Source organism: Salvelinus namaycush, chromosome 37, assembly GCF_016432855.1.
Source record: "Salvelinus namaycush isolate Seneca chromosome 37, SaNama_1.0, whole genome shotgun sequence".
Classification (NCBI taxonomy): Eukaryota; Metazoa; Chordata; class Actinopteri; order Salmoniformes; family Salmonidae; genus Salvelinus; species Salvelinus namaycush.
Genome location: NC_052343.1, coordinates 23,302,277 through 23,446,455, shown reverse-complemented (window position 1 = coordinate 23,446,455; position 144,179 = coordinate 23,302,277). Strand labels below are relative to the sequence as shown.

The 144,179-nt window shown below is 44.7% G+C and overlaps 1 protein-coding gene and 1 pseudogene across 4 annotated transcripts; both read left to right on the top strand.

Moving 5' to 3' along the window:
- The first annotated feature begins 51,260 nt into the window (after positions 1–51,260).
- LOC120030910 lies at positions 51,261–97,532 on the top strand (annotated as a pseudogene).
- An 8,904-nt stretch (positions 97,533–106,436) lies between these two features.
- Positions 106,437–142,191, top strand: LOC120031438 (intercellular adhesion molecule 1-like). 4 transcript variants are annotated; one of them, XM_038977191.1, is made up of 13 exons: positions 106,437–106,580; positions 118,404–118,474; positions 120,288–120,333; positions 125,684–125,770; positions 134,683–134,955; positions 135,036–135,362; positions 136,068–136,142; positions 139,397–139,447; positions 139,956–140,012; positions 140,472–140,501; positions 140,650–140,724; positions 140,859–140,904; positions 141,575–142,191. In XM_038977191.1, exons 2-13 carry the CDS (start codon positions 118,463–118,465, stop codon positions 141,597–141,599), a joined length of 1,104 nt encoding a protein of 367 aa, XP_038833119.1. In that variant the 5' UTR covers positions 106,437–106,580; positions 118,404–118,462; the 3' UTR covers positions 141,600–142,191. The 4 variants fall into 4 exon arrangements, with proteins under 4 accessions (XP_038833119.1, XP_038833120.1, XP_038833121.1 ...); XM_038977192.1 differs by lacking the exon at positions 106,437–106,580 and having other exon boundaries at positions 118,122–118,474; positions 140,692–140,724; XM_038977190.1 differs by lacking the exon at positions 106,437–106,580 and having other exon boundaries at positions 118,126–118,474.
- Positions 142,192–144,179: the final 1,988 nt, after the last annotated feature.

The following is a 144,179-nucleotide window of genomic DNA, read 5'->3' as shown; positions in this document are numbered from 1 at the left end:
TATTGTTTGTCAGTTTCCATAAAACTATGCATTAAGAGTAATGCAACAGTTACTTATCATTTTTAGCAGTTATATCAATTGATAGTTAGATTATTGTAATGACATGAATAGACAGTCATCTCAGATGTAATGTGTGAATTGCATTTTGAAATGGTAATACTTTGATGTTAAGTTGTGTCATTTTGAACAGGTGATTTTAGTTCAATGAACAAATGATCTTAGCTTTATGTGTATTGTATCCAAGCAATTGGAAAAAGTGTTAGAGTTTTGAAAAATGTGCATTTTGATCATTGGTTGTGAGTTTTGTGTCTAGAGTTTTGAAAAATGACATCAAGGTTCCGAGTGCCAGAGTGATTGTAAAAAACTGCAAACATATCAAAATATATTTTCTATTTTAGATTCTTCAAAGTAGCCACCCTTTGCCTTGATGACAGCTTTGTACTCTTGGCATTCTCTCAACCAGATTCATGAGGAATGCTTTTCCAACAGTCTTGAAGGAATTCTCATATATGCTGAGCACTTGTTGGTTGCTTTTCCTTCACTCGGGCGGTCCAACTCATCCCAAACCATCTTTATTGGGTTGAGGTTGGGTGATTGTGGAGGCCAGGTCATCTGATGCAGCACTCCATCACTCTCCTTCTTGGTCAAATAGCCCTTACACAGCCTGGAGGTGTGTTGGGTCATTTTCCTGTTGAAAAACAAATGATAGTCTCACTAAGCGGAAACCAGATGGGATGGCGTATCGCTACGGTATCCATGCTGGTTAAGTGTGCCTTGAACTCTAAATAAGTCACAGACAGTGTCACCAGCAAAGCACCCCCACACCCTCACACCACCTCCTCCATGCTTCACAGTGGGAACCACATATGTGGAGATCATCCTTTCACCTTCTCTGCGTCTCACAAAGACATGGCAGTTGGAACCAAAAATCTCAAATTTGAATTCATCAGACCAAAGAACAGATTTCCACAGGTCTAATGTCCATTAATCGTGTTTCTTAACCCAAGCAAGTCTCTTCTTCTTATTGGTGTCCTTTAGTAGTGGTTTATTTGCAGCAATTCGACCATGAAGGCCTGATTCACATAGTCTCCTCTGAACAGTTGATGTTGACATGTGTCTGTTACTTGAACTCTGTGAAGCATTTATTTGGGCTGCAATCTGAGGTGTAGTTAACTATTATGAACTTATAATTTGCATCAGTGGTAACTCTCGGTCTTCCTTTTCTGTGGTGTTCCTCATGAGAGCAAGTTTCATCATAGCGCTTGATGGTTTTTGCGACTGCACATATTTTCCAGATTGATTGACCTTCTTATCTTAAAGTAATGATGGACTGTCATTTCTCTTTGCTTATTTGAGCTGTTCCTGACATAATATGGACTAGGGCTATCTCCTGTATACCACCCCTACCTAGTCACAACACAACTGATTGGCCCAAACGCATTAAGAAGGAAAGAAATTCCACAAATGAACTTTTAACAAGGCACACATGTTAATTGAAATGCATTCCAGGTGACTACCTAATGAAGCTTGTTGAGAGAATGCCAAGAGTGTGCAAAGCTGTCATCAAGGCAAAGGGTGGCTACTTTGAAGAATCTCAAATAAAAAATACATGTAACAATTTTTTGGTTGCTACATGATTCCACATGGGTTATTTCATAGTTTTGATGTCTTCACTATTATTCTACAATGTAGAAAATAGTCAAAATAAAGAAAAACCCTTGAATGAGTAGGTGTGTCCAAACTTTTGACTGGTACTGTATGTCTAGGCGTGTGGGTGTGTGAGTGTGTGAGTATGCATCCTCCAGCACTACTGGTCACAGCTGCCTCAACACACACACACAGACACCTCTCCCTCGCAACCCACTTGTACCAACCCCCCCACCTCTGTCGGATCAGGAATGCACAGGCACGTTCTGCCCTTAATGTTTTGCCCCGTTTGCACTGTTTATGCAGCCCACGCACTCATTTAAATAAACTTGATTGCTTTATTTCTACGTGTGTGTGTGTATTTCTCTGCTGAAGATGTGTGTACGTGTGTGGATTCGTGTGCCGCCCTAGCTGTCTGTTTATTATTATATCATAAAGTCTGCGCTTATTCTAATAAGGCCTGTAATGAATTGCACCATTAGACCGCTGGGTTCAGGAATGCTCACCGCCGGAACCACAGTGATTGCCCATTCAGGTTGTTCACCCTGTTTCTTAAAAGAGCCTGATTCTCATTATAATTTTTTTCAGTAACTTCCCATTTAATTAAAAAATGGCGATCATCCATACTCAGTTTGTTTCTCTATATGTTTTGCTTCAGGAGTGAACCTTTCCAGCCCAGTGCCCGTTATCCTCTTTGGTGTAAAGACATTGCTCTCTTCTTGCTGTTGGAACTGCACTTCAGGAAGGCAAATAGAGAAAGCCGCCTGGCTGGCTGAGTGTGGTGCTCCAGTTTTACAGATTAACCTCCTACATACTGGTCACTTTTCCATCAAAGCTGCATTTTAGAACTGTGTAAAATGCAGATGATTAGGAAGAATGGTTAAGATGTCAGGATATGTTTTAGGATGTCCACTCTGTCTCCAAATCAAACACAGTTGTTCACTTCTTCAAATGTATTAGCGACTGGTATAAGTTACAACAGGACAACATTAATTGGTACAGTTGTACTTAAAATGAACCTTGAATGAAGAAGTACCATGCAAACAATCAAATGAATACCAACACAGTCAAATAATGATGGAAGAACGAGAGGTAAAATGAGTAGGTAGAATGTTCAGAATGTCAGGTCAGTGAAATGCCACAGCATCACCGGCATCTGTTCAGTGTAAAATATGTCCGTTACCACCGCAAGGATCAAAGCAACTGCATCATTCTATAGACTGTCTGTACTCGATGATGCAACTTTAATCCTTGTTTTTTTTCTCTCTTCCGAGGGAGTTTGTTTTCTCATAGTTTTGCAATTAAGCAAGAATCTCTTTTGAAGTGAATGGCCCCCCTCTCTCTTCCTGGCTTTGTTTCTTCTTATTTAAATGAGAGCATAGCGACCTGGCATACCACACCATATTGAGCCCACTGAGTTTATACCACTGCTGTAGAACGTAAACAAAGGATGCTTCATTAGTAGCCTGGCACTTTATTAATCCTTAACTCACACAATCACACACAAACACACACCCATACACACGCACGCACACCCATACACACACACACACACACACACACACACACACACACACACACACACACACACACACACACACACACACACACACACACACACACACACACACACACACACACACACACTCCTGTCTCTGTCTGGTTAAGGCTTAAGTTAACAAATAATGAGGTCCTCGGTTGTTCAAAGGACACTTAAACCGTAATAAGGACCAACTAAGGAGGGTCTCTGTGTGTGTGTCCTGGAAGGGCGAGTAATTGGTTAAAAAGGATGAAGAACACCAGCTTTTGCCAACCGCCCCTTTCTGTCAGGGACCACAAAGAAACAAAGAAATATGCAAAACAAAACAAAAGTCGAAAAAGAAAGGCAGACAGAAGCCGACCCAGTCTTGAAAACATATGCAGGCACATGCTCCGGCATTCTATTGTCTTAACTGCTGGCCCTCTCTCTATAACTAACTCTGTCCCTCTGACAACTTTCTCAGCGGGGACTTGGAGACGCCCCCACCAGAGGCGTGGGAGGGGCGGGGGGTTAGGGGGGTCAGGTTGAGGGATGTGTTTTGGCAAAAGGAGCACGCTTCATTAGGCCTTTTGCCTCAGGGTTCATTAAAACTCCAGGAGAGGAACATTCCAGGATACTATTAACCAAGCACTCCTCCTGAAATGCTGTCAGGACCAACAGATTTGAACCATCATGTGTTAACCCCCCTACACCCCCCCCACCCCACCCTCTCCTCCTCTACTCCAGCCAGACCCTCTATTATATACGCCACCATGACACTGCACCCTGTCTTACTCTCCTCCCCAGACAATAGGCTCCATCTGTTAGGCAGCTCAACTTTCCCTGGCAGGACTCTGGGGGGCCGTGAGGCTGAGAGCTGAGCCCAATACGGCAGGTGGAGGGGTGACAGTCACCTCTCAGACACCTCCGCTGATGACGGAGAGAAAGAGGGAAGAAGGGAAGGAGTATGTTCTAACGGTTCAGTGAGGCCATGGGGGAAAGAGATAATTGTATTTTTGACGGGGTGGGGGTGATGGAGTTGGAGAGGGAATGAGGGAGACAGGGAAGGAGATAATGTGTTTCAAGGGTGGTGAAGTTCTAGAGTTAGAAAGGGAGAGAGGAAATGAGGGAGTGTGCTTTAGGGTTGGAGTGAATTGATGCAGGGAGAGAGGAATAAAAGGAGCGAGGGAAAGAGGGAGTAGGTCTCAGGGTTCGGGGTGAGGTGAACCACGAGGGTCCCATCATAGATCCAATAGCCGACAGCTGCTGCTGAGGAGAATATAAGTCATGCAGCTGTAACTGGGACCAGCACTGGCTTTTGGCACTATAATCACCAAGAAAGGAGGTTTACTAGTCTATACGTTCAGCTATACTCAAAACATATTGGACAGATTATAAAAAAATACACCACAGCACTGTTCTCAATACCAGTGTCAAGGGACTTGATATTCACTTGACATGGCTTGTTTTTACATTAGGATATATTCGCAATATATGCACTGATATACCAGCTATAGTAGAGATGTAAGGCAATGTAAAGTCCAGGGTATAAAGTTGGTAGTGTGCAGTAGGACAGGTATAGATGCATGAGTCCCTGTGGTGCCATCGGCCGGGCTGATTATGTGGGCTCCATGCCTGGTCAGTTTTAACTGGAGGAGATTAGAGAGAGCAGGAGAGGGGTTTAACCTCGTTTGGATCTCTGATATGTTAATTAAAATGGATTTGTGAAAAGGGGATGGAGGGACGGGGAGGATGGCAAGCTCCACCTCAGCCGACCCAAAACCCATCTGTTGGCTGAGGTAGGTGTGGGTGCAATCGCGCGTGTGTGCACGCGTGTGGCCAGCGGAACAGAGATAATAGGCCATACAGCTTATGTTATTAAAGCGCCATTTTACCTCTTAATCGCTTTTGTGAAAGGTTTCTTTTTTGGATCCATTCGACAGCGTTTCTGCCCCTGCTTTGTTATTCTCCGCATTTTTAGCTTTTCTAGATTTAACTCAGTTGCATCCATCCGTTTCCTAATCCCTGCGTTTTATCAGTGACACTCTGAGAGCAACCCAGATTGTGTGGCCATGTCAAGTTCCATGCCTGTCAGACCCTGGATCGTGTCTGTCATTGTCTATCTGGGTGGGTTATTGCCTGGCATGTCAGATTCTGGATCGAGTCTGTCGCTGTCTATCTGGGTGGCTTATTGCCTGGCCTGTCAGATCCTGGATCGAATCTGTCTCTCTCTATCTGGGTGGGTTATTGCCTGGCCTGTCAGATCCTGGATCGTGTTTGTCTCTCTCTATCTGGGTGGGTTATTGCCTGGCATGTCAGATCCTGGATCGAGTCTGTCGTTGTCTATCTGGGTGTGTTATTGCCTGGCCTGTCAGATCCTGGATCGAGTCTGTCTCTCTCTATCTGGGTGGGTTATTGCCTGGCATGTCAGATCCTGGATCGAGTCTGTCGTTGTCTATCTGGGTGTGTTATTGCCTGGCCTGTCAGATCCTGGATCGAGTCTGTCTCTCTCTATCTGGGTGGGTTATTGCCTGGCATGTCAGATCCTGGATCGAGTCTGTCGTTGTCTATCTGGGTGTGTTATTGCCTGGCCTGTCAGATCCTGGATCGAGTCTGTCTCTCTCTATCTGGGTGGGTTATTGCCTGGCCTGTCAGACCCTGGATCGTGTCTGTCTCTCTCTATCTGGGTGGGTTATTGCCTGGCCTGTCAGACCCTGGATTGTGTCTGTCTCTCTCTATCTGGGTGGGTTATTGCCTGGCCTGTCAGACCCTGGATTGTGTCTGTCTCTCTCTATCTGGGTGGGTTATTGCCTGGCCTGTCAGACCCTGGATTGTGTTTGTCTCTCTCTATCTGGGTGGGTTATTGCCTGGCCTGTCAAACCCTGGATTCTGTCTGTCTCTCTCTATCTGGGTGGGTTATTGCCTGGCCTGTGAAAATGTAGATATTCATGTGTCTGAGACGGGCCGCAGCTGACGGGCCGCTAAATAAAAGAATGGGATACACAAGGCTGGGCAAAACACATCGTCTTCTCTGACCTCAAATTTCAATATGATCCCCCTTCCCTACCTCCATCCCCCCTCCCTCCCTCCCTCCATCCCCCCTCCCTCCCTCCCTCCCTTCCCTACCTCCCTCCCTCCCTCCCTACCTCCCCCCTCCCTCCCTCCAATCTTCCTTCCATCACACCCCTGCGCGGTGATAGATGGAGCAGCAGAGACAGCGAGCGTTAAAGTTTGTGGGCCGTGGACCGACGGCGCCGCATGAAAATCACTGGTGTAGAGTAAGCACTCGGAATTGGATGAGAAAGACAGGGAGAGAGGGAGGTGTCAGCACTTTTGTTTCCATACATTTCACTCAGCTGAAGAGAGTCTTATTATCTTACCCGGCTCCCGTTCCCTGAGTGACCTAATAATATTGTGGTGGTGATCCCCAGCCAGCCTCTAACATCGTCACATCACAAAGGAATCTATTACCATACTTCCTCTAAGAAGCACTGCAGCGTAGCTTAGCTAGCTTGTTCTGAGACTCTGGCCTGATCATATGCACCACTAGTATCCATATCACTTGAATTGAATTAGCGTTATACTTGTAATGTTCTTTGTTTATTTATAAGATAAGACATACTGTGTTGTCCCCAAAGGGATATTTGTCATATGTCAAGTCATATGTCAGTCACTGCACCTGTACATAGCCCATCTGTAATATAGCCCATCCAACTACCTCACCCCCATTCTGTATTTATTTATTTATCTTGCTCCTTTGCACCCCAGTATCTCTACTTGCTCATGGCCTATTTATTGCCTTACCTTCCTTATCTTACCTTATTTGCACACACTGTATATATATATTTTTTCTACTGTATTATTTGACTGTATGTTTGTTTGTTCCATGTGTAATTATGTGTTGTTGTAATTGCAAGAGGTAAAATATATAGTGAAAACAATAGTGGTCCTAAAACGGAACCTTGAGGAACACCGAAATGTACAGTTGATTTGTCAGAGGACAAACCATTCAAAGAGACAAACTGATATCTTTCCGACAGATAAGATCTAACCCAGGCCAGAACTTGTCCGTGTAGACCAATTTGGGTTTCCAATCTCTCCAAAAGAATGTGGTGATCGATGGTATCAAAGTCAGCACTAAGGTCTAGTAGCATGAGGACAGATGCAGAGCCTCGGTCTGACGCCATTAAAATGTAATTTACCACCTTCACAAGTGCAGTCTCAGTGCAATGATGGGGTCTAAAACCAGACTGAAGCATTTCGTATACATTGTTTGTCTTCGGGAAGGCAGTGAGTTGCTACGCAACAGCTTTTTTTTTTTGTTGTTGAGAGGAATGGAAGATTCGTTATAGGCCGATAGTTTTTTATATTTTCTGGGTCAAGGTTTGGCTTTTTCAAGAGAGGCTTTATTACTGCCACTTTTAGTGAGTTTGGTACACATCCGGTGGATAGAGAGCCGTTTATTATGTTCAACATAGGAGGGCCAAGCACATGAAGCAGCTCTTTCAGTAGTTTAGTTGGAATAGGATCCAGTATGCAGCTTGAAGGTTTAGAGGCCATGATTATTTTCATCATTGTGTCAAGAGACATAGTACTAAAACACTTAAGTGTCTCTCCCGATCCTAGGTCCTGGCAGAGTTGTGCAGACTCAGGACAGCTGAGCCCTGGAGGAATACGCAGATTTAAAGAGGAGTCCGTAATTTGCTTTCTAATGATCATGATCTTTTCCTCAAAGAAGTTCATGAATTTATTACTGCTGAAGTGAAAGCCATCCTCTCTTGGGGAATGCTGCTTTTTAGCTAGCTTTACGACAGTATCAAAAATACATTTTGGATTGTTCTTATTTTCCTCAATTAAGTTGGAAAAATAGGATGATCGTGCAGCAGTGAGGGCTCTTCGATACTGCACGGTACTGTCTTTCCAAGCTAGTCGGAAGACTTCCAGTTTGGTGTGGCGCCATTTCCGTTCCAATTTTCTGGAAGCTTGCTTCAGAGCTTGGGTATTTTCTGTATACCAGGGAGCTAGTTTCTTATGACAAATGTTTTTCGTTTTTAGGGGTGCGACTGCATCTAGGGTATTGCGCAAGGTTAAATTGAGTTCCTCAGTTAGGTGGTTAACTGATTTTTGTCCTCTGAGGCAGAAGGAGTCTGGAAGGGCATCAAGGAATCTTTGTGTTGTCTGAGAATTTATAGCACGACTTTTGATGCTCCTTGGTTGGTGTCTGAGCAGATTATTTGTTTGCGATTGCAAACGTAATAAAATGGTGGTCCGATAGTCCAGGATTATGAGGAAAAACATTAAGATCTACAACATTTAATCCATGGGACAAAACTAGGTACAGAGTATGACTGTGGCAGTGAGTAGGTCCAGAGACATGTTGGACAAACCGACTGAGTCGATGATGGCTACGAAAGCCTTTTGGAGTGGGTCTGTGGACTTTTCCATGTGAATATTAAAATCACCAAAAATTTGAATATTATCTGCTATGACTACAAGGTCCGATAGGAATTCAGGGAACTCAGTGAGGAACGCTGTATATGGCCCAGAAGGCCTGTAAACAGTAGCTATAAAAAGGGATTGAGTAGGCTGCATAGATTTCATGACTAGAAGCTCAAAAGACGAAAACATTTTTTTTTTTGTAAATTGAAATTTGCTATCATAAATGTTAGCAAGGCCTCATTTAACACAGTAAATTCATCAGGCTTAAGCCATGTTTCAGTCAGGCCAATCACATCAAGATTGTGACCAGTGATTAGTTAATTGACTATAACTGCCTTTGAAGTGAGGGATCTAACATTAAGTAGCCCTATTTTGAGATGTGAGGTATCACGATCTCTTTCAATAATGGCAGGAATGGAGGAGGTCTTTATCCTAGTGGCAGACTCCACTAAGCTGGCAGGCTGGCTGGCTAACAGCCTGCTGCCTGGCCTGCACCCTATTTCATTGTGGAGCTAGAGGAGTTAGAGCCCTGTCTATGTTGGTAGATAAGATGAGAGCACCCCTCCAGCTAGGATGGAGTCCGTCACTCCTCAGCAGGCCAGGCTTGGTCCTGTTTGTGGGTGAGTCCCAGAAAGAGGGCCAATTATCTACAAATTCTATCTTTTGGGAGGGGCAGAAAACAGTTTTCAACCAGCGATTGAGTTGTGAGACTCTGCTGTAGAGCTCGTCACTCCCCCTAACTGGGAGGGGGCCAGAGACAATTACTCGATGCCGACACATCTTTCTAGCTGATTTACACGCTGAAGCTATGTTGCGCTTTGTGACCTCTGACTGTTTCATCCTAACATCGTTGGTGCCGATGTGGATAACAATATCTCTATACTCTCTACACTCGCCAGTTTTAGCTTTAGCCAGCACCATCTTCATATTAGCCTTAACGTTGGTAGCCCTGCCCCCTGGTAAACAGGGGGCAGTTGAGAACTTGTTCTCAACTAGGCTACCTGGTTAAATAAAGGTGAAAAATATATATATATTTTTTTAAATATGTCACAAGCACAGTCATGCACTCCGCAGCCCAGACACAGAGCTAGCACATTATAGAAGTCTTTAACGTTTAGTCCTGCATCTTGGCCTTGCCTCCTACATAACATCTCAGAAGAGGGCCAATAGCCAGATCTTTCAAAATCAAAGTAAAGTCAAATATCAAAGTATTAATATCTGTATCATGTTGGTTGAATTATCATTATCCTATTCTACTCATTTTAAAGTTATTCTGTTTGTTTAGTATGTTGGTGGTTTTATTTATTTGATACTTGAGTTTTATAAAAATAACTCCAGTCAAGTTATTTGATGAAGTCTCACTCACTTCTCCACACACCTTTGCATCGTGCTCCCTTCATCAATGTTGCCATTGTAATGTTCTGTGGTGTGTTCATTCAGACGTGTGCAGCCTTGCTTCATACACAGGGTGTCATAACAGGGTCAAAGTGCAAACAAACACTTGACCTTCCTTTTGATTGGTCCACCCAACGGAAGGCGGTGTGTTATTTAAAGTGCTGATGTCGAGCATCTGACTCACAATATCAATGTATTTAATAGCTGTTATGCACAAGCTTGTTAGGGGGCTTGTGATAAATGGAACAGATTTGGGGAATAATCCTTCCCCAATCTGGCCACCACAGCTGGATTTCTCAACCTCCCCCGTCGCCCCCCTCGACCCAGCCAACACCGCCACCCACCCACCCAGCCACCACCGCCACCCACGCATGCACACGTGTGCGCACACACACATCCTCCTCTTCAACCCCCTGACTCTGACCAACACAGGACAGGAACAGAAAGAGAGATAGAGAGACAGAGATAGAGGGTAAGGGAGAGGAAGAGGGGGCAGGGAGAGATATAGGGATAGAGAGACAGAGATAGGAAGAGGGGTCAGGGAGAGATATAGGGTTAGAGAGACAGAGATAGAGGGGAAGAGAGAGGAAGAGAGATATAGGGATAGAGAGGCAGAGGTAGGAAGAGGGGTCAGGGAGAGATATAGGGTTAGAGAGACAGAGATAGAGGGGAAGGGAGAGGAAGAGGGGTCAGGGAGAGATATAGGGATAGAGAGGCAGAGGTAGGAAGAGGGGTCAAGGAGAGATATAGGGATAGAGAAACAGAGATAGGAAGAGGGGCCAGGAAGAGATATAGGGATTGAGGCAGTGGATGTCTGATTGGGTTCTCCCTCTTCCAAATCCCTCTTAACCCAGATACCCATGGCCCCTCCACTTACTCAAACATGGCTGGGTCACAAAAGGGAATTAGGATGGAAACCCTAGACACACACACACACACACACACACACACACACACACACACACACACACACACACACACACACACACACACACACACACACACACACACACACACACACACACACACACACACACACACACACACACGTGTGGTAGAGGAGAGTGGGGTAAGTTAGGCCAAAGGGGTAAATTGAGCCACCCTTGTTTCTGGAAAGCCATACACAAAATTGGAGTCTGTGAAGGAAGAATTCACATTGAAAAGGTTGTAAGCAAGTTAGGTCACCAAGTCAAATTAATTTGACTTTTCACCAAGTCAAATGAATTTATTGTGTTAGAGGTTTCAGGATGCTTGTATCTAAACCAAAGAAGATACTTTTAAGATTGTTCTATACATCAGCTGGGGTCTCTATCAGATTCAGTATAAGGCCATAAACCTACGTAGCATGAAAGTGCATCCTTTTAGCTGTGTGGGCTAATATAGTCAAAATGTTTGCCTTGGGTAAGTTGAGCCAATGGCCATGGGGTAAGTTCAGTCAATGGTTGAGCCAATGGAAAGTTGATCAAATTGAAGTGTTTTTTTCCCCAGGCGTAATGCAAGGCATTTTCGCTGGCTCAACTTACCCCATATGTTGTGCCAAGAGTACATGTTTTTTTGGACAAGCTATGTTTTCCAAACTGTAATGTTTCCATGAATTCTGATCATTTCCAGGGATACACAACATCCTGAAATATATTTAAATATCTTTGTTAGAAAGAATACTATATTTCCCTTGAGGAAGTGATGCTGAATGTAAAACATGTCTCCACTCTCCCCTACTATGGCGTAGTGACATCTGGCATGTAATCATACTGCCTTCCTCTTTCCTCTCTGGGATATTTAGGCTGTCTCAAGACCTTTAGCTCCATCTCCTGTGGCTGCTTGGGAGCCAGATTAACAAGAGAAAAGCATTGTGACCTTGCCGTCTGACACGGAGCATAGCGCCGCACAGATACACCAGCTACAGCAGCTTTAGCAGGGCAACAACAGCACAACAACACATAGTAGAAGCAGGTTAGCCTGTTGTAATTAGTGGTAGGCCAAAAGGGTTGGGATGTAATTCTTTAGCTCAGGGTATGGAGAGACCCAGCAGCCCCTGTGGTGGGCCCTAGGAGACCCTGTAGGCTCACGCGGGGTCGTTTTTCATTAAACAGGCTGTCCTAAGACCTAGAGGGCTGAAAGCGTTAAACCCTGCTATTGGTGGAGAACACATATTGGATGTTGAACATACTGTATCTGTCTGTCTCTGCCTCGGTCTGTCTTTCTGCTCTAAGCCGTGTGCCGTCTGCTCTAAACCCAAGCTGCCGCCGTGTGCATTTCATAATTACACTTTATTTTTGGTGGTGACAAGTGGCACGCTCTGATCTGTTACGTTACAGTTACTGATCCAACTGTTACCATAACAACCCTGTCACACACACATCACACACAGGCAAACACACACACATGCGTGCACACACACACATACAACTTTCTCTTTATCTCTTATTGCCCTCCTTTTTCATTGCAGTGCTTATTGCTTTACCCCATCTCTGCTTCTGACCTCAGGGCCGGCCATACATTTCTGGAGGCCCTAAGCAAGATTTGGTTTGAGGGCACCCAACTTCGCAGGTATACTATTTTAGTGGTGTCCTTCTTGATGGCAGAGATACGAAATCTTTTCAAGTTTTCAAGTTAATTTCCTGCAATTCTACACATTTTGCCATGGGTTGGAGAGAAAATGTTGCATTTTTAAAACTCATTTCATGGAATTCTACACATTTTGCCATGGAGCGGCCAGAAAATGTTGTACTGTTAAAGCTAGTTTCATGGAATTCTACACATTTTGTCATGGAGCGGACAGAAAATGTTGTACTTTTAAAGCTAGTTTCATGGAATTCTACACATTTTGCCATGGAGCGGACAGAAAATGTTGCAATTTTAAGGTCCACTGGGCACATGCCCTGCGTGCCTGGTCAGTCATTTGGTCATGATTACTACAAGGTGTAGATAGCTGGCTAGATTAACTTACCAATTAAAATATGTTTTGCTGACATGGGCAAATTGAGCGAATGTCAGTGACTGACATTACAACAGAAAAACTGCTGATGCATAACCACATTTCGAAATTGCACCTTGTGTATTCTATTATTCTAACTCTCAACAGTAAGTTGAGACCCCGACTGAGATCCCATATATATTTTTGGGTTGGGGTCCCCCTAGCGGCCGGGGGTCCTAAGCAAATGCCTGCCCTGCTTTGCATCTGAAGACTTCCTGTACCCTTCTTTTTTTGAAACAACTTGTTCATGTCAATCATCTCTCCTATAGAAACCCCTTTCAGTTTCTCTCTCATTCCTTTCATTCCTTCTACACCTCTCTCTTCTATCTCATTTTCCTCCTTATTTCTCTTTCTCTTTCCATCCATCCCTCGTTTCCCTCTTTCCATTACCTCTTTCCATCGTTCTTGTCTGCCTTCCTCTCACTATTTTCCCTCTACCCCTCCCTTCTGTATCACTCTTTTCTCTCTCCATCTCTCTGTCTGGCCCAGTCTCTCTCTCCTCTCCTTCTGTATAGCTGCAGAGGCTCCTGCGTTAGCCGTGTTGCTGACAGTGCTGTTTGTGTGAGCAGTGAGCTCCTCCATGGCCTCCCTCGCCTCGCCTCCCTGCCTCCTCCCCTATCTACCCCCTCCATGCAGGGGAATTAACCTTTCAGCCCTGGGCTTCTGTATTTAATGACTATCTAAGGGGCCACCTCCAACTACATGGCCCAGCTGTTGGCATCTGTCCCCACAGCATACCCCCCCCCCCCCCCCCCCCCCACGAACACACACGCTCACACACACAAAGCACACTAGAGGGGCTCCGTGCTGCTGCCCTCTCTTTATTACCTCTAGAAGCTGTGAAAAGCTTATTAACACCACAGACAATGCCTGCTGCAGAGGGTATATACCTAATGCATGGCTGATTACATAATGAGTGTACTGTACAATGGCCATAGGTGAGAATCAAATCAAATCAAATCAAGTTTATTTTATATAGCCCTTCGTACATCAGCTAATATCTCGAAGTGCTGTACAGAAACCCAGCCTAAAACCCCAAACAGCAAGCAATGCAGGTGTAGAAGCACGGTGGCTAGGAAAAACTCCCTAGAAAGGCCAAAACCTAGGAAGAAACCTAGAGAGGAACCAGGCTATGAGGGGTGGCCAGTCCTCTTCTGGCTGTGCCGGGTGGAGATTATAACAGAACATGGCCAAGATGTTCAAAATGTTCATAAGTGACAAGCATGGTCAAATAATAATCAGGAATAAATGTCAGTTGGCTTTTCATAGCCGATCATTAAGAGTTGAAAGCAGCAGGTCTGGGACAGGTAGGGGTTCCATAACCGCAGGCAGAACAGTTTAAACTGGAACAGCAGCAAGGCCAGGTGGACTGGGGACAGCAAGGAGTCATCATGCCCGGTAGTCCTGATGTATGGTCCTAGGGCTCAGGTTCTCCGAGAGAGAGAAAGAAAGAGAGAAGGAGAGAATTAGAGAGAGCATACTTAAATTCACACAGGACACTGGATAAGACAGGAGAAGTACTCCAGATATAACCAACTGACCCTAGCCCCCCGACACATAAACTACTGCAGCATAAATACTGGAGGCTGAGACAGGAGGGGTCAGGAGATACTGTGGCCCCATCCGATGATACCCCCGGACAGGGCCAAACAGGAAGGATATAACCCCACCCACTTTGCCAAAGCACAGCCCCCGCACCACTAGAGGGATATCTTCAACCACCAACTTACAATCCTGAGACAAGGCCGAGTATAGCCCACAAAGATCTCCACCACAGCACAAACCAAGGGGGGGGGGCGCCAACCCAGACAGGAAGATCACGTTAGTAACTCAACCCACTCAAGTGACGCACCCCTCCTAGGGACGGCATGAAAGAGCACCAGTAAGCCAGTGACTCAGCCCCTGTAATAGGGTTAGAGGCAGAGAATCCCAGTGGAGAGAGGGGAACCGGCCAGGCAGAGACAGCAAGGGCGGTTCGTTGCTCCAGAGCCTTTCCGTTCACCTTCACACTCCTGGGCCAGACTACACTCAATCATATGACCTACTGAAGAGATAAGTCTTCAGTAAAGACTTAAAGGTTGAGACCGAGTCTGCGTCTCTCACATGGGTAGGCAGACCGTTCCATAAAAATGGAGATCTATAGGAGAAAGCCCTGCCTCCAGCTGTTTGCTAAGAAATTCTAGGGACAATTAGGAGGCCTGCGTCTTGTGACCGTAGCGTACGTGTAGGTATGTACGGCAGGACCAACTCGGAAAGATAGGTAGGAGCAAGCCCATGTAACGCTTTATAGGTTAACAGTAAAACCTTGAAATCAGCCCTTGCCTTAACAGGAAGCCAGTGTAGGGAAGCTAGCACTGGAGTAATATGATCAAATATCTTGGTTCTAGTCAGGATTTTAGCAGCCGTATTTAGCACTAACTGAAGTTTAGTTAGTGCTTTATCTGGGTAGCCGGAAAGTAGAGCATTGCAGTAGTCTAACCTAGAAGTAACAAATGCATGGATTAATTTTTCTGCATCATTTTTGGACAGAAAATTTCTGATTTTTGCAATGTTACGTAGATGGAAAAAAGCTGTCCTTGAAACAGTCTTGATATGTTCGTCAAAAGAGAGATCAGGGTCAAGAGTAACGCCGAGGTCCTTCACAGTTTTATTTGAGACGACTTTACAACCATCAAGATTAATTGTCAGATTTAACAGAAGATCTCTTTGTTTCTTGGGACCTAGAACAAGCATCTCTGTTTTGTCCGAGTTTAAAAGTAGAAAGTTTTCAGCCATCCACTTCCTTATGTCTGAAACACAGGCTTCTAGCGAGGGCAATTTTGGGGCTTCACCATGTTTCATTGAAATGTACAGCTGTGTGTCATCCGCATAGCAGTGAAAGTTAACATTATGTTTTCGAATAACATCCCCAAGAGGTAAAATTTATAGTGAAAACAATAGTGGTCCTAAAACGGAACCTTGAGGAACACCGAAATGTACAGTTGATTTGTCAGAGGACAAACCATTCACAGAGACAAACTGATATTTTTCCGACAGATAAGATCTAAACCAGGCCAGAACTTGTCCGTGTAGGCGAATTTGGGTTTCCAGTCTCTCCAAAAGAATGTGGTGATCGATGGTGTCAAAGGCAGCACTAAGGTCTAGTAGCACGAGGACAGATGCAGAGCCTCGGTCTGACGCCATTAAAAGGTCATTTACCACCTTCACAAGTGCAGTCTCAGTGCTATGATGGGGTCTAAAACCAGACTGAAGCATTTCGTATACATTGTTTGTCTTCAGGAAGGCAGTGAGTTGCTGCGCAACAGCTTTTTCTAAAATTTTTGAGAGGAATGGAAGATTCGATATAGGCCGATAGTTTTTTATATTTTCCGGGTCAAGGTTTGGCTTTTTCAAGAGAGGCTTTATTACTGCCACTTTTAGTGAGTTTGGTACACATCCGGTGGATAGAGAGCCGTTTATTATGTTCAACATAGGAGGGCCAAGCACATGAAGCAGCTCTTTCAGTAGTTTAGTTGGAATAGGATCCAGTATGCAGCTTGAAGGTTTAGAGGCCATGATTATTTTCATCATTGTGTCAAGAGATATAGTACTAAAACACTTAAGTGTCTCTCCCGATCCCAGGCCCTGGCAGAGCTGTGCAGATCCAGGACAGCTAAGCCCTGGAGGAATACGCAGATTTAAAGAGGAGTCCGTAATTTGCTTTCTAATGATCATGATCTTTTCCTCAAAGAAGTTCATGAATTTATTACTGCTGAAGTGAAAGCCATCCTCTCTTGGGGAATGCTGCTTTTTAGTTAGCTTTGCAACAGTATCAAAAATAAATTTTGGATTGTTCTTATTTTCCTCAATTAAGTTGGAAAAGTAGGATGATCGAGCAGCAGTGAGGGCTCGATACTGCACGGTACTGTCTTTCCAAGCTAGTCGGAAGACTTCCAGTTTGGTGTGGCGCCATTTCCGTTCCAATTTTCTGGAAGCTTGCTTCAGAGCTCGGGTATTTTCTGTATACCAGGGAGCTAGTTTCTTATGACAAATGTTTTTAGTTTTTAGGGGTGCAACTGCATCTAGGGTATTGCGCAAGGTTAAATTGAGTTCCTCAGTTAGGTGGTTAACTGATTTTTGTCCTCTGACGTCCTTGGGTAGGCAGAAGGAGTCTGGAAGGGCATCAAGGAATTTTTGTGTTGTCTGAGAATTTATAGCACGACTTTTGATGCTCCTTGGTTGGGGTCTGAGCAGATTATTTGTTGCGATTGCAAACGTAATAAAATGGTGGTCCGATAGTCCAGGATTATGAGGAAAAACATTAAGATATGCAACATTTATTCCATGGGACAAAACTAGGTTCAACTGTGGCAGTGAGTAGGTCCAGAGACATGTTGGACAAAACCCACTGAGTCGATGATGGCTCCGAAAGCCTTTTGGAGTGGGTCTGTGGACTTCTCCATATGAATATTAAAATCACCAAAAATTAGAATATGATCTGCTATGACTACAAGGTCCGATAGGAATTCAGGGAACTCAGAGAGGAACGCTGTATATGGCCCAGGAGGCCTGTAAACAGTAGCTATAAAAAGTGATTGATTAGGCTGCATAGATTTCATGACTAGAAGCTCAAAAGACAAAAACCGTCATTTTTTTGTTTGTAAATTGAAATTTGCTATCGTAAATGTTAGCAACACCTCCGCCTTTGCGGGATGCACGGGGGATATGGTCACTAGTGTAACCAGGAGGAGAGGCATCATTTAACACAGTAAATTCATCAGGCTTAAGCCATGTTTCAGTCAGGCCAATCACATCAAGATTATGATCAGTGATTAGTTCATTGACTATAACTGCCTTTGAAGTGAGGGATCTAACATTAAGTAACCCTATTTTGAGATGTGAGGTATCACGATCTCTTTCAATAATGGCAGGAATGGAGGAGGTCTTTATCCTAATGAGATTGCTAAGGCGAACACCGCCATGTTTAGTTTTGCCCAACCTAGGTCGAGGCACAGACACAGTCTCAATGGGGATGGCTGAGCTGACTACACTGACTATGCTAGTGGCAGACTCCACTAAGCTGGCAGGTTGGCTAACAGCCTGCTGCCTGGCCTGCACCCTATTTCATTGTGGAGCTAGAGGAGTTAGAGCCCTGTCTATGTTGGTAGATAAGATGAGAGCACCCCTCCAGCTAGGATGGAGTCCGTCACTCCTCAGCAGGTCAGGCTTGGTCCTGTTTGTGGGTGAGTCCCAGAAAGAGGGCCAATTATCTACAAATTCTATCTTTTGGGAGGGGCAGAAAACAGTTTTCAACCAGCGATTGAGTTGTGAGACTCTGCTGTAGAGCTCGTCACTCCCCCTAACTGGGAAGGGGCCAGAGACAATTACTCGATGCCGACACATCTTTCTAGCTGATTTACACGCTGAAGCTATGTTGCGCTTGGTGACCTCTGACTGTTTCATCCTAACATCGTTGGTGCCGACGTGGATAACAATATCTCTATACTCTCTACACTCGCCAGTTTTAGCTTTAGCCAGCACCATCTTCAGATTAGCCTTAACGTCGGTAGCCCTGCCCCCTGGTAAACAGTGTATGATCGCTGGGTGATTCGTTTTAAGTCTAATACTGCGGGTAATGGAGTCGCCAATGACTAGGGTTTTCAATTTGTCAGAGCTAATGGTGGGAGCCTTCGGCGTCTCAGACCCCGTAACGGGAGGAGTAGAGACAAGAGAAAACTCGGCCTCAGACTCCGACTCGCTACTTAATGGGGAAAACCGGTTGAAAGTTTCTGTCGGCTGAATGAGCGACACCAGTTGAGCATTCCTACAGCATTTCCCTCCAGAAGCCATGAGAAAGTTGTCCGGCTGCGGGGACTGTGCGGGGGGATTTATACTAACGTTAGTATCTGTACTTACTGGTGGCACAGACGCTGTTTCTTCCTTTCCTACACTGAAATTACCCTTGCCTAACGATTGCGTCTGAAGCTGGGCTTGCAGCACAGCTATCCTCGCCGTAAGGCGATCGTTCTCCTGTATATTATGAGTACAGCGACTGCAATTAAAAGACATCATGTTAATGTTACTACTTAGCTTCGGCTGTTGAAAGTACTGACGAACCATGTCCAGATAAAGCGTCCGGAGTGTAAAAGTTGAATGAGGGAAAAAAGTAGTGATGGAAAAACTAAAAATATAAACGGTAATTAAAAAGTAAAAAGAAAAAAACGTAAAGTTGTCAGCTAGCAAAGTAAGGTTGGCAACAAAACGCACAGCAACAAAACGCACAGCAACACGTCTGCAAATTCAAGAGGAAGTGACGACACCACTACCACTACCACTACCACAGTATTATGTGATAGGAGCCTGAGAACTATATAACGTATGCTGTGTTTACTGTATATGGTTGAATATGGACTGAATACTGCAGATTGTACATGAAACGCACTAAGTAGGGTCTATCCTAAGGTCAAATAAAAAATACATACTGGTAGAAAAGAAATGTGACCTTTGAGTTAGTCACTGTAGAAAGGTTCCAATAAGCCTCCCAGTCTCCAGTCACCATTCACTTTCAGGTGTGTATGTTGATATGAAAATGATTTTATACATAATAAAGTATACATCTGAAATGGAATGGTGACTGGACACTGGGAGGCATATTGGAACCTTTCAGCACGAAATCAAATATTCAGAAGTGGAAAATTAATTCAGTGTAAAGTCTCCAACTCTACAGCAGCGCAGCTGAATCCCCTCAGGAGTATTCAGTATATAAAATAAAGTGGATACTCGCTGTCCTATGCATTATGTATGAGCATAAATGTTACAAAACGGGCGGCAGTGGAGACATCCATGTTGCCTTTGTATCTTTGAAGGTTCCCTTGCTCCCTCAAACCCCAGACACTGAGTTCTGTAGTCTCCCTCGGAAAGGATGAGCAGGGGAATCACTCTCTCCTACACTGTACAGGCATATTGAAGATTTTCATCAGAAATGTAGAATATTCTAGTAGACTTGAAATGATATTGCTTCCCTGCTCCCTATCCCTAGCCTATGTACCCACCGTCCCTAGCCTATATACTCCCTTTCCCTGGCCTATATACTCCCTATCCCCTAGCATATATACTCCCTTTCCCTAGCCTATATACTCCCTATCCCCTAGCATATATACTCCCTTTCCCTAGCCTATATACTCCCTATCCCCTAGCATATATACTCCCTTTCCCTAGCCTATATACTCCCTATCCCCTAGCATATATACCCCCGATCCCCTAGCATATATACTCCCTTTCCCTGGCCTATATACTCCCTATCCCCTAGCATATATACTCCCTTTCCCTGGCCTATATACTCCCTATCCCCTAGCATATATACTCCCTTTCCCTGGCCTATATACTCCCTATCCCCTAGCATATATACTCCCTTTCCCTAGCCTATATACTCCCTATCCCCTAGCATATATACTCCCTTTCCCTGGCCTATATACTCCCTATCCCCTAGCATATATACTCCCTTTCCCTGGCCTTTATACTCCCTATCCCCTAGCATATATACTCCCTTTCCCTGGCCTATATACTCCCTATCCCCTAGCATATATACTCCCTTTCCCTAGCCTATATACTCCCTATCCCCTAGCATATATACTCCCTTTCCCTGGCCTATATACTCCCTATCCCCTAGCATATATACTCCCTTTCCCTGGCCTATATACTCCCTATCCCCTAGCATATATACTCCCTATCCCCTAGCATATATACCCCCGATCCCTAGCTAATGTAAAAAAAAGTGTGGCATCACTTTTTTGTTTTCAGCTGGTTTCTTGTGATCTATTTTTCCTTAAGATTACCCCCTAACCCTCCACATACACACTCCTCTCTCTCTTCCTCCTGTGTCTTTCCCTGTCTATGAAGAGGAGGATACAGTACATGTGGAGTCAGAGAGTGGGAGAGTCCTATTGTCATTCTTTCTCATCCATGCTGCACACTTTTGTTCCAAGCGGCATCGTGAGATCAGGCGAGACATAGAGAGTGGCTCCGGGGCCTCGACATTGCTCAACAGGTAAGCACACCTCTTCTCTCTCTCTCATGCAAATCCCTACGCATATTCAAAGACCAGTGGCTTCTTTATGAGAGATGCACTGTCTCTCTCTCTCTCTCTCTCTCTCTCTCTCTCTCTCTCTCTCTCTCTCTCTCTCTCTCTCTCTCTCTCTCTCTCACTATCGCTCTCTTTTTCTCTCTCTACCTCGGCCTCTCTGTGAGCTCTCAGGAGACAGATAAGGATGAGTCAGTGGAGGTTTGAAAGGAGGTCTTCTCTCCTTCTGTCTCTCTATTTTCTCTCTTCCCATCACTTTGAGAGGTTTAACTTTCTCTCGAGGCAAGTGACATGTGAGGGAGTCAGAGGGAGAGACACATTGAGTGGAAGTTGACGACTGCAGAGCAGAAACAGAAACCGAGCCAAGCAGACAAACACTCTGCTCAGGTTGGTGAGAAGAGCTTCTCGGAGACATGCTGTCCAGCTGCCACTGTAAATTGCTGGACAAGGCTGATGCAATCTGGCTCGTCCACCTGCCCGTCCTTGACTTGGCTTGAAGTTTGCTCTGTCTATTTGCATCTGAACAAGCAGGCAAGCTCACCCAGGCAACTCTAATCAGACTGTCAGAGGACCATCATGTTTTCATGCACAATTAATGATTTGGATTAGATTAAGCCATGTGGATAACCTAATCTGCATCTTTGGCCTATAACTGATTCTGCTGGTGAGTGTCGGTGGGGTAATGGGTTCACAACAGACCTCCCCTATGAGGCCCTGTAATTGGGCCCACAGGTTAATGGTGAGATTGGCGGTGTGTGGGCGAGCCTGATATTAAGATGTAGGACCATATCTGAATTGCATGGTTGCATGAGGTTGAGGCTTCATTTTCTGCACATTGAGTGATTTCATGGGGTTTCGCATCAAATTGGTCCAGGATTGAGTGTATTGAGTCGTTTGATGGTGTTATGAAAGAAGCCATTAAAAATCTACCTGTCTGGGTCACGCTCGATGCCTCTGCTCTCTCCAATACCCTGGAGGGGAGAAAGCCTGACTTGTCTCCGAGAGCGAATCAAATTTCAAATCAAACTTTTTCATTTGCATTTGTGGAAAGCTAGTGAGGGACAAGGTCAGAAACTGTAGTAGCAGTGAAGGTAGAATATCTACTGACTTATACAGGCAAGTTACAACAATGCTTATCCTGGGTGGTGAGCTTCAGTTTTCAATCTCATCCTGACTCATACAACTCTATTGTTGTCAGTGAAACACAGATTATATTATACAGTACAAGGTTTTCCTAGACAAATACATTATTTAGCTTGATAGCACTTGAGTAAATGTGGAAAAATTCAAGGAGTGTGAGTTCTTTCTGAAGGCACTGTAGATACTGAATGAATGTAATTGTTCATGTATTCCATTATACTGTGTGCATGTGTGCATATTATGAAGCTTGTTGAGCTAGTTCTGGATAATGACAGAGATCTGTGCAAGGACAAGAACTCGATTAGCTGCCGGGGCCGAAGGCCTGCTTTTTAGCGGTTTGTGTCTCATATTGTGAATTTTGAATATGTGTTTGTGTGTGTGCTTGCGTGCATGTGTTCATGTGTGCATACTCGTGTGTATGGTTTTCTCAGGTAGCCTAGTGATTAGAGTGGTTGGCCAGTAACCAATAAGTCGCTGGTTCGAATACCTGAGCCGACAAGGTCAAATATCTCCCGATGTGCCCTTGAGCAAAGCACTTAACATACCATAGCTGACCCTGGAAGTCAACACATTTCACTGCACCTATCTGGTGTTTGTGACAATAAAACAATTATTTATCTTTTGTATGATTGTTTTCTGCATTCATTTTCATTCTAACATGAGATTATCAGAGCCCATCCAACAGACACAGCCCAGACCCAACCCCAAAATAAACATTGTCAAGGACAACGAAACTAAACAAAAACACACACTAGAGAATGAACCAAACCTCCATTTTGTGCACGGACCTATTTTACCAGTAATTAAGCCCTGTGTTTGGGTTAGCAGTGGTGGCGGTAGTGCGGGGAGGGGACGGGAGGTCAGAGTTAGTAGGCTGCGGCTCTTTTCATTAATATGTCCGGTAGAAACGTGTTGAGTCATGTTGCCTTCCTCTCTAGACCAGACCTCTCTGCCTCTCTGCCAGACCTCTCCAGACCTCTCTGCCTCTCAGCCAGAACTCTCCAGACCTCTCTGCCTCTCTGCCTCTCAGCCAGACCTCTCCAGACCTCTCTGCCTCTCAGCCAGACCTCTCCAGACCTCTCTGCCTCTCAGCCAAACCTCTCCAGACCTCTCTACCTCTCAGCCAGACCTCTCCAGACCTCTCTGCCTCTCAGCCAAGTTGGGCCCCTGCAGTTCTGTAGTTCTGCCGTCACAGCACCCGCTCCCACAATGGAGGAGGGAAGGCATGGGGAGCTTTCATTACACATATAGAAACCAACCAACCAGCACTTTACTCTCTCTGGTATTTAGATCTCGAATGCAAGGCAAAGGGCAGACTGGGATGGAAAATAATGTATGAGGGAAATCAATTCTTGAACATCGGTCGGGGTTGAAATGCGTATGGTGTTTTAAAGGGGAAATCAGCAGGTGAAATTAAAACAAAGCAGTTTACATTTATGTTGTTTACAAACATTGGAGTAAAACAAGCTTCTATTTTGGTTTCTGAGCAGATACAACAGTTGAACCAAGCTCATGAGGTGAAGTTATATTGAAAAATATATTCTTCAAGAGTCACTGGGTACATATCAGTAAGCCCAAAAATGTATATACATATAGCAACTGCAGATTGCCCCTTTAACTTCTTATGGTTTCAAGGGGCAGTATTGAGTAGCCAGTTAAATCGTGCCCATTTCAAACGGCCTCGTACTCAATTCTTGCTCGTACAATATGCATATTATTACTACTATTGGATAGAAAACACTCTCTAGTTTCTAAAACCATTTGAATTATTTCTCTGAGTGAAACAGAACTCATTCTGCAGCACATTTCCTGACCAGGAAGTGGAATGTCAGAAATCGATGCTCTGTTCAACTTCCTGCCTATACATGGGCATGACACGTAAGAGTCTACGTGCACTTCATACGCCTTCCCCTGGTTGTCAAGAGGCGGTGAGAGAAGAAATTCCGTGTTTATCTTGGTCTGAGGTGGAATTAAAGCTCTTTGTATGACGTGACCGTCCATTTCCTGTTTCTGGAGCGCGCGAAAGGGGACATGGATTTGCCTTCTGTTTAGCTGTCGTTATGGATGACTAACATCTCCGGTTTAGATTTTATTTGATACATGTGACCATATCATCGTAAAGTATGTTTTTTCAATATAGTTTAATCAGATTATTGAAATTTTTTCGGGAGTTTTGCCGTGTTCCGTTCTCTGACTTTGTTGACGTTGGAGAGATCCGTGCCACTTGGCAAGTGCCCATGCTAAATCAAGAGGGAAATTGGCCGTTCCAGATCCAAACAACGACTGTTCTGGACAAAGGACACCTTGTCCAACATTCTGACGGAAGATCACCAAAAGTAAGAAACATTTTATGATGCTATTTCTAATATCTGTCGTGCATGTGAACTGGTCGTGGGCGCCCAAGTGTTTCTGGCTATTGTGGCTACGCTAATATAACGCTATATTGTGTTTTCGCTGTAAAACACTTGATAAATCGGAAATATTGTCTGGAATCACAAGATGCCTGTCTTTCAATTGCTGTACACTATGTATTTTTCAGAAATGTTTTATGATGAGTAATTAGGTATTTGACGTTGGTGTCTGTAAATATTATGGCTGCTTTCGGTGCAATTTCTGAATGTAGCTGAAATGTAAACTATGATTTATACCTGAAATATGCAAATTTTTCAAACAAAACATATGCTATACAATAAATATGTTATCAGACTGTCATCTGATGAAGTTGTTTCTTGGTTAGTGGCTATTTATATCTTTATTTGGTCGAATTTGTGATAGCTACTGATGGAGTAAAAAACTGATGGAGTAAGAAAAGTGGTGTCTTTTGCGAACGTGGTTAGCTAATAGATTTACATATTGTGTCTTCCCTGTAAAACATTTTAAAAATCGAACATGTTGGCTGGATTCACAAGATGTGTACCTTTCATATGCTGTATTGGACTTGTTAATGTGTGAAAGTTAAATATTTAAAAAAAATATCTTTTGAATTTCGCGCCCTGCACTTGAGCTGGATGTTGTCATAAGTGTACCGGTGTCGGGCTGCACCCCAAACAGGTTAATGGGTCTATTAGAAAGGAGGAAAGGGAGGCAGAGAGAGAGAGTGAGAGAAACAAAAAGGGAGAGAGAGAGAGAAACAAAGAAAGTGAAAGTGCAAGAGCGAAAGAGAGAGAGAGAGAGAGAGGCGGGGGGGGGGGGGGGGCAGATGAGTTTTTGAGAGCTCAGAACAGACATCTAATATGGTGAAGGGGGAGCAAATTGCCCTTGTGTGTTCAAAGTGTATGTTGGGGGCTCTGAAATGCACTGATGTTTCTGAGAGCCAGGAATAATTGAGTGTGAGCTAATTCTTATCAAAGCCTGTTGGAGTGCAACTAATCGACTGAGGGGAGATGCCTCAAAGAACCATTGCTTTAAATTCAATTTGTTTATTCAGATGAGAAAATGTTTAGTTTTCAATCAAGTAAATCACTATTATTTGTTCCATCCACGACAGATAAATTGATTGATTGCAAACTAACTAAAAATGCACATCGGGTCCCTTTCCAAAAGAAGCAGACAGAGGGGGAGTGTTAGATTAGAACAGAATGTAATGGACGTAGACATAGTGTTACTCATGGATTTAACTCAAAACTGTTGATGGGTTAATTTACTAGTGCATGCAAGAGTCATCCAATGATCAGTAACCAGGTTAGTCTGTCTTCACCAACATAGCTAGCTACAGTAGCTAGCACAATATGGCTATGGCTTTGAGAATACTTTGTATGTGCTCGGTAACTCAAAACTTGACATTGAGTCAACTAAGCCTTGACTAACTCAACTTTCACCAACATTCACTGTCTGTCTGCTCTGTGATTTGTCGTTTCAGGATTCCGCAGGGCCTGGATTAAATGATTGGAGCCTGAGGTTTGAGATGGGTTTGTCATCAACAACGTGCTCTAGTCCACTTCTTCTTCTCCTCACTCTGCAATGGGGTAAGAAAAACAGCCACAATGGACCTATTGTCACCTTTTGAACTCAGCAAGGTCTTCTGTTAAGTTACACACCATTATACTACTCTATAGCACTGTGCTCTCATTGACTTTATGAGAGGCATAACCTAGAGTTCTGTTCAACTCAATGGATGAGTTTGCATCAAGGTTTCTGTGGACTGTTGTAGTGTTGTTGATAATTGTATGTAGCACATCAGGAATTATTCCTCGCTAATACCCCTTGCTTTTCACTTACCTTGCATTGCACACTTCTGGCAATGGATTGTTATTTATCGACAATCACATTGATACAATTAGACATTGTGCTAAGGCCTCACCATTACCATTCTAGCCCATTACGCTGCCTTGCCAATGGATCAGCTGGTTCTCAGAAGAGCAAAACCAACTGAATGGGAGCAGAAACAGGACAGCTTAACGACAAAACATTGTCAGAAGAGAAGGATCCTGTGACGAGTGGCTAATCGTTTTCTCAAAATACGCTGTCGAATCACTAGGCTGTCAAGGTTGTTGTTTTTCCAATCTGTGACCGTCTGTTTACTGCTGCTGGAACTCCTCAGACAATGACAATCTGTGACCGTCTGTTTACTGCTGCTGGAACTCCTCAGACAATGACAATCTGTGACCGTCTGTTTACTGCTGCTGGAACTCCTCAGACAATGACAATCTGTGACTGTCTGTTTACTGCTGCTGGAACTCCTCAGACAATGACAATCTGTGACTGTCTGTTTACTGCTGCTGGAACTCCTCAGACAATGACAATCTGTGACTGTCTGTTTACTGCTGCTGGAACTCCTCAGACAATGACAATCTGTGACTGTCTGTTTACTGCTGCTGGAACTCCTCAGACAATGACAATCTGTTCGGATTATTTTGTAAATCATATTAAAAAATGGTGGCCGTCAATCAACATGAAATCCCACAGTACTTGTAAGCCTTTGCTCTGTGAAACAAATCTAGTTCCAGTGTTCATAGCATCATTATGCAGTTACAGTACATTTACTGACACATACAGTAAATCACCTCCAAAATAAATCTAACAATCACAACCAATATTTATCATCCACACTAATCTGTTAATGGAACAGATCCCACTGTACTGCTGGCATAATTATTTAAAGTTAATGAGGTCTGATAGCATGGATTTACATTTACATTCTCTCTCTCCTGCCTTTGAAAACATCACAGAGAGAAACAGAGAGACAGTGTACAGTAAGTTAACAGGTGACAGGTATCATCTTCGCATGACCTCTACTTGCTTTCTTTTGACCCTGTCCAATGTTTTGATACTAATAACTTCAACTGCAATTATTACAGATGCCTTTTACAGCTGTTGAGCTTCTACTCCAGAGTATGGCTAGCCTCTGCTTCCATCTTGTTGTGACAGCAAAGGCCATAGAGTTTTGTGGGCAGCATCAGCTCCATAGCATAATCCCAAGCCATTATCTCGTTCAAATAGACACCAAACCCTTGGATGGGGAAAGGAAATCAATGGCCTACGGGGTTTGCCTGTCTTACCACTTCCATCCCCCATGCACCTCTCTAGGTAGTGGCAGTAGAAGAAGAGAAGAATCCATTTTGTTCCTGTTTGTCTTTCAACTTCCTTTTACTGCTCGTTGGTACACAAAATTGTTGTGTATTCATTTATGTAAACTGATATGCAAATGTGATTTTGTGGCTGGTTGTTTGTATGCGACGTCTATAATGGCCAATCTTGCCCTTCACGTTTGACGTGAGGTGACTGATGTCCCCTTGATCTGAGAGTTTTTCCTCTCACTCACGTTGCCGAGGCGCAGCCGAGCATGCAGTTCGCAAACAACTTTGTGATTGGCTCAAAGAGGGTCAAGATTCAAACAACCTTCCAGAATTAGGCGGTGTAAATAGCTGCTCTCCTCTCCACTGCATAGTTTAAAAATAAGATGCATGCTTATATATTAGGGCCCCTAATTAGCATAGGACTTTGCATGCAGAGCTACAATCGCATTACCTTGTGATCCTGGTCTCATTGTTCTAGCCTCCACTTCACTCACTCACTACCAGGCTGGCTGAGTGGCAGTAAGGTTACCTTCCAGCCACCAGTGCAGTGTACCAGAGCGTTTCACTTTATACAGGGAGTGAGGGATTGCCCACCGCTACCCCCTGACACCCCCACACCACATACAATATGACAAACGAGGGCATTAAACCAAATATCATTACTCTCATCTGTAGGAATTAGCCGAAGGGACATCGACAGTGAAGAAAAAGCAATGGGTGAACGAGGGCTCGGTCCCTCCCACCCCCCTCGCCCTCTCTTCCTTTCCATTCCTTATCTCCTGGACCGAGGAGGGGTTTAATTCGTAGTAATTACATTATTGACTCATTTGTAGGGCCGAACTGCTCCAATTTCCCGTCAATAAAACATATGATGTGATGAATAAGGTGGCCCGACTACCATGTTTATTTGAGCCCTCATCCCCTGCCTTCCTAACTTTCCCTTCTTCCTCTCCATCTTTTAAGCCTCCTGCTCTCCCTCCATCCATTTTACAATCCCCCTAACCCATCCCTCCCTCCTTTCCCTCTTTCCTCTCCATCCTCTCACCATCTTCCCTCCTTTCCCTCCCTCTCTTCTTCAGGTGTGGTGGAGGTGGGGGCCCAGCAGGCATTCAGGACCCAGCCCAAGAACATGACGGTGCGTGCGGGGACTACACTGAGGCTGAGGTGTGAGGTGCTGAGGCCCTCAGGGGTTGTCCAGTGGGTGAAGGATGGCCTGCTTCTGGGTTCACAACAGAGCCTGCCGGGGTTCCCTCACTACAGCCTGTTGGGGGACCCTAAGAGAGGTGAGAGCCCAGGGAGGGTTGGGGTTAGAGTTAGAGTTAGGGTTGTGGTTGATGGTTAGAGCTGAACCAGGCTGTGGACATGAAGCTAGGGTTAGGGTTGGCGTTTGCGTTAGAGTTGAATACAAAGTAGGGAAATATTAATAGTAGGGGGAAACGGGTGGGAAAAAGCAATATATCAAAATTGGGTAAGAAATAATGACAGGGAAACAGAAAATGATAACACACATGGGTAGTAGCCCAAGACAAAATGTGCTTTTACAGCTTGAGCAGACGCAGTATACAAGCTACAAAATTAAACCATAACCATTGAGTGGTAGACAACCCATAGGACAAGATGAACATGAGGAATATGTCTGCATTATGAGCACCGAGATGCAGTCGCAGAATGAAGGTGTCAGGTTTTGGCCAAGACTGTTCGGGTTTTGGTCACTAGATGTCCCCATTGCACCTTTTTTGTACCTTTTGTTTTTCTTGCTCTATTATTGTTTGCACCTGTAGGTCATTCCCTTGTTAGTATTTAAACCCTGTGTGTTCCTCAGTTCCTTGCTCAGTGTTTGTAAGTTAGCACCCAGCCCCAGCCCAAGCCTTGTTTTATACAGATATTTCTCTTGTTGGATTTTCCAGAGGTTCTCTGGTTTAGTTCTTGTGTATTATTTGAGTAGTCTTTTGAGGTTTGTTTTTCCCTGCTGTTTTTTACCACTTTGTGGAGTTTCTTTTGTATTTTGGAGGATTTCCATTTTGTGCCTCTTGGCTTTATTTTTGGACATTGTGGATTTAGTTTCTTTGCCTGAAGATTTTGTTCTTTAATTAAACCACCATCTCTAGTACTGCTGTGTCTGCCTCATCTTCTGGGTTCTGACGATTATTAGTGACTGTTTCTCGCACCGGGTCCTGACAGAAACACTGAGCCTTTATAATGAACCCAGAGGCAGCCAGTACCCAGGATTTTTTTTTCATGCTGTCCCACCACGAGGGGACTGTCCAACGCCACGAAGCTGCTCTGGTTCAGCAAGAGGCCTTAACCTCTTATGGCTCAAAAATCAGCAGTAAGTATCAGCAGTGGAAAGAGGTGGCCATTTCAAACGGCCTCGTACTCAATTCTTGCTCGTTCAATATGCATATTATTATTACCTTTGGATATAAAACACCTTCTAGTTTCTAAAACAGGTTTAATTATTTCTCTAAGTGAAACATAACTCTTTTTACAGCCCATTTTCTGTAAAAAGTGACATTTCCAAGAAGCTATGTCTCTCTTCAAGATACTCTCTATAAAAGGCCTTGGCACTTAGGACTGTACAAACACGTCACACATCTTCCCCTGGTTGTCATGCGGAAGTGAGAGAAAAAATGACTTTATCTCTGTCAGGGACTGAAAAGAACCTCTTTGAGTGATAAGTGCGCACTTTATTTTTTTTTCTGGGCGCGAAGTAGGAACTGGACTACGCTCCTGGAAAACACTCGTTATAGGTGAATATGACCTCCAGCTTCGATTTTCTTTGATACATGTCACAATCTCATCCTAAAGTATGTTTTTTGAATATACTTTAATTATATTATTGAAATTTATTCTGGACTTTAGACGTGATGCGACGCAAGAATTTTGTCAAGACGGAGAGGTTAGCACGGCATGGCCAGTGTGCCATGCTAATTCAACAGGGACATCGTTCGTTCTAGGTCCAAATGAACACGGTTCTGAACAAAGGACCCTTTGGAGAACATTCTGATGGAAAATCAACAAAGATAAGGACCCAATTTGGGATGCTTTTTCATATATCTGTCGAACTGTGCTATCGCTAGCGTTTGACTAGAATCAATGCTGCTGTGTGTTAGCTATTGTAGTAAGCTAATATAACGATATATTGTGTTTTCGCTGTAAAACACTTCAGAAATCGGAAATATTGTCTGTATTCACAAGATCTTTCTCTTTCATTAGCTATCCACCATATATTTTTCTGAAATCTTTTCTGATGTGAAATTAGTAGTTGACGTTGGTGTCTGTTTTCTCTGGCTACTGCCGTGCGATTTCTGACTGTAGCTATGATGGTGGCTAAGATGGTAGCAGTAATGTAAAACTGATTTATAGCTAAAATATTCAACTTTTTCGAACAAAACATAGATTTATTGTGTAACATGTTATAGGACTGTCATCTGAGGGAGTTTTTTCTAGGTTATTTAGGTTAGTTCTAGGTTAGTTAGGTTGGCTTTGCATGCTAGCTGCATGCTAGCTGCATGCTACCGGTGCTGTGAAAAATATCTGTCTCTCTTTTTGTATTTGGTGGTGAGCTAACATGAATATATGTGGTGTTTTCGCTGTAAAACATTTAAAGAATCTGAAATATTGTCTGTATTCACAAGATCTTTCTCTTTCATTAGCTATCCACCATATATTTCTCTGAAATGTTTTCTGATGTGTAATAAGGTAGTTGACGTTGGTGTCTGTATTTTCTCTGGCTACTCCCGTGCGATTTCTTACTGTAGCTATGATGGTAGCAGTAATGTAAAACTGATTTATAGCTAAAATATGCATTTTTTTTGAACAAAACATAGATTTATTGTGTAACATGTTATAGGACTGTCATCTGAGGTAGTTTTTTCTAGGTTATTTAGGTTGGTTTTAGGTTAGTTAGGTTGGCTTGTGCATGCTACTTCATCCTACTTGTGCTGTGAAAAATGTCTGTCCTCTTTTTTATTTGGTGGTGAGCTAACATAAATATATGTGGTGTTTTCTCTGTAAAACATTTAAAAAATCGGACATGTTGGCTGGATTGACAAGATGTTTATCTTTCAAATGCTGTATTGGACTTGTTAATGTGTGAAAGTTAAATATTTTACAAAAATAGATTTTGAATTTCGCGCCCTGCACTTGCAGTGGCTGTTGTCATATTAAGCCCGGTGTCGGGCTTGCAGCCTGAAGAAGTTAATGGCTAGACATTCTCAACTTCTGTCAGAGATGCTGACTTCCATAAAGCAGATTTCGGATCAACTTTCCCCGGCAACCGCTTCTGCTCCAGTTCATCCGATTCAAGTGCCCCTGGCAGTTAACCCCCTGGCTGAACCTCGTCCGCCGCCTCCCCAACGGTTCTCAGGGGATCCGAGTGTTTGTAAGGGGTTTTTCACCCAATGTTCTCTCTCCTTTGAGCTGCAACCATCGTCGTTTCCCACCGACCGGTCCAAGATAGCATATATCATCACCCTGCTGTCGGAAAAAGCCCTAGCCTGGGCTACTGCTGTGTGGGATGCCCAAAGTCCCTGCTGTGCCAGCTACTCTACCTTTGCTGAAGAATTCAAGCGAGTGTTTCAAGGTCCTACCAACGGCCCTGACTCAGCCAAACAGCTCCTGACTCTCCGCCAAGGTCGGCGCAGCGTGACGGACTATGCCATCCAGTTCCGCACTGTGGCAGCAGCAAGTGGCTGGAACGACGAGGCGCTCACAGTGTGTTTTTTGAAGGGTCTTTCTGACACCATCCAAGATGAACTGGCCACTCGGGAACCACCGGACAACCTCGAGTCCCTGATCAAGTTGGCTTCACGCATAGACCAGCGTCTGAGAGAGAGAGAACTCAACCGTAGACCGCTCACCCTAGCTCCTATCGGTTCCAGCTCCGAGTCTCCACCTTTATCCTCGCTGGCTCCACCAGAACCCATGCAGGTTGGACGCATCTCCCAGGCTGAGAGAGACCGCCGGATGAGGGAGCGATGCTGTCTATATTGCGGCAAACCGGGCCATTTCCGCTCCACGTGTCCCGGGCTCCAGGGAAACGCACTCTCCCGTGCAGGCCTGGGAGGACTGTAACGGGAAACATAACCTCCTCCCATCCATCCAACTCCCGCCTGCTCATTCCAGTTACCCTTTCCTGGGACGACCACGAGTTTTCTCTTCAAGCCTTGGTAGACTCTGGAGCCGCAGGTAACTTCATGGATGGGGTCTGGGCGAAAGAGAATGGCGTTCCTTCTGAACCTCTGAGTGACCCCATAAGGGTTACTACGTTGGATAGAAGCCCTTTGGGATCTAGACTTGTTACTCGTGCCACTACCCCCTTGCGACTTTCAGTTTCCCAACACCAGGAAGTGATGAACTTTCATCTGATCTCCTGTTCCGAGTTCCCTCTCGTCCTTGGTTATCCCTGGCTTCACAGCCATAACCCTCACATCGACTGGTCTGTGGGCACTATCAAGCAGTGGGGTCCTACGTGCCAAGCCACTTGTATCTTCCCGAGTTCCCCGAGTTCCCCTTCCGAGTCTCTAGAATCCATCGACCTGTCCCGAGTTCCCGAGTGTTACCATGACCTCAAACTGGTATTTAGCAAACAGAGGGCCACCAAACTACCACCCCATAGACCTTACGATTGCACCATCGACCTGTTTCCGGGGACCTGCCCTCCCAGGGGTCGGATCTTTTCCCTTTCTCCTCCCGAACGAGCTGCTATGGATACCTACATCAAGGACGCTCTGGCAGCAGGCCTCATGCGTCCATCTACCTCGCCGGCGGGAGCAGGGTTTTTCTTTGTGGCCAAGAAAGACGGTGGATTACGACCTTGCATCGACTACCGGGGACTCAATGCCATAACCGTCCGTAACTGCTACCCGCTACCCCTTATGGCCACAGCCTTTGAGCTGCTCCAGGAAGCAGTTGTCTTCACTAAGCTTGACCTGCGGAACGCATACCATCTCGTGCGGATCAAACCCGGGGACGAGTGGAAGACCGCTTTCAACACGCCTACTGGTCACTACGAATACTCGGTGATGCCCTTCGGCCTGACCAACGCTCCGGCTGTGTTCCAAGCGCTCATAAACGATGTGCTTAGGGATATGCTTAACATCTTTGTGTTTGTTTACTTGGATGACATCCTCATCTTTTCGAGCTCCCTTCAAGAACACACTAAGCATGTCAGACAAGTGCTCAAACGCCTCCTAGACAGCCATTTGTACGTTAAGCCGGAAAAGTGTGAATTCCATTCCTCTCGAGTACAATTCCTGGGATTTATAGTGGAACCCGGTCGAGTCCAGATGGACCCCAAGAAGGTAGGGGCGGTAGCGGATTGGCCCACCCCCAAGTCCGTTAAGGAAGTTCAGCGTTTCCTGGGCTTCACCAACTTTTACCGCAAGTTCATCAAGAACTTCAGCTGGGTGGCAGCCCCTCTCTCAGCTGTAACCAAGGGTGGCAACACAAGGTTTCTGTGGGGAAGAGAAGCTGAGACGGCCTTCCAAGGACTCAAGCAGCGCATCCTCTCTGCTCCCATCCTGACACTACCAACGGCGGATGAACCTTTTGTGGTGGAGGTAGACGCATCAGAGGTTGGGGTTGGAGCTGTCCTGTCTCAGAGGGGTGAAGACAAGAAGCTTCATCCTTGCGCCTTCTTCTCTCACCGGCTTACCCCGGCCGAGAGGAATTACGATGTGGGGGATCGTGAACTCCTAGCGGTTAAGATGGCATTGAAGGAATGGAGACACTGGCTCGAGGGGGCTTCTCAACCGTTTCAAGTGCTTACGGACCACAAAAATCTGGAGTATATCCAGCAGGCGAAGCGGTTGAACTCCAGACAAGCTCGATGGTCTCTTTTCTTCAGCCGATTTCAGTTTATCCTCACCTATAGACCCGGGTCGAAGAATCTCAAACCGGACGCCTTGTCACGAATCTACTCTCCTGCCATTCGAGAAGATACTGACATGACTGTCCTTCCGGCCGCTAAGATCGTGGCTCCGATCTCGTGGCAAGTGGAGGATACCGTGAAACAAGCTCAAGCCATCGAACCGGGCCCTGGAGGAGGTCCTGCTAATCGGTTGTTTGTTCCCAAGGCAGCAAGGTCCCAAGTCCTTCTGTGGGGGCACTCCTCTCGCCTCACCTGTCACCCGGGCGTAGGTCGCACCTTGGAGTTCATCCAGCGTAAGTTCTGGTGGCCCACCATAAAAGAAGACGTTGCCACTTTCGTCAAGGCCTGTTCCGTGTGCTGCCAGGGCAAATCTTCTCACCTCCGCCCTCAAGGACTCCTTCACCCTCTATCTATTCCCCACCGACCCTGGTCCCATATCTCGTTGGACTTTATTACTGGCCTTCCTCCGTCCCATGGTAATACTACGATCCTAGTCATCATCGACAGGTTTTCTAAGGCGGCCAGGTTTGTTCCCTTGACCAAATTACCTTCTGCCAAGGAAACAGCTGAGTTGGTGATTAACCATGTGTTCCGAGTCTTTGGGATTCCGCAAGATATGGTTTCCGACAGAGGTCCCCAGTTCGCCTCAAGGTTTTGGAAGGCCTTCTGCCAACTCATAGGGGCCACGGCCAGTTTATCTTCAGGGTACCATCCGGAGTCCAATGGCCAAACTGAGAGGATGAATCAGGAGCTGGAAACCACCCTCAGATGCATGGTTTCCAACAACCCGTCCACATGGTCATCCTTCATTGTTTGGGCCGAGTACGCGCACAACACCTTGTGCTCCTCCTCCACTGGTATATCCCCGCATGAGTGTCAGTTTGGCTATGCGCCTCTATTGTTCCCGGACCAGGAGGCAGAAGTCAGAGTGCCTTCAGCCTCGAGGTTCATCAGACGCTGTCGGCTTACGTGGAAGAAGGCACGTCTTAATCTTCTGCGTTCCTCTCAGCAGTACCAACGACAAGCCAACAGACGTCGCCGTCCCGGTCCTACCCTGTACCCCGGCCAGAGAGTATGGCTCTCAACTAAGAACTTACCACTACGGGTGGAGTCTCGCAAGCTGTCCCAGAGGTTCATCGGTCCCTTTAAGATTGCCAGGAGAGTCAATCCCGTTACTTTTCGCCTGCACTTACCCAGATCCCTTAAGATCAATCCAACATTTCACATTTCTTTATTAAAACCTGTTGTTTTTTCTCCCCTTATCCCGGCAGGCAGACCTCCCCCTCCGCCCCGTGTCATCGGTGGCCAGTCGGCTTATACCGTCCACCGGATACTGGATTCCCGCCGGGTGCAGCGGTCCTGGCAGTATCTGGTGGACTGGGAAGGCTACGGTCCCGAGGAGCGCTCCTGGGTTCCTGCCAAGGACATACTGGACCCTGACCTCATTCGTCAGTTCAGGACCCTCCACCCTGAGAAGGCTGGTAGGAACGTCAGGAGCCGTTCCTAGGAGGGGGATTCTGTCAGGTTTTGGCCAAGACTGTTCGTGTTTTGGTCACTAGATGTCCCCATTGCACCTTTTTTGTACCTTTTTGTTTTTCTTGCTCTATTATTGTTTGCACCTGTAGGTCATTCCCTTGTTAGTATTTAAACCCTGTGTGTTCCTCAGTTCCTTGCTCAGTGTTTGTAAGTTAGCACCCAGCCCCAGCCCAAGCCTTGTTTTATACAGATATTTCTCTTGTTGGATTTTCCAGAGGTTCTCTGGTTTAGTTCTTGTGTATTATTTGAGTAGTCTTTTGAGGTTTGTTTTTCCCTGCTGTTTTTTACCACTTTGTGGAGTTTCTTTTGTATTTTGGAGGATTTCCATTTTGTGCCTCTTGGCTTTATTTTTGGACATTGTGGATTTAGTTTCTTTGCCTGAAGATTTTGTTCTTTAATTAAACCACCATCTCTAGTACTGCTGTGTCTGCCTCATCTTCTGGGTTCTGACGATTATTAGTGACTGTTTCTCGCACCGGGTCCTGACAGAAGGCCTACAAAAGCCACACAAACAGGTCAAAGGGGCCAAGAGTTCAAGAATTGTGTTGTTGCTCTAAGAAGTGTGTGAATTTGATGGTTTTCTTTACTGTGACATATTTCAAATGACAGGTTGTTCGCTGTGAGGGTGAACGGTGCATCTGTCAGCTTTAATTGCATTGGCTGTAAGACAGACATAGTAGCAGTAAGTCTACACTGTATAGCCTTGATATGCATAGAGGACACAGTGATAGGCCTAAATGAAGTTACCACGGGGACCTGATGGTAGTGGCTTAACAGAGGACGTCTAAACAAAGGCCATCTGTGACTACAGACTATGTGAATGTGAAATAGCCTCGCGTGTACCACCATTGTCCCCCTCAGAAGTGAATAAAGGGAAAATGAAAGCGGCAAGAGAGAGTGAGAGTGATGGAGATGGAGAGAGATGTCAGCAACTCATTTAGACCAACCAAATCAAGAAAAAACTAAAAGAGAATTACTTGACTTTTTTTTTTAACAAGCAAACTAGAATGCTATTTGGCCCGAAACTGAGATTACACAGTGGTAGAATACCTGACCACTGTGACTGACCCAAAATTAAGGAAATCTTTAACTATGTACAGACTCAGTGAGTATAGCTTTGCTATTGAGAAAGGCCCCCAAAGGCACACCTGGCTCTCAAGAGAAGACAGGCTATCTGCACACTGCCCACAAAATGAGGAGGAAACTGAGCTGCACTTCCTAACCTCCTGCCAAATGTATGACCATATTGGAGACATATATTTCCCTCAGATTACACAGATCCACAAAGAATTCGAAAACAAATCCAATTTTGATAAACTCCCAAATCGATTGGGTGAAATACCACAGTGTGCAATCAAAGCAGCAAGTTTTGTGACCTGTTGCCACAAGAAAAGCGCAACCAGTGAAGAACAAACACCACTGCAAATACAACCTATATTTGTTTATTTATTTTCTCTTTTGTGCTTTAAATATTTGCACATCATTACAACACTGTCTATAGACATAATATGACATTTGAAATATCTTGATTCTTTTGGAACTTTTGGAAGGAGTGTAATGTTTACTGTTCATTTTTATTGTCTATTTTACTGTTTATTATTATTTCCCTCGCTTTGGCAATGTAAACATACAGTACCACTTTATTTGTATTATTTTCTACATTGTAGAATAATAGTGAAGACATAAAAAATATGACATTAACACATATGGAATCATGAAGTAACCAAAAAAGTGTTAAACAAATCAACATTTACTTTGTATTTGGAATTCTTCAAAGTAGGCACCCTCTGCCTTGATGACAGCTTCACACAATCTTGGCATTCTCTCGACCAGTTTCAACTGGAATGCTTTTCCAACAGTTTTGAACGAGTTCCCACATATGCTCAGCAATTGTAGGCTGCTTTTCCTTTACTCTATGGTCCAACTCATCCCAAACCATCTTTATTGGGTTGAGGTCGGGTGATTGTGGAGGCCAGGTCATCTGATGCAGCACTCCATCACTCTTCTTCTTTGTAAAATAGCCCTTACACAGCCTGGAGGTGTGTTGGGTCATTGTCCTGTTGAAAAACAAATTATTGTCCCACTAAGCCCAAACCAGATGGGATGGTGTATCGTTCCAGCCATGCTGCTTAAGTGTGCCTTGTATTCTAAATAAATTAGTAACAGTGTCACCAGCAAAGCATCCCCACACCATCACACCTCCTCTTCCATGCTTCATGGTGGGAACTACACATGCGGAGATCATCTGTTCACCTTCTCTGCGTCTCACAAAGACACGGCGGTTGGAACCAAAAATCTCAAATTTGGACTCATCAGACCAAACAACATATTTCCACCGGTCTATTGTCCATTGCTCTTGTTTCTTGGCCCAAGCAAGTCTCTTCTTCTTATTGGTTAGTGGTTAGTGGTTTCTTTGCAGCAATTTGATCTTGAAGGCCTGATTCACCCAGTCTCCTCTGAACAGTTGATGTTGAAATGTGTCTGTTACTTGATCTCTGTGAATCATTTATTTGGGCTGCAATTTTTGAGGCTTCTAATGAACTTATTGTCTGCAGCAGAGGTAACTCTGGGTCTTCCTTTCCTGTGGTGGTTTTCATGAGAGCCAGTTTCATCATAGCGCTTGATAGTTTTTGCGATTGCACTTGAAGAAACTTTCAAAGTTCTTGACATTTTCCGAATTGACTGACCTTCATGTATTCAAGTAATGATGGACTGTTGTTTCTCTTTGCTTATTTGAGCTGTTCTTGCAATAATATGGACTTGGTCTTTTACCAAATAGGGCTATCTTCTGTATACCACCCCTACTTAGTCACAACACAACCGATTGGCTCAAACGTATTAAGAAGGAAAGAAATTCCACAAATTAACAAGTCACACCTGTTAATTGAAATGCATTCCAGGTGACTACCTCATGAAGCTGGTTCAGAGAATGCCAAGAGTTTGCAAAGCTGTCATCAAGGCAAAGGGTGGCTACTTTGAAGAATCTCAAATATAAAATATATTTTGATTTGTTTAACACTTTTTTGGTTACTACATGATTCCACGTGTGTTATTTCATAGTTTTGATGTCTTCACTATCATTCTACAATGTAGAAATTATTCTACAAAATAAAAAATAAAGATAAACCCTTGAATGAGTAGGTGTGTCCAAACTGTATGTTTCCCATGCCAATAAAGCCCCTTAAATTGAAATAGAGAGAGAGAGAGAGAGAGAGAGAGATAAAATAATGTAGCAGGATCCGCACATGGCGTGTATAAAAAGTAATCGCCAATTAGGAGGCAATCCTAAATAAGAGCATAGCATCTGCTCATGATCAACCAGCACCGAGCTGCATGGTGCTATTCCACGGTGCCATGGCTGTCGTGAGACACACAACACTAGCAGACTGGCACACGTGAGCTGACAGACATTCAGATGCACACATATTCACGGACACTGATAGGCAGACTGGCACACACACACACACACACACACACACACACACACACACACACACACACACACACACACACATGCTCTGCTCTGCTCTCCACTGAAACTGGGTCAAAGGATAAAAGAACAACAACCACACACACAGACTGATGAACACACAGACACCTACATTTGCACTCACACACTTATGCATACACACACACATATTCACACAAACAAAGAGACAGATATATATGCTAGTACTTAAATACTATAGAAATAAAAACACAAGCGTGAACACTTGACACCACTCGATGATACGTGTCTCTGATTGTCACCATCAGTGATGTCTGTTGGCGCTGAAAGAGCTCTCACACACACATACACACACACACACTTGGCAAGTTGATTGCGGCATTTGTGGTGAGTAATTTCAGGAAAGAGGAAAATGAAGTCTTCCCTCTCCGCTGTATGATAGCATAGATGTGAAAATTGCTGCTGGTTGGTATGAATTATCTTGCCAACTTTGTTGATGAGTCCTTTTTTAGGACTGGGAGGTTGTCACACCAAGATACTATTTTTCATACATGTTAGTACGCTGTGAGTCAGAGAGCGACACAGAGCAGGAAAAAGCCTCCCAGACCCCTAACATCCTATAATACACACGTTTTATGACATCAGTCAACATATTTACCCCGTGGATGGTGAAACACTATCAACACTATCAACACTTTGTCTGTCCTCCTCAATCGATACATACCATATTCCAACCAATATAAAACAACATGACAGATCTGGAGTCAGACTTCATACACCACACAGCTATCCCTCTTCGTTGGTTAGTGTGTGTCTGCTATTTTCCAACCCTACGTAGCCTAATGGCAAATCAACAGGGCTTGAGATCAAGTTGCAAGCAAAATGTTCGGGTACACGATGCTAAAGAAAATATTTAATGAATTGGACTAAAGTCTCTTGTGTTATAAACAGATGGAATTCCAGTGTGTATCTGGTGATAAGATCCTCCTCAGTACTGTATGTGTGGAAACCAAGCTCTCTCACAGCGGTCAGTAGTCAATACCACTCTCTCTCTTCTTTTCAAAGGGCTTCAACTTGGTGCAGGGGGGTTGGTCATATTATTCAAGACAAAGCATGACAATAATGTATGTATGAAAATCTTCAGGAGCTCAGCCACACGCTGGAACTTTTGGTCCTTGTCCATGATACAATGTGTTATGTGTTGCTATGCAACTTGAGTCTGTTGTTTAGGCTTATTTTGGGCTCAAAATTATTGAGCCCAAAACTACTTTTATTCGTACATAAACAGAGTACAATAACATAGTGGTCATTTTTGTTACTTCTTGGATATTTAAGCAATAAGGCCTGAAGTGGTGTGTTACTCTATATGGCCAATATACCACTGATAAGGGCTGTTCTTAGGCACTACGAAAGCGGAGTGGATACACCCCTTAGCTGTGGTATATTTGCCATATACCACAAACCCCAGAAGGTTCCTTATTGCTTTAATAAACTACTTTATTGACATAGTCAATTCGTACTATTTCATCCTTCCACCAAAGGAAATATTTTCCCATCACTGCTATGCAGTCAAATAATGTTTTCTATTCAGGCTGGCTAATGTTCTTGTTTTTTGTTAGCTCGCCATCGACAGAAAACAAAATCACGTCAATCTCTGCAGTTGAAATGACAGCAAACTAGCTGTATTTTCTTTAGTTTGACTTTTTTTTATTGAAAATTCTTTGGATATATCCATAATAATGATGCTGATGCACGATTTCGCCTGGCTCAGTCAGAAAAGTTGCTGTATCATCAGGACACCGCTGATTCTCTATGACAGCGGACGGTCTCATTTGTAAAATGCAAAATATTTTCAGAGTTCAGAGAGGCAGACAGCAAGGTGAATACAGTAACCCCAACCCAACAGGTGCACAGTCCATCCACTCCTCCTATGATCATGAACTACAGGACATATCTAAGACTATGACCTTATGGCACACAATAGAGAAATATGACAATTGAGATATGTTCTAGATTCTATGGACCACACACACACACACAAACACACACACGCAAGCAGACACACAAACACACACACTACAAGCAGTGTGTGAGCCTCCGTCCGTAACAGCCACTCATGGTGCTCCGTGTCAGTAGCTCCTGGAGAAGTAAATCATAATAGAATGGGAGTGAATGAAAAGTTTCCACACAGACGTGGGAAGGAATGGATGTAATTGTGTGAGTACACCAGGCCGCCTGTTGTCACTTTATGATGAACAGCATACTCTCTCATTCGCTTTCTCCTCTCTCCTCTCTTTCGCCTCTTTCTCTCTCCTCTCTCCTATCCCTGTCGTTCTCTCTCTCCTCTCTCCTCTCTCCTCCCTTCTCTCTCCTCTCTTTCCTCTCTCCTCTCTCCTCTCTTCTCTCTCCTCTCTCCTCTCTCCTCTCTTCTCTCTTCTCTCTCCTGTCTCCTCTCCTCTCTCCTCTCTCCTCTCTCCTCTCTTCTGTCTTCTGTCTTGGCGCTGGCTTTCTCTGTCTCCTTGTTTTTGGGAGCTATGCCATATGTGGAGAGCACGGCGACTCTGAAAGAGCTTTTCTTCTCCTGCTACGGTGTATTCATTTCCCCCTTCTCCATTCATCTCTCGCTCTTTTGCTCTTTCTTTTTGGGGGCCATGGAGTGTGTATACTGGGGTGCTGGGGGTGGGGGGCGTTGCCTTGGTGACTCTCGCTGCCTCTCTCGCTCTCCTGGGAAGGGAGCATATTTTTCTGACATCAATAGGAGAAACTGAGAGAGAAAGGAAGGAAGGGGGAGTGAACCCCAGCTCTCTCTACACTCCCTCCTGTTCCAGCCAGCTCCGTCTTTATACACCTGCAGCTACAGCAGGACTCAGTCCCACATTTATCACTGCTGTGACGTGAAGTTTGTTTGTTTGTTTGTTTGTGTGTGAGAGAGAGAGAGAGAGAGAGAGAGAGAGAGAGAGAGAGAGAGAGAGAGAGAGAGAGAGAGAGAGAGAGAGAGAGAGAGAGAGAGAGAGAGAGAGAGAGAGAGAGAGAGAGAGAGAGAGAGAGAGAGAGAGAGAGAGTGTGTGTGTGTGTGTGTGCACACAGATGCCTATGAGGCATCAGGCCCAGATCAGAGAGCTCAGGGTGTCAGGAGACTGTAGTGTAGTAGTTTGTCTGTAGGAGGCCTTCAACTCTCCTGTCAGTCCAACATGCGTAGATCCTAATGCTCCCACACTTCCCAGCTGCTATCCCTACATATTTTCCCTGAATGTTTTCCACCTGATTCCATGACAGATGGATGTATTGATAAAATCAGACAGACAGATAGACCAGCCTGAGGCCACAGACTAATCTAAATCCTGTAACAGCAGTGGTCATCAGTCCTGGTCCTGGGGACCCAGAGGTGTGCAGATGTTTATTCCAGCACAACACTAAAAAACTTGCTTCAACTAATCACAAGCTTTAATATTAGTTGATGAGTTGAATCAGATGTGTTATTATTGTAATACTGGGTTAGAACCAAAGCCAGTACTGTACAACCTATGAGTGAAATGAGTAACACAGCTTGACAGCCTTCCAGAGTTCCTCCAGACTACCACAGCTCCCATGATAACACAGACAGCCTTCACCAGTCAGCCAACCAAAACACTATCACACTTTAAGAAGAGAGAGACAGAGGTAGAGATGCAGAGAGAGAGAAAGCGAATGAAAGATCATGTAAAACCAGAAGAAAAGCTAGCCTTGCTCTCTAGTCGGAGTGGTGGGTTGTGGGTATCATCATCAGCTAATTCAAGACGGATCACCACAGGCAGCGAACAGCCGAGAGGGAGGCACACAAACGTCAATAAGTCCTCTCAGCGGGCCAACAAAAAGACATTTTCGAGACATTTCTATCAGGGGCGACGTAATTCATGTGTTTTTCCCTTCCTGCCGAGTTCAGATAGGGGATTACGTCAATAGGCAGATCAAGTGGGAGCAAGTAATCCATGACAATAACAACCTCTCCACCACCCCCGCGCCCTCCCGCCGAAACTTATACCCCCGGCCCCCGCCCGTCAGAATACCAGAACACCTGACACATCCACTGTCTTTAGTTTGAAACCCTTAGCGTTACTATATAATCCTATTAATTAACAAGTCCCTCTTTCCATTTTCTCCCCTCTCTCTCTCCCTCTTTCCATTTTCTCCCTCTCTCTCTCCCTCTTTCCATTCTCTCTCTCTCTCTCTCTCTCTCTCTCTCTCTCTCTCTCTCTCTCTCTCTCTCTCTCTCTCTCTCTCTCTCTCTCTCTCTCTCTCTCTCTCTCTCTCTCTCTCTCTCTCTCTCTCTCTCTCTCTCTCTCTCTCAGTTAAGCTGCAGTTAGGTATTTCTGTGGGAGTAGACCAGGATTGGGGGAAAGGGGGGTGTTTGAGCTTGTTATCAGTGTTGGTTGGGAGTTAGAGACAACAGTTAGAGGTACGACGGTACGACAGTACGGTGGTGAGGTTTTGCAGTTGGCTAACGAGTTTAGCGCACAAAGAGTGTACTGTACAATGAGCCTTCATGTTATGGCACTACTTTATGAATAATGTAGCAACTCATAAACGGGGGCATTTACACACGCAGAATGGAAGGCAGAGTGACTTTGTTCAATGGGTATATCTTTGTTCTATTTGCCTGTGAAATAGGACCTATTTTTCAGCACAGTGAGCAAACAGGTATTAGCTGCCCAAGGCTGTGGATCAAAAAATGAGCCTCAGCTAGGTATGTGGTGTGCTGCGGATATGAGAAGGATTTTTTAGTTATTACTCAAAAATGTCAAATATGTGGCATTCAAGGCCAGGTCAAAAAGCTAGTGTGTGTTCTGTTGTTTAGTCTATCTCTAGTATCCAGTTCTCACTCACAGGGAAGATGCTGTGTCTTTGTGACAGGGGATGGGTTGTTGAGTAAGATGTTGTTTCTTATGTAATGTGGCTGAGAGATGAGGGGGAGAAGGACTGACTGAGGCCTATTTCTGTCCTGGACACCTGCTTAGCTTCCTGTTCAGCACTGGGGAGAACGGAGGAGAGGAGGAGAGGGATGAGGAACAAGGGAGGATGAAGGGGGGGACCACTTCAATGGCTTTCAACCTCAGAGTCCTTAGTGTGTGTGCATGTCTGGTTTGATCATTCCCGAAATGCTATATATCCATTTTCAAAAATGTTGCTAATTGAGCTTTAATTGTTTAAAGAAATTAGGAAATAGATTGGTGTGTTTATCTAATCGTGGCATGGGGTTGTTCAATGACAGACATGTATTTGTTTCAAATATAATTTGATGTTTTCATTTCAGAGAGACAAATAATCATCTTTTTGGGGGGCAAAATGCTATATATATCCGCCTCACTCTCAAATCAAATCAAATCAAATCAAATTTTATTTGTCACATACACATGGTTAGCAGATGTTAATGCGAGTGTAGCGAAATGCTTGTGCTTCTAGTTCCGACAATGCAGTAATAACCAACAAGTAATCTAACCTAACAATTCCACAACTACTACCTTATACACACAAGTGTAAAGGGATAAAGAATATGTACATAAAGATATATGAATGAGTGATGGTACAGAACGGCATAGGCAAGATGCAGTAGATGGTATAGAGTACAGTATATACATATGAGATGAGTAATGTAGGGTATGTAAACATAAAGTGGCATAGTTTAAAGTGGCTAGTGATACATGTATTACATAAAGATGGCAAGATGCAGTAGATGATATAGAGTACAGTATATACATATACATATGAGATGAGTAATGTAGGGTATGTAAACATTATATTAAGTGGCATTGTTTAAAGTGGCTAGTGGTACATTTTTACATAATTTCCATCAATTCCCATTATTAAAGTGGCTGGAGTTGAGTCAGTATGTTGGCAGCGGCCACTAAATGTTAGTGGTGGCTGTTTAACAGTCTGATGGCCTTGAGATAGAAGCTGTTTTTCAGTCTCTCGGTCCCTGCTTTGATGCACCTGTACTGACCTCGCCTTCTGGATGATAGCGGGGTGAACAGGCAGTGGCTTGGGTGGTTGTTGTCCTTGATGATCTTTATGGCCTTCCTGTGACATCGGGTGGTGTAGGTGTCCTGGAGGGCAGGTAGTTTGCCCCCGGTGATGCGTTGTGCAGACCTCACTACCCTCTGGAGAGCCTTACGGTTGTGGGCGGAGCAGTTGCCGTACCAGGCGGTGATACAGCCCGACAGGATGCTCTCGATTGTGCATCTGTAGAAGTTTGTGAGTGCTTTTGGTGACAAGCCGAATTTCTCCAGCCTCCTGAGGTTGAAGAGGCGCTGCTGCGCCTTCTTCACAACGCTGTCTGTGTGGGTGGACCAATTCAGTTTGTCCGTGATGTGTACACCGAGGAACTTCAAACTTTCCACCTTCTCCACTACTGTCCCGTCGATGTGGATAGGGGGGTGCTCCCTCTGCTGTTTCCTGAAGTCCACAATCATCTCCTTTGTTTTGTTGACGTTGAGTGTGAGGTTATTTTCCTGACACCACACTCCGAGGGCCCTCACCTCCTCCCTGTAGGCCGTCTCGTCGTTGTTGGTAATCAAGCCTACCACTGTAGTGTCGTCCGCAAACTTGATGATTGAGTTGGAGGCGTGCATGGCCACGCAGTCGTGGGTGAACAGGGAGTACAGGAGAGGGCTCAGAACGCACCCTTGTGGGGCCCCAGTGTTGAGGATCAGCGGGGTGGAGATGTTGTTACCTACCCTCACCACCTGAGGGCGGCCCGTCAGGAAGTCCAGGACCCAGTTGCACAGGGCGGGGTCGAGACCCAGGGTCTCGAGCTTGATGACGAGTTTGGAGGGTACTATGGTGTTAAATGCTGAGCTGTAGTCGATGAACAGCATTCTCACATAGGTATTCCTCTTGTCCAGATGGGTTAGGGCAGTGTGCAGTGTGCAGTGTGCAGTGTGGTTGCGATTGCGTCGTCTGTGGACCTATTGGGTCGGTAAGCAAATTGGAGTGGGTCTAGGGTGTCAGGTAGGGTGGAGGTGATATGGTCCTTGAGTAGTCTCTCAAAGCACTTCATGATGACGGAAGTGAGTGCTACGGGGCGGTAGTCATTTAGCTCAGTTACCTTAGCTTTCTTGGGAACAGGAACAATGGTGGCCCTCTTGAAGCATGTGGGAACAGCAGACTGGGATAAGGATTGATTGAATATGTTCTTAAACACACCAGCCAGCTGGTCTGCGCATGCTCTGAGGACGCGGCTGGGAATGCCGTCTGGGCCTGCAGCCTTGCGAGGGTTAACACGTTTAAATGTTTTACTCACCTCGGCTGCAGTGAAGGAGATCCCGCAGGTTTTGGTAGCGGGCCGTGTCAGTGGCACTGTATTGTCCTCAAAGCGAGCAAAACATTTATTTAGCCTGTCTGGGAGCAAGACATCCTGGTCCGCGACGGGGCTGGTTTTCTTTTTGTAATCCGTGATTGACTGTAGACCCTGCCACATACCTCTTGTGTCTGAGCTGTTGAATTGCGACTCTACTTTGTCTCTATACTGGGACTTAGCTTGTTTGATTGCCTTGCGGAGAGAATAGCTACACTGTTTGTATTCGGTCTTGTTTCCGGTCACCTTGCCCTGGTTAAAAGCAGTGGTTCGCGCTTTCAGTTTCACGCGAATGCCGCCATCAATCCACGGTTTCTGGTTTGGGAATGTTTTAATCGTTGCTGTGGGTACGACATCGTCAATGCACTTTCTAATGAACTCGCTCACCGAATCAGCGTATTCGTCAATATTGTTGTTGGACGCAATGCGGAACATATCCCAATCCACGTGATCGAAGCAGTCTTGAAGCGTGGAATCAGATTGGTCGGACCAGCGTTGAACAGACCTGAGCGAGGGAGCTTGTTGTTTTAGTTTCTGTTTGTAGGCTGGAAGCAACAAAATGGAGTCGTGGTCAGCTTTTCCGAAAGGAGGGCGGGGGAGGGCCTTATATGCGTCGCGGAAGTTAGTATAACAATGATCCAAGGTTTTACCAGCCCTGGTAGCACAGTCGATATGCTGATAGAATTTAGGGAGTTTTGTTTTCAGATTAGCCTTGTTAAAATCCCTAGCTTTTGATGAATGCAGCCTCAGGGTGTGTGGTTTCCAGTTTACAAAGAGTCAGATAAAGTTTGTTCAGGGCCATCGATGTGTCTGCTTGGGGGGGAATATATACGGCTGTGATTATAATCGAAGAGAATTCCCTTGGTAGATAATGCGGTCGACATTTGATTGTGAGGAATTCTAGATCAGGTGAACAGAATGACTTGAGTTCCTGTATGTTGTTATGATCACACCACATCTCGTTAATCATAAGGCATACACCCCCGCCCCTCTTCTTACCAGAAAGATGTTTGTTTCTGTCGGCGCGATGCGTGAAGAAACCAGCTGGCTGCACCGACTCCGTTAGCGTCTCTCGAGTGAGCCATGTTTCCGTGAAGCAAAGAACGTTACAATCTCTGATGTCTCTCTGGAATGTTACCCTTGCTCGGATTTCATCAACCTTATTGTCAAGAGACTGGACATTGGCGAGTAGTATGCTAGGGAGTGGAGCGCGATGTGCCCGTCTCCGAAGCCTGACCAGGAGACCGCTTCGTTTGCCCCTTTTACGACGTCGCTTAGGGTCGCCGGCTGGGATCAGATCCATTGTATTGGGTGGAAGGCAAAACACTGGATCCGCTTCGGGAAAGTCATATTCCTGGTTGTAACGATGGTGAGTTGACGTTGTTCTTATATTCAGTAGTTCCTCCCGACTGTATGTAATGAAACCTAAGATTACCTGGGGTACCAATGTAAGAAATAACACATAAAAAAACAAAATACTGCATATTTTCCTAGGAACGCGAAGCGAGGCGGCCATCTCAGTCGGCGCCGGAAGTTGATCTCATAGAAATAAGTAGTACTGCTTGGTTGTACACAGTCAAATGTAACAAATGAGTACATTTAAATGTACTGTATGTAAAACAATAACATTTGCCTTTTTACTCATTTAGCAGATTCTCTTATCCAGAGCAACTTACAGTGAGTGCATCTAGCTTAAAGATAGCTAGGTGAGACTACCACATATCAGAGTCAAATATACAGGTTATGAACATTCCATTCCAGCTAAACAATGGTTATATAGAGTTTTCCAAAAAACACAATTATAATTCACAAATGTCAATCATTTATGATGAAAAAACACAAATATGAAAAATCTGTTGATAATATAGCATTTTGGAAATAAACTCTTCACATGCGTGTGTTCACACAGGAGTCCATCTGTGTGTGTGTGTGTGTGTGTGTGTGTGTGTGTGTGTGTGTGTCTGTGTGTGTGTGTGTGTGTGTGTGTGTGTGTGTGTGTGTGTGTGTGTGTGTGTGTGTGTGTGTGTGTGTGTGTGTGTGTGTGGCCGTCAACAATGACACTGACATAAACGTAGGCTCTCTAAACTCTCTTCTTGTTTATCTGTTTCCCGTTGATCAGATGTTTTATTCAAACAGATCAGAGGAGCTTTGTGTTCTCTATGAAATTACTGTATGGTGATCACCTGCTGTGTTAGAGACACACAGCTACCTGAATCAAGATAGATCAGGGCGATTCAGTCAGGGTCTGTGTGTGCAAATGTGTTTTCAGACTTGTTGATCTGTCTGTCTGTCTGTCTGTCTGTCTGTCTGTCTGTCTGTCTGTCTGTCTGTCTGCCTGCCTGCCTGCCTGCCTGCCTGCCTGCCTGTCTGTCTGTCTGTCTGTCTGTCTGTCTGTCTGTCTGTCTGTCTGTCTGTCTGTCTGTCTGTCTGTCTGTCTGTCTGTCTGTCTGTCTGTCTGTCTGTCTGTCTGTCTGTCTGTCTGTCTGTCTGTCTCTGTGTGTGTGTGTGTGTGTGTGTGTGTGTGTGTGTGTGTGTGTGTGTGTGTGTGTGTGTGTGTGTGCTTATCGATGTGTGTCTGCGCTAATCTGCTTCTTATCTGCCTTATCCATCCATCCGTCTGTATTTGTCTAATGAATCGAATTTTGCGGCTCGTTGTCTCTCGCCTTCATGGCAGCAGCATGTCTGCATGTTTGTCTGTGTTGAGAGTGGATGGGTGTGTGTGTGTGTGTGTGTGTGTGTGTGTGTGTGTGTGTGTGTGTGTGTGTGTGTGTGTGTGTGTGTGTGTGTGTGTGTGTGTGTGTGTGTGTGTGCACATTGGTGTGTGTGTGTGTTTATGCATGACTGTGCCTGTTTGTGCACATGTGAAAATGCATTTGTGTATGTGTGTGTGTGTGGGGGGATATGTGTGTCTGTGTGTTTTGGGAGGTAGTAGGGGGGAACTCAGGTGGGGCTCATTGGGGTCACATGGTCCACCTGAGTGGCTGTGGTGGATATGGGCGCTCTCATTCTCAACACAAGCTACAGTACAGCACACCCTCCACCATACTGCACCTCACTCTGCAGATTTAACTGCAGTGATAGAGAAAGAGAGAGGGAGGGAGGGAGGGAGGGAGGGAGGGAGGGAGGGAGGGAGGAAGGGGGTTGGCTAGGGCTGGGGGAAGAGGGGGATAGGGGATGATGGAGTGAGTGAGAGATAGGAAGAGGAGGTGAGCATGAGAGTGAGAGAGAGAGGGAGCGAGAGAGAATAAATGACATACCTGCCCAGCTCGTTTGCGAACATCATTATTCTTATTTTAGGAGATTTGTTAGGTGGCGAGGCTCTCCTGGAGCACAACAAGTGATGCAGCCGTGTGAATCATGTGGGCTTAAATAGATTGAGCGTGCAGGGGCCTGTCAATAGACACATGGCCCAGTCATCGGCCCAGCATCCCGGGGAGTGGAGACTATTGAGGGAGGGGGAAAAAACACACAAACAAATGAATCTCATTATTTCAGTGCTCGCCTCTGCAGTGCTCCGGGTAACCCATCACAGTCCACACAGATCCAATTGCTTCCTTTAAATCAGTTTGAAGCTGCAGCCAGATCTCATCTGTCTCAATAGCAGGGCTGGAGCCAATGGGACTACTCAACTGCACACAGCAACAGCTCCTCCCAGTGGCGCTAGTTGAATTACCCTGAGTTGGAGGAGAGCAGAGAAACTATCTGGCTGGCTGACTGACTCACTGGCTGACTAGCTCGTGTTCTGTTTATCCAGCCATAACCATTGGATTTATGTCAGCATTCAGCAGCGGATGACGGAATTACCCCTTGATGAAACATATAGCTCTTCCCCTGGATGACTCGCATGATAAACAAACGATAGCTGCTTGTTTGTCTCTCTTTCTTTTTCTTTCTCTTTCTTTCTTTTTTTCTCTTTCTTTCTTTCTTTCTTTCTTTCTTTCTTTCTTTCTTTCTTTCATTCTTTCTTTGTCTTCTCTCTCTCTCACTCTCTCTTCTCTCTCTCTCTCTCTCTCTCTCTCTCTCTCTCTCTCTCTCTCCTCTATATTCCTCTCACTAAACCATGCTGTCAGTTGATATATGTTGAAAAGTAGCAATGACCTTTGTTTCTTGTGTGCTATGCTGGCTCTCACCCACTCACAGAAAGATCTCTTTCCTCTCCTCTTTCCATTTCCCTCTTTCTTTCTACTCCTTTACCCTATTCTGTGACAGTTTGTTGTGGAGTAGATGATCATGTATCCAGAGTAAATGACAGTTGTGCTGAAGCCTGTTTGTTGATTAGCAAATCTGGTGACAGTTTCCCTCTGAATTCCCATCCAAATAACTTCCACTCTCTTCAACAAAAATGTTCTTTCTCTGAATTCCCTGCATGGTCCGAAAGAAATGAAAGAGAGGGGGAAGAGAAAAGGAGTGGGTAGTGCTTTGATCTGCTGTGTAAGCACGTATTCAGCTGGGGGGTGATCTGAGAGAAGAACTGTTTGGCGCTAACACAGATTATCATCTGTCTCGTTTCATCACCAACCCATCTCTGTATGCACATCACAGTCTTATCTACTGTACACCACACTAATGATATGGACCCACTGATTCTCTTCAAGAATATAACAGAACCTGCCTTATTAGCTTGGTACAACTGTCTTTCTTCAATATCTAAGGGTCTCAGATGTTTTTAATGCATTAATTACCAAAAGCTTATTTTTCTGTGATCTGTAAACAGAATCAACAATTCTGGTCAAAGTCTAGTCTGTACTGTATATGTCTTAAGGTGACCCAGAACCACTTTGATAGACACCAGTCCTCTGTTCTTCCCTCAGTTCCTCCCTCTAAACCTTACTTTGAGCTGGAGACCACAGACCCATGGGTAGCAGGGAAAAGCTACACTGTCACATGCATCGCTCCAGACGCCAAACCAGAGGCAGTGATCACTCTGTTTAAAGGTAGGTCACCAAGTACGGTATCAACTCACTGCACACAAACTTAATAATGCTAGTACATACAGGTTTTTCCATTAGGAATAGCAGAGACGTTAAATGTGAATCAGTACTGAGTTGAGGGGAAAACAGGTTTGCAATGACATGTTTCAACCTACACTATAATTGTAGTACACTATAACTCAATGCCCTGTTTTTACAATGACATGTTTCAACCTACACTATAATTGTAGTACACTATAACTCAATGCCCTGTTTTTACAATGACATGTTTCAACCTACACTATAATTGTAGTACACTATAACTCAATGCCCTGTTTTTACAATGACATGTTTCAACCTACACTATAATTGTAGTACACTATAACTCAATGCCCTGTTTTTACAACTATGGTTGTGTCTGAAATCTGTCTTGCCTACTACTTACTAAAACTACATACGGTGTACTAATAGTACTACACTAGTTAGAATTGACTTGTTAGTAAAACATATGCAGTAAGCAACAAATATCATAACATTTCTCATCCATACTGAGAAGGCGTCATCTTTTTTAAATAAATGTTGTACCTTTATTTAACTAGGCAATCTAATGCACAGTCCTGCTTGTTCCCTGCCATTCGTTCATTTTTGTAGAGCACGTCCCCTATTCTGATTATCAGCTGTCGTCAAACGCACGTGAGTGGGGAGCTGCCCCTCCCTACCTTCAAAAAGAACACCCTTGCCTTGTTTGTACTAACACTCACACTCTCTTTCCTCCTCCTCCTCTCTTTCTCTCTCAGATGGAGTTGAGCTGACAGGTGTAGAGTCTTTCCCTATGCCTGGCTCTGAGGACAAGCTCCAGAACACACACGCTACAAAAGAGTATGTGTTCCTGTTCTCTGTCTCCTGTGTGTGTGTGTGTGTGTGTGTGTGTGTGTGTGTGTGTGTGTGTGTGTGTGTGTGTGTGTGTGTGTGTGTGTGTGTGTGTGTGTGTGTGTGTGTGTGTGTGTGTGTGTGTGTGCGTGCGTGCGTGCGTGCGTGTGTGCGTGCATGCGTGCGTACGTGTGTGTGTGTGCGTGTGAGTGTTATCCCTAATTTAAGAACTTCTGTATTCCCACAGATACACAGTACAGTGTAATGAATTGGTGCCGACTGTGAACTGTCACTCTGTGCCTTGTGTCAAATCAAATTAGCTTTTGTCATAAACACAGAATTATATTTCAGTTGCTAGACAGATCCAATCCTATCTGATTCACTTGGTGGTGCATACGTACCTAATCCAGCTCCAAAGATAATAACCCCTTGACATCTGCAAAGATAACACGCTGTAGAGAGTATTAAGGACATAGTTCAGCTCTAACGCAGAATAGCCTGGTCTCAAACTAAATCCTCTATGTGTAGATAGTGGTTATAAATAGCAACAATATTTTGTATCGGAGCTTTTAAATCTGGAGATGAATCTAGATAACATGGTGGACTTTGGGTCATTGTTATGATGTTCAGGGGGGTTATGATGCTCTTGATATCCAGACCCCACAGATTGTATAAATCTGTCTGTTCTTATGGAGGTCTCAAGGGCTCAATTAGAGTGTTAAGTGGTGATGTGTCCTATGCTAAGCCATGATCTTTAATGTTATCCATCATCTATTCTTCTCTTCCATCCAATCCTTCCTTCCCCATGACCCCCTTTCCCCCACGCCCCTCACACACCCCTCCATCGCACGCACGCACGCACGCACGCACGCACGCACGCACGCACGCACGCACGCACACACACACACACACACACACACACACACACACACACACACACACACACACACACACACACACACACACACACACACACACTCCCCACCTCCTGCAGGTTCATGTTCTTAAGCAGTTCAGACAACGGGAGGGAGCTGGTGTGTCGTCCGAAGAACCCGGCTCTTCCTCGGGCCCTGGAGACCAGCCTGGTGATGAATGTATACTGTGAGTGTGTATTGTTCCTTACCTCATGGACTCACAGACACTTTTACCTTTCCTTATTCCCTTCTCCAGCCACGTGTGGACCCTGACCTCGGGCTAGCATTGGGGCAAACATCACACTGAGCAACACTCCGAGGGGAGACTTTCAACCTCGGGCGAACTCACACCTACTGGGGACTCAATCCCAACGCTCAGCCTAGAATGTTAGAGGTCGACATGAAAGCATCAACGTCTCTACTGCTGTCACATTCAACCCACTCAACTCTGTCAATTCCTCTGGCATCAGTGCAATCCAAACTCCAACTCAAGCCTGCTACACTCTGATAATACTGATCAGAGGAGCCTGGGAATGAAAGTCAAGCCCAAATTCTAAACTCTACTGATGCTAAATATAATTGTCAGGACTGTGAGACCATAACATCTCCGACGGTGTAGGAACTACAGTACACAACATAATAGGGGTGGGTGATTGTACATCTCAAAGGACCGTTTCCTTGTTTACCCTTTGTCTTGTTTGGGTAAACAGTATATCTTTGAAACAATATGGCAACCCAGCGTATTGTTTGCTAGTTTTAGTTGTTCCTCAACATTTTGTAGATCAATTTCAGTAAATGATTGTTCTGGAGTCCACCCACCTGGTTCTGTCCCAGGTCTAAATCAGCTTCTGATTAAGTGCTACTGTTACTGAAGACACTCAATGGTGAACATTCCCATTCTACTCCTTGTTTTCGTTTCACCCACGCCATATTATCCACAGCCGTCCATATGAAATACTGTCTCTATCTATTTCCCTCTGAATTAGACACTGTCCGATTCTATCTCCTACACTAACCACCGTCCAGAACTGGAAATGATTCTACACCCCTCCCTCCCTCCCTCCCTCCCTCCCTCCCTCCCTCCCTCCCTCCCTCCCTCCCTCCCTCCCTCCCTCCCTCCCTCCCTCCCTCCCTCCCTCCCTCCCTCCCTCTTTCTTTCTTTCTTTGTCTGTCTCTCTCTCCATCTCTCTCTCTGTCTGTCTCTCTCTCTGTCTCTCTCTCTCTCTCTCTCCACTCTGTATGAAACAACATCTTTTCCACAGTAAGTGCTAATGTAGTCCTTACTCAGCAAGCCAGCCCATCAAAGCCTGGAGCACCGTGTCCATTTTCAGCCAGCCAGATTGTTAGTGAGGTAGCAATTTGTCACGCCGGCCCAGGGTCCACATACAGCCGCCTGCACTGCCTGAGTACCCAAACTCATTGCAGCAATAACAAAGGCTGGCCCTCCCCTAATTTATTTTACGCTGTATATTTTATTCAGGGAGGCTGTAATATATTCATATTTCCAAACGTTGCTTTATTACTGTTTAAACATCTGTTATTTTGCTTTATGGAGTCGATCCAGCCGGCTGCTCCCTTAATACTTCATGCTTTCATCAGAGCTAGAGCCCTTACTCTGCAGTCAGGGTAAATGTTACCCATTTATTGGCCCTGTCTCAACAAATAGAGATGATGCTCCCTTGCTCATAAAGCCAAGTGTCCGCTCATCCCAGTGCATATTTCTCACCCTCTCTATCCTCTCTTTCTGTCATCTTCTCTGTTTCTGGTGCTTAATCTCCCCCTCTCTCTTTCTATTGCTCCCTCTCTTCCTCTCTCCTCACTTTCTGCCGTTCTTTCCCAAGATGTTGCTTCATCTCTCTCTTTCCCTCTCAACATCAGTCCCACCCCAGCATCCAGTAATCCAGGGCCTGGACAGAGAAGGCCTGGTGAAGAGGGGGACCATGTTGAAGCTGGTTTGTGTGTCCCAGGGAGGGAATCCACTGGCCACCCTACACTGGACCAAGGTACATAGACTACACTCGGCTAAAGCTTAGAATCAGTAGTTTTTGGTGTATTCTCCATCTTCTACTTCTGAACTCTCTCTTTCAGAACTCACTCCCTTCCTACTGCAGCCAGTCAGTCACCCATTATGTTAGTGAATAACCTCTAGTCTGTCCTGTCCTCTGCTTATTACTAACTTATAGTTCTGTCCTGTGGATCAGAATGGGGAGGTAATTTCCACCAGCTGGGAGGTGGACACAGAGTCACGACGGGCCATTAGCTACCTGACCCTGCAGGTTAAACCACAGGACAACCAGGCCGAGCTGCGCTGTGAAAGCGTCAACCAGGTGACCCCTGTCCCTCTGTCCGACAGCCTCAAGATCACTGTCCTCTGTGAATCCCCGACTGCTAAGAGATACATGCACTTGAATGCTAGAACACACACACAGACACACAAAAGCTATGGAATGTTTGTGTTTATTCAAATGTTTGCTAACCCAATCATTAAAGTTATTTTCAATAACATTCATCCCAATGACATTAACATTAGTCCTAGCTCCAATACTGAAACAAATTCTGCATTAACACAAACTCTAATATCAATATCATTAGTGAAACTAATGGCAATTATGACCCGGGCCCATATTTCACACAGAAACTCATTTGAATCCCAGCTTGGTCTTTTGCAGTGAGCTAATTTAACTGAATCGCTTCAATGCACAATCCAAAGGCAATAAAGCCGGCACTTTCTGTGGTGATAGTAATGCCAGGTAATAAATGATACATTTTCACTTCACTGCATAGGAGATTTCTCTACTACCATGACTGGAAAACAAAAAGAGAATGAAACTTCCTTCGCATCACACCAACTCTTCCTTCACGCCAACACTTGCAGTCTTTCTGCGTCAGTCAACGGTCTAAACCGCTCTCTTCTTCCTCTCCTATCCCACACAAAAGCCATGTTACCTCCTAGCTATTCCTATTCACGCCTCACACACATCGAAAATGAGTTGCAGACCCTTCAATGTATCTCTCTTTCTATCACTCTCTCTCTCCTCTTAGTTTTGTGTTATGGATATGCCTGCGTCGCCCTAAGGCATGTGTGTAACCTAACACACTGTCTAAGAGTTTAGCCCTCATGTCTGCCTGTGTCCCGTGTGTAACATACAATCATACATGATATGATGCATCCATGTCTGCCTGCTCAGTCTGTCTTACTGCATTACTGCAGCCCCTCAGGGCTTACTGCTCAGCTGCACTTCTTCTGTTCCAGTTAAGATCCCTCCTGGTATAGCTGAATATAGACAGGTTTTGGTAACTAGTATGGGTTTGAAATGGATGGAAAACCTCAGGAGAGGACAAGACTTCATAAAGTGATGTTGATGGATTAGAAATGGTTTCTTTACTTCTTCCTTTACCTTCAAATCCAGTCTTTCCATCCTTGCTATAAAATATTGATCCTGACACAGAGCACTTTATTGACTGAATTTACTGTGTATGTGTATGTGTGAGTGTGTGTGTGTGTGTGCGCGTGCGTGCTTGGTTGCGCGCGTGAGTGCGTGTGTGTGTGTTTCAGTTGAGCCAAAGAAGGTGATGGTGCAGGGGTCGTTCGAGGCGAGAGAGGGGGAGTAGGTGACCCTGTGCTGTTAAACCTACACACATCCGCTGGTGGCTGGGCTTCAGGGAACTCAACACCACCGTGGTCAATGTGGAAGAGGTAGGGGCCCCCATTTACCTCGACACACACTTTTTACCCCCCCCCCCCCCCCCCCACACACACACACACACAAAAAAGCACCATTCTGCACTAACTGTCATTTTTATTCAGACATTTGGAACAAAACAAATAAATAAGCACAACATTCAAAACTATATAAATATAAAAATATATACAAAAATAAGACTCGTCAATATCAAAAAAAGGTAACAAAGACAAATAGAAACAAATGGTAGTATATAAATACAAATAGAAAGATAATCCAATTATTACACTGTTACCCTATTGTTAACAAAAAACACAAATAAAACTAAATTGCACAAATCCTATATCAAACAAATACACAAACAGAATAACACACTTATAAAGAGAACCTTATTATTACACTATTGAACTTCAAACAAGAAACACACAAACTAAATTGCACAACTGTCATCTAAACCCTTTCTTGCCTTCCTTGATGCAAAGTCATCAATTACATCAATTACATCAATTACAGAAGCTAGCCAGAAGCTAGCCAGAAGCTAGCCAGTTCACTGGCTAACGTTAGTATTCAGCTAACCACGGTTGGCGGTCATCAGCTATCCTTTAGCTCGAAAAGCTATCGGCAGTTTTGTACAACGCAACTCAGACCAGAGCATACCGGACCTATTTTCTCTCCATATCCCTGGATTTCTACCGCAAGCTCTGGACATTTACACCTGGATCTTGCAGCTAGCTAGCTGCTATCCGAGTGACTATTGGCTTACGTCGGTCCCGGAGCAAACATCAATTATTCCGGAGCTAGCCAGCTGAGAGTTCCATCAGCCACTCCTGGGGCTTCACGACTAGACTACCGACGTTATCTACACAAGGGAGTCCAACTGGCCCCTCCGTCGCGACGTAACCTGAACGCCCATCTGCGGCCCGCTAATCGTTAGCTGTCTTATCGGCTGCTATCTGAATAGGTATATCGGACAATTTTCTTGGGTCACTATAACTATATCTATTTTGCCAATTGGATTGATCCCCTCTACCACACGGAACCCCACTAATCTACCGACGGAAACGCACGAGGTGGCTAAAAACAGACCTCCATCCTCTGCCAGCTTGCTACCCATGGCCTGGCTAGCTGTCTGAATGGCCGTGACCCCAATCAACCTCACTACTCACTGGACCCTTATGATCACTCGGCTAAGCATGCCTCTCCTTAATGTCAATATGCTTTGTCCATTGCTGTTCTGGTTGGTGTTTATTGTCTTATTTCACTGTAGAGCCTCTAGCCCTGCTCATTATACCTTATCCAACCTTTCAGTTCCACCACCCACACATGCGATGACATCACCTGGTTTCAATGATGTTTCTAGAGACAATATCTCTCTCTCATCATCACTCAATGCCTAGGTTTACCTCCACTGTATTCACATCCTACCATACCTTTGTCTGTACATTATACCTTGAAGCTATTTTATCTCCCCCAGAAACCTGCTCCTTTTACTCTCTGTTCCAGACGTCCTAGACGACCAATTCTCATAGCTTTTAGCCGTACCCTTATCCTACTCCTCCTCTGTTCCTCTGGTGATGTAGAGGTGAATCCAGGCCCTGCAGTGCCAAGCTCCACTCCTATTCCCCAGGCGCTCTCTTTTGATGACTTCTGTAACCGTAATAGCCTTGGTTTCATGCATGTTAACATTAGAAGCCTCCTCCCTAAGTTTGTTTTATTCACTGCTTTAGCAGACTCTGCCAACCCGGATGTCCTAGCCGTGTCTGAATCCTGGCTTAGGAAGACCACCAAAAACTCTGAAATCTCCATCCCTAACTACAACATTTTCAGAAAAGATAGAACGACCAAAGGGGGCGGTGTTGCAATCTACTGCAGAGATAGCCTGCAAAGGTTTGTCCTACTATCCAGGTCTGTACCCAAACAATTTGAACTTCTACTTTTAAAAATCCACCTCTCTAAAAACAAGTTTCTCACCGTGGCCGCCTGCTATAGACCACCCTCTGGCCCCAGCTGTGCTCTGGACACCATATGTGAACTGATTGCCCCCCCATCTATCTTCAGAGCTCGTGCTGCTAAGTGACCTAACCTGGGACATGCTTAACACCCCAGCCATCCTACAATCTAAGCTTGATGCCCTCAATCTCACACAAATGATCAATGAACCTACCAGGTACCACCCCAAAGCCGTCAACACGGGCACCCTCATAGATATCATCCTAACCAACTTGCCCTCTAAATACACCTCTGCTGTTTTCAACCAAGATCTCAGCGATCACTGCCTCATTGCCTGCATCCGTAATGGGTCAGCGGTCAAACGTCCTCCACTCATCACTGTCAAACGCTCCCTGAAACACTTCAGCGATCAGGCCTTTCTAATCGACCTGGCCCGGGTATCCTGGAAGGATATTGACCTGATCCCGTCAGTAGAGGATGCCTGGTTATTTTTTTTAAATGCCTTCCTCACCATCTTAAATAAGCATGCCCCATTCAAGAAATGTAGAACCGGGAACAGATATAGCCCTTGGTTCTCTCCAGACCTGACTGCCCTTAAACAACACAAAAACATCCTATGGCGTTCTGCATTAGCATCGAACAGCCCCCGTGATATGCAACTTTTCAGGGAAGTTAGAAACCAATACACAGGCAGTTAGAAAAGCCAAGGCTAGCTTTTTCAAGCAGAAATTTGCTTCCTGCAACACAAACTCAAAAAAGTTCTGGGACACTGTAAAGTCCATGGAGAATAAGAACACCTCCTCCCAGCTGCCCACTGCCCTGAGGATAGGAAACTCTGTCACCACAGATAAATCCACTATAATTGAGAATTTCAATAAGCATTTTTCTACGGCTGGCCATGCTTTCCACCTGGCTACCCCTACCCCGGTCAACAGCACTGCACCCCTCACAGCAACTCGCCCAAGCCTTCCCCATTTCTCCTTCTCCCAAATCCAGTCAGCCGATGTTCTGAAAGAGCTGCAAAATCTGGACCACTACAAATCAGCCGGGCTAGACAATCTGGACCCTTTCTTTCTAAAACTATCTGACAAAATTGTTGCAACCCCTATTACTAGCCTGTTCAACTTCTCTTTCGTGTCGTCTGAGATTCCCAAAGATTGGAAAGCAGCTGCGGTCATCCCCCTCTTCAAAGGGGGGGGGGGGGGGGCACTCTTGATCCAAACTGCTACAGACCTATATCTATCCTACCCTGCCTTTCTAAGGTCTTCGAAAGCCAAGTCAACAAACAGATTACCGACCATTTCGAATCCCACCGCACCTTCTCGCTATGCAATCTGGTTTCAGAGCTGGTCATGGGTGCACCTCAGCCACGCTCAAGGTCCTAAACGATATCTTAACCGCCATCGATAAGAAACAATACTGTGCAGCCGTATTCATTGACCTGGCCAAGGCTTTCAACTCTGTCAATCACCACATCCTCATCGGCAGACTCGATAGCCTTGGTTTCTCAAATGATTGCCTCGCCTGGTTCACCAACTATTTCTCTGATAGAGTTCAGTGTGTCAAATCGGAGGGCCTGTTGTCCGGGCCTCTGGCAGTCTCTATGGGGGTGCCACAGGGTTCAATTATTGGGCCGACTCTCTTCTCTGTATACATCAATGATGTCGCTCTTGCTGCTGGTGAGTCTCTGATCCACCTCTACGCAGACGACACCATTCTGTATGCTTATGGCCCTTCTTTGGACACTGTGTTAACAACCCCCCAGACAAGCTTCAATGCCATACAACTCTCCTTCCGTGGCCTCCAACTGCTCTTAAATACAAGTAAAACTAAATGCATGCTATTCAACCGATCGCTTCCTGCACCTGCCCGCTCGTCCAGCATCACTACTCTGGACGGTTCTGACTTAGAATATGTGGACAACTACAAATACCTGGGTGTGACTGTAAACTCTCCTTCCAGACTCACATCAAACATCTCCAATCCAAAGTTAAATCTAGAATTGTCTTCCTATTTCGCAACAAAGCATCCTTCACTCATGCTGCCAAACATACCCTCGTAAAACTGACCATCCTACCGATCCTCGACTTCGGCGATGTAATTTACAAAATAGCTTCCAATACCCCACTCAATATATTGGATGTAGTCTATCACAGTGCCATCCGGTTTGTCACCAAAGCCCCATATACTACCCACCACTGCGACCTGTACGCTCTCGTTGGCTGGCCCTCGCTTCATATTCGTCGCCAAACCCACTGGCTCCAGGTCATCTACAAGACCCTGCTAGGTAAAGTCCCCCCTTATCTCAGCTCGTTGGTCACCACAGCAGCACCCACCTGTAGCACGAGCTCCAGCAGGTATATCTCTCTGGTCACCCCGAAAACCAATTCCTCCTTTGGCCGCCTCTCCTTCCAGTTCTCTGCTGCCAATGACTGGAACGAACTACAAAAATCTCTGAAACTGGAAACACTTATCTCCCTCACTAGCTTTAAGCACCAGCTGTCAGTGCATCTCACAGATTACTGCACCTGTACATAGCCCATCTATAATTTAGCCCAAACAACTACCTCTTCCCCTACTGTATTTTTTTATTTTGCTCCTTTGCACCCCATTATTTCTATTTCTACTTTGCACATTCTTCCACTGCAAATCTACCATTCCAGTGTTTTACTTGCTATATTGCATTTACTTCGCCACCATGGCCTTTTTTTGCCTTTACCTCCCTTATCTCACCTCATTTGCTCACATTGTATATAGACATATTTTTCTACTGTATTATTGACTGTATGTTTGTTTTACTCCATGTGTAACTCTGTGTTGTTGTATGGGTCGAACTGCTTTGCTTTATCTTAGCCAGGTCGCAATTGTAAATGAGAACTTGTTCTCAACTTGCCTACCTGGTTAAATAAAGGTGAAAAAATAAATAAAATAAACATCATCATAAGAAATCTGCCCAGCAATTGTATGGTTAATACTGATGAGAGCAAGGCCACTATGGCGTTCCTGTGACATGGTGGACCTCAGGCAGGATTTGATGAGCTTCAGCTTTGAACAGCTCCTCTCTGCTTCAGCTACGGTCACTGGAAGAGTAAGACAGATTCTGAGAGCAGTCCACAAATTTGGATGCATTTCTGATAGCTCCCTTTCATGTATGAATATCATCAGCTCAAGCAGGGTCATGGTCTTCGATGGCAGGTCAGGCAAGTTCTTCCGTTCCTGTGCAAGCTCTATGCCATCCAAGTCTGAGTCGTGAAGAGGGCACGACAAAGCCTATTCCCCCTCAGGAAACTAAAAAGTTTTGGCATGTGTCTTCAGATCCTCAAAAGGTTCTACAGCTGCAACATCGAGAGCATCCTGACTGGTTGCATCACTGCCTGGTATGGCAATTGCTCGGCCTCTGACCGCAAAGCACTACAGAGGGTAGTGCGCTACAGAGGGTAGGGGCTAAGCTGCCTGCCATCCAGGACCTCTACACCAGGCGGTGTCAGAGGAAGGCCCTAAAAATTGTCAAAGACGCCAGCCACCCCAGTCATAGACTGTTCTCTCTACTACTGCATGGAAAGCGGTACCGGAGTGCCAAGTCTAGGACAAAAAGGCTTCTCAACAGTTTTTACCCCCAAGTCATAAGACTCCTGAACAGGTGAACAAATGGCTACCCGGACTATTTGCATTGTGTGGCCCCCTCCAACCCCTCCCCAACCCCTATTTTTACGCTGCTGCTACTCTCTGTTTATCATATATGCATAGTCACTTTAACTATACGGTACATTCATGTACATACTACCTCAATTTGGCCGACCAACCAGTGCTCCCGCACATTGGCTAACCGGGCTATCTGCATTGTGTCTACACCTGTTGTATTCGGCGCAAACGACAAATAAACTTTGATTTGATTTATTTCTATCAGAATACACCAACCAACTTCTAGGGATTTTTTCACAGCTCACCAAGGTCTTCCAGAAATACTGGTGGTGGCAACTTCTTCAATGGCTTTCATTCCTTGGGGAAACAAAGTTAGGTGGTAGCTCACCTGGTCCTCTGCAAACTAGTTGTGTCCGAATTCTGTCAGTCAGAACTGAAGGCCAGTCAGCAGGGTCTGTAGACAGTGGTTCATCCTCAGCAGCAGGATTTGGTGGGGATGCTGCCACAGGCATTTCTAATGGAGAGCACATGGGCATTAGTTTACACACGCTATTCACAGCATTTGTAGTGGTGGAGCATCCCACATACATAACCAGTAATAATAAAATCTTAAAAACTTAAAACTTTGCATGAAGTCAGGCGCAGGAGAGCAAAATGAGTGAGCAACGTACTTTACTCAAAAAATAAAGGCACAAGGTAAACAAATACACTTGACCAATAACCAACGGTAAATATTACGCACGGGTGCAGCACCCGTCGAAAAACCAGCCATCATGAACCAAACTGAACATAGAAATAATCCCTCACAACAAACATGAGGGAAACAGAGGGTTAAATACATGAACATGTAATAGGATAATGAAAAGCAGGTGTGGAGAAAATAAAGACAAAACCAATGGAAAATGAAAGATGGATCAGCGATGGCTAGAAGACCGGTGACGTCGACCGCCGAACTCCGCCCGAACAAGGTGAGGGACCGACCTCGGCGGAAGTCGTGACAGTACCCCCCCTTGACACGCGGCTCCAGCAGCTCACCGACACCGGCCTCGGGGACGACCCGGAGGGCGAAGCGCAGGGCGATCCGGATGGAGACGGTGGAACTTCCTCAGAATCAATGGGTCTAACACGTCTTCCACCGGCACCCAGCATCTCTCCTCCGGACCGTACCCCTCCCACTCCACGAGGTACTGAAGGCCCCTCGCCCGACGCCTCGAATCCAGTATGGATCGAACTGCATATGCCAGGGCTCCCTCGATGTCCAGAGGGGGGCGGAGGAACCTCCCGCACCTCAGACTCCTGGAGTGGACCAGCCACCACCGGCCTGAGGAGAGACACATGGAATGAGGGGTTAATTCGATAATCGGGGGGAAGCTGTAACCTGTAACATACCTCGTTCAGTCTCCTCAGGACTTTGAATGGCCCCACAAACCGCGGGCCCAGCTTCCGGGCAGGGCCGGTGGAGGGGCAGGTTTCAGGTCGAGAGCCAGACCTGGTCCCTCACTGCGGTGGCGATCTGCGCAGGCTTTCTGGCGCCTCACGGCCCGCTGAAGGTGCACATGAGCGGCGTCCCATGTCTCCTCAGCGCACCTAAACCAGTCATCCACCGCAGGAGCCTCGATCTGGCTCTGATGCCAAGGCGCCAGAACCGGCTGGTACCCCAGTACGCACTGGAAGGGGGAGAGGTTAGTGGAGCGTGGTTCTGGGCCATCTCTGAGTGGCGGAGCGAGTTCTGGGCCATCTCTGCCCAGGGCACGAACGCCGCCCACTCCCCCGGCCGGTCCTGGCAATAGGACAGCAGAAACCTACCCACATCCTGGTTCACTCTTTCCACCTGCCCGTTACTCGCGGGGTGAAAACCCGAGGTAAGGCTGACCGAGACCCCAGACATTCCATGAACGCCCCCCAGACCCTTGACGTGAACTGGGGACCTCGATCAGATACTATGTCCTCAGGCACCCCGTAGTGCCGGAAGACGTGTGTAAACAGGGCCTCCGCAGTCTGTAGGACCGTAGGGAGACCGGGCAAAGGGAGGAGACGACAGGACTTAGAAAACCGATCCACAACGACCAAGATCGTGGTGTTACTCTGTGATGGAGGAAGATCTGTCAGGAAATCTACCGACAGGTGCAACCACGGTCGTTGTGGAACGGGTAAGGGTTGTAACTTCCCTCTGGGCAAGTGCCTAGGGGTCTTGCACTGGGCGCACACCGAGCAGGAGGAGACACAAACCCTCACGTCCTTAGTTAAAGTGGACCACCAGTACTTCCCACTAAGACAGAGCACTGTCTGACCGATGCCCATATGACCAGAGGAGGGTGAAGTATGGGCCCAATAGATCAAACGGTCGTGGACAGCAGATGGAACATACAGACGCCCAGCTGGACATTGGAGGGGAGAGGGCTCTGTACGTAACGCCCGCTCGATGTCGGCATCCAGCTCCCACACTACCGGTGCCACCAGGCAAGAGGCCAGGAGTATGGGATTGGGATCCATGGGCTTCTCCTCTGTGTCATACATCCGGGACAGTGCGTCTGCCTTCGCATTCTGGGAACCTGGTCTGTAGGATAGGGTGAAAACAAAACGGGTAAAAAACATGGCCCACCTTGCCTGGCGAGGATTCAGTCTCCTCGCCACCCGGATGTACTCCAGATTGCGGTGGTCAGTCCAGATGAGAAAAGGGTGTTTAGCCCCCTCAAGCCAATGTCTCCATGCCTTCACAGCCAACAACTCCCGGTCCCCCACGTCATAGTTTCGCTCCGCCGGGCTGAGCTTCTTCGAAAAGAAGGCACATGGGCGGAGCTTTGGTGGCGTACCCGAGCGCTGAGAGAGCACTGCTTCTATCCCAGCCTCGGACGCGTCCACCTCCACTATGAACGCCAAAAAGGGATCCGGATTAGCCAGCATGGGAGCCGAGGTAAACAGAGCCCTCAGCTGACCAAAAGCCCTATCCGCCTCAGCTGACCACTGCAAACGCACCGGTCCCCTCTTCAGCAGTGAGGTAATGGGAGCCGCTAACTGACCAAAGCCCAGGATAAACCTCCGGTAGTAGTTGGCAAACTCTAGAAACCGCTGCACTTCCTTTACCGTGGTGGGAGTCGGCCAATTACGCACGGCTGTAATGTGGTCACTCTCCATCTCCACCCCTGAAGTGGATATACGGTGCCCGAGGAAGGAGATGGACTGTTGGAAAAACAGGCATTTCTCAGCCTTGACGTACAGGTCATGCTCCAACAGTCGACCAAGCACCCTGTGCACCAGGGACACATGCTCGGCGCGTGTAGCAGAGTATATCAGAATGTCGTCGATATACACCACTACACCCTGCCCGTGCAAGTCCCGGAAAATCTCGTCTACAAAGGCCTGTAAGACTGATGGAGCATTCATCAACCGGTACGGCATGACGAGGTACTCATAGTGCCCTGAGGTGGTACTAAATGCCGTCTTCCACTCGTCCTCCTCCCGGATATGCACCAGGTTGTGAGCGCTCCTGAGATCCAATTTTGTGAAGAAGCGCGCCCCGTGCATTGACTCAATCGCACTGGCTATGAGAGGTAGGGGGTAACTGTACCTCACCGTGATCTGGTTGATGCCTCGATAGTCAATACACGGGCGCAGACCTCCATTCTTCTTCTTCACAAAAAAGAATCTCGAGGAGACAGGTGAAGTGGAGGGCCGAATGTACCCCTGCTCCAGGGATTCGGAGACATATGTTTCCATAGCCGCCGTCTCCTCTTGTGACAGGGGATACACGTGACTCCTGGGATGTGCTGCGTCTACCAGGAGATTTATCGCACAATCCCCCCGTTGATGGGGTGGTAATTGAGTCGTATTTTTCTTACAGAAGGCGAGAGCCAAATCGGCATATTCAGAGGGGATGCGCACGGTGGAGACCTGGTCTGGACTTTCCACCGTAGTCGCACCGATGGAAACCCCTAAACACCTCCCCGAGCACTCTCGTGACCACCCCGTGAGAGCCCTCCGTTGCCACGAAATAGTGGGGTCATGACAGGCCAACCAGGGTATACCCAGCACCACGTGAAACGCAGGAGAAAGACCCCAAAGGTCGACTATCTAGGGCGTGAACTGGGAAGGGCATATCCACTGGAACAATAGGGATCCCTAAACTATGGGCAAATGATCTGTCAATAAAGTTCCCAGCTGCGCCTGAATCTACGAGCGCCTTATGCTAGGAATGCAGGGAAAACTCAGGAAAATTAATATACACAAACATGTGTGCAACAGAGGGCTCTGGGTGAGCCTGGATGGTAAGTTGGTGGTTGAAGATATCCCTCTAGTGGTGTGGGAGCTGTGCTTTGGCAAAGTGGGTGGGGTTATATCCTTCCTGTTTGGCCCTGTCCGGGGGTATCATCGGATGGGGCCACAGTGTCTCCTGACCCCTCCTGTCTCAGCCTCCAGTATTTATGCTGCAGTAGTTTATGTGTCGGGGGGCTAGGGTCAGTTGGTTATATCTGGAGTACTTCTCCTGTCTTATCCGGTGTCCTGTGTGAATTTAAGTATGCTCTCTCTAATTCTCTCCTTCTCTCTTTCTTTCTCTCTCTCGGAGGACCTGAGCCCTAGGACCATGCGTCAGGACTACCGGGCATGATGACTCCTTGCTGTCCCCAGTCCACCTGGCCTTGCTGCTGTTCCAGTTTCAACTGTTCTGCCTGCGGCTATGGAACCCTGACCTGTCCACCGGACGTGCTACCTGTCCCAGACCTGCTGTTTTCAACTCTCTAGAGACCGCAGGAGCGGTAGAGATACTCTTAATGATCGGCTATGAAAAGCCAATTGACATTTATTCCTGATTATTATTTGACCATGCTGGTCATTTATGAACATTTGAACAACTTGGCCATGTTCTGTTATAATCTCCACCCGGCACAGCCAGAAGAGGACTGGCCACCCCTCATAGCCTGGTTCCTCTCTAGGTTTCTTCCTAGGTTTTGGCCTTTCTAGGGAGTTTTTCCTAGCCGCCATGCTTCTACACCTGCATTGCTGGCTGTTTGGGGTTTTAGGCTGGGTTTCTGTACAGCACTTCGAGATATTAGCTGATGTACGAAGGGCTATATAAAATAAACTTGATTTGATTTGGTGCTGACTCACTTGGGGTGACACAAGAGTGCCCTGCCTGCTGCCTCGACTCCCAGAAGAACCTCTCCAGCACCGACCGGCAATGTGCCCTCTGCGGCCACAGATGGTGCATGGACCGGCCCCTCCTCCGGTCGCCCTACGTGCAGCACCTCCCAGCTCCATGGGCGTTGGATCTGTGGTGCTGGGGGATGGAATCGACAGACCCCGATCTGGACGTCCGCGGGTAGCCAGCAGGTTATCCAACCGGATGGACAGGTCCACCAGCTGGTCAAATGTGAGAGTGATTCGCAAATTGAACAAAAATCTTGAAGAGAAAATTGCAAAAGTTGGCGAAGATGTGGCTGAAAAAAAACATACAGTGGGTGCACTCAGATGTGATTATGCTCCAAGAACCACCTACTGGAAACGGATACTCCTAGGGTGGGAGACAGATGGGTGGGTAGTGCTTACCATAATACATTCAACCCCCAAAAATAGGTGTTTCTATTCTATTCTATTTTCCAAAGGTATACATGTTCAAGTGGAAAAAGAGTTTAAGGACAAAGAGGGACGAAACTTGATTTTACTTGTAAAGATTTCAGGACAAAATGTAATATTGGGAAATATTTATGCCCCAAATTGTAATGAACACAAGGGGAGACAGAGAGCTGGTTTCAAGCACAGGGTGCAGCAGGTGTTTATTGTAAAGGACCACAGGAGGAGGCAGGTAGCTGGGTCCAGGGGCAGGCAGAAGGTCATACACAGGGGTCCAAAAGGACAACAGTACAGGCAGAGAAAAGGCTAGTAATGTAGTCCGGGAGATCAGGCAATAGGTAGAAAACAGGAAATCCGATAGGCTAAAGTACAGGTAGGGTATAGGCAAAAGGTGTCGTTATTGAGGCAGGCAAAAACCTCGCCGCACTGGCCTGGCTACGGGGAGCATTGAACCAGGTAAGGTTGGGCAGGCTCGGTGCTTAAGAGCTCCTGTACGCCTTCACGGTCCGGTATATCATGCGCCACCTCCTCGCCCCAGCCCAGTAACACCAGTGCCTACACCACGCACCAGGCTTCCTGTGCGTCTCCAGAACTCTGTTCCTCCTCCACGCACTCTCCCTGTGGTGCGTGTCTCCAGCCCGGTACCACCAGTTCCGGCACCACGCACCAAGCTTACTGTGCGTATCCAGAGCCCTGTACGCACTTTTCCTTCTCCCCGCACTCGCCCTGAGGTGCGTGCCCTCAGCCCGGTACCACCAGTGCCGGTACCACGCACCAGGTGTATAGTGCGCCTCGAGAGTCCCGTGTGCCCTGTTCCTGCTCCCCGCACTAGCCTTGAGGTGGGTGTGTCTACAAACTGGTACCACCAGTTCCGGCAACACGCACCAGGCCTACTGTGCGCCTCAGCAGGTCTGAGCTGCCTGCCTGCCCAGCGCCGTCTGAGCTGCCTGCCTGCCCAGCGCCATCTGAGCCATCCGTCTGCCCAGCGCCATCTGAGCCGCCCGTCTGTCCCGAGCCATTAGAGCCGTCCGTCAGTCAGGAGCCGCCAGAGCCGCCAGCCAGTCAGGAGCCGCCAGAGTCGCCAGCCAGTCAGGAGCCGCCAGAGCCGCCAGCCAGTCAGGAGCCGCCAGAGCCGCCAGCCAGTCAGGAGCCGCCAGAGCCGCCAGCCAGTCAGGAGCCGCCAGAGCCGCCAGCCAGTCAGGAGCCGCCAGAGCCGCCAGCCAGTCAGGAGCCGCCAGAGCCGCCAGCCAGTCAGGAGCCGCCAGAGCTGCCAGCCAGTCAGGAGCTGCCAGAGCTGCCCTCCAGTCATGAGCTGCCTTCCAGTCAGGAGCTGCCTTCCAGTCATGAGCTGCCTTCCAGTCATGAGCTACCCTCCAGTCATGAGCTGCCTTCCAGTCATGAGCTGCCCTCCAGTCATGAGCTGCCACTCAGTCCGGAGCTGCCACTCAGTCCGGAGCTGCCACTCAGCCTGGAGTTGCCACTCAGTCCGGAGCTGCCTCTCTGTCCTGAGCTACCTCTCTGTCCTAAGCTACCTCTCGGTTCGGAGCTGTCTCCTCAGTCTGATGGGGCCCTTTGTGAGGGTTCCTAGGCCAAGGTCGGCGGCGAGGGTCGCCACTCAAAGGACGCTAAGGAGGGGGACAAAGACAATGGTGGAGTGGTGTCCTTGTCCAGCGCCGGAGCCGCCACCGCGGACAGATGCCCACCCAGACCCTCCCCTAGAGTTTTAGGGGGTGCGTTCGGAGTCCGCACCTCAGGAGGGGGGTACTGTCACGTTCTGACCATAGTTCTTGTGTGTTTTGCTTGTTTTAGTGTTGGTCAGGACGTGAGCTGGGTGGGCATTCTATGTTGTGTGTCTAGTTTGTCTGTTTCTATGTTTGGCCTAATATGGTTCTCAATCAGAGGCAGGTGTTTTGTGTTGTCTCTGATTGGAATCATATATAGGTGGCTTGTTTTGTGTTGGGGTTTGTGGGTGGTTGTTTCCTGTCTCTGTGTTTTCTCTGCACCAGCTAGGACTGTATCGGTTTGCCACATTTTGTTATTTTTGTATTGTTGTAGTGTTCACAGTTCGTATTATTAAATATGTTGAGCACCAACTACGCTGCGTCTTGGTCCGATCCCTGCTACACCTCCTCTTCAGACGAAGAGGAGGAAGGCTGCCGTTACAGGCACGATGGCTATAACAGATCATGCAACCATTGATCTGACTGTTGGAATAGGAGAAGAAAGAGAAAATTGTAAATATTAGCGAATGAACACCAGCCTCTTACAGGACAAGGTGTTTTGTGAATTCCTTAAAACACACATTACGATAGTATTTGAAACAAACAACAATAGTGCGAAACAGGTACATGTCTTGGAAGCTTTTAAAGCGTACATACGCGGAGTAATGATACAACAATCCGCTACTATTATTAACAAACTAGATAAACAGAAAATGTATAAACTTGAAACAGAGCTTAAAATGCTGGAGAGGGAATATTGGTCAAATCCTATCAACATTTATCTGGTAAATCTGACGAAAACCAAATACGAGCTGAATATTTTATTCAGTAAAAAAGCGGAATATTCCCTGTACAGGCTGAAGCAGAGATGGTACGAATCTGGTGAAAAGGCAGGAAAATTGTTGGCCAGTCAATTGAAAGCTAGAGAAACAGATTGGCAAATAGGTGGAATCAGAAATAAGACAGGCAAGCTAATTACCAATCATAAAGAAATAAACAATGTATTTGGAGACTTCTATCAGGAACTTTATACTTCAGACGGTCCTTAAAAAGCAGAGGTATTCTTTCAGAATCTAAACCTTCCTAAATTAACAGAGGAAGACAAGATCTGGCTCGAGCACCCTATTACTTTGGCGGAATTGATCGAAACTACAAGACAAGCACCCAGTGGTAAAACTTCAGGGTTGGATGGGATACCCAGTGATTTCTATAAAAGGTTTGCAGAGCAGCTTAGCCCAGAAATATTGAAAACATTTAACACATCGATTGACACAGGTGAGATCCCACCTTCTATGAGTGATGCAGTAATCACCCTATTCCTCAAAAAGGGAAAGGATCCCCATGGGTGTGGGAGCTATCATCCAATTTCTTTGATATATTGTGATAGAAAATTGTTTACAAAAATTCTGGCTATGAAGGTGAATCATATCATTAAGAAAATCATAAATCCAGATCAGGGGGGATTTGTGAAAGGCAGAACTTCATCTGATAATCTTAGACGCCTATTGCATGTCATCTGGTAGGCAAAATATTTGGATACTTCAGTGGCAGCCTTATCCCTAGATGCAGAGAAAGCCTTTGATATGGAGGGCTATCTGCATTATACTATAAATACATTTGGATTTGGACAGGGCTTTCAAAATAGTATTAAACTTCTGTACAATGACCCCAAATCCACAGTAGTCACTAACGGACTACGATCATCTCCATTTTCTGTAGGACGAGGCACGAAACAAGGTGACTGTCTCTCGCCCCTCCTATTTATTATAGCATTAGAACCATTAGCCAAAGCCATTAGGCTGCGTCAGTCAATCAAAGGGATTAATATGGGAGGTAGGGAGAATAAACTACTGCTTTATGCAGACGACATATTACTAATAATATCAGACCTCCAACTCTCCATACTGCCTTTAATGGACCTTGTAAATGCATTCTCAGAGATATCGGGCTATAAAGTAAACTGGACCAAATCTGAAGCAATATCTCTATCAAAACGTTGTCTGAGAAATTACCTCCTCAGCTGGAGGTTTCAATGGGTCCCTAAAAACTTGAGGTACCTGGGATGGTGTTAAATCCTGGTCTGGAGAACATGATTTATGAAAATCTTGACCCACTATTGAACAAAATTCAACTCCAGTTTAAGAGCTGGGATACACTGCAAATCTCATTATGGGGTAGGATACAGGTTATAAAGATGGTCATAGCTCCTGAACTGAATTACGTCATCAGCATGTTACCACTATTCATACCTGTCTATACTTTTAAATCCCATAGACAAAATTATTACTGAGTTTGTTTGGGCCGGTAAAAAGGCCAGGATGAAACTAGTTATATTACAGGCAAAGACTGAGAAGGGAGGAATAAAGCTCCCTAACATGCAATTGTGTCAAGTATCCTTTGTAGCTTCCCAAATAGTCTCTCTCTTTATTGAGAACTCGACTAGGCCAATCTGGGTGGACATGGAAGAGGAACTTAACGCCCCATTCGGAGCATCACATTATTTGAGTCAACAAAAGGTGGGACCCCAGAATCCAATAATGTCTCATACTAAAAATATATGGAGCCAGATTCATAAGAGAGAGAGAGAGAGATCTTCACTTTTCTTGATAAGCTATGCTTCGTTATTTAACAACCCTAAATTGAAAAAAGATGGACACATGGTTTTCTGGAAAGATTGGTATAGAAAGGGGATAAAGAATATTGGTTGTCTGTATCAAGAAAACACTTTTACCTCTTTTGAAGAGCTAAGGTCCAAGAATAATTTACAGAAACAAGACTTTTGGAGGTATCTCCAGCTTAGAGATTGTTTGCTTAAGGTAGAACAAAACAACAACAAATTCCCAGAAGGATCCTCCCTCTTATAAGGAATGGTATGTGGCCTTGGCAGAAACAGCTTCATATGAAAGATTGATTTATAAAATGAATGGTAAACTCGAGATAGAAAGTGAAAACAATATGTAATGGCCTGATAGACTACAGACATACATAGATGACTGGTTGGGGTAGGGATTTATTTTATTATAATTATAATTATTATTTAAATGTTCCTTTTGTTGTAATAGTTGTTATGGGGGGGGGGGGGGTTTGGGTGAAAAATGAAAAGTTTGTTTTCTTTTCTATTTTGTGTGTGCGGTGCGTTTGGGGGGTGTTCACGCCCCCTGAGTTTTCCGCATTTAGTTACGTTGCAACATTGTTTTTTATTTGGTCCATCTTGGAGTGGGGCTGTGGCATGGCGGGGTGAGGGCGGGGAGTCTGGGTGCATTGTTGTTATATCGTAAAAGGAAACAATAAAAACGACAATACAAATTATTTTAAAAGGCATTTAGCTCGTCTGGTAGGCTCGCGTTCCTCGGCGACTCGTGTCCCTGGGCAGTTCGCGGCTAGGTTTCCCTTTATAGTGCCTTTGCCTACCAATAGAGGACCACAACGGAAACAACTCTTAGATTTTTTGTGTATAACCATCTGTAATTTCGGTACATGTATTGGTTGCCTGCTGTGGCTTCTTTATGTATCTTAAATTGTATTGAAAATTACCTTTGAAACTACACCTCAGAGGTCAATACACACTCAGACAGTCTGATTTGTACATCTCGAGTGCCCAATGACAAGCATCTGTGAGAGAAGCCTTAGATTCTGAAAGAACACATATTATTCTTCCCCGTGTAGTTTCCACCTTGACCACGTTGTATCTGTTCTTCATTCTCTCTCCGCTCTGAACAAAGACCCACTACTCAGTCTATATTAGGATATGGTTAAGATATGCACCCCGGCATCCTACAATCTAAGCTAGATGCCCTCAATCTCACAGAAATGATCATGGAGCATACCAGGTACAACCCTAAATCCGTAAACACGGGCACCCTCATAGATAACATCCTGACATCTAAATACACCTCTGCTGTCTTCAACCAGGATCTCAGCGATCACTACCTCATTGCCCGCATCCGTAATGGGTCCTCAGTCAAACGACCACCCCTCATCACTGTCAAACGCTCCCTAAAACACTTCAGCGTGCAGGCCTTTCCAATCGACCTGGCCCGGGTATCCTGGAAGGAAATTGACCTCATTCCGTCAGTAGAGGATGCCTTGTTATTCTTAAAAAGTGCTTTCCTCACCATCTTAAATGAGCATGCCCCATTTAAAAAATGTAGAACTAAGAACAGATATAGCCCTTGCTTCAGTCAGGTTTGGATGTAGTGTATCACAGTGCCATCCGTTTTGTCACCAAAGCCCTATGTACTACCCGCTACTGCGACCTGTATGCTCTCGTTGGCTGGCCCTCGCTTCATATTCGTCACCAAACCCACTGGCTCCAGGTCATCTATAAGTCTTTGCTAGGTAAAGCCCCGCCTTATCTCAGCTCACTGGTCACCATAGCAGCACCCACCTGTAGCACGCGCTCCAGCAGGTATATTTCACTGGTCAACCCCAAAGCCAACTCCTCATTTGGCTGCCTTTCCATACAGTTCTCTGCTGCCAGTGACTGGAACGAATTGCAAAAATCACTGAAGCTGGAGTCTTATATCTCCCTCACTAACTTTAAGCACCAGCTGTCAGAGCAGCTTACCGATCATTGTACCTGTACATTTCCCATCTGTAAATAGCCCACCCAACTACCTCATCCCCATATTGTTATTTAATTTTGCTCCTTTGCACTCCAGTATCTCTACTTGCACATTCATCTTCTGTACATCTATCACTCCAGTGTTTATTTGCTAAATTGTCATTATTTCGCCACTATGGCCTATTTATTGCCTTACCTCCCTAATCTTACTACATTTGCACACACTGTATATAGACTTTTCTATTGTGTTATTGACTGTACGTTTGTTTACCCCATGTGTAACTCTGTGTTGTTTTTGTCACACTGCTTTGCTTTATCTTGGCCAGGTCGCAGTTGTAAATGAGAACTTGTTCTCAACTGACATAAAAAAAAATATTTAAAAAAAATGCTACAAAAGGCTTTGCCAATGAGTGAAGCCTCAAAAAGTGTCCCTGTATTCTTCTCTCTCGGCTTTTGAGTATGTTAATGAGATAAAAGTGAATAAAAGCTGACATGGGAGTTGAGAGAACCATTATCCCGGCTCTTTGTTCATTTGGAGAAATACTTTTAATTTGATCTAGCATTTACAGCTGCATTCTATCCAGCTTTAATGTGCCTGAATATGTCTGAGGGTTAATAAAGACTGACACCTCAGTGGTGGTTCTTTGTGAACGCGTTCCTTCTTGTGTCTGTTTCTCTCTGGAAAAGGCTTTTGCACTAATCATCTCAATAAAAGCCTAAAACCCGGGGTGCAAAACAGACATGACTAGCATCATACAGGAGCAAATGGGTGTTTGATTCAATGTATTATGGGTTTTGCCAGCAGGAAGAAGCATATGAATGTGATTTATTTGTTTGTTTATTATCAGGGACCAGGCACAATGTAAGTAGAGCACAAGAGTTAGAGAGCCACAAAGCTAATTTCCATCATCAAAACAGTATTATTATTGTATTTCCTGTGAGCAGCTTACTGTGTATTTATCTCCAAGGAAAATGTTCAGGGACACTAGAACTTCCTGTCTCTTCCTGACGTTGTCACGTGTCCTTTCCTGTCGCCAGGGAGACCACGGGGGGAAGAGAACCAGGTCTAACCTGACCCATGTTGTCTCTCGGGAGGAGAACGGGCTGCCCCTCACCTGTGAGACCTTCAACAAGGGCACATGCTTCTCCAAGAGCCAGTCCACCAACCTCATTGTTTTCTGTGGGTCTCTGGATAGAACTATGACAACAACAACCCTATAACCCTAATGGTTGTTGTGAATCTCTATTGAATGACAATGACAAGTACAACCTTGAACAAACTTTTCCCAACCAGAACATAACTATGCATTGTACAGTAACAATCCCAATCCCAAACAATAGCAATGTGTGCTTTCTATAACTATAACAATAACCTCCTCACTCTTTCCCGCCCTCTCCCTCCTCTCTCTCTCTCTTTCTCTCCCTCCCCAGTCTCTCTCTCCCTTACACACTCCCCTCTCTCTCTCTCCCCCTTCTTCTCTGTAACTCCCTCCCCTTCACCCATATATATATCTCTCCTCCTCCCCCCTCCCCTCTCAGACCCTCCTCAGAAGGTGTGGATAGAAGCCCCTCCCCTAGAGATTCCTCTGAGCTCAGGGACCATCATACCTTCATCTGTTTCTCTAGTGGGTGAAGCCCCAAAGGAACCCTCAACTGGTACAGAGTGTGTACATGTGTGTATTGTATGACAGCATACATTTTGATTGTTTAAGTTGTAACAGGTTGTAGCATTTAGCCTATCTAGGACACGTGTTCCGCTAGCGGAACCCCCCCCCCCCCACATTCCGCTGAAAAAGCAGCGCGCAAAATTCAAAAATATTTTTTTTAAATATTTAACTTTCACACATTAACAAGTCCAATGCAGCAAATGAAAGATAAACATATTGTTAATCTACCCATCGTGTCCGATTTTTTAAATGTTTTACAGCGAAAACACAACATACACTGCTCAAAAAAATAAAGGGAACACTTAAACAACACAATGTAACTCCAAGTCAATCACACTTCTGTGAAATCAAACTGTCCACTTAGGAAGCAACACTGATTGACAATACATTTCACATGCTGTTGTGCAAATGGAATAGACAACAGGTGGAAATTATAGGCAATTAGCAAAACACCCCCAATAAAGGAGTGGTTCTGCAGGTGGTGACCACAGACCACTTCTCAGTTCCTATGCTTCCTGGCTGATGTTTTGGTCACTTTTGAATGCTGGCGGTGCTTTCACTCTAGTGGTAGCATGAGACGGAGTCTACAACCCACACAAGTGGCTCAGGTAGTGCAGCTCATCCAGGATGGCACATCAATGCGAGCTGTGGCAAGAAGGTTTGCTGTGTCTGTCAGCGTAGTGTCCAGAGCATGGAGGCGCTACCAGGAGACAGGCCAGTACATCAGGAGATGTGGAGGAGGCCGTAGGAGGGCAACAACCCAGCAGCAGGACCGCTACCTCCGCCTTTGTGCAAGGAGGAGCAGGAGGAGCACTGCCAGAGCCCTGCAAAATGACCTCCAGCAGGCCACAAATGTGCATGTGTCTGCTCAAACGGTCAGAAACAGACTCCATGAGGGTGGTATGAGGGCCCGACGTCCACAGGTGGGGGTTGTGCTTACAGCCCAACACCGTGCAGGATGTTTGGCATTTGCCAGAGAACACCAAGATTGGCAAATTCGCCACTGGCGCCCTGTGCTCTTCACAGATGAAAGCAGGTTCACACTGAGCACATGTGACAGACGTGGCAGAGTCTGGAGACGCCGTGGAGAACGTTCTGCTGCCTGCAACATCCTCCAGCATGACCGGTTTGGCGGTGGGTCAGTCATGGTGTGGGGTGGCATTTCTTTGTGCTCGCCAGAGGTAGCCTGACTTCCATTAGGTACCGAGATGAGATCCTCAGACCCCTTGTGAGACCATATGCTGGTGCGGTTGGCCCTGGGTTCCTCCTAATGCAAGACAATGCTAGACCGCATGTGGCTGGAGTGTGTCAGCAGTTCCTGCAAGAGGAAGGCATTGATGCTATGGACTGGCCCGCCCGTTCCCCAGACCTGAATCCAATTGAGCACATTTGGGACATCATGTCTTGCTCCATCCACCAACGCCACGTTGCACCACAGACTGTCCAGGAGTTGGCGGATGCTTTAGTCCAGGTCTGGGAGGAGATCCCTCAGGAGACCATCCGCCACCTCATCAGGAGCATGCCCAGGCATTGTAGGGAGGTCATACAGGCACGTGGAGGCCACACACACTACTGAGCCTCATTTTGACTTGTTTTAAGGACATTATATCAAAGTTGGATCAGCCTGTAGTGTGGTTTTCCACTTTAATTTTGAGTGTGACTCCAAATCCAGACCTCCATGGGTTGATAAATTTGATTTCCATTGATCATTTTTGTGTGATTTTGTTGTCAGCACATTCAACTATGTAAAGAAAAAAGTATTTAATAAGAATATTTCATTCATTCAGATCTAGGATGTGTTATTTTAATGTTCCCTTTATTTTTTTGAGCAGTGTATATTTATGTTAGATCACCACCAAATCCAAAAAACACACAGCCATTTTTCCCAGCCAAAGATAGCTTTCACAAAAAACAGAAATAGAGATAAAATGAATCACTAACCTTTGAGCATCTTCATCAGATGACACTCATATGACATCATGTTACACAATACATTTATGTTTTGTTCGATAATGTGCATATTTATATCCACAAATCTCGGTTTACATTAGCGCCATGTTCAGAAATGCCTCCAAAATATCCGGAGTAATTACAGAGAGCCACGTCAAATAACAGAAATACTCATCATAAACTTTGATGAAGATACATGTTTTACATATAATTAAAGATACACTGGTTCTTAATGCAACCGCTGTGTCAGATTTTTTTTAAACTTTAGGAAAAAGCATACCATGCAATAATCTGAGACGACGCTCAGATAGAAACAACATTTCTCCGCCATGTTGGAGTCAACAGAAATACGAAATTACATCATAAATATTCCCTTACCTTTGATGATCTTTTGCACCCCTTCTGAATAAACCTACACTCGATCCCTCCGATGTCAACAACTACAGACCAGTATCCCTTCTTTCTTTTCTCTCCAAAACTCTTGAACGTGCCGTCCTTGGCCAGCTCTCCTGCTATCTCTCTCAGAATGACCTTCTTGATCCTAATCAGTCAGGTTTCAAGACTAGTCATTCAACTGAGACTGCTCTTCTCTGTGTCACGGAGGCGCTCCGCACTGCTAAAGCTAACTCTCTCTCCTCTGCTCTCATCCTTCTAGACCTATCGGCTGCCTTTGATACTATGAACCATCAGATCCTCCTCTCCACCCTCTCCGAGTTGGGCATCTCCGGCGCGGCCCACGCTTGGATTGCGTCCTACCTGACAGGTCGCTCCTACCAGGTGGCGTGGCGAGAATCTGTCTCCGCACCACGTGCTCTCACCACTGGTGTCCCCCAGGGCTCTGTTCTAGGCCCTCTCCTATTCTCGCTATACACCAAGTCACTTGGCTCTGTCATATCCTCACATGGTCTCTCCTATCATTGCTATGCAGACGACACACAATTAATCTTCTCCTTTCCCCCTTCTGATAACCAGGTGGCGAATCACATCTCTGCATGTCTGGCAGACATATCAGTGTGGATGACGGATTACCACCTCAAGCTGAACCTCGGCAAGACGGAGCTGCTCTTCCTCCCGGGGAAGGACTGCCCGTTCCATGATCTCGCCATCACGGTTGACAACTCCATTGTGTCCTCCTCCCAGAGTGCTAAGAACCTTGGCGTGATCCTGGACAACACCCTGTCGTTCTCAACTAACATCAAGGCGGTGACCCGTTCCTGTAGGTTCATGCTCTACAACATTCGCAGAGTATGACCCTGCCTCACACAGGAAGCGGCGCAGGTCCTAATCCAGGCACTTGTCATCTCCCGTCTGGATTACTGCAACTCGCTGTTGGCTGGGCTCCCTGCCTGTGCCATTAAACCCCTACAACTCATCCAGAACGCCGCAGCCCGTCTGGTGTTCAACCTTCCCAAGTTCTCTCACGTCACCCCGCTCCTCTGCTCTCTCCACTGGCTTCCAGTTGAAGCTCGCATCCGCTACAAGACCATGGTGCTTGCCTACGGAGCTGTGAGGGGAACGGCACCTCCGTACCTTCAGGCTCTGATCAGGCCCTACACCCAAACAAGGGCACTGCGTTCATCCACCTCTGGCCTGCTCGCCTCCCTACCTCTGAGGAAGTACAGTTCCCGCTCAGCCCAGTCAAAACTGTTCGCTGCTCTGGCACCCCAATGGTGGAACAAACTCCCTCACGACGCCAGGTCAGCGGAGTCAATCACCACCTTCCGGAGACACCTGAAACCCCACCTCTTTAAGGAATACCTAGGATAGGATAAAGTAATCCTTCTAACCCCCCCCCCCCCCCTTAAAAGATTTAGATGCACTATTGTAAAGTGGTTGTTCCACTGGATATCATAAGGTGAATGCACCAATTTGTAAGTCGCTCTGGATAAGAGCGTCTGCTAAATGACTGAAATGTAAATGTAAAGATGATAGGTGGATTCAAGATGATAGGTGGATTCAAGATGATAGGTGGATTCAAGGTGATAGGTACATTCAAGATGATAGGTATATTCAAGATGACAGGTGGATTCAAGATGATAGGTACATTCAAGATGATAGGTATATTCAAGATGACAGGTGGATTCAAGATGATAGGTACATTCAAGATGATAGGTATATTCAAGATGACAGGTGGATTCAAGATGATAGGTACATTCAAGATGATAGGTATATTCAAGATGACAGGTAGATTCAAGATGATAGGTACATTCAAGATGATAGGTATATTCAAGATGATAGGTGGATTCAAGATGATAGGTAGATTCAAGATGACAGGTGGATTCAAGATGATAGGTACATTCAAGATGATAGGTACATTCAAGATATAGCCTAAAGTTATGCTACAAAGACACGTAATCAGCAGCCTCAGCATGTTGATAGTGGTGTCTTGTCCCCTCTCCTCTACCCCTCCACCCCTCCCCAGTCCCTGCAGTGAGTGTGACAATCATAGCCAAGCAGAAAGAGCTGCAACGGGACCAAAACCTCAGTCTGGACTGCCTGTCTGGGAGCAGCAACCCCCAGGCCAACATCTCCTGGAGCCTGCGCCCAACCAGGTGAGGGGAGGGCAGGTTAAAGGGGAGCCAGTCTGTGGGCCATGGAGGAGTCAATGGAGACCCTAGACTACATTCTTGTGCAGGTAAATTTTTTGCAAACCGCACCCGGTCTGCACCTGCCACAATACCGCGTCTGCACCGTAACCCGCCAATCAGGACAGAGAGCTGCCGCAACCCGGTCCGTAATTTGTACCAAAACCCACCCGCAAATTGCCAGATCATATCAATTGATTTCATTGTTATTACTAGTAGTAGGCGTAGGGCATATAGGCCTATAGACAGTAGTAGCCTATCCCATTGCCATAGCCTATTCAAAGAATTACGTGATTGCATGCAGCCATTTGAAAAGACCAAAGCAAGTTGTAGCCTACTCTGGCAAGCAATAGGCCTAACTGAGTTTTGAAAAGCCTTGTTCTACCTGCTCGACGAGAGGCCTGTTTTGGTCTTCCCTCATCAACACAGACTTGCATGCTAAGTCAAAATCCATCCATAGGCTAACGTCAACAATATCCTGTTAACATAATTGTAACTTCACTTGTGAACTGTTTTCCATGAGTTGGCTTTACACTTACATTAATTGTGTTATCAAATGCTGCCATTACGTGTATAAGTTAGTTAGCTAGCTAGCTCAGGTAAGAACGGTGAGTAGTGAGTGAAAGTCACATGAGGGGAAGAGCAAGGAGTGGGAAAGCAGGAGAGGATAATGCGTTTTAATAGGTTTAATCTTTATATCTGTGCCATTCTAGGATCTGTGACAGCGTGGGCACCGCCACTGAGGCTACAACCCATAGGAATCCCCACCCAGTTGACTACTTTGACTACTTTAAAATGGCGGAAGCATGGTGGAAGCCCTCATTGATGCTGCCCATGATAAAATGGCCATTTGGCCACTAGAGGCCTCTATCATTCTCTGACGTTTTCCTCAGCACCACTGTGAGCGGTCTGTGCAAGCAGCCTGTCTCAGTGCCGCTCTGATGGCACACACACACCACAGAATAAATTAATCAACTGTCAAAGAACAGAAAAAAATGTGAATTTTTTATTTAATTAATTAAAACTGCAACCTGGCCACGGATTTATCGAATGTTCAAAATAGACCCACCAAATGTTTTCCTCTCATCTCTCCCTCTCCCAGACTGAAAGGGGTGGATCAGGCTCCTAGGAACACAACGTTTGGCGATGTGCCAGTAAGCAGTACTCTGTCCCTCCCCCTGTTATCCCAGCACCATGGACAGAGGATCACCTGTCAGGCCTACAGCTCTCTGCTGTCTGAGGGAGTCAACACCTTTTACAAGCTCAACGTCCTCTGTGAGTGGTGGGTTGTATACATGTCTATTTCTCTCTGTTTGTTATACACAGCTTTTGAATACTTTATTTGTTTCACTGTGAATGCTTAATTTGTTTCACTGGGATCCAAATAAAGTATTGAAAATGTGTGTGCACAGTTATGAGTAGGAGAGAAAGAAAGTGTGTGCTGGTGTGTGTGAGGCTTGAAGCATGATGGTAATGTGACACGATAGTGTGCATGGCAGGCAGTTTTGTTTGTGTATGTTTGTGCTGTTCTCTGTGTTTGCGTGTGTTTGCGTGTGTGTGTGTGTGTGTGTGTGTGTGTGTGTGTGTGTGTGTATGAGTGTGTGTTACTGTATTCCTTTGTTGTGACTGTGGGTTAGACAGGCTCTGCGGCAGTGTGTTCTAATTGTGTGTGTGTGCTTTGCAGCACAGCCATGTTATTCTTTGATGCTGTTTTGCAGGCTGTAGCCAGCCAGCTCTTCAAAGCCTGCTGCTCCGTGCGAGCATGAAGGAATGTCACTGTGTGTTTGTGTGCAGCTGCTGTTGGACAACACTACTGTCACTCGCTGTTTTAATGCCTGTCCCTCCACCTGTCTCCCTCCCTCCCACCCTCGTTCCCTACCTACCTCTCTCTCTGCCTAACCTCTCACCCTGGCCTCCTGTGTGAATTCAGTCTTTTTGTGATATTGGTGGACGCCGCTTCTCTACAGGTTTTTCTTTCATTTGCACTGCTGTCGCTTTTCATGGCTGACATGGTTTCTTTGTGTCTGGGTTTGTATGTTTTTCTCCCTTTGTGTGTGTGTGTGTGTGTCAGATCCCCCAGAGTTCAGCCCTGAACATCCCCAGAAGATACAGGTAGTGGAAGATGAGACAGCCATCCTTCCCTTGCTGGTCTCGGCCAATCCAGATGACGTCTCCTGCAGTTGGCTTTACCGCAAGGAGGAGCTGCACAAAGGTGATCCACCCTGCTCTCTTCCTCTCTCGCTGTGGTATCTCTTTATAGCCAGCCAACTAACTCTCTACAGCTGAGCCAGCAACTGTGCTCGTATCAGCCGCCATTCAGGCTCTAAATAGGACATGGCAGGTCGGGCAGCAATGTGAACCTGCCTGATGTGATTCTCGTTCAAATCAAATCAAATTGTATTTTATTAGTCACATGCTTTGTAAACCACAGTGAAATGCTTACTTCCTCACGGCCCTTCTCAACAATGCAGAGAGAAATAAGATCGAGAAATAATAGAAAGTAAAACACAATAATAAAAGTAATAATAAATACACAATGAGTAACGATAACTTGTCTATACACTGTACACATGTTACCAATACCGAGTTAATGTGCAGGGATACGAGGTAGTTAAGTACATATAACTAGGAATAAAGTGACAGATAATAAACAGTAGCAGTAGCGTGTTTAAAGTTAGTGCCAAAAGGGTCAATGCAGATAGTCAGGGTAGCTATTTGGTAAACTATTTAACTAACTATTTAGCAGTCTTATGACTTGTTTAGGGTCCTGTAGGTTCCGAACTTGGTGCATTGGTACCGCTTGCTGTGCGGTAGCAGAACAGTTTATGACTTGGTGGAAGTCTTTGACAATTTTTAGGGCCTTCCTCTGACACCGCCTCGTATAGAGGTCCTGGATGGCAGGGAGTTCGGCCCCAGTGATGTAGGCCGTACGCATTATCCGCTATATTGCCTTGCGGTCAGATGCCAAGCAGTTGCCATATCAAGCGGTGATGCAGCCAGGGCCCATGCCAAATCTTTTCAGCCTCCTGAGGGGGAAGAGACGTTGTCATGCCCTCTTCACGACTGTGTTGGTGTTTGTGGACCATAATAGATCCTTAGGGATGTGTACACCAAGGAACTTGAAGCTCTCGACCCGCTACAACCCCACTACAGCCCCGTCAATGTGAATGGGGGCGTGCTTGGCCTCAGTTTTTTGTAGTCCACGATCAGCTCCTTTGTCTTGCTGACATTAAGGGAGAGGTTGTTGTCCTTGCACCAAACTCCCAGGTCTCTGACTTCCTCCCCTATAAGCTGTCGTCGTCAGTCGTCAGCAAACATAATTATGGTGTTGGAGTCATGCCTGGTCACGCAGTCGGGGGTAAACAGGGAGTACAGGAAGGGACTAAGCATGCACCCCTGAGGGGCCCCGTGTTGAGGGTCAGCGTGGCGGATCTGTTACTGACCCGGGGGTGGCCTGTCAAGAAGTCCAGGATCCAGTTACAGAGGGAGATGTTCAGTCCGAGGGTCTTAGGTTATTGATGAGCTTGGAGAGCCCTATGGTTTTGAACGCTGAGCTTTAATCAATGAACAGCATTCTCACATAGGTGTTCCTCTTGTCCAGGTGGGAAAGTGCAGTGTGGAGTGCAATAGAGATTGCTTCATCTGTTGATCTGTTGGGGTGGTACGCAAATTGAAGTGGGTTCAGGATGTCTGGGATGATGGCGTTGATGTGAACCATGACCAGTCTTTCAAAGCATTTCATGGCTACAAATGTGAGTGCTACGGAGTGATAGTCATTTAGACAAGTTACTTTAGCGTTCTTGGACACAAGGACTATGGTAGTCTGCTAGTCTGGGTCAGGGAGAGGTTGAAAATGCTCTGAGTACGCATCCTGGTAATCCTTCTGGCCGTGCGGCCTTGTGAATGTTAACCTGTTTAAATTTCTTACTCACATCGGTTATGGAGAGAGTGAACACACAGCCGTCTGGAATAGCTGGTGCTCTAATGCATGGTTCAGTGTTGCTTGCCTCAAAGTGAGCATGGAAGGAATTTAGCTTTTCTAGTAGGCTCGCGTAACTGGGCAGCTTGCAGCTGAGTTTCCCTTTGTAATCCGTGATAGTTTGCGAACCCTGCCATATCTGACGAAAGTCAGAGCCAGTGTAGTAGGATTCGATCTAAGTCCCATATTGAGGCTTTGACTGTTTGATTGTTCGCTGGAGGGTGTAGCGGGATTTCTTATAAACATACGGATTAGCGTCCCTGATTAGTGTCAGCTCCCAGCTCTGTGCTAGCAAAACAGTCCTGTTGCTTAGCATCCGCTTCATCGGACCACTTAATTATTGAGCACGTCACTTGTACTTCCTGTTTGAGTTTTTGCTGGTAAGCAGGAATCAGGATGATAGAGTTATGGTCAGATTTGCCTAATGGAGGGCGAGGGAGAGCTTTGAATGTGCTTCTGTGTGTGGAGTAAAGGTAATCTAGCGTCGCCTCTGGATGAGCATTTTCTTGTTTGCTTATACAGCTGGTTGAGTGTGGTCATAGTGCGAGCATCAGTTTATGGTGTTAAATAGACAGCTACAAAAAATATAGATGAAAAATAGTATGGTCTATATCTTATCATGAGGTATTCTAACTCAGGTGAGCAGAACCTCAAGACTTCTTTAATATTAAAGATTGCGCACCAGCAATTATTAACAAAGAGACACACTCCTCCCCACTTGAGCTTACCCAACGCTGCCGTTCTGTGCTGCCGATGCATAGAAAAAACAGCTAGACGTACACTGCGTGTACACAACATTATGAACACCTGCTCTTTCCATGACATAGATGGACCAGGTGAATCCAGGTGAAATCTATGATCCTTATTGATGTCAGTTGTTAAATCCACTTCAATCAGTGTAGATGAAGGGGAGGAGACGGGTTGAAGAAGGATTTTGAAGCCTGAAACAACTAAGACATGGATTGTGCATGTGTGCCATTCAGAGGTGCCAGGCGCACCAGTTTGTGTCAAGAATTTCCATGCTGCTGGGTTTTTCATGCTTAACAGTTTTCCGTGTGTATCAAGAATGGTCCACCTCCCAAAGGACATCTAGCCAACTTGACACAACTGTGGGAAGCATTGGAATCAACATAGGCCAGCATCCCTGTGGAACGCTTTCGACACCTTGTAGAGTCCATTTCCTGGCGAATTGAGGCTGTTCTGAGAGCAAAAGGAGGCGGAGGGGTGCAACTCAACATTAGGAAGTGTTCTTAAAACCTCTCTGAGATAGGGGGTACTATTTTCACGTCCGGATGAAAAGCGTGCCCAAAGTAAACTGCCTGCTACTCAGGCCCAGAAGCTAGGATATGCATATAATGAATTAGTAGATTTGGATAGAAAACACTCTGAAGTTTCTAAAACTGTTAGAATAATGTCTGTGAGTATAACAGAACTGATTTGGCACAATCCATCCAGGGAAATTCTTTTTTGAGGTCATTGTGTTTTCCAATGGTTTTCTATGGGAGACCTGATTTATTAGGGCCCAGATTGCATTTCCTCTGGCTTCCACTAGATGTCAACAATCTTTAGAAATTGTTCGATGTTTTTCTTTTGAGAAATTAAGAAGTAGGGCTGTTCTTTGTAGGTGTCACTCTCAAGGGCTTTAGGCTTTTGTTGTGCGTGAACTGAAGCGCGCTTCACGTTGTTTCTATCCGGTATTAGAAACAGTTTATTCCGTCTTAAATTTGATCATTTATTTACATTTTAGGATACCCGAGGTTGGATTAGGAACGTTGTTTGAAATGTTTGGATCAAGTTTACAGGTCATTTATTAGATACTTTGTAGTCATGTTGGAACCGGTGTATTTCTGATTCAAACGCGCCAAATAAATGGACATTTTGGGGATATAAAGAAGGAATTTATCGAACAAAACGACCATTCATTGTATCACTGAGACATTTGAGATTGCAAAAAGAAGAAGATCTTCAAAGGTAAGGCATTTATTATATGGCTATTTCGGACTTTTGTGTCGCACCTGCCTGGTTGAAAAATGATTTTCATGTGTTTGTATGCGGGGCGCTGTCCTCAGATTATCGCATGGTGTGCTTTCGCCGTAAAGCCTTTTTGAAATCTGACACAGCGGCTGGATTAACAAGAAGGTAAGCTTTATTTTGATGTATTACACTTTTATTTTCGTGAATGTTGAATACTGATGTTTCTGTAGTTTGAATTTGGCGCGCTGCAATTTCACTGGATGTTGTCAAATCAATCCCGCTAACGGGATTCGAGCGGGATTCGCGCTTAACTTCTTATGGCTGCAGCCCGGCGTCGGTACACTTATGACAACAGCCAGCTCAAGTGCAGGGCGCGAAATTCAAAATATATTTTTTTTAAATATTTAACTTTCACACATTAACAAGTCCAATACAGCATATGAAAGGTACACATCTTGTGAATCCAGCCAACATGTCCGATTTTTAAAATGTTTTACAGGGAAGACACAATATGTAAATCTATTAGCTAACCACGTTAGCAAAAGACACCACTTTTTTTACTCCACCAGTTTTTTACTCCATCAGTAGCTATCACAAATTCGACCAAATAAAGATATAAATAGCCACTAACCAAGAAACAACTTCATCAGATGACAGTCTGATAACATATTTATTGTATAGCATATGTTTTGTTAGAAAAATGTGCATATTTCAGGTATAAATCATAGTTTACATTGCAGCTACAATCAGAAATTGCACCGAAAGCAGCCATAATAATTACAGACACCAACGTCAAATACCTAATTACTCATCATAAAACATTTCTGAAAAATACATAGTGTGCAGCAAATGAAAGACAGGCATCTTGTGATTCCTGCCAATATTTCCGATTTATTAAGTGTTTTACAGCGAAAACAAAATGTAGCGTTATATTAGCTTACCACAATAGCCAGAAATACTTGGGCGCCGACGACTAGTTCACATCTACGACAGATATATGAAATAGCATCATAAAATGTTTCTTACTTTTGCTGATCTTCCATCAGAATGTTGGACAAGGTGTCCTTTGTCCAGAACAATCGTTGTTTGGATTTAGAACGGCAACTTTCCCTCTTCATTTAGCAAGCACACTAGCCAAGTGGCACGACGCTCTCCATGTCAACAAACGGAAGAGAACGGAACACGGCAAAACTCCCGAAAAATGTTCAATAATCTGATGAAACTATATTGAAAAAACATACTTTACGATGATATGGTGACATGTCTCAAATAAAATCAAAGCCGGAGATATTAGTCGCCTATAACGGCACGTAAACAGAAGGCAATCCCACTGTCCACCTCGCGCTCTTCAGAGTACCGAAAATGGGGGACACGTCATTCCAAGATGATGTGTTCCATCTCAGACCAAGATAATCACCTCATTTCTTCTCTCACAGCCTCTTGACATCCAGGGGAAGGTGTATGATGTGCATGTATACTAATAGGTCTCATGCCCATTTATAGGCAGGAAGAAGAACAGAGCCTCGATTTCAGACTTTCCACTTCCTGGTCAGGAAGTGTGCTGCAGAATGAGTTCTGTTTCACTCAGAGAAATAATTCAAACGGTTTTAGAAACTAGAGAGTGTTTTCTATCCAATAGTAATAATAATATGCCTATTGTACGAGCAAGAATTGAGTACGAGGCCGTTTGAAATGGGCACCTTTTATCTGGCTACTCAATACTGCCCCTTGCAGCCCAAACAGGTTAAGGGATCCCAAAGAGGTTATCTACACTCAGTGTATATTATCCATGTCCTTGTTCAGCCACAACTCCGAGAAACATAGGATATTACAGTTCTTCAGGTCCCATTGATAGGACAGTTTCAAACGGAGCTTGTCCAGTTTGTTCTCCAGTAATTGTATGTTCGCCAATAGAACGGAGGATAGAGGTGTTTTATGTACTCGCTGACGTAGTTTCTTCAGGGTGCCCGCACATCAGCCTCTCTTCTTTTCCGAGTCTCGTGGATCAGGGCCCGGTCCAGGGTGAGCACTATGTACTGCGCCTATGACTCGTTGAAGTAGAAATTTTCATCCAAATTGAGGTTAGTGATCGCTGGTCTGATGGAAACATTACGTACAAATTACGTAAATGTGGATCGCTATTTTTCTGAATACGTCACAGCCGTTCCTCTCCTGGCCTACCCTCTATTCCCTGTCATCGGGCCACAGCCACCACACTCCTGTCCCTAACCTCCCACCTCAACCTCCACCACCGCACCCACCTCCCAGAGGGGTTACCCAGCCATTAAAGGAGGGATGTTGCGGTACAGTGGTGGTCTGACACATGGGCTATTGTTTCTGTGGGAATATTGCCAGGCCAATCAATAATATAGCATTGGATGTCACGTATAAGCCATGAGTGGCTTAGGGACGTGTGTGTGTGTGTGTGTGTGTGTGTGTGTGTGTGTGTGTGTGTGTGCGTGCGTGCGTGCGTGCGTGCGTGCGTGCGCGTGTGTGTGCTTGTGTGTGTGTGTTTATGAACAGAAATGGATCCTCGGTACCACTTTATTGAGAGCACAGAGTTTGAGATCTGGAATGTGACAAGGAGAGACACCGGGGTCTACACTGTACCAACTAGGTGGGGTCTGACAATACCACCATCACTCTGGACGTACAGTGTAAGTCTGACCCACTGGCATTGAATCTGGTCTGTCTACTCACCTCAACACTGTGTTAGCCCACTGAGCTCAAGTCTAGGCATTAGCTCAGGGACTGAACACAAGTCTTCAGGACTCAGGCAAGGTTTCTCAGTTCTCACGCGAGTGTGGTTCATCAAGCCACTTACATTACATGCCAGTGTTGTACACCCAATACAACCCCAATCCTGTCACAACCTTGAACCAACTGACCGATTCTCCATCTCCATCCCACTGCCTCCACTCTTAATGATGTAATAATAGCAGGTCTGAATGTTCCAGTAAAACCTACAGTGCAGAACAAGCCTAATGGACAGACAGCACAGCGCTGTCCTGATTCGATGGAACCTGACAGTTGAAGGTATCCATAATGTATAGAGGATTGTAATAGCTTTTATGGGTGGCGCTGTAGCCCACTTAACAATGTTGTTCCTGGTTAAAATGAATGTGGTGTGTGAGAAGGCCGTAAGTGTCTCTGGTGATTCCATCAGTGTGCTGTGTGTATGAACACAGACAGGGGCGTTGGGGCACTAATGCTACTACTGTTATAAGTAGATGGTACCCACAGGAAGAGAAGAGCACACAGCCAGGTGGAAAGGGATTACACTGCAGTATGTTGGTGGAGTCATAGTGCTGCCGTATCCAGGACATAGTGACTGACTGAAGGAGGAATGGAAGGAGGGAAAGTGGGCCATGATGACTGCACGCTCCCTGCCTCTGTCTCGCTCAAAGATAAGGTATAGGACAGGCAGCATGCAACGGAGAACCTCCAGCGTGACGTGGCCCAATTTAGGGACACTGAATTGGGCAGTGGTGTCTGACAGTAGGGGGTTGGGACAGATCCAAAATATACTGGGGTTAAATTGATTGGCAAATATTTAATGTAAAGTGGTCAGAAAGGTCATTAGTTATAGTATGTATAGGGTGTCTGTAGGATCAGTGATGCATAGAATAGAATAGACTAGAATAGAATGGAATATAATACAATAGAATGGAATAGATTAGAATGGAATAAAATACAATATAATTAAAATATTTGCAGAGAGAGTTGGGAGTTGGTGGGTGGTGAGTGACTGATTGTTCCCTAAGTTCCAAAGTAGAATTTTACTTTCATATTGTTTCTCTCGTCCTACTTTCTTATTGTCTACTCTCCAGATGTCCCTAGTGTGAAGATGGAGGAGGGCCCAGTGTATGTGCACATTGGGGAGACAGCAGACCTGTTTTGTGTAGCAGATGCTAACCCCATCATCAACACTGACATGTTCTCCTGGAAATGGCTGGTGAGAACCCCCATATACCCATCTCATCTCACCTCTCCTTTCTTCTCATTTGATTTCCCTTTATCTGGCCTCCTTTCTTTTCTTTTACCATTTCTTACCGTTTATCACTCCCCCTCTTAAATGCAGAGACGTGCCATATTTCACCGGCTCTAACTATCCTTCCGCCCCACCTCTCCCGGCTCCCGGCTCCACACTCGGCCCAAATCCAGAAAAATAGCTTTCATTACGGAACGTCGACTACAGGGCACATTCATCAACGTACGCTCTCTATCCTGTATCTACTGCTCTCTTTTTCTCTCTCTTTTACTCTTTTACTTTCTCTTTCTCCGCTCCCCCTGGAGTACCTGTACTGATCTTGCACAGGAGGGGGTGGGGGTGTACGAAGATGTGCATGCTGTCCTCCTGTCTTCCTCTCTCTGTCTTCCTCAGGGCGAGGGGGAGATGGAGGAGATGGGGGAGCAGAGCCAGGATGAGGCCACTGGGCAGCTGACCATCCAAGGGGCGACTCGGGCCAACGCCGGTCACTACCTGTGCACTGCCAACAACACCATAGTGCCCCCTGCCAGCGTGGCAGTCCAGCTGGTGGTGCGCTGTGGGTCTAACGAGCTCTACCAAGATCTATCAATCATGTCGTGTGAATACATCATGGGTGCAACGGAGTGGAAAAGTGTTGTGGGTGTCTTTGTTTGTGTGGCACCGTTAACTATTTCTATGCACATCTGTATGCATTTGCATGTATTTTATGTTTCTGTCTATCCATTTCTGTTTGTACATGTACAATATGAACATCTCTGGCTGTGTGTTTGTCCTTTCCTGTGTAGTTAAGCCAGAGCTCCAGAAGGGGGGAGCACCAGAACAGTTGAGGTGGTGTGCCAGGGAGAGGGCATCCCGCAGCTCCACTTATCCTGGGCTTCTCCTGCCTGCCCTATAGCCATATTTTGTGTGTGTGTGTGTGTGTGTGTGTGTGTGTGTGTGTGTGTGTGTGTGTGTGTGTGTGTGTGTGTGTGTGTGTGTGTGTGTGTGTGTGTGTGTGTGTGTGTGCGTGCGTGCGTGCGTGCGTGCGTGCGTGCGTGCGTGCGTGCGTGCGTGCGTGCGTGCGTGCGTGCGTGCGTGCGTGCGTGCGTGCGTGCGTGCGTGCGTGCGTGCGTGCGTGCGTGCGTGCGTGCGTGCGTGCGTGCGTTGCGTGCGTGTGTGTGTGTGTGTGTACTGCAGGTATCAGGAGAAGACAGTTAGGGAGGGCTCATTACACACCAGCACGGTAACCGTGGTGAACGTGAGTTCAGTGCTGGACTACGCAGTATTCACTTGCACTGCTCGCAACACTCTGGGAGAAGACACTTAACATCCAACTGCTCAGCACCAGTATGTGTGTGTATGTGTGAATGGGTAAAAGGTCAGAGGTTTGGTCAGACATCAGGGCCCAGGGATGTTGTTATGATGTAAAACACGTACTTTACAGCCAACTGCTAGAGTCCCATTGGTCCTAATTTAGCTACGTCCTCTCATATAATACTGTTGGACGTTTGTGTATGTGCTGCCTTGTCCACGATTTTATTAGTGTGGGAGGACCCTCCAGCTTATAGAGAAAATCTTCAGTCTCTCTCGACAGTAGGAAGAGCAAGTCCTCAGTGTCAGACACCCTTTAGCTATGTCATTTCTATTGATATATCTCTCCTTTATCCCCTGCCTATAGCTCTAATTCCCCTCTCTGTCAGATAATGCTGCAATGCTGCGCTTTCCTTTCTCCGCGCGCACAGGCTGAGTCGCCCTCTAGCTCACTAGCAAGCGTATTCCTACTCCGGCGATGTCAACACGGCCCCTGCTCCCAGCGAGCCCCCCGGCCTCCATTGGACACATTTAATGTTTACCATAAAAAGTGTGAAATACAATCCAATATCCACTGCTGTTTTTTTCTCTCCCTCCGTTTTTTTTACTGCCTTGAATATTCATAATTAATCTGACGCAGCGATAATAAATGTTATATGCTTCCTTATCATCAGAAGGCCGGGAAAGGAAAGAAGGCTGTATTCTCTCTATCCCTGCCCGCCTCGCTGCCGCGGTTTGGATTAAAAAAAGACAGATCCAAATAAGACTGACCCCTCTAACCTCGTATCTTATGAGCGGAACTGATAATGGAAATGATTTACTCTGCAAACAGAGCTGCCTGCATGCCTGCAAGCACAGCTTCTCTCTCTCATTCTAGTGCTGAACTCTCTCCTCTTCTTTCTCTCTTCCTCTGTCGTTCTCTCTTGTTTATCCTTTCTATCCTCCTATTTCAACTACCCTTCTTTCTACCCCCCCCCTCTCTTTATCTCACCTTCCATCTCTCTCTCTAACACACAGATCAACCACATCCTCCCTCAGAGTTCCGCCTGGTCAGCTTCACCCATGCTTCTGCAACTCTAGAATGGATCCCAGGCTTCGAAGGGGTCTTGGAGCAGAGATTCCATGTCAGGTGATAGAGCATTGACTACAGTTTGACCGAACATGATGTGTCAAATATTGTGATCTCTTCTTTTCATTCATAAGCAACCAGCACATCCTTGATAGGCATATTAGGAACAGGTCTGGATCAAGGGTCAATTCCATTTCACTCCTTTCAGGTTAGAGTCCATCCATGTACTGACTAAGATGCTATTGATTGACAGCTACCGTTGGGCTGACTCTGAGTTTCCTCTACGTGGATGTGTTCCCTCCGAGAGCAAACATCTTCATTGTGACAGGCCTGTCCCCCGCCACTACATACAACTTTTCTGTCAACGCACTCAACTCCATGGGAGAGAGCGGCTACGCAGACAACAACTCAGTACTCACCATCACCACCGAGGGTCAGTCTAGAGCAAGTTCACAACATGACTTCTGGGTCCTAGCTAGGAGAGGGACAATGGTCGGACATTTGATGGTTTGGACTCCTGCCCAGCTGGTATTGAGATCAGGTTTTATCTCTAATGACACCCTATGCCCCATTTTGTAGAACAGAAAGAATCTTGGCACTATATGGGGAATAGGATGTCATTTGACATTTGACCCAGGTTTATTTTGCAGTGTTAGAACAGCATTGATGTTTTCCCCTGTCTTCCATGGTTCTTCTAACCAGAGTAGGAAGGAACACTCCAGGAAGAGGATCCCTTAGGGGAGGGTAAGTTAATTTTATTTTTGTTTGGACTGTGGAAAATGGCTATTTGCAAAGCAGCTAGCTTCATTTGGCTAAATCATGTTTGCTCTTTGAATAATGGTACTGTAGTTATGGCAGCCGTGGTCATAAATGCTACCTTCTTTCCTTGTGTTAGTCTTCTATCAATGAAGGAAGTGAGAGACCGGCTTTCATACTGATTATTATTATCCCTTAATACGTTTGACTCAATATGCAATAAATGTATTTACCACAAAAGAGTCAAAACTCAGACTGAAGTTCAATTGTTTAATACCAAAGACGCAAAAGCTGTAATAGGCGCCTGTCAAACGGTGCAGCTGTATACGTGTCTTTCGAGTGGCGCAGCACTCTCTTATATCCAAGCAAAGCTCCCCACCCATACAATGATATATCAGTAGTTTTACACTCACATCACACAGCACTTTCCACTGAGCCTTTCACCCTGATTAGGTCTTCTGCTAACCATGACCAAGGAGTTTCAATCATCTCAACCACTGCTGGCACAACTTCCTCTTATCTTGTTGCTGTTTAGGCCATTGAGAATATCTGTGGTTTCCAGTGACCGGAGCCCTAACAGACAGTTACCTAAAACTACACACTCCCTAATATCAACTAATCCTTTTTCTCTACTTTTACTATCACCTTACAATATAAAAACATCCCCAGAGACTTAAGGCCTCGTTCTACTTCCCCTTAATCACACAAAAGCTATTAATCACACAAACCGCAATTATTTACAATCAAACAACCTGGTTCTTGCTTCCTATGATGTCATCATGGTGGATCAACTCATTCCTGTTCTTGTTTCTCTTGTAAACCAGAGACGACAGGGTTGTCGCTGTATCAGACTGTGTTCATGGCGGTTTTTGGTGTGGCTCCGCTGCTGGCTCTCAACTGGCTGGGCTGCTTTCTGTGTCTGAGGTGGAAGAAGAGGCGGGGCTAGACAGGTAACTGTGGCAATACCATGGTCAAGGTTGTGTGACTGTTTTCTTTTGCATCTCAGTCTCAGAAACCTCTGCCCAAGTCACCAAAGAGTTGAGCCTGAATCTTAATGCAACTCTCATGTACTGTATTTCTTTCTTTCTCTCTCCCGCAATTTCTCTCTCTGTGTCCTCTTATCTCTTCTCTTCCTCCTTTCCCTCCAAACACACCCATCTGCCCCTCCCTCCGCAACCATCCTCCAAGGCTGTCTCTTTTTCCGTCTATCTTTCCCTTTATCTCATTTATTTAATTTCTAGTCTCTCTCCCCTCCCTCTCTCTCTATCTCTTGCTCTCTCTCTCCCTCCATCCCTCCCTCACTTCCTTTATCGCTCTATCTGTCTCCCTCAGTTTCTGTTCCCTGCAACTGTCAGGTCGCCTATCTCATATACCTCTCATCTCACTCTCTCCTCTCCACCCTTCGTCCTCACCTACCATCCACTTCTCTATTTCTTCATCCATCGTTCTCTGTCAGACCTCTTTTACTTCTTCAGTAGTGCCCGTATCCCATTTCTAATCCCCACTCATTCATCCCCCACCCTCTCTCTCTCACCCTCACTTTCTCTCTCTCTCTCTCTCTCTCTCTCTCTCTCTCTCTCTCTCTCTCTCTTACTCTCCCTCCCTCCCTCTCTTCTCCAGAGAGTAAAGGCAGTGTTTCAGATGGGAAGAAGAGTGAAGGAGATGGGTGAGTCATCATCTTAGTCTGTCTTTGTGTGTCCAGGCTAGTCAGCATCCAATCCAGTCCAGTGGGTACAGACAAATGACTATACGTCTAATCCCCTCTCAGAGGCCTAAACCCTGCCCTACTGACAGACCACACCCAGCACCCACAACAGCAAAACTACAGGACCCTGTGACGGACAAAAGTCTCCCGTTTTGTATGATGTAATGTAGCAACAAAAGAGTAAAGCAGACGCTCGTGTCAGTCTAAATTTGCAATTAGGGGGCAAAGCAACAGTGCAAATACAGGTGTCACATCCAAAAATACTTCAAATGCCATACGCCACATTGCATTGACAGTGCTATGCTCTTGTGCACTGTACTGTAGTGTACATGTCTTTGTATCTAGCTATTTTCTCCCTGAGGATTAAGAAAGAGTGACATACGAGTTGTGGGTGGGTGATGAGATAGAGGATGTTGATTGGATGATGTTGATATGCTTTCATTTAAAAATGGGAAAATAAATAAATAAAAGATTGAGATAGGAGGATGTGGGTGGGTGCTTAGGGAGTTGGGATGTGATACTGTGTTTTCTAATAAAATAAAATAAATAATGGAGGTTAGATGATTTGTTCTGTCTGTCATATCCAGGTCCACTGTGTTCACTGCCAGCGGCTCCACCAGGTACGAGGTCAGAGAGCTGGTGAACCCTGCGGTCCAGCGCACCCTCCTCATCGACAGCGGATCAGAACCAGACAGCAGCGTCTATGGGAGCTATGCTGGGGTAAGAAGAGAGGGGGGGAGGAGGTGGGGAGAGGCTGGGGGAGGAAAGAGAGGGGGAAAAGGGGGATACTTAGTAAGTTGCACAACTGAGAAGAGGGAGTAAGGAGAGGAACGAGAGAGAAAGGGGGATGACAGAGGGGGAGATAGTAGAGAGAGTGAAAAACACAGTAAGGTAGAGTGGTGGATGAATTGGAGAGAAGAGGAAGTTAACAAAATAAAGAAACAGAGGGAGGGGCTTAGAGAGGAATAGGAGAAGAATAAAGTGAGAAAACAGGAGGGGTGAGAGGTAGGAGGATGCTAGCAGACAGAGGTGGAGAGGTGAACAGAAGAGGATGGATTAAGGAAGAGGGAGATCGGTCAGAAGAGAGGAAGTGGAGGAGTCAGGCATACGAGGGAAACAGAGGAGAGATAAACTAATAAACACCTTTGGCTCTTCTCAGAGTAGGAAAGGGAGATCGATAGCCCACAATTAGCATTCAAAATACACTTCGATCCTGGTGAAATTGCACATTGTAGAAGGCCAACAAGGCTTTGAACCCTGCAGAAAAATGTTAAGTAGAATATAACAACACCGTCAGAAAGAGACTATTAGAATAAGCTCTAATGCAAGAAAATTCTCCTCAGAGATGTTAGCTAACCTTGAGTTATAAAACAATACATCTAGTCTAGGCTACAAAATATACTGTTTGTCAGGTATCTCTCTACAGAGTCACCATGTACAGTACAGCATCTGTCTCTGTTTTTCACCTATGGTCTTTGTCCTCCCAGGAGAGCTCCCACTACTATTACCCCACCAGTGACTACTGCCCCTCTCTCTACCCCCACCCCGAGGGAGCACAAGGGCAAGGTGAGAGAAATCAAAATACTACCTATGAATAATACATCACAAGAGCAAAGACAGAGACATTTCTCTGTTTAACTTATCTCTTTGGCTCTCTCTTTTTCAAGATGGCCACCACTACCCACTGGAGGCCATAGGCCATGAGTATGAGGAGTTGAGAGACTGGGGCATGTATCAGGACATGCTGGGGTTGTCTCTCCCACTGCCTCCTTCCCAGTTTGACCCCAGGTTACCAGAGCAGAGGCGAGAGTGGAGACCACCACCACCCAGTTACCCTCAGGACAGCACAACCCCACTGGGATAAAGTAGTAGTTATTGATCCCTGAGGGGTGATGACCCTTATAGTTTCACATATTGGACTAGATGTGTTTTATCACCTTGGGTTTTTCCAAATAACATAGAGATTGGATGGGAAGTTTCGCATCAAAATTATTTCAAATTAGGATTTGGCCTACAGTGCTATATAGTACTGTCATGTCTCTCACCTTCTTGACACAGCTTTCTTCTCCAACAGGGAAGTGGGAGGGGCATGACTGCCCTGCAGCAGCCAATCAAAAGGAAGAATCCGGTGGATGAGCGACGCCCAGAGAGAAGCGACTATGATTTACCTTTTGAGCTCAGAGGACAGTTAGTTTAGGAAGCTTAGGCCTTGATTCCAGAATGTGGACAATACCTCAGACTCAAATACAAACACTTAGTGCTGTGCTGGTATTGAGTACTATATGAATAGGAAGCCTTCCAACTGTTACTACCAAAAGGTACAGTATTTACAGTAGGTGATATTGTGGGACAGTCAATCAATACAAATTAGGCCTACCAACGATCCAAAGACATAAAATGTAAAAGATGAAGCAACAAAACATGCAGAGTTTTTCTTACAGATTTTTTTGTAACAGTTGATTATACTCTACTGTACAAATAAAATTGATAATCTAGGCCTAGGCCTAACTGATACACAATTCCAACATGCCTCCACTGTTTTATACAGATACATGTCAAATCCAAAATATTTCTCCAACAAGAGCCTTTACTGGAAATGTCACTCCAGCAAGATGAGAGATGAAGAGGAAGAGGCAAAGTCAGAGAAGATGACAGGAAACTTAAATCAAGTTTTCAGTCATGTGGGGCCACAGGTTTCCCTCCCTCCTCCCCAGACCATCTTCCTACCGCAATGCCCCACTTCCCTCTCCTCCTCTCTCCCACCCTCCTCCCTCCCACTTCCCTCTCCTCCTCTCTCCCACCCTCCTCCCTCCCACTTCCCTCTCCTCCTCTCTCCCACCCTCCTCCCTCCCACTTCCCTCTCCTCCTCTCTCCCACCCTCCTCTCTCCCACCCTCCTCTCTCCCACCCTCCTCTCTCCCACCCTCCTCTCTCCCACCCTCCTCTCTCCCACCCTCCTCTCTCCCACCCTCCTCTCTCCCACCCTCCTCTCTCCCACTTCCCTTTAACCCAGTCAGTACTACATCCTACAGAGCCTGCACTCAGACAGGCAGAAAGGCAGACAGGTAGACAGTGACACAGACACTCAAGGTAGACAGTCAGACATCCCCTGGCACTTTTGGGCCATATGTGAAGCAGGACTCGCAGTGTCGCCCAAGCGGAAACCATCTCCATGCACCTGCTCGCCACGGGCACCTTGCCCTTTTGAACAATCTGCCTGTCTGTGACACACGTCCTTCACAGCAGCAGATGAAGCCTGGGATTATTACAACACATGATCACTGCCCAAGCCTCCTCCATCTCCCTCCCCCTTTCCCTCCCTCTCCCCCCAACCTCCTCCCCCCTCCTCTGAAACAAAGAGACACTGAGTCCTCCCGGTGCGCCCTTCCAGTCCTGGGGTGAGCCTCTGAAGGTCGGGTATGAAGACAGTAATTGAGCGTGATAATGTGTTGTGAAGGTAAAACCACCACACTGTATCTACATGCTGCATCCCTCCTGCTAATCCTGTTGTCTTTCACATTTCAGTTTCAACTCATCATTCTAGCGAGAGAACATGCAGGCCGTTAGTCCTACTGTGCTACGAGAAAGAGAGAGAGAGAGAGAGGAAGGGAGGAAGGCAGAGAGAGAGGTTAAGCGAGTGGAGAGAGAGAGAGAGTATGAGAGATAGATGTCATTTAAGATCTAGGTAGAAAGTCTATCCTCAGATAGCCCTCTAACTTGGTTTTATTGTAATTTAACATCTATGTAGAAAGTCTATCCTCATATAGCCCTCTAACTTGGTTTTATTGTAATTTAAGATCTATGTAGAAAGTCTACCCTCAGATTGCCCTCTATCTTGGTTTTATTGTAATTTAAGATCTACGTAGAAAGTCTACCCTCAGATAATGGGCGGAAATCCCAGGAGGGACGGGGGGGACACGAGCCCCCCATCCTGGGAAAAATATAATTTGTCCCCCCCAATATATCACTGGAAACATAACTGTAATTTCAATAATATTAATAATATGCAATGAAAGCACTTGTGCTGATTATAGACACTTAATAGCGCGTTTTTAAGTTTCAAAAGATTGCGATCCCCGCCCTTTGCTTCACAATGGTTTGATCCACTGCCAGTGGCACATGATGCAAGTACTGTGGGAATCTGACAGTGTCTGTCGTTGGTGGCTGACCTCCAGTAAGTAGTTCAAACAAAGGATATATTAGACATTTCTTTACTTCTACCACTCAATACAATACACATTTATAACTGTCACCAGTCTTCATTTTCATTTTTTCATTAAATTACAGGTCACTCTTTATATTAGCTAGCGGTTAGCTGATTGCTAGGTAGCTAAAGTAACATCAACCAGTGTTTGCAGCTATTTGAATTTGAGTCAATGAGAGAAGCTAGCAATGCAATGTAGTGTTCCTTAGCTGGCAAGGTAACGGGGTTCGTGACTACGGTCTGAAAGGCACCCAATGCACGTAACTAACGTGAGGTTAATCCAGTCAATCGCACCATAGCGATGTTTTATGTTGGCAGGGTTCACACACACTATAGCTGAAATTGCAGAGCTAGCGAGCAAACTAAAGCAAACATTAACTATCAAGCTAGCTAGTACCTATTCCATTTATGTGTCGTCAGTTTATTCCAAGATCAGCATGCAGCTGTAGTGCTTCGAAGTCCCTGTGATAAGGTTAGCGATAAACTGAAGTCCAACTGAACAGAACTACACTCTCTTCTACCATTGTCTTAAATATCTTTAATGGTCTCGTTGCAAAAAGCTAAATTGTCACTAGGAGACTTTGAAGCACCTGTGTGCCGATCTTGGAGTAAACTGACGATAGCAAAGATTATATAGCAAACACCACAGAAACGGAATTGGTGCTCGCTAGCTCTGCAAATTCAGCTATTGTTGGAAGCCAGCCAATATAAAACATACTATATTAAAATTACAAAAGGTTGCAGCATACGTTGTGTAAATGGTGAACTCATACAGCTGTCAACCCTTGTCACTGCAATCCATTTCACATTTGCTAGCTGACTAGCTAGCTACCTTATAGATCGAAGCACATCTAGAATGATATAAGATGATAGAAGCCCATCTCCTACTGTAAATATCCTGCATACTGTGTGTGTGTGTGTGTGTGTGTGTGTGTGTGTGTGTGTGTGTGTGTGTGTGTGTGTGTGTGTGTGTGTGTGTGTGTGTGTGTGTGTGTGTGTGTGTAGCCAGCCAGGTAGAAAAATGGCGGACATCAGTATTTTTCAGTACACCAAAACGCAAATTAAGAACCCAGGTAGCCTAATATCTCAAAGACGAGTTGATAAAATGTTCATAAGAAAGAAGTGAAATGCTAATGGAAATGTTTCACAATGATGTCATTAGGCAGAGCAGGCAACAGATGGCACACAGACAGCAGAGCTGGGGACAGATGGGCAGAGCAGGGAGTGGAGTCTCAGGTAAGTTTGTTGAGTCTTTGTTTGGCAACATTATGAAAGGTTCTTGCTTTTTTTGACTTGTAAAATGGGGACATAATTGGAAAATGCCATGGATTCCCCCACTCTCAACTTAAACTGGTGACTGAACTAAGATTTGTTTAAGGCAATGGTATTGCTGTTGTGATGAATTGTGTAGTTTTGGGTATCGGTAGTTATGAGTATGGCAAACACCTTATTTATTTTCTAGGAGACAGACTGTGAGTCAGTGAGGGTGGTGAAAGGGAAAGAGCCAGGGTGAGAGACTTCAGAGGACAGTGTCACAGCCACGGCAGGACCAGGTGTCAACCTTGACGCCAGCTGCACCAGTATAGGGGACAGTGGCACAGCATTGTCCAGTTACCTCAGTGATGGTAAAAAACCATATCAGCCACACCCACAATTTATAGAACCACAAACTCTTGCCAACAGAGTGTTGACGTTTCAAGAGAGATGGTTTCGCGATTTCCCCTGGCTACATTATAATCCATCAATAAAAGGAGTGTTGTGTTTTCACTGTAGCCAAGGGTTTTCAAGCCAGCCATCTTTTGGCCAAAGAGCGGATGCTGTCTTCATAAGTGTAGGATTTAGGAACTGGAGAAAAGCCATTGAAAAATTCACAGCACATCAAAACTGCCAAACCCACCGCCACTTTGTAACTGTAACAGCACACCAGCTAAATCTAATCAGTGCCCAGTTATCCAGCACGTGGGGTAAACAGCAGGAATGACAAAAGCTACCTTGCACTGTATGAGAAAGCAACAGCATTGATTGAATCCATTGAGACACACTCAAAACGATTTGCTGGCAAAGCAGTGGATCACTATAGGACAGATTTTTTTAAAGTGTTGGATGGTGTGGAGGTTCAGTTTGGCGAACGTTTTGACCAGGACAGTCTAAACGTCCTGCAAAAGTTGGAAAGAGCGCTTCTCACGGGGGAGTTGGATAAGTCTCTAGATCAGTACCCTGATTCATAGATTCTCATAGATTCTCTTTCAGTGCAGTTGCCTCTCTTTTGCAACAAATACCCCTGTAGCAGCAGTGGAGAGGCAGCAGAGGTCCTCAGGAGGCTTCCAGTGGAGGTGCGGGGGTTGGTTGACCAAGTTGAGGTGCTGATCAGAATTTTGTCTGAAATGTACATAAAGACAGGCTGGACAGTCTCGAGGGAAAATATCTGCCAGCAATTTGTTGGATCCATTGAAACCCGCAAACATATGTTCGGTTCTTTTGTTCAGTAGTGTGTATAACAGTGGTTCTCAACCTTTTTTGGGTACTGGATGTCTTGTTTTGCACACTTTGTACAAAATAATAAAATGCAGTACCACAGGATATTTCTTAACGTAGCTCTTTATTAGCTAGCTATAACTGGCATGTTCCTGTATCGCCAACCAGGATCAAACTGACCATCACCTAACCATTTGAGTGGTCTTAACCAATCATAGCACAGTATGATATGGCGGTGAAATGCATCCAATTATAATTCAGTATGTTTACACATAAGAATATTACATCCCCCTTCTTTTAAAACAAAAGAAAAATGTTTACATATTCTAAGAGTTTCTTTTGAAAACATGCTCTGCAGTTTGAACTCAAGGTAAGTAACCATTTATATTGCATACTACACCAACTGAATCAACATAGACTCTGAAACAATGATCCAACATACTGTTACTTTTTGAACAAGGGATTCTCAGCAACTCAGCTTTCACAGTAGAAATACATCTTAACTTTTCAAACAAATACAATACCAAAGCATTTCAAGTGAACTTTCAATAACAAGTTTACAGTCTGGAACTCTTTTAGGGCAGCGATCCGCCTACACCCTTTGACATTTCACAGGTCTAGGACAGCTCTGGGCTTGACCTCTCTTCCTGACCTTGTGCGATATGATGCTGAGCATGCTTCTGTGTCAGTCAACAGCTCTTGTGGTGTTGCAGGTAAGTATGGTGTATGTTGTGCTGTGTATGTGTGTGTTTAGTCCATCACATTCTCTTTCAGGGGAACAGTTCATCTCATCAGTGTGTTGTTCTTTTGTGTTCAGTAGGTGACGACGATTGCGGCGGTACACCGCTCCTTCTGCGGTGCGGACGTGATATGAACGTTCAGTGTCAGCTGGCTGGATGACGACTGCTGGCTTCCAGAGGCCATGCTCCTGGATTCTATCTGACTCTCCGTCGATCAGTGGTGGCAGTGGTCTAGCTAACCTGTCGTAGTATCGCTTTTGTTGTTGTCTCTGTGCACGTTTTTCATGCATTTCCTTGTAGCTGACGACCTCAGGTTGCAGCTGCTGGTTGGTGCTGGGAAGGATTGAGCAAAGTCTGCGGCTCATCAACAGCTGGGCTGGTGATTTGAAGTTGTCAACTGGAGTGTTGCGGTATTCAAGGAGACTGAGGTAGGGGTCTCTCTTGTCTGCTTTTGATTTATCCATGAGTGATTTAGCAATCTGCACAGATTTTTCAGCAAGGCCATTACTTTGAGGGTAATGCGGGCTTGTGGTGACATGTGTGAACTCCCATGCTTTTGTGAAGGATTCAAACTCATTTGATTTGTAACAGGGCCCATTGTCAGATATTAAGTTCTCTACAATGCCATGCCTGGCAAAGGCTGCTTTCAGCTTGTGTATCACAGCTGCAGATGTGGTGCTGTGAAGCTTGTCGAGTTCGAAGTATCTGCTGTAGTAGTCCACTGTTACGATGTAGTCCTCGTTGTTCCAGGTAAACAGATCGGTTGCCATGACCTGCCAGGGTCGGTCTGGGATACAGTGAGGTAACATTGGCTCTTTGGTGTTTGAGGGGCGTCGTTCAAGACATATGGCGCATTTACCAACAATGTCCTCTATTTGTTTGCACATTCCGGGCCAAAACAAAATGTCCCGTGCTCTCTGTTTGCACTTTTCCATGCCCATGTGTCCAGCATAGATCTTTGTCAAAATCTCTTTTCTGAGACTGGTAGGAATAATGATTTTCTCTCCTTTGAAGTTCATCACGATGGTTCCAGAATTCTGAGACGCTCTGAGGGCATTTTCTCCTCTCCTCAGGCCATCCATCCTGTATCACTTTCCTCAGCTGTGCGAGTTGCGAGTCCTTTTCTGTTTCTGCTTGGATCTCCTTCAGTTTTGTGTCTCTAACTGGTAAGTTGCTGTACACAGTGTGCACTTGCATCTCCATGCCTTCACTGAGGCTGCTGTCCTTATAGTTAAGAAACTTCCTGGAGAGCGTGTCTGCGACAGGGATGTCTTTGCCTGGACGGTGAGTGATTGTGAAGTTGTATTTTTGTAGTTGAAGGATCATTCTCTGTAGCCTTGGCGGGGCTGCGGCTAGTGGTTTCCTCATAATTGACTCAAGGGGCTTGTGGTCGGATTCCACAATGACTTGTCGTCCATATATGTGCTGATGGAAATGTTTACATCCGAACAGAATGGCATAGAGCTCCTTTTCGATTTGAGCATAGTTGATTTCAGTCTGTGAGAGATTTGGAAGCGTAGCCAATGGGCTTTCTTTCTTGCAGTAGCACTGCACCTAGTCCATACTTCGACGCGTCCACTTGGAGTCTGAGCTCTTTGTCGGGGTCGTAGTAGGCAAGGATTGGTCCTGGTTCTCTCGTGATCAAGTCTTTCACATTCTGGAAAGCAATGTCGTGTTGCTTGTCCAAGAGAAACTCACTGGACTGCTTTAGCAGTTGACGCAGGGGTGCATTAGCATTGGAGAGGCTGGGTGCGAACTTGGCTAAGTAGTTGACCATGCCAAGCACTGTTTCCAGCTCTGCACGGTTCTTTGGTGGCTCCATTTATTTTATGGCTAAGATCTTCTGTGGATCTGGCTTGATTCCAGTCGCTGTAAGAAGATGTCCGAAGTAGCTGACCTCTGTAGCGCCGACTGTGCTCTTCTCGGGGTTGAGCCGGACTCCTCTCTCGCGGGACCTTTGCAGCATTGCGTGGAGGTTTCGGTCGTGCTGCTCTTTGGTTCGACCATAGACAAGGATGTCGTCCACAATTGCCACAACTCCATCGAGGCCTTCGTACACTTCGTCGATCTAGCGTCCATGACACTGAAGTAGTGTGCTCCCGCTAGCTTGTGTGTGATGCCATCTAGCATCGGTAAAGGATAATGGGGGCGTTTGATAGCCTTGTTCAAGTCTCTTGGGACGAGACATACTCGGAGCTTGCCTGTGCGTGGTTTCTCCACCACCACTAACGTATTTACCCAGTCAGTCGGTTCTGTAACCTTGGTGACTATGTCAGATTGCTCCATGCTCTCCAACTCTTTCTTCAGACGGGCACGGAGAGCAAGGGGAATCTTTCTCGGTGGGTAGACCACAGGGATTGCGTCTGGGTCAAGGTGAATGGTACATTCTCCTGGGAATAATCCTATTCCTGTAAAAACATCAGCAAACTCCTCCAGTACATTGTCTGTCTCTACTGGTGCTGTCACTGATAAAACTAGCTTGATGAGGTCCATGTCTAAACATGGTTTAAGACCTAGCACTGCAATGTGCTCTAGTGTCAACAACATTAAAGTCCAACATCATGTCACTTTCCTTGTATTTGCATTTGAAAGTGCATGTGCCTTTTACTGAGAGCTGTTCACCACCATAACCAGTCAGTCTGCGCGTGGTGGGCTGTAGCTCACACTCAGATGTCAAGCTGCGGTACTTATTCAGAGGAATAATGTTTACTTGTGCACCAGTGTCTAGTTTGAACTTTAGCTTTGTGCCTTGTGTTCCTATCTCAATGTCAGCAAAGGCTTGCTCTGTCTCTGATATCTGACTTGTCTGTGTCACTGAATCAGTAAATAGTTCATCAGCATATGACTATGATTGACTTTCATCTTCACTCACTGTGTGTACTGTTTTTCCACGGTAAGCTCTGCACACTTTTGCAAAGTGATTACATTTTCCACATTTAGTACACTGTTTGCCTTTAGCTGGGCAATTTCCTTGTTCGCCATGCACTTTGTATCCACAATATCCACATGTTTTGGGGCGTTTTGAGTCTGTGTCGCTCTGTTTTGGAGTTATGTCTCTCTCCGTTCTAAAACGCGCTCTCTGTGCACCGGAGGTGTGCTTTGATGTCTGCCTGACTGCGTGCACTGCGTGTTCACGTGATGCGCTCGTGCTGCCGCGCGAAATGGTTTTCATCTGAGCCTGTCCTAGCTCGTGAGATCTGGCTATGTCAATAGCTTTGTCCAGCGTTACCTCAGACCCAACATTCAAAAGTTTCTCTCTCACTCGCGGTGAGTGTATTCCAAATACAATACGGTCCCTGACCATCTCATCCTTGTTTGCATAATCACAGTCTTTCACAAGCACACGCAGCTCTGTCACAAACTGTTCAAAAGACTCGCTAGCTCCCTGTACTTTCTCATGGAATTTGTACCTAGCGAATATCGTATTGGTCTTCGGCACAACATATGCTTCAAAACGATCGTAGTATCTTTTCAGTACCTTTGATTCAGCCTCGGTAAGTGTCCATGTGTTGTAAATATCTCTCCCTTTTTCACCGATCCAGAGGAGTAGGTAGCTGCACTTTCCCTCTTCTCCTTTGTCCTTCAGAGGACCCGTGAACATTAGCTCCACATGCTGTTTGTACTTACGCCATGCATCGGGTAAGTTTGTAGACTCCCAGTCCATTCGAGGTGAAGGAACTCCAGAAAAATCCATATTTTAAGACCTTTTACTCTGACACCACACTTTGTACAAAATAATAAAATGCAGTATTACAGGATATTTCTTAACGTAGCTCTTTATTAGCTAGCTATAACTGGCATGTTCCCGTATCGCCAACCAGGATCAAACTGACCATGACCTAACCATTTGTGTGGTCTTAACCAATCATAGCACAGTATGATATGGCGGTAAAATGCATCCAATTATAATTCAGTATGTTTACACATATGGAACCCCTGCATATTTTGAGGTAAGGCAGGCAAGGTTTTGAGCGGCCCTCAAGGACCTCCACCCCCTCTATATTATATGTAAAGTTACTGCAATCCTTGTGCTGCTGAATACCTTCATTACACTTTTTATTTCACGGACCCTTTGCAATTACACCAGGGACCCCTAGGGCTCCACGGACCCCTGTTTGAGAACCCCTGGTGTATAGAATGATATTTGTTATTTTGTTTTGTAGTTTTCAGTACATGACAGTACACTTACTAATTATTTATTTATTTAATTTAATTTAAAATTGCATACTTTGTGTGACATACTTGTCCATAGCTGTTTGAAGAGTTGAGACTGACTGAACAATAACTAAGTATTTCTGAAGGATATTTTGTTTGATTTGTTTGAGTTATTCATTGAAGTAGTTCTCTCGCTTTTAGAACTGTACTTATTCTGAGCGTTTTGTTCTTGTAGAGATATTGTAATTGTCACTCCCTGACCTTAGTTATCTTTGTTTTCTTTATTATTTGGTTAGGTCAGTGTAACGGCGGCCTTCCCTCTCTTCACTAGAAGAGGGGGTGAAACAGGGATCATACCAACACGCAGCGTAGCCAGTGCTCAACATGTTTAACCTGATGAGGATAGAGGGCGCTATTTACACTTTGGGGGAAAAACGTGCCCAATTTAAACGGCCTCGTACTCTATTCTTGCTCGTACAATATGCATATTATTATTACTATTGGATAGAAAACACTCTCTAGTTTCTAAAACCGTTTGAATTTTGTCTGTGAGTAAAACAGAACTCATTTGGCAGCACACTTTCTGACCAGGAAGTGGAAAGTCTGAAAATTATGCTCTGTTCAAGGGCCTGCCTATAAATGGGCATGACACGTATGAGTATACATGCACGTCATACACCTTCCCCTAGATGTCAAGAGGATGTGAGAGAAAAAATGAAGTGTTTATCTTGGTCTGAGGTGGAATATATCCTCTTGGCACGACGAGTCATCCATTTTCTGTTTTCTGGAGAGCGCGCAGATGGACCTGGAATTGCCTTTTGAAAAGCCGTCGTTATAGGCGACTACTATCTCCGGCTTTGATTTTATTTGATACATGTCACAATATCATCATAAAGTATGTTTTTTCAATATAGTTTTATTAGATTTTTGAAATTTATTCGGGACGTTAGGCGTGTTGCGTTGTGTGCCTTTTTTCAGAAAGGAGAGCTTCGCGCCACTTTGCCAGTGTGCTTGCTAATTCAAGAGGGAAAAACGATGTTCTAAATCCAAACAACGACTGTTCTGGACAAAGGACCCCTTGTCCAACATTCTGATGGAAGATCACCAAAAGTAAGAAACATTTTATGATGCTATTTCATATATCTGTCGAACTGTATGCTAGTAGTTTTCGCTATAACATAAGCCTTATGTCGTAATGAAGATATTTTTAGAATTCTAACACTGCGATTGCATTAAGAACTAATGGATCTATCATTTCCTATACAACATGTATTTTTTTGTAATGTTTATGAATTGCTATTTGGTCAGAATAGGTGAGAGTCTAATAGAAATATCCGCACATTCTGGGAAAAGGAAGCTACGTTAGCATAATGGATAACCACTGATTTCAGCTCTAAATATGCACATTTTCGAACTAAACATAACTGTATGTATAACCTGATGTTATAGGACTGTCATCTGAGGAAGGTTTATGAAGGTTAGTGAAAATTGATATCTTTTGCTGGTTTATTCGCTAACGCTAACGTGCCTATTGCTATCGCTAACGTGCCTTGATGAATGAATGCGGTTGTGTGTAGGCTATTGTAGTAAGCTAATATAATGCTATATTGTGTTTTCGCTGTAAAACACTTAAAAAATCTGAAATATTGGCTGGATTCACAAGATGCTTGTCTTTCATTTCTGTACACAATGCATTTTTCAGAAATGTTTTATGATGAGTATTTAGGTATTCCACGTTGGTCTCTATAATTACTCTGGCTGCTTCGGTGCTATTTTTGACGGTAGCTGTGATGGTAGCTGCAATGTAAAACTGATTTATACCTCAAATATGCACATTTTTCGAACAAAACATAGATTTATTGTGTAACATGTTATAAGACTGTCATCTGATGAAGTTGTTTCTTGGTTAGTTTGGTTGGTTCTTGGTTAGTTAGGTTGGCTTTGTGCATGCTACCTGTGCTGTGAAAAATGTCTGTCCTTCTTTGTATTTGGTGGTGAGCTAACATAAATATACGTGCTGTTTTCGCTGTAAAACATTGAAAAAATCGGACATGTTGACTGGATTCACAAGATGTGTATCTTTCATTTGCTGTATTGGACTTGTTAATGTGTGAAAGTTAAATATTTCTAAAAAATATTACCAGCCAGGATCTCCTCCCATGTGTAGCAACCCTTTCCGTCCAATACGTCCTCCCAAGTCCATTTCTCCTGGTCCCGCTGCTGCTGCTGCTGCCGCTGCTGCCCGTTGCTACGCTGCTTGGTCCGAGATTGGTGGGTGGTTCTGTAACGGCGGCCTTCCCTCTCTTCACTAGAAGAGGGGGTGAAACAGGGATCGGACCAACACGCAGCGTAGCCAGTGCTCAACATGTTTAATTAACAACAACTACTGTGAACACTAAACAAATACAAAATAACAAAAGTGGCAAACCGATACAGACCTATCTGGTGCAGAACACAAACACAGAGACAGGAAACAACCACCCACAATCCCCAACACAAAACAAGCCACCTATATAGGATTCTCAATCAGGGACAACGATTGACAGCTGTCTCTGATTGAGAACCATATTAGGCTGGACACAGAAACAGACAAACTAGACACACAACATAGAATTCCCACCCAGCTCACGTCCTGACCAACACTAAACAAGCAAAACACATAAGAACTATGGTCAGGACGTGACAGTACCCCCCCCCCCCTGAGGTGCGGACTCCGAACGCACCCCTAAAACTCAAGGGGAGGGTCTGGGTGGGCATCTGTCCGTGGTGGCGGCTCCGGCGGTGGACGAGGACACCACTCCACCACTGTCTTTGTCCCCCTTCTTAGCGTCCTTTGAATGGCGACCCTCGCCCCCGACCTTGGCCTAGGAGTCCTCCCCAAGGCCCCCACATGATTTAGGAGACAGCTCAGGACAGAGAGGTAGCTCAGGACAGAGAGGTAGCTCAGGACAGAGAGGTAGCTCAGGACAGAGGGGCAACTCCGGACTGAAGGGCAGCTCCGGACAGAGAGGCAGCTCTGGACTGAAGGGCAGCTCCGGACTGAGGGGCAGCTCATGACTGAGGGGCAGCTCATGACTGGAGGGCAGCTCATGACTGGAGGGCAGCTCATGACTGGAGGGCAGCTCATGACTGGAGGGCAGCTCATGACTGGAGGGCAGCTCATGACTGGAGGGCAGCTCATGACTGGAAGGCAGCTCATGACTGAAGGGCAGCTCCTGACTGGCTGGCGGCTCTGGCAGCTCCTGACTGGCTGGCGGCTCTGGCAGCTCCTGACTGGCTGGCGGCTCTGGCAGCTCCTGACTGGCTGGCGGCTCTGGCAGCTCCTGACTGGCTGGCGGCTCTGGCGGCTCCTGACTGGCTGGCGGCTCTGGCGGCTCCTGACTGGCTGGCGGCTCTGGCGGCTCCTGACTGGCTGGCGGCTCTGGCGGCTTCTGACTGGCTGGCGGCTCTGGCGGCTCCTGACTGGCTGGCGGCTCCTGACTGGCTGGCGGCTCCTGACTGACGGACGGCTCTAGCGGCTCCTGACTGACTGACGGCTATAGCGGCTCCTGACTGACGTACGGCTCTGACGGCTCGGGACAGACGGGCGGCTCTGACGGGTCGGGACAGACGGGCGGCTCTGACGGCTCGGGACAGACGGGCGGCTCTGACGGCTCGGGACAGACGGGCGGCTCTGACGGCTCGGGACAGACGGGCGGCTCTGACGGCTCGGGACAGACGGGCGGCTCTGACGGCTCGGGACAGACGGGCGGCTCTGACGGCTCGGGACAGACGGGCGGCTCAGATGGCGCTGGGCAGACGGGCGGCTCAGATGGCGCTGGGCAGACGGATGGCTCAGATGGCGCTGGGCAGACGGATGGCTCAGATGGCGCTGGGCAGACGGATGGCTCAGATGGCGCTGGGCAGACGGATGGCTCAGATGGCGCTGGGCAGGCAGGCCGCTCAGACGGCGCTGGGCAGACGGATGGCTCAGACGGCGCTGGGCAGGCAAGCAGTGCAGGCGGCGTTGAGCAGACGAGCAGTGCAGGTGGCGTTGGGCAGACGAGCAGTGCAGGCGGCGTTGGGCAGACGGCCGACTCTGACCTGCTGAGGCGCACAGTAGGCCTGGTGCGTGGTGCCGGAACTGGTGGTACCGGACTGGAGACACGCACCTCAAGGCTAGTGCGGGGAGCAGGAACAGGGCACACTGAATTCTCAAAGCGCACTATAGGCCTGGTGAGTGGTACCGGCACTGGTGGTACCGGGCTGAGGGCACGCACCTCAGGGCGAGTGCGGGGAGAAGGAACAGTGCGTACAGGGCTCTGGAGACGCACAGGAGGCTTGGTGCGTGGTGTTGGCACTGGTGGTACTGGGCTGGGGCTGTTTATTCGCTAACGCTAACGTGCCTATTGCTATCGCTAACGTGCCTTGATGAATGAATGCGGTTGTGTGTAGGCTATTGTAGTAAGCTAATATAATGCTATATTGTGTTTTCGCTGTAAAACACTTAAAAAATCTGAAATATTGGCTGGATTCACAAGATGCTTGTCTTTCATTTCTGTACACAATGCATTTTTCAGAAATGTTTTATGATGAGTATTTAGGTATTCCACGTTGGTCTCTATAATTACTCTGGCTGCTTCGGTGCTATTTTTGACGGTAGCTGTGATGGTAGCTGCAATGTAAAACTGATTTATACCTCAAATATGCACATTTTTCGAACAAAACATAGATTTATTGTGTAACATGTTATAAGACTGTCATCTGATGAAGTTGTTTCTTGGTTAGTTTGGTTGGTTCTTGGTTAGTTAGGTTGGCTTTGTGCATGCTACCTGTGCTGTGAAAAATGTCTGTCCTTCTTTGTATTTGGTGGTGAGCTAACATAAATATACGTGCTGTTTTCGCTGTAAAACATTGAAAAAATCGGACATGTTGACTGGATTCACAAGATGTGTATCTTTCATTTGCTGTATTGGACTTGTTAATGTGTGAAAGTTAAATATTTCTAAAAAATGCCTCCCGGGTGGCGCAGTGGTTTAGGGCACTGCATCGCAGTGCTAACTGCGCCACCAGAGTCTCTGGGTTCGCGCCCAGGCTCTGTCGCAGCCGGCCGCGACCGGGAGGTCCGTGGGGCGACGCACAATTGGGCTAGCGTCGTCCGGGTTAGGGAGGGTTTGGCCGGTAGGGATATCCTTGTCTCATCGCGCTCCAGCGACTCCTGTGGCGGGCCGGGCGCAGTGCGCGCTAACCAAGGGGGCCAGGTGCACGGTGTTTCCTCCGACACATTGGTGCGGCTGGCTTCCGGGTTGGAGGCGCGCTGTGTTAAAGAAGCAGTGCGGCTTGGTTGGGTTGTGCTTCGGAGGACACATGGCTTTCGACCTTCGTCTCTCCCGAGCCCGTACGGGAGTTGTAGCGATGAGACAAGATAGTAATTACTAGCGATTGGATACCACGAAAATTGGGGAGAAAAGGGGTTAAATAAAAAAAAAAAAAAAAAAAAAAAAAAAAAAAATCAATAATCTGATTAAACTATATTGAAAAAACATACTTTACGATGATATGGTCACATGTATCAAATAAAATCTAAACCGGAGATGTTAGTCGTCCATAACGACAGCTAAACAGAAGGCAAATCCATGTCCCCTTTCGCGCGCTCCAGAAACAGGAAATGGACGGTCACGTCATACAAAGAGCTTTAATTCCACCTCAGACCAAGATAAACACGAAATTTCTTCTCTCACCGCCTCTTGACAACCAGGGGAAGGTGTATGAAGTGTACGTAGACTCTTACGTGTCATGCCCATGTATAGGCAGGAAGTTGAACAGAGCCTCAATTTCAGACTTTCCACTTCCTGTCAGGAAGTTTGCTGCAGAATGAGTTCTGTTTCACTCAGAGAAATAATTCAAACGGTTTTAGAAACTAGAGAGTGTTTTCTATCCAATAGTAATAATAATATGCATATTGTACGAGCAAGAATTGAGTACGAGGCCGTTTGAAATGGGCACCTTTTATCTGGCTACTCAATACTGCCCCTGAAGCCCAAACAGGTTAAGTGTTCTTCGTTTATTAAAAGAAGAATGTATTCAAATTACGCTGCGCCTTGGTCTCCTCGTTACGACGGACGTGACAGTAATAGACCCAAACCAGTGGCACATATTTAATAACTATTTAAATGAATCAGAAAAAGTTAAATAAAATGGTCAGTTCAGTGCGGAGACCAACTTTGTGATGGTTCTCAATGGAGATTCTTTGAGATGAGATCGCACCATGTTCATTGTATTCATGAAAACTGCACCCATACAGTGTACAGTACCATTACCACCTACTGGCTTTTTTGGTATTGCTGGTTGTAAATACAAATGCCTGCATACATACTGGACTGATAAGGAACACTGCTATAACTATTATTATTAGTATTATAATGATTTAAACATTTGAACAAGTTGGGACAACCCTTCAGTTAACTACTGTACCTATCAATTATCCAGTAGTAGTGATTATGGTTCCTCAATATACATTTAACATATTATAACGTAGGCTGTGTTACAGCACTACTTTTGGTGTCCCCCTCAGGAATTGCTCTTGAGAAAATTTCATGTAATTGTCCCCTCAAGTTGATATCAGATTTTCGCCCCTGCCTCAGATAGCCCTATTACTTGGTTTTATTGTGCAGATCTGTAGTTAGTTCAAGGTAGTTTAAGTTTATTGCAGGATATTGCTCCCTGGTCTGTACAGATCGAACTGATATGAACATTTTGACAATGTACCTGGTTAAAAAGACTTGGTGGTGTTGTTCAGGTGAGGGTTCAGATTAGGAATCTGAATCACGCAACATTGTCCTGAGAAAATAGCATCTACACATGCACACACAAGGTTGTGCTTCCTCCTACTTCCCATAATATCTGTGTGTGTGGGGGGGGGGGGGTGTATGTGCATGCGTGCGTGTGTGGGGGGGTGGTGTATGTGCATGCGTGCGTATGTGTGTGTCCCAGGACGTCAAAGAACAACACTACTTCCTCATAGCCCTCTGATAATCGCATAAAACTCACATTGAACACACACTCACATACTTACACACTCAAAAACATACAATATTATACACACAGACACAACCAATCAACACCTTACTTCCTCGTTCTCCCTTCAGCTTGATTTGTCATACAGTCACAAGAGTGCACACACACAGACAGACAGAGTCGAAAACGTAATCTTTATTTACTCATTCCAAGGGGGAAAATAGAATAAGCCACTGGTTCTATTTTAATGAGGATCATTCCGCCTTCTTTAAGACCTATTCTATTTCTGGAGGAAGTCTCCCATGAGATCTCAGATATTATTTATTATTGTTCCCAATACAGAGTAGTATTCTCACCAAATTGCCCTGAAAACGTAACTGTTGTGAACACAGTTGTGGAAATATTTACAGTTAGGGTCTATTTGAGATCAAGCACGTGACTGATAATGATGAAGTCTGTTCTTCTACAGTCTATTCTACATGAGTTTCCCCCACATTGCCAGGCATCTGCGGTTGTCTCTACCCAGCTACCCAGATATGAAAGAGATTCATCCCAATGATTCACCAGACGGCTGGTGCTGTCTCTCAATTAGGTGTGTTATTTTCCATCATGGACTGTCAAGACACATTTGTCTCATTACTGAAAAATTGTCTTAAGTTCCAGTCAAAGTGACAAGCAGGTATTCAAATGAAAATCTATTCTATCCTGCTGCCGATGCATCATGGAGGAGTGGAGAGGAACTATAATCTGCTAAATTGAAGGTTTGACAGCCTAATACAGGCACGTCAACGTCCATTTCTCTTCTCTCATGTCATGGGCTGTTTGATGTATTATGTGCAGAAGAAGGTCCCAACGGTACGAGTAGGAATGGAAAACAAATTGAGAAATTAATTAGCTTAATAATACGAGATGGTTTTTCCTCTTTATACACCTCTTTTCTATACCCTTTTTCTACACAATAGAATAAAATACACCGGAATAAAAGTGAATACACATTTGTCAATCCCAGGTGGCTAATAAGGTTGCTGAACCAATGCAGTAACACAAACCATACAATTAGTAAAACCTTTCCCTACATGCTGCACCACATTTTCACTTCTTGAACTAAGTAGAGCTGAAATAGAAATGACCCCAGTCCTGCTCTACAAAAAACTGAGAGTACATACAGACATCTTTAGAGCAGTTTCCTGCAGCGGGTTATGTGAGCAAAGAGAATGCAAAGTTAGTTTTAGATTTGGGTGAAACTCAAAAAAAAAATAGAAGAGTTGTCCTATGAAAGGCAGCTTTGAAATAAAAACAGAATTAATGGTTAATATTTGATGAAGGCTGATTTGAATACATGCTAAAGCTAAAGGAGTATGGTGAACCTCTTTAACTATTGATGTTGGCTAATGGCTTTAATGGCATGGCATACACGTTCCTCCCTGTCTGGACCACGTGGTTAATAAAGAACACCAGAATACAATACAACCAGTAATTATAGAATTGCATTTAGAGTACATGGTGACTAAATGTATTTACATGTTGGGTAGGCTATAACAGCACAGGGCTTTTAAAGATGTGTAACACGCATTGAGGTATGTCTTTTGCCATTTAATAGCCATAGAGGTAATAGAAAAACAATGCTTAACTGACCGTCTTTTATTGAATGTAAAGTATTATTTCAATGTCCATATGTTCACCATTTTACAATATGTTGACAGCACTGCATTACTGTAAGCTTGCTGAAGACATCTGTAGAATACAGTAGCCTATGTGCCTGTGATTCTCAGCCATGGTCAGTGGACTTCAGGAAACAGCAGAGTGAGCACCCCCCTATCCACATCAACGGGACAGCAGTGGAGAAGGTGGAGCGTTTTAAGTTCCTCGGCGTACACATCATGGACAAACTGAAATGCTCCACCCACATAGACAGTATAGTGAAGAAGGCGCAACAGCGCCTCTTCAACCTCATATACTACCCATGTGTATGTGACCAATACCATTTGATTTTATTTTATTTGGATTGTATTCACCTATTTGAAGACTACCTGCTGAAATCTAAAAGAGAAGAAAAGGTTAAGAAAATGTATTATATCCAGTGGTCTGGTGCAGTGTGGCCAGTGGCATGTCTTGTGAGGAGGAGGAGAAGGAGGATGTACAGCATGTTGAGAAGTAAAGAACGTGACTGGATGGGGACAATCCAAAAGCCACCCCAACTCCTGCAGCGAAGACTGTGTCCTCTGTTTGAGGGCCTGAATTGGCCCCATTGTCCATTGTGACCGGCCTGGACTGGTGTCTCACTGTTGTGTAATATTGTAGTGGCTGGAGAGGCTGTGCTGACAACTCTCCAAGAGCATCGCCCCACTGGGCTATAACTGATGGAACCAATGCTGTTTCTGCATAATTTCAACCCACAAAAATAATGTGATGATGTTGAATCAACATGGGAAACTAATTGCATTTGAAAAAAATTATCATAAACGTAAGGGTATTTTGTATTTTTTTCAACTAACTTTTAACCTAAATCCAATGACACTGTGATATTTATTTGTTGATTTCACTTTGAATTCACGTTAGTTGACAACGTATGTGCCCAGTGGGGCTATTTTCCTTGTTGTGTTTCTCAGTACAGTACTGTGCTTTTCAATGCACTTTCTTACTGGAAGTTCTGCACTAATTGAATCTGTGAAGGACAGTTCCCTTCCCACTAATCTTTGATGATGCTTAAATGTATGAGTACTGTGAGAATTAAGTATTTTTTTAATTTAAACTTTTTGGGTACAAGAGGATGTCAAAAAGAGAGACATACAGACATGGAGATACATTCAAAAAGAGACATGCAGACACACAGACATGGAGAGATACATTCAAAAAGAGACATGCAGACACACAGACATGGAGAGAAACATTAAAAAAGAGAGACACACAGACATGGAGAGAGACATTCAAAAAGAGAGACATACAGACACACAGACATGGAGAGAGGCATTCAAAAAGAGAGACATGTAGACACACAGACATGGAGAGAGGCATTCAAAAAGAGAGACATACAGACACAGACATGGAGAGAGACATTCAAAAAGAGACATGCAGACACACAGACATGGAGAGATACATTCAAAAAGAGACATGCAGACACACAGACATGGAGAGATACATTCAAAAAGAGACATGCAGACACACAGACATGGAGAGAAACATTAAAAAAGAGAGACACACAGACATGGAGAGAGACATTCAAAAAGAGAGACATACAGACACACAGACATGGAGAGAGGCATTCAAAAAGAGAGACATGTAGACACACAGACATGGAGAGAGGCATTCAAAAAGAGAGACATACAGACACAGACATGGAGAGAGACATTCAAAAAGAGAGACACACAGACATGGAGAGAGACATTCAAAAAGAGAGACACACAGACATGGAGAGAGGCATTCAAAAAGAGAGACATACAGACACACAGACATGGAGAGAGGCATTCAAAAAGAGAGACATGTAGACACACAGACATGGAGAGAGACATTCAAAAAGAGAGACATACAGACACACAGACATGGAAAGAGACATTCAAAAAGAGAGACATACAGACACAGACATGGAGAGAGACATGCAGACACACAGACATGGAGAGAGACATGCAGACACACAGACATGGAGAGAGACATGCAGACACACAGACATGGAGAGAGACATTCAAAAAGAGACATGCAGACACAGACATGGAGAGAGACATTCAAAAAGAGACATGCAGACACAGACATGGAGAGAGACATTCAAAACGAGACATGCAGACAAGGAGAGAGACATTAAAAAAGAGACACGCAGAAACACAGACATGGAGAGAGGCAGCCAAAAAGAGAGACAAGCAGACAAAGACAAGCAAACACAAACACAATGAGAAAAGAGAGACAGACAAACAAACACCAGCCGTCAGGGTATAAAACAGACAGACAAGAACCACTAACACAGAGACGATTGAGGCAGACTGACAGTGAGAGAGACTAGTCTGGAAGACAGAGAACAAAAAGAAAGTGGGGAGGCCCACGTGTGAGAGCCAGCAAAGAGAAAGAGTGGGTGAGAGAAAAAAAAAAGTGCAGTAAGCAAGGAATGGAACGAGGAAGTCATGAGCAGAAGGGTGTGGTCGACTAATGGTTCTTAATGGTTCCTGACTGACACACAGAGGAAAGGGACCGTGGATGCTGCCCTGGAACGAGCTCTGGAACTACGCGACAACTCAGGATGGACACCAAGGTGAGCTGAATGACTTTTATTTGGGACTCAAAGAGGAGAGGAGGAAGAGAGGGACATTGGTACTCATGAGAAAGGGAGAGAGTATGATATGTGAAGTGAGAGACAGAGAGAGAGAACGTGTGGCGGATGTTCGAGATTGACAGACGGACAGTCAAACAGCCTAGATACACAGAAAGATAAACAGACAATGGGTGAGTGAGTGAGAGAGAGAGATAGCGGCGGCCAGACGGGGTTAGAGGGGTGAGAGAGAGTCTGGTGGGGAGGCTGGGACAGCCCCAGGCGAACAGGCCCTTGCCTTGACATATGCTTCAGAGGCTTCAGAGTGAAATTAGGACTGGCGTGACCCGCTAATCTGAGCTGTCAAGCCTCATGATGCCCACTGACATTTACCTGTCACCGCTTCCCCTGCCCTGAGGACATGCTGCCATCAGAATAAGTCAGGGGAGGCATCTCAGCTAGGTACTAATACAACACCAAAACACTCCTCTGGCTGTCAATCCCTCCCTTCTTCCTTGCCTTCATCCACCTCGCTCTCTGCTCTCCATCCCTCTAGAACAAATAATCCTTGGGTTCCTGGTTGGTTTACTGATGATGTAATTTTTCTGTATACACACTGCTTTTTCTCAGAACTAAAAGGTTGTCAGGGTGATTGAAATTCTCCTCAGAATGAATGTGTTTACTTGTTTGCCTGTTATTTTGTGTACGATTACCATATGGTGCAGATGAAGAGTGATTAGAAAAAGCTATTATAACCCTGTACAGTAGTTGTGTGTCTCAGAGAAAGCTCTGAGTAGCACCTGATTGCTGTAAGTGTTGCTGTTATGACAGATCCTCATTCCGCAACTAGATTTTTAATTGGCGACACTAAGGAGTTCCGAGATATGATTTACAGTGTGATGGCTGAGGGAGCGGCGGTAGCAACAATGTACTAAGGAGCATGTGGGAGGATTCCCGTTATAGCCATGGACTCTATCTCATCTCAACACATGACCTCAACCTTCCAATTCAGCTAAATCAGGGCCATGTGCTGTGTGCTAGGTGATGATATGTGTAAGTATACAGAGATCATGGCATTCAGTTGGAAAAATGGAAACAGGGCATCAGTATAATTCCATGGATTAGAAAATGAGAGTGCACTCATCTAGTTTGTATATCGTATTATACATTTCGTTTGAGATTGTCAGCCATCTTCATTGCATGAAAAATGTGCTTGACTGCACTTAGGTGTGGGGGAGGGAAGTGGTAGAAACAACCGCTATGAGTACAATTTCCTGTGTTTCAAAAGACATGTAGCCTCAGTAACTGACATAAAACCTGTAACACGGCTACTTCCTCTTTATACTGATATTAGTCATGGGCCTACATGAACGCATCCCTTGTTCCACACAGTAGCTCGTAGTGTATGTCTCGTTGTGTAGACTACCATTAGAGAATCATTACAAAACCATTACAGCTACTGTAACGTTAGGAGCTGGTTCTGAAACCTGTTACTCAGCCCTATAATGGGCAGAGTGTGAGTGTGTTTACGTGCAGCGGGAGCACACAAACAAGCAGGGCGTTAATGAAGGTTGATAGATGTGTGGTTGTCATGTGTCTGTTGTAATCTATTGTCGGTATAACAGATGTGCCTGTGTGGCTGCCTCTAAGTGATCTGTATTCATTGCAGTGTCACCTGTGCTGCTTAAGGGCCTTTGCTTATCTTGCAGATTTCCAGCTGTAGTAGTAGTCAGCTTAATGCTGTATTAATTACAGACCCTGCTGAGACTCTGTACCACAATCAATCTCTCACTCACATCTCTCTCACATCTTTCAGATTCAGCTGAGCTGGATGGCAGTATGTCTGTTTCTCACACTACCAGGTAAGCCATGAAAAATAACGATTTCTTTCTCACACATACAGTGGGGAGAACAAGTATTTGATACACTGCCGATTTTGCAGGTTTTCCTACTTACAAAGCATGTAGAGGTCTGTAATTCTTATCATAGGTACACTTCAACTGTGAGAGACGGAATCTAAAACAAAAATCCAGAAAATCACATTGTATGATTTTTAAGTAATTAATTTGCATTTTATTGCATGACATAAGTATTTGATCACCTACCAACCAGTAAGAATTCCGGCTCTCACAGACCTGTTAGTTTTTCTTTAAGAAGCCCTCCTGTTCTTCACTCATTACCTGTATTAACTGCACCTGTTTGAACTCGTTACCTGTATAAAAGACACCTGTCCACACACTCAATCAAACAGACTCCAACCTCTCCACAATGGCCAAGACCAGAGAGCTGTGTAAGGACATCAGGGATAAAATTGTAGACCTGCACAAGGCTGGGATGGGCTACAGGACAATAGGCAAGCAGCTTGGTGAGAAGGCAACAACTGTTGGCGCAATTATTAGAAAATTGAAGAAGTTCAAGATAACGGTCAATCACCCTCAGTCTGGGGCTCCATGCAAGATCTCACCTCGTGGGGCATCAATGATCATGAGGAAGGTGAGGGATCAGCCCAGAACTACACGGCAGGACCTGGTCAAAGAAAGAAAACCATTAGTAACACACTACGCCGTCATGGATTAAAATCCTGCAGCGCACGCAAGGTCCCCTTGCTCAAGCCAGCGCATGTCCAGGCCCGTCTGAAGTTTGCCAATGACCATCTGGATGATCCAGAGGAGGAATGGGCGAAGGTCATGTGGTCTGATGAGACAAAAATAGAGCTTTTTGGTCTAAACTCCACTCGCCGTGTTTGGAGGAAGAAGAAGGATGAGTACAACCCCAAGAACACCATCCCAACCGTGAAGCATGGAGGTGGAAACATCATTCTTTGGGGCTGTTTTTCTGCAAAGGGGACAGGACGACTGCACCGTATTGAGGGGAGGATGGATGGGGCCATGTATCGCAAGATCTTGGCCAACAACCTCCTTCCCTCAGTAAGAGCATTGAAGATGGGTCGTGCTGTGTCTTCCAGCATGACAACGACCCGAAACACACAGCCAGGGCAACTAAGGAGTGGCTCCGTAAGAAGCATCTCAAGGTCCTGGAGTGGCCTAGCCAGTCTCCAGACCTGAACCCAATAGAACATCTTTGGAGGGAGCTGAAAGTCCATATTGCCCAGCGACAGCCCCGAAACCTGAAGGATCTGGAGAATGTCTGTATGGAGGAGTGGGCCAAAATCCCTGCTGCAGTGTGTGCAAACCTGGTCAAGAACTACAGGAAACGTATGATCTCTGTAATTGCAAACAAAGGTTCCTGTACCAAATATTAAGTTCTGCTTTTCTGATGTATCAAATACTTATGTCATGCAATAAAATGCAAATTAATTACTTAAAAATCATACAATGTGATTTTCTGGATTTATGTTTTAGATTCCGTCTCTCACAGTTGAAGTGTACCTATGATCAAAATTACAGACCTCTACATGCTTTGTAAGTAGGAAAACCTGCAAAATCGGCAGTGTATCAAATACTTGTTCTCCCCACTGTATACACATGCATGCACCCACGGTCAAACACACTGTTCTCATATAAACATACTGTATACACACTCTCTCCCTTCCTCATCTCAAACTAAAACAGGGTCTTCAACCTTTCCTTGCCCTCGGACCCCCGCCCAGGCAAACCGGTGACCCCATCATATGTTAGCAGAACATGAATGTTAATGACAAGGACAAGTAACCAACATTTCAAAATGAATAGATTTGGTAGATAGGTTTTCATTATTTTGACCTACACACATTATAACTGGAAAAAGTGTAAACTCTAACATAGCCTATTAGTTAGAAAGGTATCTCCCAACTAGGGCTGTGACGATTATAGAATTTTGTGTAACAATTAAATGTAATGCAAATGGCCACAGTTGTCATTTTTGTTGAAAAATGTTTTGAGCTTTTATTGCATCATAATGGATTTTAAAAAATGAGCTATGACATACCTAATGAATACAACACAGCTTTGGTAACACCCCTGTCTCAAAAACTAATGATTTTGACCACCTTGAACTTTTGGAAACGAAGCTTCTCCTCCCAACTGTGTCGTTCTGCTCGTAAAATTATTACTAACTTCACCCTCTCTATGTATTCATTCTCCTAAAATGAATGTATTAAGATAATTGTGATAACCTCGACTAACCGGTGCCCCCGCAAATTGACTCTGTACTGATACCCCCTGTATATAGTCTCACTATTGTTATTTTACTGCTGCTCTTTAATTACTTGTTACTTTTATTTCTTATTCTTATTCAGATTTTTTAAACTGAATTGTTGGTTAGGGGCTTGTATGTAAGCCTTTCACTGTAAGGTCTACACCTGTTGTATTCGGCGCATGTGACTAATACAATTTGATTTGATTTTGACTTTATTTGATAATTATACAATAGATGTGCCAGTCCCACTCCACATACATGTTGGTTAATAGCAGCTGTTAAGCTGGTTAAAGGTTAGCAATGTGTTGGAAAAAATGTATGACCAAGTCAAAAAAGCTTGCCAGCAGCTAGCATCATTTGCCGCGACTGGTAGTCTTGGGAGCTTTTTCAAAGCCTATGTCAGATACTCCAATGAGTGTAATTAGCTCAATATTAGGAGTTGAGAAAAACAGACATCGTTTAAAAATAAGATATTCCCCTCATTTCTACTGTAGGTATGTAGCACAACATTTGTTTAGTCTGTTGTTGCTAGAGACATTCATAAAAATATACACATTTTTGCAGCTCACCTGCTGTACCTCCACAGACCCCTAGGGTCCTAACAGTCCTGAGTCACTCCTAAGAATGTATCTGTTTTTTCAGTGACATCTCTCCTCCTCTGAACCACACTGTAAATATCTAAAATGACCTCACAGGGATTCAGCAACAGAACTGATTTCCCTGTTAGGAAATTGATTCAGTTCTAATCACATTTGCTTGTGGGAACCCAGTGGGCCCATAGTGGGCTTGTAGCGATTCATCATGGAGTGGTTAATTGGAAGGTATTGATGGGGAGTGGAGTGTGTACAAAGGCCTGCTTCTCACGTCTCTCAGGGCCAGGACAATCTACCTCTGTGTTGGCCAGAGCAGCCCCTTCATAACAACGCTGCACTGCCCGCTCACAAGACTATTATTATCACAGACTTTGAATACATTCACAGCGCTCTATCTACCCAGCTATCAATTCTAGGGAGAGAGAACGTAATGTTACCCTTAATGTTCCTTTAAGCAGCCGCACACAAACCTAAGATCACCATGTGCAACGCCAAGCTCGGCTGGAGTGGTGTAAAGCTCGCCGCCATCTGGATAAGTGGAAACACTTTCTTTAGAGTGATGAATTACGCTTTATCATCTGACTGTCCGACAGACGAATCTGGGTTTGGGGGATGCCAGGAAAACACAACCTGCCCCAATTTATAGTGCCAACTGTAAAGTTTGGTGGAGGAGAAATAATGGTCTATCTTTCATGGTTCGGGCTAGGCCCCTTAGTTCCACTGAAGGGAAATCCTAACGCAACAGCATACATTGACATTCTAGATGATTCTGTGCTTGCAACTTTGTGGCAACAGTTTGGGGAATGCCCTTTCCTGTTTAAGCATGAAAATGCCCTCGTGCATAAAGCAAGGTCCATACAGAAATGGTTTGTCGAGATCGGTGTGGAAGAACTTGACTGGCCCGCACAAAGCCCTGACCTCAACTTCATCGAACACCTTTGGGATGAATTTTACTAATGCTAATGCTCTGGCTGAATGGAAGCAAGTCCCCTCAGCAATATTCCAACATCTAGTGGAAAGCCTTCCCAGAAGAGTGAAGGCTGTTATAGCAGCAAAGGGGGTACCAACTTCATATTAATGCCCATGATTTTGGAATAAGATATTCGACGAGCAGGTGTCCACATACTTTTCATGTAGTGAATTTGTGTGAGAGTGGACTAACAAAATCAACGAGGCCCCCCCGGTCAGTAATTCAACAATAATTACTACAAGTTTAGATAGCTGGCCGGTAGACTTACCAATAAATAAATAAAAATTGAAATTGCACCTTGTGTATTCTACTATTTTAACTCTCAATAGTAAGTTGAGAGCCCAACTGAGTTCCTATCATTTACTTTTAAATTCATCCGCGGGCATACACGTTGCCCGTCCCTGCTCTAGGACATGTGTTTATTAGTCCAGTATAGTTAGGCCCTGTCCAGAAGAAACCCTAACCCCTCCTCCTTTGGCACTTATGTAGATAAAACAACTCGATAGGTGTAAGCAATAGGTTGAGTGCACTTTGTAGTAAATCTCAGCTATGTTAAAAGTACACTCAAGAAAAAATGATTTCATTGATCATAGTAATTCAGGAGTATCATTAAAACAGCTTAACATGCCCCAACAACATTAGACAACTATAAAGAAAGCTCTTAAAATACTGAAATAAGTCAATCAAATCACTGAGATCACAGTACCGTGAACCAAGAGGTTGTGAATTCAAATCCCAGGTGAAGACATGTTGAATAATTATTGTGTAAATGCACATTCACATTGTAATCATCTATTTTAAAGTGTGCAACATGTGTACGTTAAAAACACTATGTTAAAAGCACTGTGTATGTGAATATCCCTAATGTTCACAACAGACAAAGAGCTATAAGTGGTTCACCCTTCAGGGCCTTGATTGGCTCGGCAACAGTAACAAGGCGTGATGTGTAATTACACTTTTTGGGGGGGAGAACACTTCTTAGGGACCATCAGGCGACATCCTGACAACTGATACACAGAAATGTTCCAGCAACGTTTATTTGAAACGTGTCTAGAACATTAATATATTATGTTCTGAGAACATGCAACCATGTTCTGTGTATGTTTGGTGGGACGTTGATGGAAAATTCTCATAACACAGAAAACTGGACACATGAATGTTCTTGCAACGTTACCATGAAACGAGTCTAGAACATTGATATTTTAAATTCTGAGAACATGGTAACCCCGTTCTGTGTAAGTTCTATTTGACATTAAGGGAATGTTCTCTAAAGTTGTGGGAACGTTTGTTGTTAGCTGAGTAACTCCCTCCCTTTGTCCCTCCCACTGGCTGTGTGTGGACACATTCTCAACCCTGGCTGCTGCTAGGAATACATTACTCAATTGTTGTGGAGAATAATTGCAGCAGTAGATATGTTTTGTGCTTCCGACTGTCTTGTAATGTGTTGTTTAGGTTTTACCCAACTGCTTTGTTTGTGTAATGCTTGAAAAGTCATTTGTTTTCTGTCAACAGGGTCCCTTGCTCAGAGCCCTACCACCACACACCCCAAAATGACTCTGGTGACGAATGTTACTGCCGCTCCCTCTCCAGCCAGAACTGGTACAGTCCCCTTTGTCATTTCTAGGTGTTGTCACATGGGGCAATTTCATATTTCTCTGTAGCTTAACTCAAGAACTTCACTCTTAATAGGACCTTCTTTTAAATCTTTTTCACCAGCAGGATGAATGGAAATCAATGTCTGTATACCATGGCAGCTAGATCACCAATGTGTGTAATTACTTTGTCCCCCTCCTAACTGGCTTTGGTTCAGTAGCTGTAATCAATTTGAGGAATTACTGTGACTTGCGAAAGAAGTCACACTTTAAATAATGTATAACTTATTTTGGACTATTTCATTATTGGAACTTGCGACAGAAGAAATCGTACTTATTATTTGGAACACTACTCCTCTTACACCGTTTAAGCTAGAAACGCCATTCAACCTTTTAAACATGCAGGCCGGTCAGGACCAGTGTGATTGAAACCATTTATACTTTTGAACCTATTAAGCTTCTAATAAACCTCACCCACTTTAATGGGATTTCTTCTACATTCTAAAGCTCCCATTGTTAAAGAGCCATTGAACATGTCGATTGGCACGTGTGTTTTTCTGTTGCTCATTTGAAAAACAATATTTCAGTCTTGGCAGTGTGTTCCTCACTGATTCCGCATTTGGTTAATGATTTTGGTCCGCCATGAGACACTATAGACGCGGAAGCCTATTGAATGAATTTGAGATAACAAAGTTTTTGCCGAGGATGTTTCAGTTGCGCAGTTTTACATCTAACTAAGGTGTTTGGTGCAGTATTTCTCAAGTAAAAAAATGTGCGACATGTCTTATGTAAACAAAGTCAGAGCTGCTGGGCAGATCTGTCTCACTGTCTATTACATTGAATAGAGAGCAATCACCACAGCTGCTCAGCCTATGTTAGTGGGCAAAATGGACATCATCAACTCAAAACCCACCTTTCATTTACCCGTTGTGACGCATGGCGGTTCCAAACTCTGTCGTAGACGAGACTAACTTTATGACCAAAATGATCCTATTTACACTTTGTAGTCAATTTAACACTATAATAACTCTTCTGAAGCTGTGACTTTCAACATTCTATTCACTGTAAACAATGTGATTTTTGACACACTTTTGAACCAAATCAGCTACTTTGACCACTTTCCCAACAAGCTAGACAAAAACCTAGAGGGTAAGAAATCTTAAAATATCTTCTACCAATCAAACGATATAGCTATTTTAGTTATTAAATCAACTTACTTTTCCTCTCAACTTTTACAAACAACTGACATTTTGACCACTTTCCCAGCAAATATGACACAAACATAGATGGTATGACATATTGACTTCCGGTGCCGACAGAGATGGCCGCCTCGCTTCGCGTTCTTAGGAAACTATGCATTATTTTGTTTTTTTTATGTATTATTTCTTACACTGTTACCCCAGGAAATCTTAAGTCTTATTACATACAGCCGGGAGGAACTATTGGATATTAGAGCAACGTCAACTTACCAACATTATGACCAGGAATACGACTTTCCCGAAGCGGATCCTCTGTTTGATCCACCACCCAGGACAATGGATTGGATCCCAGCAGGCGACCCAAAACAACGGTGCCGCAGAAGGGGCAGACGGCGCGGTCTTCTGGCCAGGCTCCGTAGACAGGCATATCAACCACCACTCCCGAGTATACTACTTGCCAATGTCCAGTCTCTTGACAACAAGGTAGACGAAATCCGAGCAAGGGTTGCCTTCCAGAGAGACATCAGAGATTGTAACATTCTCTGTTTCACGGAAACATGGCTCATTACGTTATCAGAGTTGGTACAGCCACCTGGTTTCTTCACGCATCGCGCCGACAGAAACAAACATCTCTCTGGTAGGAAGAAGGGCGGGGATTTTTGCCTTATGATTAACGAGTCGTGGTGTGATCATAATAACATACAGGAACTCAAGTCCTTTTGGTCACCTGACCTAGAATTCCTTACAATCAAATGCCAACCACATTATCTACCAAGAGAATTCTCTTCGATTATAATCACAGTCGTGTATATCCCCCCCCAAGCAGACACCTCGACGGCCCTGAAATAACTTGGACTCTATGTAAACTGGAAACCACATATCCTGAGGCTGTATTTATTGTAGCTGGGGATTTTAACATGGCTAATCTGAAAACAAGGCTCCCTAAATTTTATCAGCATATCGAATGCGCGACCCGGGCAGGCAAAATCCTGAATCATTGTTGCATACAAAGCCCTCCCTCGCCCTCCTTTTGGCAAATCTAACCACAACTCCATTTTGTTGCTCCCAGCCTATAGACAGAAACTGAAACAGGAAACCCCCGTGCTCAGGTCTGTCCAACGCTGGTCTGACCAATCTGATTCCACGCTTCAAGATTGCTTCGATCATGTGGACTGGGATATGTTCCGCATTGCATTGAACAACAACATTAATGTATACGTTGATTCGGTGAGCGAGTTTATTAGCAAGCGCATCGGGGATGTTGTACCCACTGCGAATATTAAAACCTTCCCCAACCAGAAACCGTGGCTTGATGGCAGCATTCGCGCAAAACTGAAAGCGCGAACCACTGCTTTTAATCAGGGCAAGGCTACCGGAAACATGACCAAATACCAACAGTGTAGCTTTTCCCTCCGCACAGCAATCAAACAAGCTAAGCGTCAGTATAGAGACAAAGTAGAGTCGCAATTCAACGGCTCAGACACGAGGGGTATGTGGCAGAGACTACAGTCAATCACGGACTACAAAACAAAAACCAGCCCCGTCGCGGACCCCGATGTCTTGTTCCCAGAGAAACTAAACAAATTCTTTGCTCGCTTTGAGGACAATACAGTGCCACCGACATGGCCCGCTACCAAAACCTGCGGGCTCTCCTTCACCGCAGCCAACGTGAGTAAAACATTTAAACGTGTTAACCCTCGCAAGGCTGCCGGCCCAGACGGCATCCCTAGCTGTGTCCTCAGAGCATGCGCAGACCAGCTGGCTGGTGTGTTTATGGACATATTCAATCAATCCCTATCCCAGTCTGCTGTTCCCACATGCTTCAAGAGGGCCACCATTGTTCCTGTTCCCAAGAAAGCTAAGGTAACTGAGCTAAACGACTATCACCCCGTAGCACTCACTTCCGTCATCATGAAGTGCTTTGAGAGACTAGTCAAGGATCATATCACCTCCACCCTACCTGACACCCTAGACCCACTCCAATTTGCTTACCGTCCCAATAGGTCCACAGACGACACAATCGCAATCACACTGCACACTGCCCTAACCCATCTGGACAAGAGGAATACCTATGTAAGAATGCTGTTCATCAACTACAGCTCAGCATTTAACACCATAGTACCCTCCAAACTCGTCATTAAGCTCGAGACCCTGGGTCTCGACTCCACCCTGTGCAACTGGGTCCTGGACTTTCTGACGGGATGTCCCCAGGTGGTGAGGGTCGGAAACAACATCTCCACCCCGCTGATCCTCAACACTGGGGCCCCAAAAGCTGTTTTACTCATGTTGGCTGCGGTGAAGGAGAGCCCGCAGGTTTTGGTAGCGGGCCATGTTCTCAGCCCTCTCCTGTACTCCCTGTTCACCAATGACTGCGTGGCCATGCACGCATCCAACTCAATAATCAAGTTTGCAGACGACACTACAGTGGTAGGCTTGATTACCAACAACAACGAACGAGACGGCCTACAGGGAGGAGGTGAGGGCCCTTGGAGTGAGGTGTCACGAAAATAACCTCACACTCAACGTCAACAAAACAAAAGAGATGATCATGGACTTCAGGAAACAGCAGAGGGAGCACCCCCTATCCACATCGACGGGACAGTAGTGGAGAAGGTGGAAAGTTTGAAGTTCCTCGGCGTACACATCACGGACAAACTGAAATGGTCCACCCACACAGACAGCGTGTTGAAGAAGTCACAACAGCGCCTCTTCAACCTCCGGAGGCTGAAGAAATTTGGCTTGTCACCAAAAACACTCAAACTTTTACAGATGCACAATCGAGAGCATCCTGTCGGGCTGTATCACCGCGTGGTACGGCAACTGCTCCGCCCACAACTGTAAGGCTCTCCAGAGGGTAGTGAGGTCTGCACAACGCATCACCGGGGGCAAACTACTTGCCCTCCAGGACACCTACACCACCCGATGTCACAGGAAGACCAAAAAATTCATCAAGGACAACAACCACCCGAGCCACTGCCTGTTCACCCTGCTATCATCCAGAAGGCGAGGCCAGTTCAGGTGCATCAAAGCTGGAACCGAGAGACTGAAAAACAGCTTCTATCTCAAGACAATCAGTCTGTTAAACAGCCATCACTAACATTGAGTGGCTGCTGCCAACATACTGACTCAAATCTCTAGCCACTTTAATAATAAAAAATTGGAAATAATAAATGTATCACTAGTCACTTTATACAATGCCACTTTATATAATGTTTACATACCCTACATTACTCATCTCATATGTATATACTGTACTCTATACCATCTACTCCATCTTGCCTATGCCGTTCGGCCATCGCTCATCCATATATCTATATGTACATATTCTTATTCATTCCTTGTTGTGAAATTGTTAGATTACTTTTTAGATATTACTGCATGGTCGGAACTAGAAGCACAAGCATTTCGCTACACTCACATTAACATGTGCTAACCATGTGTATGTGACCAATAAAATTGGATTTGATTTGATATTCGTCTACTTTTCTGCAATTCAAATCTGATTTCAGAACAGAAATATCTTCTACCAATCAAACGATGCAGCTGTTTTAGTAAGAGCATCAAGTACTTTTCCTCTCAACCTTTTGAAAGAACTGCCATTTTGACCACTTTCCCAAGTTAGACAAAAACGTAGAGCGTAGGAAATCTTAGTCTACTTCTCTGCTATTCAAATGTGGAATCAGAATAGAATATATTCTACCAGTCAAACGATATAGCTGTTTTAGTAACAACATTGCCAACTTTCTCCCAACTTTTCAGAAGAACTGCATTTTTGCCTGCTTTTCCAACAACTTGGACAAAAACGTAGAGCGTATGAAATCTTCTAGTTCTCTGTTTTTCAAATCTGAAATCAGAACATAAATATATTTTACCAATCAAATCATAGCACTGCGGGAGCAAATAAGACTGATTATGCCACACAGCTCACCCAAACTCAATAAACTAACCCATTATAAGAAACCCCACTGACACAAACCAAACTACAATAGCGACCCCACGTACTGAAGCACCTATGTGAACTGAGCCACAATAACAATTGACCACAATAGTAGAATCGTCAGTTCACCTTCAAAATAAAAGTCTCGCATTGAAACTGATGCAAACGGATACAAATAGTGGATTCATGGCATATTTGGACTAAATAAGGCAAAACAAAGGTTGGAATGTTGTTGTAAATTTTACAAAATACAATCATTTGTTTATTTGACAAGTCACCTACCCAGTCAGCTAATTGTGTGTATTGAACATTCATATTGCACTGTACAGTCTAACCTAGGGATTGTGCACTCATGAAATGGGGAATCAGCCTACTCAGTGACACCCACAGAAGACAATTCTGAACAGTTTACACAAATATTAGAGTCTTGGGTTTCCCGTCCTTCTCCTCTGGTAAGTAATTCAGTTAATTGTAAAAAAAAAATAAAAAATAAAAAAATAAAAAAGAGTAGGCTATGTGTTTATATTCTAATAGTCGACACGTACAGTGCCTTCCACATTTTGTTACATTACAGCCTTATTTTAAAACGGATTAAATAAATAAAAAATACTCAGCAATCTACACACAATACCACATAATGACAAAGCAAAAACAGGTTTATAGAAATGTTTGCAAATTTATAAAGGATAAAAACAGAAATACCTTATTTACATAAGTATTCAGACCCTTTGCTATGAGACTCGAAATTGAGCTCAGGTGCATCCTGTTTCCATTGATCATCCATGAGATGTTTCTACAACTTGATTGGAGTCCATCGGTGGTAAATTCAATTGATTGGACATAATCGGGCCAAGAACCCGATGGTCACTCTGACAGAGCTCCAGAGTTCCTCTGTGGAGATGGGAGAACCTTCCAAAAGGACAACCATCTCTGCAGCACTACACCAATCAGGCCTTTATGGTAGAGTGGCCAGATGGGAGCCACTCCTCAGTAAAAGGCACATGACAGCTTGCTTGGAGTTTGCCAGACACACCTACAGGACTCTCAGACCATGAGAAACAAGATCCTCTGGTCTGATGAAACCAAGATTGAACTCTTTGGCCTGAATGCCAAGCATCACGTCTGGAGGAAACCTGGCACCATCCCTACGGTGGAGCATGGTGGTGGCAGCATCATGCTGTGGGGATGTTTTTCATTAGCTCGGACTGGTAGACTAGTAAGGATCGAAACAAAGATGAATGGAGCAAAGTACAGAGAGATCCTTGATGAAAACTTGCTCCAGAATGCTCAGGACCTCAGACTGTGGCGAAGGTCCTTCCAACAGGACAAGGACTCTAACCACACAGCCAAGATAACACAGGAGTGGCTTCGGGACAAGTCTGTGAATGTCTTTCAGTGGCCCAGCCAGAGCCTGGTCTTGAACCCGATTGAACATATCTGGAGAGGCCTGAAAATAGCTGTGCAGCAACGCTCCCTATCCAACCTGACAGAGCTTGAGAGGATCTGTAGAGAAGAATGGGAGAAACTCCCCAAATACATGTGTGCCAAACTTGTAGTGTAATACCCAAGAAGACTCTATGCTGTAATCGCGGCCAAAGTGCTTCAACAAAGTACTGAGAAAAGGGTCTGAATGCTTATGTAAATGTGATATTTCAGTTGTATATTTTTCATAAATTCGCAAACAGTTAGAAAAACTGTTTTTACTTTGTCATTATGGGGTATTGTGTGTGGATTGACAAGTGGAAAAAACAGTTTAATCCATTTTAGAATAAGGCTGTAACGTAACAAAATGTGGAAAAAGTCAAAGGTCTGAATACGTCCTGAATGCATTGTATAGTGTAGAGAATTATTTTACCATCTAAAATGATGTGAATTATATTTTCCACAGCCACAAATGTTGTATTGTCAGCTGTTTGAAGCTGGTGTACAAAACTGAAAGCAAAAACTAAACTTGATAACCGGAACCATAGAAATAGTTCACACGGAACTGATTTATCACTTCTTAGACCTGCTTTCAATGAAGAATGACATATCAACAGTGGAAAGAAAAAGTATGTGAACCCTTTGGATTTACCTGGATTTATGCAGAGATTGGTCATAACATTTGATCTGATCTTCATCTATGTCACAACAACAGACAAACAGTCTACTTAAACTAATAACACACAAAAAATGCTACGTTTTCATGTCTTTGTTGAACACACTGTGTAAACATTCACAGTGGAGGGTGGGAAAAGTATGTGAACCCTTGGATTTAATAACTGGTTGACCCTCCTTTAGCAGCAATAACCTTTAACCAAATGTTTTCTGTAGTTGAGGATCAGACCTGCACAACGGCCAGGAGGAATTTTGGACCATTCCTCTTTACAAAACTGTTTCAGTTAAGCAATGTTATTGGGATGTCTGGTGTGAACCGCACTCTTGAGGTCATGCCACAGCATCTCAATCGGGTTGAGGTCAGGACTGACTGGGCCACTCCAGAAGGTGTATTTTCTTCTGTCGAAGCCATTCTGTTGTGATTTACTTCTGTGTTTTTGGTCATTGTCCTGTTGCATCACCCAACTTATTTTGAGCTTCCATTGGAGGACAGATAGCCTTACATTCTCCTGCAAAATGTCTTGATAAACTTGGGAATTCATTTTTCCGTTGATAATGGCAAGCTGTCCATGCCCTGAGGCAGCAAAGCAGCCCTAAACCATGATGCTCCCTCCACCATACTTTACAGTTTGGATGAGGTTTTGATGTTGGTGTGCTGTGCCTTTTACTCTCCACACAGAGTGCTGTGTGTTCCTTCCAAACAACTCAACTTTAGAATCTGTCCACAGAATATTTTGCCAGTAGCACTGAGGAACATCCAGGTGCTCTTTTGCAAACTTCAGACGTGCAGCAATGTTTTGTTTTGACAGCAATGTCTTCTTCTGAGGTGTTCTCCCATGAACACCATTATTGTTTAGTGTTTTACGTATCGTAGACTCGTCAAAAGAGATGTTAGCATGTTCCAGAGATTTCTGTAAGGCTTTAGCTGAAACTCTAGGATTTTTCTTAGCCTCATTGAGCATTCTGCGCTGTGCTCTTGCAGTCATCTTTGCAGGACGAACACTCTTAAGGAGAGTAGCAACAGTTGAACTTTCTCCATTTATAGACAATTTGTCTTACCGTGGACTGATGAACATCAAGGCTTTTAGAGATACTTTTGTAACCCTTTCCAGCTTTATGCAAGTCAACAATTCTTAATCTTAGGTCTTCTGAGATCTCTTTTGTTTGAGGCATGGTTCACATCAGGCAATGCTTCTACTGAATAGCAATAGTTTTTTAAAGGGCAGGGCAACTCTAACCAACATCTCCAATCTCGTCCAGGTTAGCTGTCTCCTGACTCCAATTAGCTTTTGGAGAAGTCATTAGCCGAGTGGTTCGCATACTTTTTAAAACCTATACTGTGAATGTTTAAATTATATATTCAATATAGACAAGAAAAATACAATAATTTGTGTATGACCAATTTATGCAGAAATCCCGGGAATTCCAAAGGGTTCACATAATTTTTCTTTCCACTGTATAACTCACATATCCATGTGAATTTGGTCAGGTCGCCCAAAAAGTTGCATTTTGCTGCTTTAACGTTACTGATTAGAAACTGCGTTCCGAAAAAGGCCATTAATGCAACCTATTATTTATTTGTTCTGCATTCTAGGCCTATACTTGGGATATATTTTTTGTTTAAGCTAAGTCTGCTTGAGAAAGTAAATGATATGATTATGGTCTCTGTTATGCTCTGAACTGTAGGTGCGCCTACACATGCCTCCTGTCCTGTTGAGCTCAACCCTCCCAGAGTAGTGGTGAGATATGGAGACTCCATCTCAGTCAACTGCACATCATCCATAGACCCCGAGGGGATGGGGTGGGAGGCCACGTTCGGAGGTACAGGTTTGCAAGGAAATGTAAACTTTGTCACCTGGACTGTGAGAAGCCTCATGGACTGGACAATAGAACCTAAATGCTACGTCAAGCCACAAAATGGAAGTCAGTGTACTGAGATTCTCCCTGTCATTCTCTACAGTAAGTTATTTTTCTTATATTTGTGAGTTTTGTCAGTAAAATCCATTATATTTCACTATATGTAACTATTTTGTCTTTAGAGACTCCAGACAACGTGTCTATCTCTCCTCTGAGCCACTCTGGTCCAATGATGGAGGGGAAGGAGTACCAGCTGCAGTGTGTCATCCAGAATATCGCTCCTCTACAGAACCTGGTTGTGAGGTGGTACAAAGGGAATGAAACTATAGAGACTCAAACGTTTAATGACTCCACAAAGGAACTAGTGAATATGTCCTCCACTATCACCATCACCCACAAAAGATATGAGGGTGAAGTAGAGTACAGATGTGAGGCAGAGCTGGACCTGGGACCAGAGGGACCAAAACCTTCTGCCTTGTCATCAAAACCTCTTAATGTTACTGTTTACTGTAAGTCTTTTTGTTTCCTTTTGGGGGTTGGTGGAATAAAGGGACTTGTTAACGGGCTGAGGGACTATTCTATTCCACATACTATCTTCTACCAATCAGATTATAGCACTGGGGGAGCACATAAGACTGATTATGCCACACAGCTCACCCCAACCCACTAGACTAACCCACTATAACAACTCCCACACTCACTAACCAAACTACAATAGTCACCCCACTTATTATAGCTAACCCATGGCCTACCTACCTAAAACATTCTGAATTACTACTACAATGTACTGCTACTAGTACTTCTGGGCCACTTACTACTACCTAGTCTCCCACTAAAGGCTACTATAGCTATTTATAAAACAGTCACTGCCTCTACTATACCAGCCTCAATTTATCAACACTAACAAACTTCTAAACTTTTTCCACTAGATGCAAAATAATAGCCTACAACTTTTGTAATTCCTTATGACTAAAAGTGTAGTAGTCTGACTGTAGTTATTTATGATGAAATATGCACTTTTGACTATGTTTCACTACTTCCCATTTAACATTTAAATGCCTCAATTTAAAGGATGTACCACTTATTTCTAACTTGTTGTAGTTATTTGGAAGCTATGTTTTGTGCTTCCGACTGTCTTGTAATGTGTTGTTTAGGTTTTACCCAACTGCTTTGTTTGTGTAATGCTTGAAAAGTCATTTGTTTTCTGTCAACAGGGCCCCTTGCTCAGAGCCCTACCACCACACACCCCAATCGATCGGTGAAAGTGACTCCCTCTCCAGCCAGAACTGGTACAGTCCTCTTTGTCATTTCTAGATGATGTCACATGGGGCTATTTCATATTTCACTGTATCTTTCCACCTGTCACAACTCACCGTTAATCTCAGAACTTCACTCTTAATAGGACCTTCTTTTAAATCTTTTTCACCAGCAGGATGAATGGAAATCAATGTCTGTATACCATGGCAGCTATATCACCAATGTTTGTAATTACTTTGTCCCCCTCCTAACTGGCTTTGGTTCAGTAGCTGTAATCAATTTGAGGAATTACTGTGTCTTGCGAAAGAAGTCACACTTTAAATAATGTATAACTTATTTTGGACTATTTCATTATTGGAACTTGCGACAGAAGAAATCGTACTTATTATTTGGAACACTACTCCTGTTACACCGTTTAAGCTAGAAACGCCATTCAACCTTTTAAACATGCAGGCCGGTCAGGACCAGTGTGATTGAAACCATTTATACTTTTGAACCTATTAAGCTTCTAATAAACCTCACCCACTTTAATGGGATTTCTTCTACATTCTAAAGCTCCCATTGTTAAAGAGCCACTGCACATTTCGATTGGCACGTGTGTTTTTCTGTTTCTCATTAGAAAAAACAGATTTCAGTCTTGGCGGTGTGTTTCCTGACTGATTCCACGTTTGGTTAATGATTTTTGTCCCCCATGAGACACTATAGATGCAGAAGCCTGTTTCCCTTCTTCAAAGTTCTAAGAATTAATCTAAGATAACTCAAGAAATAGGAAATAACTTTGAAGTCTTTGCAGAGGATGTTTTAGTTGCGCAGTTTTACATCTAATTAAGGTGTTTGGTGCAGTATTTCTCAAGTAAAAAAATGTGCGACATGTCTTATGTAAACAAAGTCAGAGCTGCTGGGCAGATCTGTCTCACTGTCTATTACATTGAATAGAGAGCAATCACCACAGCTGCTCAGCCTATGTTAGTGGGCAAAAGGACATCAACTCAAAACAACTTTTATTTACCCGTTGTGACGCACAGATGTTCCAAACTCCGTTGTAGACGAGATGGACTTCATGACCAAAACTATCCTATTTACACTAGCATAACTGTTTCTGACTCATATCGACACCACACAGGCCATTTTCAAGGGGATTTCTAAAGGCAGTGACTCTTTAAAAACGACCATTCTGAAGCTGTGACTTCTAACATTCTATTCACTGTGAACAATGTGATTCTGACACAAATCAGCTACTTTGACCACTTCCTCAACAAGCTAAACAAACTTAGAGGGTATGAACTCTTAGTCTACTTCTCTCCTATTTCAATCTGATATCAGAACAGAAATATCTTCTACCAATCAAACGATACAGCTGTTTTCGTAATCAAATCAACTACTTTTCTTCTCAACTTTTACGAACAACTGAAATGTTGACCATTTTCCCAGCAAGTAAGACACAAATGTAGAGGGTATGACTTATTGGTCATCAAAACCTCTACATTTTACTGTTTACTGAAAGTCTTCTTGTTTCCTTTTGGGGTTGGTGGACTAAATTGACCTTTTAACAGGCTGAGGGTCTATTCCTTTCCACATACTATCTTCTACCAATCAGATTATAGCACTGGGGGAGCACATAAGACTGATTATGCCACACAGCTCACCCCAACCCCCCACAGTCATTAACCAAACTACAATAGTGACTCCACTTACTGTAGCTAACCCATGGCCTACCTACCTAAAACATTCTGAATTACTACTACAATGTACTGCTACTAGTACTTCTGGGCCACTTACTACTACCTAGTCTCCCACTAAAGGCTACTATAGCTATTTATAAAACAGTCACTGCCTCTACTATACCAGCCTCAATTTATCAACACTAACAAACTTCTTCCTCTAGATGCAAAATAATAGCCTACAACTTGTATAATTCCTTATGACTAAAAGTGTAGTAGTCTGAGTGTAGTTATTTATGATGAAATATGTACTTTTGACATATTTCACTACTTCACTTAAGTAAACATTTTAAATACCACAATTTAAAGGATGTATCACTTATTCTGACTTGTAGTTATATGGAACACCACTCCTCTTACACAGTTTAAAATAGAAATTCCTGTCACGTCCGTCGTTTAATGAGTGGACCAAAGCGCAGCGTGAGTAGATTTCCACATATTTATTGAGATGAAACTTCAAACAACAAATAAATACACGAACATGCAGTTCGTAGCGCACATAGCACTAGACAAAACAATATCCCACAACACAGGTGGGAAAAGGACCACACTAAGTATGATCCCCAATTAGAGGCAACGATCATCAGCTGCCTCCAATTGGGAACCATACTCACACCAACATAGAAAATAAAACCTAGAAAACCCCCTAGTCACGCCCTGACCTAAAACACCATAGAGAACCCCGAGGGCTCTCTATGGTCAGGGCGTGACAATGCCATTCCATCTGGATTAAGTTTCTTTCATAAAACGTTTACTTCTTTAACTATTTGACTTTTTGTCCTCCTAAAACAACTTTATCCACTGTAATGAGATTTTTTCAACATTCTAAAGCTCCCATTGTTGAAAATGACTTCCAACATTCTATTCACTGTAAACAATGTAGCTTTTGACACAAGTCAGCTACTTTCCCAACAACTTAGACAAAACCGTAGAGGCTATGAAATCTTAGTCTATTTCTCTGCTGTATAAATCTGAAATCAGAACTTCTACCAATCAAAATTTGCTAAAGTTACCTGATGCGAGCTAACTAGTCAACCCAGACAGAAGCGCAAAACAAACAATAATATATTTAAAAAGTGGTCATTACTTTAGTGTCAATTTCAATCAGGCACTGACGTCATCTACCTAAAAAACACAGATATCCATCCAATTGACCAGTGAGTATTATCAAGCTGTGAGCTTTTTCATGCTGTGATGTCACAATCACAGCCAATCACAAGTTTAAAAATGTGCTCACAATAATCATTGAATGTGAGCTATGTCACGCTGTGGGCATTTTTACATGACACCCCACACTCCAGTAATAAGGTTGATATAGCAGTCTATCAAAGTAATCAGACCTGATATTTTAATATATTTAACTTTGACTATATTTCACTGCTTCACTTAATGAAAACCTTTCAAACTTCTTCAACTACCACACAAATCATTTTAAAGAGCTGAAGCAAGTCACACAATTTTATTTCATATAAAATTACTAAAATTACAGTTCAAATTGTGTGGTCTTGCCACAGACCAAGGCCACACTTCTAACTCAATGTCATCCTCTCTGCTTTTCTCCTCAGCTCACACAAACAAGTCAACAACGCCCACGGCTAAGTCCTTAACCACCACAGGTAAATAACAAACCTCTTATTCCCTCCATGATATATAGGAATTACCTGTTCCCTGAAAAATAAACACTCCTATTGGTAGTCCCTGAAACGCACTGCAACAGAGCTATAGTGAATGGATGCTTTGCTATCAAGAAAATCCCATAACCAGGTCTGTCTTTCACGTCAAGGGTGCATGCAATTTAAAATCAAATTAGCTCTGTAATTAGCAAATGTTACATTCCCCTTTCTCGTTAAGATAGACAGACAGTGGATTTTACAGCACCTGACAGGGACACCACTGATACGCTTTAAAAAGTGTAATTAGACTGACCCGATTTCCTATGAGAGTTGTGCCATTTAAATATGCAGAAATTCTATAAAAAAAAGGAGTGGAACATAAAAGGAATGCACCTGGAATTTAATGAGATGTAATTATGTACAGGTCCATATGACAGAGATAAGGACTCAAAATGTTGACAGAGAAAATGTTCTTTTTTTTTTATCTCTCGCTCTCTCTCTCTGTCCATAGTGACACCATCTCCAACCACCTCTGAAGATACCTCCGTCGTTTCTCCTGTTGCCTGGGGTAACAAAGGCATTTCCTAGCCTAACTTGGCCTTAAATCTGGAGGGGTTTTCTGAGTTTTGTTATTGTTATCTCACAGCAAATTTGACAGTATCACAATTCCCCGTCTCCCAAACAAAACCCTTGGAGGAGTTGGGAAACAGAAACAGAGCACCTCAGCTCACTTTCTCTAACTTGTCCTCAGATTAATGCTTGATTGTGGCTGATGTAAGAGATAAGAAGTCTCCGAGTGTGTCCCTCTGCGCTGTGCAGGCTTACATAAGGGTTGAGATGTGGCTTCAACAATACATCAACTGGACCAGACCGCTCTGTTGTCATCTCATTGTGTTGTTGTTCTCATGTGACCCACCTCTCTCTTTTTTGCAGGAATATAGGCTACACCTCTTATTCTCTAAAAACATACAATGCAAGTACTGTCTTTAAAACAACTAAGTGATATTGTATTTTTCTTTGATCACAGACGCAAAGTGGGATGAACCATTCAGTTATGGTAAGAGGATCTGACTTTTTCCAAAGTTAACAAATACAATGATTAACCAAGCAGCTAAAATCCACTTATCAATACCACAATGCCTCCAAACATGGGTTACAATCACATGGTAATAGACTCATCTATGTGTCACTGTGTCTATGCTCAGACTACTACTTCCTCCGTGTTGTTGGTCTGTCTATGTCTGCAGCGCTCTTCATCCTGGGTATTATGGTCATTAGCTGTGAGTAGAAAACATTTACCCTCCGTGTCTTTTTTTTGTCGTATTCACGCTGTTAATACTGTACTGTTATCATAAAAACAGCTATTTCTATCCCTTTTATTGTCTTCCTCTCTCTCTCATTCTCTATCACACAGGTGGTAAAGTATGCCGGATGCCTAGGTGTCATGTGGGCACAGGGAAGTGAGTAGTCCTCTTTAGCCACTTATATCAATGTGACACGCACTCACGCACACATTCAGTATACACCCAACCATACATGTCACCTTCAGCTTCACATACTACAACTGACAAAACTGTGGCAACGCTTTTGTGGCTGTGACCTCATTATGGAACACAGGTCCAATCATGCAACAGTATTTGTAATGGAAGTGTTCCAGTGAAGTGACTGACTATAAAGGGACAAGGTAAAAAGCCAAGTGGACCAGCAGGGTTGCAATGGTTAGGGATATCATTCTGTGTTGGTATTGAATGCCACTGTATTCTATCTATACCATGAGTGAGGATCTGTGTGCCTAAATTAGTTTATGTAGATACAGTACTGTGAACATGGATAAATCACTGTATAGAGTAAGTGTTTAAAGTCAGACTGACATCAGTCATAATCACTGAATGGACTGCTGACTTAGATCCTATTGTTGACAAATGGCTTAAAGCATTGTTTGGCTGTAATCGATTGGTTCGTCAGCCATGTACAGTTCTGTAAAAAAAAAAAGTGCATTGTTTGATGAATTGATGTTAGAATAATCAATGTTTGATTCATTTAAATTTGATTATCTGACCTGAGATGAATTGACCCTGGATACTGTAAATGGACATTTCATTAATTGATGTCATGTGTGTTTTTTCCCAGGTCGTACCAAGTGGCCAGAGAGTAGTGAGGGGACAAGCGTGTTACTGAGTGGCCTCAAGACACCAAAAGAGTTCATCAGAGGGACATGGAGAAACAACACTGATACAACAGACATTATGGACCATGTGCGTGTGTATGTTTGAGTTTGAGTTTATTTTACTTTTACAGGGACAGTGCACATTATGTGTGTGTGAAAACGTTGTTGGACAAAACTCTGCGTCTGTCATTTCAGAGATGAGAACGTGATATGTATTTCATGTGCCTTTCCCACAGACTGCAAGTGAGACTCACTCAACATTATGAAATTACCCCTCCCTCACTCTTCTAAAGACTTACCTGTAGTTTTGAATGCAAGTTTTATTATACTTTGGCACTCATGTTTCTATGTATATTTTCAAATGCTTACAAAATGTTACAGAATACATACTGTAGATGTTACGTAGCTCAGAGGCGCCCCCAAGAGCACTGGAAGAGGTACTGATCCTTTTTTCTCTCTGATATTCCAGAGACAGCAATTTCATGCCTAGCTTTTCACAGATCATTGTGTAGATTTTATCTGTAGATTTGTCACCAACTTGGATGATATTTTCTCTAATAAATCACATACATGTCCTGTTCATGGTCTCATTTCCACAGATATTATGGAGGTCCATCATGCCTCTGACAGCCTCATCTAACCGAACAGTCCCTCTGGTTCCGGGTAGGGAATTGCCAATACTACATGCCACAGGGACAATACTGACATAGGTGTCTGAGAGGCTTCCCTGTTCTACCTTTAAAGGGAAAATTTACTCAATCTGTATTTGGGTATTTTTTTCCATTAATGCACTGTTAATACAGTTCCAAAATGTTTTACATGTCAGCAGTCAAGATATTGGACTTTGAAGAAGCATAGTGTCACTGGCCACATCATGATTGTTCTTATAACAGAACAGAAAGGTGGAGAGAATTTTTAAAAACTCCAGAATAAACTATGGAAAAATGAGTCACACTGACAGGTGAAGAATAGGGACATTATTTTCCTGTTAGTCTTTGTTAAATATTACTTCCATTACCGAATCCAACTTTGAAATGAAAATGAATTGCGAGTCTGGCTGGATAATGACAAGATGAGTCATGTTTGATATTAGGTTTGTTTCCACCTCTATCGAACAGCCTGCTCAACTCTAGCAAAGCTGTTCTTATGAACATTTTTAAAACCACTACCTCAGAAACGGCCGAGCCTCATACAAGCCAGTGAATAAAATGGTTCTAAAAAACATTCCACTATCTGTTAATCTTCAAAATACCCCTAAAGCAATCAGGATGTAAAAATAAAACCTGTTTGCTTCCCTTTCCTGTATTGTATAACTCACAAAGAAAACAGATGGTCAGTAGTTCCAGCATGTTCTTTACTCAGAAAACAGACTGACAAAATGTTTTAGTAGAAAGTTATTTTAAGCTTCTTAGTGGCTTTTCATTGTACAATTAAAAATTTTAAATGAGCAAAACTCTGGATTATGCCACATAGTGTACCAGCTCTGTGTCCATATGGCATATTGTGAAGCATTCACGCCGAGACAAAGCATAGCAGAACACATTTAATGTAAAAATAGTCATAATCCATGATATAGAAGAGCCATATACAGAACATGAGTAATGCTAGTCCAAATTGAATGATTGGAGAACGTGTGGGCTGTGGAAACCTACAGTACAAGTAGAAAAGCAAGATTACACTTTTAGTGCAGGTCTCGTTATTCTAAAACACACTCAGATTCATAGACATAGGAATGGATGAGATATAAAGTATTGTAGAAACACTTCGCTGCTGTACGTTACAAACAGTTAATGATCCTGAGCAAACAGAATGTACAGGGTTTATCAGCATTGATTATGAGTACTGATGAAGACGTGTGCTTAAAAATTAAGACTAAATTATCATTTGAATATTGACTTTACAATAGGACATCTCATAAAAACACAATATAATAATACACAAAGCTAAAATATTTTTTTGTTGTCCACATTTGCATTACGTATTGCTGTGCAAAGGGCGCATCATCCAAGCTCATCACACAGAATCTGCTGGTTGATACATTTTCCTATTTTCATCAAAAGACAGTATGCACAATCCTGAAACATTGTTGTAAAAATGACAAATCTAAACCCTAAGCAGATTCAGTTTTTTTGGAGAGGGGGTGGTGTAAGGACTTTTGTGTAATAGGTAAGGGCTCTTGGAGAGCCATGTCTGACAGTGTCAGGGATTGGCTGAACTCAGTAATGCTTTCTCTTGACAATTTTTTTGAAAAAGATTAGATGAAAAATTGGCCTTGAGAAACTTTTGCACAGCTGAAAAAGCCCATGGAGCTCTTTTGCAAATACAATATTTTTTCCAATATTTGAACATTTCATACCCTTTTCAACGTAAGGCCTGGAAGAAATAAATGAAGGACAATCAGTTTTGATGCATTCACAATAGCAATGCAACAGATGAAGTGGCTTTGAAGGAGCATAATGCCATGGAGATGTGCGAGTGTAGCTGAATGTACAGAGCGTTACACAGGTCAAACCAATTATTTTAGGATTTTTGCACTTTGTTTGGTTCATGGCTTATTCAACATGCTTG

Bases quoted from the DNA above. Each gene is read 5' to 3' on its own strand.
- LOC120031438 (XM_038977191.1), top strand. The intron at 136,143-139,396 runs GTACAGTCCTCT...TTTTCTCCTCAG, and splicing joins TCCCTCTCCAGCCAGAACTG to CTCACACAAACAAGTCAACA. The intron at 140,725-140,858 runs GTGAGTAGAAAA...TCTATCACACAG, and splicing joins GGGTATTATGGTCATTAGCT to GTGGTAAAGTATGCCGGATG.